The sequence below is a fragment of the Bufo bufo genome, chromosome 3 (assembly GCF_905171765.1).
Source record: "Bufo bufo chromosome 3, aBufBuf1.1, whole genome shotgun sequence".
Lineage (NCBI taxonomy): Eukaryota > Metazoa > Chordata > Amphibia > Anura > Bufonidae > Bufo > Bufo bufo.
Window position 1 is genome coordinate 460,767,878 of NC_053391.1, and position 144,179 is coordinate 460,912,056.

General features: G+C 44.1%; 3 protein-coding genes across 6 annotated transcripts in view; 2 read left to right on the forward strand and 1 right to left on the reverse strand.

Moving 5' to 3' along the window:
- Window positions 1-1,167: 1,167 nt before the first annotated feature.
- On the reverse strand, window positions 1,168-42,305 carry TMCO3 (transmembrane and coiled-coil domains 3). The gene is made up of 13 exons (XM_040425173.1): window positions 42,161-42,305; window positions 40,625-41,142; window positions 38,707-38,886; window positions 32,521-32,706; window positions 32,096-32,224; window positions 25,989-26,081; window positions 21,402-21,588; window positions 15,837-15,954; window positions 14,681-14,876; window positions 14,042-14,192; window positions 10,580-10,659; window positions 5,521-5,670; window positions 1,168-2,196 (listed from the first exon to the last, which is right to left on the reverse strand). The coding sequence occupies exons 2-13, from the start codon at window positions 41,060-41,062 to the stop codon at window positions 2,083-2,085; spliced, it is 2,022 nt and encodes a 673-aa protein (XP_040281107.1). The 5' UTR covers window positions 41,063-41,142; window positions 42,161-42,305; the 3' UTR covers window positions 1,168-2,082.
- A 36-nt stretch (window positions 42,306-42,341) lies between these two features.
- On the forward strand, window positions 42,342-81,360 carry DCUN1D2 (defective in cullin neddylation 1 domain containing 2). Of its 4 annotated transcripts, XM_040425174.1 has the most exons (8): window positions 42,342-42,418; window positions 42,475-42,690; window positions 62,123-62,339; window positions 67,906-68,074; window positions 71,551-71,681; window positions 76,663-76,745; window positions 79,256-79,352; window positions 80,820-81,360. In XM_040425174.1, exons 2-8 carry the CDS (start codon window positions 42,529-42,531, stop codon window positions 80,897-80,899), a joined length of 939 nt encoding a protein of 312 aa, XP_040281108.1. In that variant the 5' UTR covers window positions 42,342-42,418; window positions 42,475-42,528; the 3' UTR covers window positions 80,900-81,360. The 4 variants fall into 4 exon arrangements, with proteins under 4 accessions (XP_040281108.1, XP_040281109.1, XP_040281111.1 ...); XM_040425175.1 differs by lacking the exon at window positions 42,342-42,418 and having other exon boundaries at window positions 42,556-42,690; window positions 61,959-62,339; XM_040425177.1 differs by lacking the exons at window positions 42,342-42,418; window positions 42,475-42,690 and adding an exon at window positions 42,941-43,082.
- Window positions 81,361-106,142: 24,782 nt separating this feature from the next.
- Window positions 106,143-144,179, forward strand: part of ADPRHL1 (ADP-ribosylhydrolase like 1) — a 56,638-nt gene continuing 18,601 nt past the window's right edge. Inside the window, 5 exon segments of the mRNA XM_040425178.1 lie at window positions 106,143-106,416; window positions 134,994-135,158; window positions 139,936-139,955; window positions 139,957-140,035; window positions 140,038-140,061. Of these exon segments, the coding sequence (XP_040281112.1) occupies window positions 106,203-106,416; window positions 134,994-135,158; window positions 139,936-139,955; window positions 139,957-140,035; window positions 140,038-140,061 (502 nt within the window). The 5' untranslated portion in view covers window positions 106,143-106,202.

Sequence of the window (144,179 nt, forward strand, 5' to 3'; positions counted from 1 at the left end):
GTAACTTAGGATCAAGTTGGTCTTTACATGTGCTATCCTATTTTTTACACATTGTATGAAATGACATGTACGTTTGGCCTATGGGTCAGGACTAATATATATATCATCCAAACACTTACCCTATGTCTATGTCCATCTTGAATGGGGTGTCTGTAAACCAGGATGATCCCATTTTACTTACTACATGCAGTAATTCGGCCAAACAACTCCCCATATGCCCACTCCCATATAACAGTATGACACAACGGAGTAGGACACTAGGGTTATAGTGTGTTTTGTTAGAAAGGTCTCTAGACAAATGATCACCAGGTGTCCCACTAATGTGACCCCAGCGATCAGCTGTATTCGGTGGGAGATCCGTTTCCCGCAGCACCACCACAAGGAAATAGAAGCATTGCATGAAACCAATGTGCGGTCTGTATAACACAGAGATGATGGGTCCTACAGAGGTAGAGATGCTCTTTGTAGCCACCCTCTGCTCTGGTTAAAAGTCCTGATCCTGGTCCAGAGAGGGAAACCCACTCTTCTAGGGCATTAGTCGGTGGTCTAAAGCAGATACTTATTTAACTGTAGTCACATCTGGATTTTTAGGCTTTACATTATTAAAGGGGTTTTCTGGGAGTAAAATCCTCAGGATAGGTCATCCATATCGGATTGTGGGGGTCCCACTGTTTGAAGAAGCCACAGCACTCTGATGAGCTTTGCAGCCTCTTTTTACACCAGTGATATCATGTTCATCAGTCGCATGACGTATGTGCAGCTCAGTCTCATTGAAGTGAATGGGCCTGGGCTGCAATACCAAGCACAGCCGCTATACCAGGGCTCGCCAACCTGCGGCTCTCCAGCTGTTGCAAAACGACAACTTCCAGCATGCCCAGACAGCCTACAGCTATCGGTCTACAGCAGGGCATGGTGGGAATTGCCCCAGGTTGGCCAGCCCTGCGCTATACAACGGACAGAGCTGTGCTTGTGAAAAGGGCGCAGCGCTCATGCTAGCCATGTGTCCCTTCCTCACCCATCTGATATTGACGATTAATCCTGAAGATAGGTCATTAATGGTGTACTCTGAGAAAACCCCTTTAACAACTCCCCTCAGGTTGGAGAAATCATGGTCGATGTAACTGTTTATGAAAGAATAAATGAGCCAGAACAAATTCTTCATTTTCGTTCTGGTGTCTGGCACTTTCCACATAAAAGGTTTATAAAAAAAAAAAAAAACACATTCCATTCCTGCAATTATTAGTGTTGTGTGCTCAAATATCTGGAATATGTCGTACCCATCTTAGATTAAATAAAGCCCTTCTTGAACCTTCACTGAATACGTAATGGGGAAGATTTATCAAAACTGCTGCAAAGGAAAACTGACTTAGTTGCCCATAGCTACCAATCAGATTGATCCTTTCATTTTCCAAAGGATCTCTGGAAAATAAAAGGTGGATTTTGGTTGCTACCTTTGCACCAGCTTTGATAAAACTCCTCCATAATGTCCTTAACATTTTACACAAAAGGAAAACAAAAAGTTCATACAAAAACAACAGTCAGGGATAAAGCCAGTATACAGCCCCTCCTTCATAAAAATATTTCCTTGATACAGTAGAACCTGCAAATGTGTTGGCATTCGATTATTGCAGAGGACAGTGTCTTACTGAAATAGAGAAGTAATATGAGTCTTAACAATACTTTGACCAGGAGCTTAACTTTCAGTACAAGTGCAATGACGCATGAGTTGCTGCAGGCCTCTCCCATAAGCCATTCTTTTTTCTGCACCTTGATCCAACAATCCTAGCAAACAGCACAAAGTAGTGCAATAAAAATACTTCAATATGATGCTCAAAAATAAAAATAAAACAAGATTTAGATTAAAAGGCACATAGAGGAGAAATATTCAAGGCTATCTCCAGGACGTTGCTGCAAAGATTAGGTATGATGGACCATGACCAAGATGGTGAGGAGTCCAGTAATACCAAAGCATGACCCAAACCAGCTTTACCTTCTAAAAGCGTCCTTGTAGCAAAGGGCTACATAGTTTTCTGTGCATACAGGGTATAAGAAACACTGGTGATGTTCATAGTCTGGAGGATATCAAGTGTTCAGCCGTTTATCTGGTCTTGGAACACATTTGGTAATAGCTACTCTCCACAGGGCAGGTGCTAGGAGAAGGCTTAGGGTTGTCACACTGAGGATAAGGAGGTAGACCTGTAAGCACATGAAAGTTTATTCAAATAAGCAAATCTTCAACACCTTAACATGTTAGAAAACGTTCCTCACATTCGATTATTTACTAAAGGCTCAATAAGTGCCCAGTGTCACAGAAGTATGCGAGTTCAGAAAGGGACATTCCACCTTAAAACCACCTTTATTTATCTTAGGGAACAGGAATACCTGCCAAATTTTTCATATGTGCTGCATGATACATGAAGCACAACCCACTTAGCACTTTTCTTTAAGACACTTCATGGTTGTCGTACACGTACACCAGTAATTAGTCCCAAAAATTGTGATTTCTTTCATACAGTCACTGTAGCTTATGACTCCTCTTAAACATGCCCCTTTTTTGCATCTTTTTTAAGGTGGCAATAGAAAGTGTCTAAAACATAGTTACGGTAATTTCAAGCATGTCATGTACTCTACCCGTATGACAAAATTCAGTACAGAATAGAGTACAGTTTGATACCTATATTCTGCAAATTTGATTTGAACTACCTTGATATACTGTTCCTGACATGGGCCGACACATGAAGCAATTATCAGGAATAAACCATTCATTCCCGATAACTGCTTACTTATTACAGGAGGTGAAAGCTGCACTTACAAGCAGCAATCGCTCCTCTGTATGGGTATGTGATCACTCATCCCCATACACATCCATTGTTTCTGAACAGAAGACTGATGTTTAGACAGGACTATCTGCTGCCCAGAACCATGATTTTGATCACCGCATCAATGATGCTTTCAGCGGGTGATCAGAGGCACCATAACACAGGGCAGTTATCGGGAAGGAGCATCCCTTGGAAAACTCATTTCCGATAACTTTCACACTTGCATATTATGGTCAATATTTTACATCAGTATTTGATGTTGGCAATTAGAATTTTTAAATATTTTCAAAAACTTTTTTCTTTTTTTTCAGTTTTTTTGAGCAGGGGGACCTGAACATGCACTCTTTAGATTGCGTCTGCCTTAGGCTACTTTCACACTAGTGTTCAGAGCGGGTCAGTCTGATGTCTGATCAGACGGATCCGCTCCTATAATGCAGACGTTTGTATCCGTTCAGAACGGATCCGTCTGCATTATAGTTTGAAAAAAAAACTAAGTCTGAAAGTAGCCTGAACGGATCCGTCCAGACTTTACATTGAAAGTCAATAGGGCACGGATCCGTTTGAAGATTGAGCCATATTGTGTCATCTTCAAGCGGATCCGTCCCCATTGACTTCCATTGTAAGTCTGGACGGATCCGCTTGCCTCCGCACGGCCAGGCGGACACCCGAACGCTGCAAGCAGCGTTCAGGTGTCCGCTCGCTGAGTGGAGGCTGAACGCTGCCAGACTGATGCATTCTGAGCGGATCCGCCTCCACTCAGAATGCATTAGGGCTGAACGGTTGCGTTCGGGGCCGCTTGTGAGCCCCTTCAAACGGAGCTCACGAGCGGACACCCGAACGCAGGTGTGAAAGTAGCCTTACACTGCAAATAATTATTATTGCAATTAGAGATGAGAGAATTTCAGGTTATGAAATTCGTTCACGCTTCGTGTACTGGTAAAAGGTGAATTGCTTTATGGATTCCGTTACCACGGACCATAACGCAATTCTATGATGGAATGCATAACGGAATGCCTCTAAAGGCTCCGTCACGTTTCTGGAATGCCTCTAAAATGGATCCGTCCCGTTTCCGTTTTGCAGTAGAGGACTCCCCTGCATAACGGAAACAGAACCGATCTGTTTTGCAGCCTATAGACTTCTATTATGACGGAATGAATAACGGAATGCCTCTAAAAGCATTCCGTTATGCATTCCGTCATATAATTGCGTTATGGTCCGTGGTAACGGAATCCATAACACAATTCACCTTTTACCAGTAAACGAAGCATGAACGAATTTCAAAATATGAAATTCGCTCATCTCTAATTGCAATGTATGGTAGATTCGCTATGTGCTTATGGGAGCCCTTCCACCTACAGGCCTCAATAAGAACTACAGTGGTAAAAGGCTGACTTTCTTCAGAGAGACCCAGGCTATTACCATGTGGCTCGGGCTACACTGCGACTTTTTGTAGCGCGACTGATTGATTTTAACTCGAACTACAGCTGCAGACCAAATGAATGCACTCAGTTGACTAAATTCTTGTACAGCGGTCATTCAATAGTTAAAATCAATCAGTCACGCTAAAAAAAAGTCCCAGTGTAGCCCAGGCCTGAAGAAACAGCTTCCCCAATTTCAGTGCGGGGAAGACCTTTGGGCCCTGTGAGTGCAGTGCTTCTGGGGAATGCTGCCTCAGATGCCATCATCACAAACTGACCATGGCATCTCAGGGGTTAAATTAAATTCTGCGACTGGAATTATCCCTGATCGCAGACATTAGTCCTGGGTCTTTGCTGTTTAAAACAGCAGAAGCCCAGCAGCTTGTGAGCAGGCACCATTTTTAAACCTCCATACTTTTGACGTACATGAATGGTGTGTTGCTTAAAGAGGACCTTTCATCAGTTTAGCCCTAGTCTAATTATGGTCTTACCTTATAGGGCGGCCCCCACTGATGCCATGGCACTTTTATTTTTTTTATTCCCCGTTCATCCGCTGTTGGCCCCGTTGATTTCGGCGCCTCATTCTCCCTGGCTAAAAACAGTGCGCTCTGATTGGATGCGCTCACAGCCTGGGCGAAGAGAACCGCTCCCAGCCAAACTGCGAGTCTCCGCCTAGTATAACCGAGTCGGCTCATTATAATATAAGGCGCCGAAATCAACGGGGCCAACACCCGACGAACGAAAAAAAAAGTGCCATGGCATCAGTGGGGGCCGCCCTATAAGGTAAGACCATAATAAACTAGGGCTAAACTGATCCATTTTATCCATATGCAAATTAGCTCTCAAGTGCACCAATGGAGGGCCCAAGCCACTTAATGCACCTTAGCTCCTGCCCTTCCTCAACATTACTGTGCCTGGCCCTTGGTGCACTTGAGATCTAATTTGCATATGGATTAAAAAATTATTTTCTCAAGATTGCAGGATCAGTTCCAGCATCTAAAAGTATAACATAGGTTGGCAGCCCAACCAGGTATTGTGCTAAGTGAAAAGTTAATTTTGTGCTAACAGACTCCATTTAAAGGAATACTCCCAGCCTAACAGACTGTGCATTGCCGTTTTTAAATCTCAACTCCCCCCACAGCCCAGTATGTTCAGCATTTGGTATATCTGATCTGAGCACCCTTATATATTAACGTGGGCACCCACATCCTAAGCTGGCACTCATATTGAGATAATTCTGTTAATATGCTACCCAAATAAACCTTTGACATTATAAGACTCACCTCTCGTGAAATGATCCCCGACCTGCGGGCTCTGCTGCCTAAAACAAATGAGAACTCACTGACTTGAGCCAGCCCTGCAGACACGATCCACTTAATGTACTGACTGCTTTTTGGTAGAATCAAAGACAGTACAAGCACTGCCAAAACAAACTAAAAAGGAAAAAAAAACATATACGGCTATTACAATATGCAAACAAGTGATATTTTCCAGGTACACAATTATGTTCATTTGCTGTGTAGTTGAATATAATCTATTGATCTGTGGGATCAGTCATATTATGCCACCTCCCATGACAGGGTGCTTCTCATTAAAGGGGTTTTCTAGGATTTTACTACCAACACCCAGGGCCCCCGCTGTTTGAGAAGGTACTGACGCTCCTGTGAGTGCCGTGGTCTTCTCTGTGCTTACCGTGCATTGTATAGCAGCTGTCCTTGGTATTGTGCTCAGCCCCATTCACTTCAATGAGGCGGAGTTGCGATACCAAGCACAGCCGCTATACAATGGACAGAGTTTACTGATTCATAAAAAAATATCCCATTTAGCACAACTTTATCCAAGGACCCCCAGACATTAGATGTGTGAATAAATGAGTCAACTTTAAAACCGAAGCATTTGCCCGAATCAACTGCTCGATTCGCTCAGCACTAGTTAGTTGCACCGAGGACATGCCCAATCCACTCTCGAGTCATCCTTACTAATTTTGCTTTCTCTGCCAAACCCTCGCTCTCCTTAATTGACAGGACTAGGTTTCTGCATAGTCATCCTGCCTGGCACTGTCAATCAAGAAAAAGGGAGGGACTGGGAGAGGAGCCAGAATAAAGCAACAGATCGCCAAGTGAGAGATATTACATTCAGCTGAGACAGCCCTACAAAGTATTGGGCATGCTTAACAGTGGATTTTCTGGTGACTCCCCTTAAAAAGCAGGAGAGACCAAATAGAAAATTGTGATTTACCAGTAGACCTTAAGGCAGGTTTAGATGGTCCAATGTACAGCCGATTGTTGAAAAGGAAGCGTTCCTTCCCGACAGTCGGCTGCTCGTTCAGAGAAGAAGACCACTGTATTTACATGCAGCGATCTCCTTCACAGTATGGATAGCTATTGCGATCGCCTGTCACCATACAGAATCATTGTTTCCGGGCAGCAGATCGCTGTTTAGACGGCACAATCTGCTGCCAAGAAACAATAATTGGTGTGCCTGCAAGAACGACAGGATCACCCGATGGCCGAGCATTTCACTCGTTCATCGGTGATCGACTAAACATTTACACGGGCAGCTTGTCAGGAATGAGCTTATGCAGGAACGTTTGTTCCCGATAATCTGCCTGATTATCGGGCAGTGTAAATCCACCTTAGGTCACCCATACATGAACATTCATTTGCAGTCAGCTATCATGCCAGACCCCTCATACACCTGCATGCTATGCCGGGCATACAAGTGTTCTCATTAAGAAGAGGGTGGAACCTACCTATGCATAACGGCATAGGCAGGTTTAGCGTAGGACCTGCCTGAACTGAGACCACCTTGTCGCTTGTAGGTGGGCTTAGATGTGTTTTGATCAAAATGTATTGGCCAAGTGTCTCAGATTTTATCAATAGAGTGAGGGCTTAGTCCATATGTTATGTTTGCTTCTATTATTATAGTGCATTATTTTCTGTGGCTTTATAAATGTAGCCATGCACATCTGCATATTTAGTATCATCTCGTGCAGGATGTTTTGTATCCCCTTTCGTTTTCATGGAAGTTACTGCCAGACTACTTTCACATCAGTTTGTCTCCCCAAGTACAAATGGAATGGGTATTTGAAATACAACTGCCCAATCCTTATCTCCCATAACATCCATAGGGGAGAGTTGAGAGGCCCCCATACACATATCATCATTGGCCAGTTTGGCAGCCATACCTCTTATATGCATGGCCAGCCTTTGAGCAGGAACCAGTCGATTTTAAAGAGCTTTTAGAAACTGATAACTTTTCCTCAAGGTAGATCATCAATATCAGATTGGTGGGGGTCTGACACCCGGCACCCCCACTGATCAGCAGTTTGCAGCTGCCGCCACCAGAGACTAGGGCTGCAGCTATCGATTATTTTATTAATCAAGTATTCTAGCGATTAATCCAATGATTAATCTAGTACTCTAATAAAAAAAAAGCTAATTAAAAGAATGTTTTCTACAAAAACTCATCAGCTCCCCTGCCATCAGTCCCCCCCCCCCAGTGCCATAAGTTCCCCCTCTCTTGTGCCACCAGTTCCTCCTCCAATGCCACCAGCTCCCACTCCACTGCCACCAGCTCCCACTCCACTGCCACAAGCTCCCCCTCCACTGCCACCAGCTCCCCCTCCACTGCCACCAGCTCCCCCTCCACTGCCACCAGTTCCTCCTCCACTGCCACCAGCTCCCCCTCCACTCCCACCAGCTCCCCCTCCACTGCCACCAGCTTCCCCATGTCATCAGTTGCTCCCCCTCCCAGTGCCACCAGCTCCTCCCCCAGTGTTATCAGCTCCCCCCAGTACCACCAGCTGCCCCCACTGCCATCAGTTCCCCCACTCACCCTCCTAGCCATTAATGCCCAGCTGCAGCGCCAGTGAACTAAAATAGTTAGCTTTCCAGTAGGGGCACTGCCAACACTCCACCACTCTTCCATCCTGTTCTTCACGCGCTGTACTGTCGTCCTGACGTCACACATCATCAGGTCATAGTGCACGCTTTTTCGTGCACTGTGTCCTGACGATGTGTGTACGTCAGGATCCAGTGCAGCGCTGTGCGGACAGGTGGGTGACCATGGAGCTAATCAAGTTAATCGATTAACTTGAGTAATCGTTTCAGCCCTACCAGAGACATAACTATGGATGGAGCTGGAAGGAGAAGGCTATGTCTACTGTGTAGTGGCTGAGCAGGAGTGCTCTAGCTCTGCTCACTCACAAGAGGAGATTTGCTAAGCCACTTGAGAGTCTGCAAGTGAAAAAATCTCCTCTGTTGGTTTGCATCAGTGATTCATCTCACAAGTAGAAAGTAGTCTGGCCTAGTGCAGGCGGCTTTGGCTGAGGCTTACTAGAGAACTGGGAGGGCATCTCAGGATAAGCAGCAATGAGGCAAATGAAACTTTGTGAGGGAGGTTGACCTCTGCTGCAAAGACTCTGGGGACAAGCTGAATTTCCAAAGTAGTACAAAGTTTCATTTTCAGCTTAACCACTGTGATCCGAAAAATGAGCAAAAATTTGAATTTGCTATAGAAAAATATGCTGCAATCCACCTATTTTAGGCTCGGTTCACATCGTGTTTTTCCAATCCGTTTAAACGTATACAAAAAACATATACAGTCATGGCCGATCGTGTTGGCACCCCTGAAATTTTTCCAGAAAATGAAGTATTTCTCCCCGAAAATTATTGTAATTATACATGTTTTGCTAGACACATATTTATTTCCTTTGTGTGTATTGGAACAAAAAAAAAAGAAAAAAAAAAGAAAAAAGAAGCCAAAAATGATATAATTTCACGCAAAATTCCAAAAATGGGCCAGACAAAATTATTGGCACTTTTTCGCAATTGGGGGTAAACAACTTTGTTTGAAACCTTGAGATTGTCGATATCCGTTAAACCGATGCCTCAGACTGATGCCATAAATTGGCATCCGTTCACCATATAGTTTTTTTTTTTACTGGACTCTGCAGGATACAAGAACGTGGTGTGCTGCGTTTTTGTTTCCTTTTTGTTTCTTAACGTATACGTCAAACTGAGCCATAAAATGTGATGAGAACCCAGCCTAAGGGTCCATTCACACGACCGTATGTGTTCCGCATCTCATAGAACTTCCGCATCTCACCACTCTCATAGAAAAAGCCTTTTCTTGTCCGCAATTGCGGACAAGAATAGGACATGTTCTATTTTTTTGCGGAACGGAAGTGTGGATCCAGAAGTGCGGATCTGCAACTGCAGACAGCACATTCCGGCCCCATTGCAAATGAATGGGTCCGCACCTGTTCCGCAAAATTGCGGAACGGATGCGGACCCATTTTGCGAACGAGTGAATGGACCCTTATCTGTAGTTGTTGTGTCATACAAGTTAAAGTGTGTTTCCATCTCAAATCATTAGTAAATAAACTGTCCTCTTTTGTCACTGTCGAGAGGCTGGCGCCTCTTCATTACTTTGGCGGATGCACTGCCAGTGCAGGGCTTTATTAAGACCCGTGTCTAAAACCCTGGTCTTAGTAAATGACTCCCAATATTTCCCTTATATGTACAAATTGTTAAATTAAGCAGCAGAGAATTTTAGATTTAAAGATGCAATGGGTATTAAAATGTCTCAATGGCCATTCCTTAGCATAAGCTATAAAAATATGATCAATCAGGAAAATGAGTAGGCTTCAGAGAACTTTAAATTCAGTAATCTTCTATGACTTTACAGTAATCCAGAATAATTCATAATTTGGCTCTTCTGGTCCCACTATTGCCAGCTTAAAGGAATTTTACTGTATATGGTTGACATGATCTGATAATCTTGCGTTATAAAGGGGTATTCCCCATCTGGGACATTTATGGCACATCGATAGGTCCCCCTGCCACCTCTATCTCAAGAATGAGCCCTGAAGTGAATAGAGTGCAAGCTGCGTGCACAGCTTGGTCTCCATTCACTGCTATGGGATTTCTAAAATTAGCTGAGCAAACAGAGACCACACAAATACTGTGGACTTCTGGCAAACTGCTGAAATTAGCGGGCGATGGGCTAGCACATGCACATGACTAGTCTACCATGTAATACAGGAATATCTTGGGCCTGCGGGAGTGTGAGATGCCCTTACAGAGCAGCTATCACAGAGGGGGTCCTGAGTGGGGGATAGTTCTTCATGCAGTGGAAATATGACAGTTTTTCACATAGTGGACGTTCATTCTTGGTGCGGATTGCCAAATCCTACTTAAATGGGTAGGATCAAAAAAATCTCGTCAAAATCCAGACTGAATTTTGAAGCGGATTCCGCGTAGGCTTTTTTCTGCACAGGAAAAGCCCTGTGTAAACTCACCCTAAACAACCGGCTCTCACACATAGGGTAAATCTTACCTTCATTATCACCAATGTCAATGTCAAGGATAGAAGAATTGTGAGCTCATAAATGACAAATGATGGAAATACATGAAGTCCTGTAAAAAATAAATTAAAAAAATATATAAAAATAAACATGAACAAATGACATTTCCAATTTAGAGTATGCCTACATGGGAAGGATGCGCTGCAGATTTAAAACTCATCCACACTATGCAGCACCAAAAAAAAACTGCCCTGAGAATTAGAAATCCACAGCTGCGGAGTTTCACTTTGGATTTTGGATTTCTCTTGAGTGCACGCAGCACCAAAAACACACCCGTAAAACATCCAGATTCTGCTTTTAATCTAAAGAAGTCCATTGGACCTGGACCTTGTAGCTAGGTGCACCTTTTACTCCCCACGTGACTGGTTGTGCTGATTTTCGATGAACAGGGCACGCTACGGCAACCACCTGTTCCTGACATACTATATATATTGTAATGGTAAGTTCATGTATCATTCGGATCGCTTTAAAGGGAACCTGTCACTGGGATTTTGTGTATAGAGCTGAGGACATGGGTTGCTAGATGGCCGCTAGCACATCCGCAATATCCAGTCCCCATAGCTCTGTGTGCTTTTATTGTGTTAAAAAAACCGATTTTATACATATGCAAATTAACATAAGTCATATCTTACTTGTGTGACCAGAGAAGAGTCATATTTTCAAGCTCTGACTCATCTCAGGTTAATTTGCATATGTATCAAATCGGTTTTTATACACAATAAAAGCACACAGAGCTATGGGGACTGGGTATTGCGGATGTGCTAGCGGCCATCTAGCAACCCATGTCCTCAGCTCTATACCCAAAATCCCGGTGACAGGTTCCCTTTAATGATTTACGATTGGATCCAGATGCTGATCAGGGAAGATGCAATCCTTGCTGATCCCTATAAAGGAGTTGAGTTCCTTTTATTGCTTCTGCACTCACAACCAACTCCTGTAAAGGAACTGCAACTCTCCCCCTACCGTGGCCCCAGACTTCTACCCAAAAGTGGAGGCGCCTGGAGCCATTATATAGCCTAGCCATCACTTACATTTTTAATCCTGTGAATAAGACATGTAATATAGTGCCAAAGTACACCACAAATTCATCTTGTCTCACAGTATTGTACATGTTTTCATTTTCAGTGGCCGAGTCTCCATTTAGACCCCAAGAACTGGTTTTAAAGACACAGGGGGAGATTTGTCAAAACTGGTGTAAAAGGAAAACTGCCTTAGTTTACCACCTTTCATTTTTCAGAGCTCCTTTGGAAAATGAAAGGTGGAATCTGATTGGTTGCTATGGGAAACTAAGCCAGTTTACCGCTTTTGATAAATCTCCCCCATAGCACGCATATTCCCATACCATGAACAAAGCTTTCCTAGGGCCAATATAAAGACAAGTAAAATCATCTGATATTTAGAGCAAAAAAGGTCAGACAAGTACGTCATGATGATTTAATAACAGCCTTTGCCACAGAGGTAAGCACTTTTTCTTCTGCCTTAAATAGGCACTAACATTTCAAACAACTTCTTCTCCAAGATCACTTTAGGTGAACCTGAACAAATCTGCAAAAATCACTTCATGTTTTCCATCCTAAAAACGCTTCTGAAATCTCTGCTACTAGGGGTCTCCCTTCTAGCAGTTTTGCTGCCAACTCACAGGCTACTTTTACACTAGCATTTTTTGCGGATCCGTCATGGATCTGCAAAAACGATTCCATTACAATAATAAAACCGCATGCATCGTCGTCATGAACGGATCTGGTTGTATTATGTCTTCTATAGCCATGACGGATCCATCATGAACACCACTGAAAGTCAATGGGGGACGGATCTGTTTTCTATTGTGTCAGAGAAAACAGATCCGTCGCCACTGACTTACATTGTGTGTCTTGCTCCGCACATCGGGGACAGAAAAACAAGCAGCGTTATTCTGTCTGCGATGGGAGCGCAACCAAACGGAACGGAATGCATTTTTGGTGCATTCCGTTTCGTTCAGTTTTGTCCCCATTGACAATGAATGGGGACAAAACTGAAGCGTTTTCTTCCGCTATTGAGATCCTATGGCGGATCTCAATAGCGGAATTGAAAACGCTAATGTGAAAGTAGCCTACGTAGGTAAATCCCATCCTTAGCAGCACAGAGGGGACTGAAGGAAGTGGTTGCATCTTTCTTCACTGGCTAGCTCCAGAGCGCAGTGTGCTTCTCAGCTCAGTGCAGAGGCCCCTTCCCCACCCAGAGCTCAAAGCTTTAACACTGCAGAATACTCAGCATCTCAGACTGCTGTTTTCTGTGTATGGCAGCCACATCTTCCCTCCAGTACATAGTAAGTGCATTTCTTACTCCAGTCATTTATGAAGTACTTGACTGCCTCTGTATGTGTTGGCTTTAGCTTGTTTATTAGTCAGCATCCCTCACTGGACTGGCTCACTCTGCTGTAATCAACGTGTCCTTGTGTTCTGGATCTTTCCCTCAAACTGTCTTCTGTAACCTGCAATTATTTTCCTCTCTCTATGCTGTCGTGATAATTTGTATTCTGAGTCCTAGATCTGTGTGAGTTGAGCATAAACTGTCTCTTATACACCATGTGTGCTGAGGATAGGGACAAGAATCATCATAGGGCTCACTGGTGATTGACTTAGAAGTATGGGAAAGGAAGTCTATTATGTGTAACGGGTGCGGACCTGTTCATTTTCAATGGGGCCAAAAAAGATCCGGAACGCACACAGTGTGCTGTCCGCATCAGCACTTCTGTTCCGCGGCCCTGAACTCCCGGTCTGCGGCTCCGCAAAAAAATAGAACATGTCCTATTCTTGTCCGCAATAGCGGACAAGAATAGGCATTTTCTATTATAGAGCCGGCCATGTGCACATGGCCGGTGTCAGTGTTTTGCAAATCTGCAAGAGGCTACATGCACACGACCAGTGTGTTTTGCGGTCCGCAAATCGCGGATCTGCAAAACACGGATGGTGTCAGTGTGCATTCCGCAATTTGCGGAACGGCACGGACAGCCTTTAATATAACTGCCTATTCTTGTCCGCAAAGCGCAAACAAGAATAGGACAGGTTATATTTTTTTTGCGGACCACTGAACGGAGCAACGGATGCGGACAGCACACGGAGTGCTGTCCGCATCTTTTGCGGCCCCACTGAAGTGAATGGATCCACATCCGAGGCGCCAAAACTGCGACTCGGAGTGGACCAAAACAACGGCCGTGTGCATGAGGCCAAACACTTACGGACGTGTGAATGGACCCTAAAGCAGTATAGCACTGGTAGACGGCCTGTATTAGGACATGCCCCCAGGATTTATTAGGTCTGCCAGATACAGGAGCAGCAAGAAGTCAATATAGGGGTATAGATCCTCACATTGTCCTCAGCAAAAGCAGAAGTTAATTTGTGAGAAGCTCTAAAACTCAGTTATCCTTTAATTAAGTTCAATTTGGCAATGCTTACCTATAGAAGCAAAGAAAATAATAGCCAGGAAATCTCGTATAGGCTCAATGCACGACATAATTTCCTCAGTAACCATGTGTCCTTGAGAAGAAATGAGAGCGCCAGCTAGGAAACAGCCCAATTCCATGGACACATCCAGTAGTTCTGTTAGCTGCCAGGAAAATAACATAAATCTACTACAGTAATTAACTGTTTAGAGCCTTCATTAGAACAGGTCATACATTAAAATGTACAGGATATAATTACACACGCAAAGCAAACGTACATCTGCCAACAGAGTTATGAGCAGAGAGTCCACGTTCTATAGTAAAAAGATGTCAGGAAAGTTTTAGCGAGAGCTGCAAGACACAATAACTGATCTGTTCACTGTAATTTATTCAGCGGCAGCTGGAAGAAGTGTAAAGTAGCGTGCGCACGTTACCCTCGTACTGCGCTAATGGAGGTCACAGCGTGGGAAGCTTTCAACACAGAATTTCCATCACGAATACATTCTGAAATATGAAGACGTATTCATCCCGCTCATACAAAGAAATCATTATGCTGCATACACACCAGGCTGCCAATGGACATAACTGATCTATTCCACAAGTTAACAATCGATAAAGCCACTTACAGAACGTACAGTGAATAAAATATTACCGTCAGCATGAGAAAAACGAAAGCAGAGATTCCCATGACTAGAATTTCTTTATTGCCTTTGCTTTCATTATGTAGTTTTCGATAATATGGCCCGATGAGATAGGTCTTCATAACAAGACAGATGAGAAAGACCGCAACCAGAGAGAAGACAATTTGGCCGATCAGCGCCAATATCCGGAAAATCTCCAAGACAACACTAGAGGGAAAATCGGTTACAAATGTCAGAAATCAGAAAATGTGAAAGCCAAAGACCTCAATACAGAAAAGTAGAGTGAAATGGCTTTCATCCAGGATTAAAGGGATTTCAGAGGGAAACGGCCTTCTCATAGCTTAGCCAAGGCCATGTGATGTCACACTCAGTCACATGGCTTAGGCACGGCTCAGCTGATACCAAGCACAGCCGCTATACAATGTACGGTGCTGTGCTTGGGGAGAAGGCCACGGCGCTACTGCAAGTACCGTTGCCTTCTCAAACAGCTGATCGGAAGTGGTCAAAAAGTGTCAGACCCCCACCTATCCAGAGGATAGGTCATCAGTAGAAAAGTCTTGGAAAACCATTTTAATGGGACCTGCCCAATGTTATACCAGCTTATGCTATAGTCACACTGCTCTCAAACGGCTCAGTTTGGAGCGTCCGCCACTACTGCCTTACTGGACAGGTAAGTGCTGGGCTTCCCAATTTGAAAAATTAGGTCGCCTAAAAGTAGACCCCACTAGTTTTGCATATCTCCTAAATAAAAGATGTATTAACGAAGTCCTGTTTAAATTAACCATGTCATACACTAAATGGAAATGCTTAATAAACCATTATTACTTTCATTTGTAGTCCAAGTCATAAAGAAGGTAAAGGCTATGGACATCTATGGGGCATTTATTATTGCACCTGTTTCATACAGGCCGTGCCGCCCCCATCGCCCCCTGACAAAGCAGTGCAAAACGTGCGTAGGAGAGCGGGGACTTAAAATGCTGATAAGCAATTTGGTATCTACTTATTTTGCTCTTTTTGGTTCTTACCCTATCATTTTGCCTAGTATTGAGGGCCTCCACTGCGAGTGTATGTATTTGGGGATTAAAACGGGTTTTCCGGGATTTTCCTATTGATGGGTTAGGGTTATATACTACAAGGCCTGGACAGCCACTGAAATTATAATATTACCTGGAGTAAGTGTTTCCTCCAGCTTGAATGAGAGTCGGCATAGCAGCTATGAAAAGACTAAGCTGGACATCCTGCATCACAAGCATACCCAGCAGCACACTACTATAATCAATGTCTCCTGCACAAACAAGGAGAACGCAGGTTAATGTTCAGCGCAAAAAAATCTAATTTATTACAAATACACCATAAACACAATTTTTAGAAAAAGCCCGGTAGATATAGCAGAGTCTTACGTCTGCGGTTGGATTTATGTTGCGGCCAATGCATCTGCATGATCTAGCTGAATAATATTTCATTTGTGAAACCATTATTCACTTTAATATCCAGTTCCTATTAATACTGGATAGGAAGCAATGTTATTACAACCTAAGGACATAACTGAAATATTGCTCTTCTCCTCTGAGATTTGCCATTTGCTTTCATTTATTTGAATAAAAAAATGTAGCAGCATCTGGAAAGTGAGATGCTAACACCATGCCATTAGACTGCATAGAAATCAATGTAGTTTTACTCCGTTGCACAGTTGTGTTCATTTCCAATGCAAAGCATTAGGCCCGTCAGTCATGAGAGAAGACACAATGGAGCCTGAAGAAGTAGAAGTGGATTTCTTCACTCTTCAATATGCCCATGTCATCCGACAAATACATTAGGCTAAGAAATGAACCATGTTGCATTCATTACTTGAAGAAATGTATATCGGGCTCTTTACTGTACATTTAAAATGTGAAACGCATATTAAAGGGGTCTGAGAAGGAGAACATAAAGTGGAGCTGTAAATGGTCTAATACAACAACTTAGGCAGCGTGCAGAATCTCCTTAGAGACCAGTTCTGTAAGGAGACTTACTGGAAGTACGCCATGGTAGGGAGACTTAATGGCAATGATCCATAGGAAATGAATATGCAAAGAGGCATCTCCCAAAAAAAACACCTATTAGAAGTGGCTCCCTTTGAGTCAAGATCTGACTTTCCAACAAGCCTTGGGATTTGACAAGGAAATATATCAAAGCCAGCTATCCATTTCCCATAGTGCATTGCCAATCAGTCTCCATACCATGGAGTACTTCCGGTAAGTCTAAAGGACTCGTCTCTAAGAAGATTCAGCCCCCTGCTTAAGACACTTCCAAGGCATAGTCAGCCAGAATCCTACTCTGTACTGATGAGGGACAAGCACCCTGAAACAGCCATCTATGGATCGATATCAGGTTTAGCTATATACCCTCATCGATTGACTCATATGGAGCCACTTGTGCTGGCAAGATGGTTCTCTTTCTTGGGAGATGCCTCTTTGCTAATACAACAAAATAAAAAGTACTTACCTCTTTAACCCTTCGCCGATCCAGTACAGATGCTCCCGCAGCCCCCTGCAGTCCTCTATTTACAGGCTAACAGAGGTGATGTTCCATACTGGCATTTGACAACTGCAGCCAATTTGAGGCCTCAGCAGTCACATGCTGTACTAATGACATTATTCCCGATGACACAAGTAACTTGCTCCTTTCTTCACTTTTTTAAATTATGGCCCAACCCCTTCAATACTTATCAGTATTTAAAGTGTAAGTCCCCTTACAGGCAATCCATGTGGACCTCTCACCGGCTCTTCTTACATTCATAGCCATAACTTATTTTGCCATCATGCTATTTTGCCATACACACAAGTAAGATTTTAGTTTATATTAACTATATACACTGCCTGTCCAAAAAATAAGTCGCCACCAAAAAAAAGCCTTTAGCTTTGATTACGGCACGCATTCACTGTTGCATTGTTTCGATAAGCTTCTGCAATGTCACAAGATTTATTTCCATCCAGTGTTGCATTCATTTTTCACCAAGATCTTGCATTGATGATGGTAGACTCTGACTGCTGCGCAAAGCCTTCTCCAGCACATCCCAAATATTCTCAATGGGGTTAAGGTCTGGACTCTGTGGTGGCCAATCCATGAGTGAAAATGATGTCTCATGCTTCCTGAACCACTCTTTCACAATTTGAGGCCGATGAATCCTGGCATTGTCATCTTGGAATATGCCCATGCCATCAGGGAACAAATCCATTGATAGAATAACCTGGTCATTCAGTATGTTCAGGTAGTCAGCTAACCTCATTCTTGGAGTACATACTGTTGCTGAACCTAGACCTGACCAACTGCAGCAACCCCAGATCATAGCACTGCCCCCACAGGCTGGTACAGTAGGCACTAGGCATGATGGGTGCATCACTTCATCTGCCTCTCTTCTTACCCTGATGCGCCCATCACTCTGGAACACGGTAAATCTGGACTCAGACCACATGACCTTCTTCCATTGCTCCAGAGTCCAATCTTTATGCTCCTTAGCAAATTGAATCCTTTTTTTTCTGGTTTGCCTCACTGATTAGTGGTTTTCTTACGGCTACACAGCTGTTCAGTCCCAACCCCTTGAGTTCCCTTCGCATTGTGCGTGTGGAAATGCTCTTACTTTCACTATTAAACATAGCCCTGAGTTCTACTGTTGTTTTTCTTCGATTTGATTTCAAACGTTTAAGTGATCGCCAATCACGATTATTCTGGATTTTTTCACATTTCTTCCTCGAATACAATGGGTCCCCACTATCCTTCTAGTTTTTAATAATGCGTTGGACAGTTCTTAACCCAATTTTAGTAGTTTCTGCAATCTCCTTAGATGTTTTCTCTGCTTGATGCATGCCAATGATTTGACCCTTCTCAAACAGCTTTTCCACGACCACAAGATCTGTCTTTCGACATTGTTCTTTAAGAAATGAGAAGCAACTCATTGCACCAGTTGGGGTTAAATAACTTGTTGCCAGCTGAAAGATAATCGCCCATGCAGTAATTATCCAATAGGAGGCTCATAACTATTTGCTTAGGTAAATCCAGGTGGCGACATTTTTTGGACAGGCAGCGTATTATAGGTTAATGAAGGGAACAAAATTGTGCCACTTTTATTTACGCTGTTTACCAATCACCATAAATGACATGTTCACTATAATAAATGTTTTGTGATATTTAATATTAATTATGTTACAAAAACGCATTTATGGTTTTTGCTGCATTATTTTTTTTTTTGTAACATTAACCCTGCGTAAAAATGCCATAACCGTTACTAAAAAGCTTTTCTACAGGTCTCTATTAGGAATTGAGCCCCAGACCTTCTGCATAACCGGCATCAGGTTTACCGATACACTATGGAACCACATTGCTAGAAGGATGGAATTTTTTGTGCCTAAAAGCTGTAATAACATTTATTTAATATACCAATGAGAAAGAAAAGGGTAATACTATTACTAGGAGGTTTGTAGGCACAGAAAATCCTCTTTGTAACAATACTGTTCTAGTGTTGCTTGTTATATGGAGGTCTGGGCTTCAATTCCAAAGAGAGACAAGTAAAAGGTTCTTTAGTGAAGGTTATAAATTAAACATTCTAGCCTTTATTTTACCATAAAAGAAAAGCTAAAAAGTAAAAGGGACGTGAACAATGAGGCCAACGATTCTCTGGGCACCTGACTGCAGTACCACCAGTACTTGCCTGATGGTGGCGCTGCACACAGATAATTCTGTGGCCAATCCAACTAAGAACTTGCAGGGAAATATGCAACACAAATGTGTGGATTTAACCATCTGGTCACCGAAACTAAAATAGGTAGTATTCTCACATTGACAATCCCCTGCTGCTCCTGTGCTGAAACTTCCCTGGTCTCCACCAGTTACTGTTCACCTGGCTCCAGCGCAGAGGTGTCCACGCATGAGACATGAACATGTCGACATGCCACAAGTGGGGGACTAGGGAAGTATTTGGCATGTGGAGCAGCAAAAGATTGATAATGTGCGATTTTATACAATTTGCTGCAGATCCACAGGTAATCATAGATTTTATTTCAAAATTTAGACTTCCCCATTGAAGTCAATGGCAAAAATCTGCAATAAACCCAGAAATAATATGTGAGCACATGTCCATTTCTGAAGGGAATAACTATGCAGCATGCAGATGAGATTTGTAAAATCGCAGCCACTGGACTGCTATTGTATTTCACTGCAGGTTTAAGGCTACTTTCACACTAGCGTTCAGAGCGGGTCCGTCTGATGTCTGATCAGACGGATCCGCTCCTATAATGCAGACGTTTGTATCCGTTCAGAACAGATCCGTCTGCATTATAGTTTAAAAACAATTCTAAGTGTGAAAGTAGCCTGAGCGGATCCGTCCAGACTTTACATTGAAAGTCAATAGGGGACGGATCCGTTTGAAGATTGAGCCATATGGTGTCATCTTCAAACGGATCCGTCCCCATTGACTTACATTGTAAGTCTGGACGGATCCGTTTGCCTCCGCACGGCCAGGCGGACACCCGAACGTTGCAAGCAGCGTTCAGGTGTCCGCTCGCGGAGCGGAGGCTGAACGCTGCCAGACTGATGCATTCTGAGCGGATCCGCGTCCACTCAGAATGCATTAGGGCTGGACGGATGCGTTCGGGGCCGCTTGTGAGCCCCTTCAAACGGAGCTCACGAGTGGACACCCGAACGCAGGTGTGAAAGTAGCCTTACCTGTGCAAATCCGCTGAAATTCCATCCTGTGTGGGCATACCCTAAATGTCATTTTTAGAACCTAATGGGCAGAAGCGCTATGTCTGTTCTGAACTGCTCTTCTTGGGGATATGAGTAAGCGGCGTACAGACTCATAAGAGTTTCTGTAAGGCTATACCCTCTGAAACAGCCAAACAGGTGATCCATACGTAGGGGCACAGTGTTCAGTTGAGTGCTTCTGCCCCTTCATTTCAGTGCTGTGGTGATATCATGACAACTTTTTGTTGTTGTTTGGATTGCTCTCCGTCAGTGAGCAGGTCTCTCCATGTAAGCAAAGCACCAAATTATTTAGTCTGCTTGATGCCTATCAACCACCAGTGTCCAACTGAGATTTTAGGCTGCATGTAATCTTTTAAATGACAGGACATAATGGGCATTTATAAAAGATAACTCCTAATATTTGAAGGAAATCTGTCAGCAGTTTTGACCATGCTAAACTGCCAACAGCACTAGGTAGGGGCTAGAAAGATTTGTGGCGTCAATAGCAGGAGTAGTGAGAATATCTAGTTTTATTCTGCCAGATTCATCTAATGTAGAGCAGTGTAATGTGTAGTGAGGCCCAGCCCATCACCTTCCTAGGCAACTCTGCAAAGGGAGGTAACCAGTCCAACTCATATTCTAGGACAGGTTGCTGGCAGCCATTCCTGGAGGACGAGCTACTGTGTAGTGCTCTCTGAGCTTGTACTCCGAGTGACAGGTGGTTGGATTCTACAGCTGTCACTGAGAACGGGGGGGACGGGGGACTGTGACGTGGATCAGTGCAGAGAGCAATTCACAGTGAAGCTCTGGCATAAGTTCATATTCACACCACTCTTGATAAAATCTCCACAAAAGGTATGTTTGCATTGCTCTCCCTGGCAGCTACCAAGTGCTATCAGTAGTTTAGCATGGTCAAAACTGCTGACAGAATCCCTTTAAGAGAACCAGAAAAAAAAATAAGAATTTGATAGTTGTGTGTAGTTTATAAGGCAAAAGTAAAGTTTATTTAGTTACCATCTTTATCTCCTCGAGAGCTGCCTACAAGGAACCTGGATACCAAGGGGGTGCTAGACAAGGATAAGCATGTTGAAATGAAGACACTCTGCGCAGGTCTGATTTGCAGGAAATGCCCCCACAGTAAACCAAATGCAATCATTAAAACAGTCATGAAACATGGTCCTTGCACTGCAATTTTCCATACCTATAGGGTAAAAATAAATAAATGTTTAATCTATCATACAACAATACAGTCAACAGTAGTAGCCCTGAAAACAGTACATTTATTTTAGTGTTTACAACTATTTTTTTTATCCTACCGCTTGGGGTTACAGCTCCTATGTAGACCCATGTGTCCTCATGGTAACACCCTATAAACAACCCCTATGTAGTCTGGTCCTGCAATCAGATTATCTTCAATCTATTGTGTACTAATTGTTAGCCCTGGGGCTTGGATAGAAAGCAATTTGGCTGCAATATCAAACCACATAGTTATTACTTGTCTGTTAACATAGTAGCACAAAACAGTACAATCTTTTTAATGAAGATTATTTGCTAAATTGCTTAGTTTTTTCATTTTAGATGCAACAGTAAAATAAAAAAAAATGCTGAAGGTTGATACAGTCATGAATTATGACCTATTGCAGTAATGTACACATTTTCAGTAAATCCTACAGTAGGATTCGGGAAAAAAAATAAAAATGCTAAATTGTACCGGAATCTGCCACTAGACATAAGGAAAGATCAAAGTGTTCTTGGCCGTAATGAAATGTAGTTTGCAGCAGCCATACACAATATTAGATCACTCCTGCTACGGTAAATTCAGCTTTGGGACTGGCCACGTGAGACCGTACATGCCACTTTCATGCTGGGTCCCACCGACCACATGCTGAACATAGGAGGTCTGTTGTTACACGTGATAGGAAAGTGCATGGAGCCAAGCAGGTCCAAAACAAACGGTCTATCCCTTGATTAGGCCAAATATAGCCCCCTCCCCTGAACACTGAGTGGTATAAATCTAAGTTCCTAGGTCTTCCCAAATGCAACATCTTTCAAGTGCAACCCTTTAAGTGCACATAATGAATTATACCAGAATTGAACCAAAAGGTATTCACAGACATAGTTAATGCAAACAATGCTTCAATCTTTCTTCTTTCTCTTCCCACTTTTCCAAAACCTCCTGAAATACTCCCACATCCGTTCACCCAGCAAGGAACTATTCATCTCTCCCTCTATCTTAGCTTCTCATCTGACCGCTTGCACAAACCTGTTTGGCAACGTAAAACACTTCCTTCCCAAACACACACAGATACCTCCTGCCCTCTCTTATTCTCATCTATTAACACTTTCTCTGCTTCTCCTTATTGCTGGTGATATCTCTCCAAATCCAGGCCCCCCTCAGCAAATCCCCACTATCACCTCCATGTCCCACTACAAATCTCCTTCAACAAATTTCTGCAACCCATTAAACCTCTTACCCCTGCTCCTTTGGTTACTCTTGCAGGAGCATTATGGAATGACCGCTCTGTTTGTAACAAACTGTCCTACATTTATGATCTTTTCATCTCTCGAAAACTTTCCTTTCTGGGTCTCACAGAATCATGGCTGACGCCCTCTGACACCTTCTCCCCTGCTGCACGCTCATATAGTGGATTTCATTTCAGTCACACACCCCCACCCCGGCTGCAAACATGGTGGAGGAGTTGGTCTTTTCCTATCAGACACCTGCTCCAACAGCCCAAGTCCACTGCCACCCTTCATTACGCCCACTTCATTTAAAGTACAGTCTGTTCGCATCTAATCTCCCTCCAACCTCCAAGTAGCTGTCATTTACCGAGCCCCCCACCCGACCACCATCTTTCTTGACCACTTTAACGCCTGCCTCCTACACTTTCTTTCTGTTGACATCCCCACTATTATCATGGGTGACTTCAACATCCCTATTGACATCTGCTACTCAGCCACCTCTGAACTCCTATTACTCTCTTCCTCCTTCGGCCTCTCACAGTGGTCTTCCGCTCCCACCCACAGAGATGGTCACACTCTGGATCTTATCTTTACCCGTCTCTGCTCCCTATCTATCCTTTCTAATTCGCCTCTTCCCCCTATCCGACCACAACCTACTCAACTTCTCTTCATTGGTCTCTTCTGCTGCTCCCCTAGTCCACACACTAGCACACCACTGCAGGAACCTTAAACATCTCGGCTTTCGCTTGCTTTCTGACTCTCTTCTGCCACTCTCTACTATTTGTTCCCTCCAAGACCCAGATACTGCCACCACCCTATATAAACACCACAATAAGTACAGCTCTGGACTCAGTTGCCCCCCTCACACACAACAAAACCCGAAAAATCAACAGACAACCCTGGCACACCAACCTGACCAAAAAACTCAGACAAACTTCCAGGGCTGCTGAGCGGCCATGGAAGAAATCCCATTCTAAAGATCAATTCACTGCATACAAGCAATCCCTCCTCATATTCAAATCCTCATTTGCTGATGCAAAACAGGCCTACTTCTCATCTCTCATATCTTCCCGGGCCCACAGCCCTAAACAACTTTTTAACACTTTTAACTCCCTTCTCAGTCCCCCAGCGCCCCCACCCTCTCCTCTCATCTCAGCTGAGGACCTTGCCGCATACTTTAAACAAAAGATAGTCAACATCAGAGAAAGCTTCAGTACACAGTCCCCACAGACCCACTACACAACTGCTCAGTCCTCTTCTCCCAAAACCCACTTCTCCACCATTACAGAAGACTCTCCACTCTACTCTCTATATCACATCTCACCACCTGTGCACTTGACCCAATCCCATCCCACCTCATCCCTAACCTCACCACAGTGTTTATCCCAGCCCTAACTCATCTCTCCAACCTATCACTAACCTTTGGTGTCTTCCCCTCTGGTTTTAAACATGCTACCATTACACCCATACGCAAAAAGCCCACACTTGACCCATCTTCTTTGTCCAGTTATCGCCCCATATCACTTCTTCCGTATGCCTCAAAGCTACTTGAACAACATGTCCATTCTGAACTGTCCTCTCACCTCTCCTTCTGCTCCCTCTTTGACCAGCTACAATCTGGCTTCTGACCCCACCACTCGATTGACACTGCCCTTACCAAAGTCACCAATGACCTATTAACAGCCAAAACCAAAAAACATTACTCTGTCCTCCTTCTCCTTGACCTGTCCTCTGCCTTTGACACTGCCGACCACTCCCTTCTGTTGCAAACGCTCTCATCTCTTGGCATCACTGACCTGGCCCTCTATTGGATCACATCATACCTCACAGACCGGACGTTTAGCGTCTCCCACTCTCACACCACCTCCTCGTCTCATTCCCTCTCTGTTGGTGTCCTGCAAGGCTCTGTCCTAGGACCCCTGCTCTTCTCTATCTACACTTTCGGCCTGGGACATCTCATAGAGTCCCATGGCTTTCAGTATCACTCTTATGCTGACGACACACAAATCTACCTCTCTGGTCCAGACATCACCACCTTAATATCCAGAATCCCACAATGCCTATCTTCCATATCCTCCTCCTTCTCATCTCACTTTCTAAAACTCAACATGGATGAAAAAGAATTCATCATCTTTCCCCCATCTTGCTCAACTTCCCCAACAGACCTATCTATCACAATCAATGGCTGCACACTCTCTCCGGTCAACCAAGTCTGCTGCCTTGGAGTGACCTTGGATTCTGCCCTCTCCTTCCGACCGCACACCCAAGCCCTTTCCACCACCTGCCGTCTCCAACTCAAAAATATCTCCGGCATCCACGCTTTCCTCAACTTTGAATCTGCGAAAATGCTTGTACATGCCCTCATCATCTCCCGTCTAGACTACTGCAACATTCTCCTCTGTGGCCTTCCATCTAGCACTCTCACACCCCTCCAATCTATCCTCCACTCTGCTGCCCGACTAATCCACCACTCACCCTGTTACTCCTCTGCCTCTCCCCTCTGTTAATCCCTTCACTGACTCCCCATTGCCCAGCGAATTCAGTTCAAAATACTAACAAATACATACAAGGCCGTCCACAACCTGTCCCCTCCCTACATCTCTGAGCTACTTTCCCGATACATCCCCACACGCAATCTCCGATCCTCACAAGACCTCCTTCTCTCTTCTCCTCTTATCACCTCTTCCCACAATCGCCTCCAAGATTTCTCCCATGCATCCCCCATACTCTGGAACTCGCTACCCCAACATATTAGACTCTCACCTACAGTGGAATCCTTCAAAAGAAACCTAAAAAACCCACCTCTTCATACAAGCCTACAACCAGTGACCCTGCTGCCTCTATACCACCATGACCAGCTTCACCCTCACCTACTGTGTCCTTCTCCTATACCATGTAGATTGTAAGCCCTCATGGGCAGGGCCCTCTCTCCTTCTGTACCAGTCTGTAACTTGTCTTATGATTAATGCAATTGTCTGTATTATTTATGTGCACCCCTTTTCATATGTACAGCGCCATGGACTGAATGGCACTTTAATAATAATAATAATAATTAATAAATAATAATCGTACAGATAAATTTAGTCCTGCAGTAACTACCATTTTTTTCTAATTATCCAATAAGAAGAAGACACCAACCTTTTGCAATTTTTCTGGAGAAAATTCCAATCCAACAAGAAAAAGTGTGAAGAAGACGCCAAACTCTCCTAGAGTTTCCACCTGGACAATAGACTTAATGAGAGAAAAGAAAATGTGAGTTCACAGCTTTACCACACACTATTATTCCAAATTATTATTATATTATTATTTTAATATCTTTTGTTCAGTTTACCAGTGTACTCTATATGGAAAGGATATCCTAGAGCAGGCAGATTACCCTGCAGGCACAATTTTGTTACAGCTTACGGCACAAGTACTGTTGGTTTAGTAGGCATTCTTAAAGGGGTTCTCCCGGAAAAAAAAAAAAACATATTATAAATAAACTCCTGAATGCCTTTATTTATGTATTTTCTAGGGGACAATCAGTGAAGGTGTTAAAATGGCCGCTGTCAGATTCCTGGATATGGAATCCGTGCTCCTGATGACACTGCAGGACGGCCTGTGTGAGGATGCCCTTTGCCGGCACCTTCTCTGCCTGTGTGAGCACTGTGAAGCATGAAATGATGTGCAGATGACAGCAGAGATAAGCTCTTACCTGTCTGTCTGCCTCACCCCAAACACACCAGGTGAAGTGTTTTCTAATGACACCCCTCCCCACAGCAGCATGCGTCTGATCCACATTCCTACACTTCAGCCTGTGAGTAGGAGGTGAGCTCCGAAGCACATGGACACACTTATCTCAGCTGTCATCTGCACATAGTACTGTGCTTCACAGTGCTGATGCAGGTAGAGATCAAAGTTTACATTGGGCTCCTTCTCTGTGCTCTGAATTATCACGCAGTGCCATTAGGAGGACGGATTCCATGTCCAGGAATTTGACAGCGACCATTTTAACTCCTTCACTGATTCACTGAATGAGTGATTATAAATAATTAAAGGCATTCAGGAGTTTCTAAGAGTTTTTTTTAGAATTTTACAGTGCACGCCTTGTTTACTTTCTTCCCAAAATGGGCACGATCATATTCATCACTGCAGCCCGTAACTGGCTTCAGTGATGATGTGTTTTCTGCAGATATGTCACCGCTGAACCCAGTCATTGGCTGCAGTGGAGCTGATGATCATGTCCCTGCCAGGAAGGAGGTAAACAAGCCACGGACCAGAAGATAGACACACAGGAGCCGAGCTACAGACAGCAGGCAAGTGTGAATCTTTCCATAGTGGAGGCTGGCTGAACAGTTATCCATTTATGGACAATCCTTTTATGACAATGACTGAATATAGCAGTTACATTTCTTTACCCTTATTTAGACTTGCACATTATTCTCTGCATTTCTAGGACATACATAAGGAGCTTTTTTGAGGACAAATTCATAGGTTTAGTAAAATTTATCACTGTATAACAGTGTTGTCCAGTTATTAAATGCATAGTACACTGCATATTTACTTACAAGAATTTAGAGAATTTCAGAAATTGTACTCTAATAAACATGATTTAAGTTCTTTCTAAGTAACCCGATTACTTACATGATAGTAAGAAAACGTCTGATGTGACTCTTTTACTGCAGAAAATGTGTTATTACTAAATTATTGGCCATTTATGAAGGAGTTGGAGCAGGAGTCAGAGTTTGTTAAAATACAGGAGTCAGAACTTTGTCTTACTGATTCCACAGCCCACAAAAAATACACAAATTACAGAGGTCTCACAAAACAATGTTTCTTTAACCCCTTCAACCACTGTGAAGTACCGGCTGCTGCAGTGAGCCCATTACATACATGGAAGGTACTGGCTGTGTCAGACGGCACCCGGCCACAAGGACGGGGAACAGGGATCATGCCAAACCCAGTCATTTAACCCCTCAGATGCAACAACCAACACCAATCGCAGCATCTGTGAGGTTAGGCAAAGGGATGAGGCTCCAATCGGTAACCATGGCAGCCTGGATGCTTCTGACGTTTCCCAGGCCTGCCATGGTAAGCTCCCTGCTAAGCTGTGCACAGCTCAGCAGGGAGCGTGTCAAAATCCTATTCATCCTAATAGAATCTCTTTTAGGGTGAATAGGACAAGGGATCAAAGATCCCAGGTTCTAGCTGCCTAAGGGGGTTAAAAGTTATTACTATAAATATAAAAAAAAATTATAATTTTTAATTACAATAAGAGTTTAAATCACCCCCTTTCCCAATTTTACATAGAAAAATACATTAACAATATAAAAAAAATAAACATATCAGGAATAGCTACATCTGAAAATGTCTGAACTATTAAAATATTTTCAAAAAATTCCTGTGCGGTGAACGCTGTAACAGAAAAAAAAATGAAACCCACACGATTCGTTGATTTTTTTCAGGTTAACCCCACTAATAATTTTTTTCCTGTTTTCCAATAACGGACAGGGTAAATTAACTGGTGCCCTTAAAGAATACAACTTATCGCATAAAAAAAAAAAGCCCTCATATGGCTATATGAACGGAAAATTAAAAAGTAATGGCTAATGGAACGTGGGGAAGAAAAAACGAAAATGCTAAACCAAAAATGGGCCCAGTTCTTAAGGGGTTAAAGGGATTGCCAGATCCCTCAAAAAATGTAATAAGGGCTAAGAGAGTGTTTAAATGAAAGAAAAAAAAAGGCACTTGGGCACCTACTGAATGCCCCTTGTGACACAGTGAAGGGTATGGTCTGGGAGGACAGGTATTTTCCTCCCAGCGTGTGCTGCTGGGCTGATTTGCAGCCAGGTGGGGTCAAACACCTGGATTTTAAGTGCCGGTCCGGGTTTTGACAACACTAGCCGTCCTTAAAAGACAGTAGGGCTCAGCAGCAAATTGTCTGTTTTGGGATTTGAGGCATGGTGCCGTGCTAGAGGGCGCATCCGGGGAAACATGCCCCCTAAAGCCTGTTGTGGACGGCTGGAAAAACCTGCTAACAAGGTGATTGTTTTGTTCTTTGGACTTTCCTTTGTGTGAACGAACACTAAGACTGAAAAATGTTGCTTTTGTTTTTGCCTTGAGTGTGAATAAAACACTGAAGTTTTGTTTTACAAACTGTTTTTTTGCCTCTGTTCTGGGTCCGCTTACCCTGCCTACCAGAGCGAATCCCCACATCCTCCATTACAGTAGTGAGGCTCCCGTCTCCACTCCCTCCAGTTCCCAGCAGACAGAAAATGTGATGTCCTGACTGCAGTCACTTATACCACTGCCGCCATTCACTGGCCTCAGTGTTGACGTCTGCCGTAAGTTGCATGTGATCCCAGAGGCTCAGCAGTTATGTGCCACCTGGGGGACATATCATTGCTGAGACCAGTGAATTGGTTCAGTGGTGCATGTGACCACGGACGGGACTTCACATTTTCAGTCTTCCAGGGACAGGAGCGGACACAGGAACCTTGCCACTAAAAAGCAGCAGCATTCAGTAGGTTAGTGCCTTTTTCCCCCCTTTTATTGAAACACACTCTCAGCCCTCGTTAAAATTTGGGGCCAGATGGTTGCTGAAACTTAATAGAGAACTGCGAAACGTACTATAAAATTTTGTTTTTATTTGTGTTTTGGGGTCCTCAAGATAGTTTTTGCCATTTTTCCATAGGCCTCCCTAAAGAAAAAAAAAAAAGGAAAAAAAAACTGCTTGTAAAAGTGGATAAAATTCATAGATCCTTTTACAAGCCAGAGAAAAATGGTACAAAAGAAAGTGTGTGTACATTCTGGCTTCATTACACATACACTGCGTGCAGAATTATTAGGCAAATGAGTATTTTGACCACATCATCCTCTTTATGCATGTTGTCTTACTCCAAGCTGTATAGGCTCGAAAGTCTACTACCAATTAAGCATATTAGGTGATGTGCATCTCTGTAATGAGAAGGGGTGTGGTCTAATGACATCAACACCCTATATTAGGTGTGCATAATTATTAGGCAACTTCCTTTCCTTTGGCAAAATGGGTCAAAAGAAGGACTTGACAGGCTCAGAAAAGTCAAAAATAGTGAGATATCTTGCAGAGGGATGCAGCACTCTTAAAATTGCAAAGCTTCTGAAGCGTGATCATCGAACAATCAAGCGTTTCATTCAAAATAGTCAACAGGGTCGCAAGAAGCGTGTGGAAAAACCAAGGCGCAAAATAACTGCCCATGAACTCAGAAAAGTCAAGCGTGCAGCTGCCAAGATGCCACTTGCCACCAGTTTGGCCATATTTCAGAGCTGCAACATCACTGGAGTGCCCAAAAGCACAAGGTGTGCAATACTCAGAGACATGGCCAAGGTAAGAAAGGCTGAAAGACGACCACCACTGAACAAGACACAGAAGCTGAAACGTCAAGACTGGGGCAAGAAATATCTCAAGACTGATTTTTCTAAGGTTTTATGGACTGATGAAATGAGAGTGAGTCTTGATGGGCCAGAAGGATGGGCCCGTGGCTGGATTGGTAAAGGGCAGAGAGCTCCAGTCCGACTCAGACGCCAGCAAGGTGGAGGTGGAGTACTGGTTTGGGCTGGTATCATCAAAGATGAGCTTGTGGGGCCTTTTCGGGTTGAGGATGGAGTCAAGCTCAACTCCCAGTCCTACTGCCAGTTTCTGGAAGACACCTTCTTCAAGCAGTGGTACAGGAAGAAGTCTGCATCCTTCAAGAAAAACATGATTTTCATGCAGGACAATGCTCCATCACACGCGTCCAAGTACTCCACAGCGTGGCTGGCAAGAAAGGGTATAAAAGAAGAAAATCTAATGACATGGCCTCCTTGTTCACCTGATCTGAACCCCATTGAGAACCTGTGGTCCATCATCAAATGTGAGATTTACAAGGAGGGAAAACAGTACACCTCTCTGAACAGTGTCTGGGAGGCTGTGGTTGCTGCTGCACGCAATGTTGATGGTGAACAGATCAAAACACTGATAGAATCCATGGATGGCAGGCTTTTGAGTGTCCTTGCAAAGAAAGGTGGCTATATTGGTCACTGATTTGTTTTTGTTTTGTTTTTGAATGTCAGAAATGTATATTTGTGAATGTTGAGATGTTATATTGGTTTCACTGGTAAAAATAAATAATTGAAATGGGTATATATTTGTTTTTTGTTAAGTTGCCTAATAATTATGCACAGTAATAGTCACCTGCACACACAGATATCCCCCTAAAATAGCTAAAACTAAAAACAAACTAAAAACTACTTCCAAAAATATTCAGCTGGGACCCCCACCAATCAGATACTGGTGACATATCCTGAGGATAAGTCATCGATATCAAAATCCCAGAAAACTCCTTTAACATACATGATATGAAACTGAGAAAAACTATAATTCCCTGATGCAGGGACACATCCTAATCACAACGTGAAGAGTGGAAAAACTACATTTCCAGGAAGAATAACAGGAGTAGCACAAGGCACGTTTCTTAGGGAAAAAAAATTCTCCAGTTATGGGTAATACATGTATATACTAAAGTAAGCATATCAGATAAGCTGATGGCTCCTCCGAGATACAGAGCCACAGTGTAAACTATGGCTCCATTCACACGTCCGCAATTCCGTTCTGGATTTTGCGGAACAGAATTGCGGACCTATTCATTTCTATGGGGTCGCACGATGTGCTGCCCAGATCCGGAAATGCGAACCCACCCTTCTGGTTCTGCAATTCCAATCCCGAAAAAAATAGAACATGTGCTATTTTTGCCCGCAATTGCGGACAAGAAAATGCGGAACGCACATTGCTAGTGTCCATGTTTTGCAGATCCGCGGATCAACAAAACACACACGGATGTGTGAATGGACCCTAAGGTTGATTTAAAGAGGTTGTTCAGGATTGCGATATTGATGGCCTATCCTCAGGATAAGCCATCATTAGCAGATAATCTGGGGTCCAAAACCCCACACCTCCGCGATTAGCTGTTTCCTTGTAGCTCCAACGTTGGAACTGCACAGCTCCTGCTATTGTGTATTGGCTGGAGCTCATAAATGCAGTTCTGCTCTCATACAATTCAATGGGAGCAGTGCTCCGTCCAATACACAATAGCAGGGGCTATTTACTTCTGGCACGGGAGCTACAAGAAAAAGAGCGGATTAGTGATGGTGCAGAGTTTTGGACCCCCATCAATCTGATATTGATGGCCTATCAATATCAAAATCTTGGAGAACCCCTTTAAACTAATTTGCAGTCAAATAATATATACCTTTATACTGTTTAATCCTGATGGCCCTAGAAGAACGCCACAGATGATATAGCCAAACATCGTTGGTAGCCCGATCATCGTACACACCCATCCACAAGGCAAGGACACCATTACTATGGTCACAATGTCCTGAAAGATAAAAGATTGTGCATTAGTCAATGCTTCAATGGCAATTTATATTGATCTGTGGATTACAACCAGTCATTCCTACAACAGTGAGAAGTGATTTCTCTGAAACGTGGGGTGATCACCTCACCCTTTTATAAAGGGAATAACAATAAAGTGATGAATCGTTGAGTTTTCAGTTCAAATGGGGCCGGTGATTTCTCAAAACAGAAACTCTTTTTGTAACTAGTAATGAAGACACAGAAAGGACTGATACATAGAAAGTACATGGTTGGGGTGGAAAATGAAGCAGAAGGTACCTTGATAAAATGATGGTCAGCGCGAGGTATGGTAGAATCCCTGGGTTTGGTCAAAATGTACTGGTTATTTTGAGAGTCAATCAACATACTGAGTCCCAAGTCGTCCTCTACTTGGTGCTGGGACGTATTCCTCTTTACGTCATCTTCCTCTACTCGCAGGACAGCCTCCACGTTTACACCACGTACCTATTTGCCAGTACAAACCCCAATAAGAGTGGACATGTGTGTCAGGTTAGTGAACTAGGTCGAGAATAAAAGTAAAGATGCAATGCAGAGGCTTATTTACAAGAAAAAGACACATGATAAAGGGCCTGGAAAAAGTATTCACACCCCTTGAACGTTTCCATATTTTCCTCACGTTCTACCCACAAACTTAAAATGTACTTCATTCAGATTTTATGTGATAGACCAACACAAATTATCAAGTATGTGTGAAGTGACAAGAAAATGATAAGTGGTTTTCAAAATTTTAATAAATAAAAATCTGGAAAGTGTGGTGTTTATTGGTATTCAGCCCCCTGTACTCTTATACCCCTAAATAAAATCCAATAATAATATCCCAAGCTCTGAACGTCTCACGGATTCCTGTTCAATCCATCATCTGAAAATGGAAGTAGTATGGCACAACTGTAAACCTACCAAGACATGGCTGTCCACCTAAACTGACAGCCCAGGCAAGGAGAGCACTAAAAGAGGCCCATGGTCACTCTGGAGGAGCTCAGGTGGGAGAATCTGTCCACGGGACAACTATTAGTCGTGTATTCCACAAATCTGGCCTTTATGGAAGAGTGGCAACAAGAAAGCTATTTTCGAAAGGAAGCCATAAGAAGTCATGTTTGCTGTTTGCCACAAGCCATGTAGGGGACACAGCAAACATGGAAGACAGTGCTCCGATCAAAGGGGACAAAAGTTCAATTTTTGGGCCTAAACACAAAAGCTGTTTGGCGGAAAACTAACACTGTACATCACCCTGAACACACAATTCCCACAGTGAAACATGGCAGTGGCAACATCATGCTGCGGGGATTCTTTTCTTCAGCAGGGACAGGGAAGCTGGTCAGAGTTGATGGGAAGAAGAATGGAGCTAAATACAGGGCAATCCTGGAGGAAAACCTGGTAGATGCTGCAAAAGACTTGAGACTGGGATGGAGGTTCACCTTCCAGCAGGACAACAACCCTAAACATACAGCAAAAGCTACAATGGAATGGTTTAGATCAGGGGTAGGAAACCTCCGGCACTCCAGCTGTTCTAAAACTACAACTCCCAGCATGCATACTTGCTCTGCTCTTCTAAGAAATGTCATATAAATAAATGGAGCATGCTGGGAATTGTAGTTTCACAACAGCTGGAGTGCCGAAGGTTGCTGACCCCTGGTTTAGATCAAAGCATATTCATATGTTAAAATGGCCCCATCCAGTCCAGACCTAAATCCCATTGAGAATCTGTGGCAAGACTTGAAAATTGATGTTCACAGACTCTCTCCATCCAATCTACTGAGCGTGAGCTATTCTGCAAAGAAGAATGGGCAAACATTTCAGCTTCTAGATGTTCAAAGCTGGTAGAGACTTGTAGCCAGTGGCGTACATAGAAGTAAGGGCCCCATAGCAAGGATCAAACCAAGCACCCCACACAGAGCAGAAGGGTTTCTGCCTAAACCCTTTTCAATGACCTTTGGGACATTTTTCTACTGCCTCATGTCCTAAAAGTTGTTCCTTTACATCCAGCCCGTGAAGCTGTGTCATGCGGCCCGTGCTTGCGCACAGTTGCAGTACTATTATTAGTTTTGCGGCGCAAGTGCTTTTAATGGTTTAAATGGCCAGTCGAGCGTCACAGCCATGGAGAAAAAAAGCTCACCTTCTCCTGGCTGTGACGCTCTCCGCTGCGATTGGACCTCGCTACAGCCAAGGAGGAGGAGTCTCCACCTCCCTGTACTGATGCTATTCATTAGCATACCAGGCTGGAGGAAGTGAACAGGGGCACAGCGGGCGAACGGAGCAGTGCCTATATAAAATAGTAAGCGATCTTACATCCATGGACTATGCCCTACATAACCTGCTACTTATTTCATAATGTCTGGACCCATGAAAGGTCCTCTTTAAGGTCTCATGCACACGGCCGTCAGCAGTCCGTGGTATCCCGGCCTGGCATCCTGCTGAGAGCAGGAGCGCACGGCGTCATTGGTTGCTATGACGCAGTGCGCTTCATGCCGCCGCTGCACTACAGTAATACACTCGTGTTCCACGGCCGTGTGCATGAGGCCTAAAGAGGACCTGTCACCACAAAATGCAGTGCAATCTGCAGGCAGTGTCTTATAGAGCAGGAGAAGCTGAGCAGATTGATATACCGTATAGTTTTATAGGAAAAGACTCAGTAAAACGTCTAATTTATACATTTACTAGCAGAATGACCCGGCTTCTCACGGGTATATTTCATCTATTTCATTTAATGTTTCTGTGTGTTGCTAAAAGATAGACAGTATCCACTATTACAGTGACCTCTACAGCACCCCGCCCCTTTAGCAGTGAACTCCACAGTCCCCCCCTTAACACTGACCCCCCACAGTGCCCCGCCACTCTAAAATGGAACTTCCACAGCAGCTCATCCCCTTAACTTTGACCTTCACAGCACCCCACTCCCTTGACAGTGACCTCCGCAGGGGCCTGCCCCATTAACAGTGACCGCCACAGTACCCCGCTGCCTTAACAGTGACCTCACAGTACCCCGCTGTCTTAACACTGACCTCCACAGCAGATGCCCCTTTAATAGTGGCCCCTGCCCCCTTAACAGTGACCTCTATAGTGTCCGCCCCTTTAACAGTGATCTCCACAGCGGCCTGCCCCCTTAACAGTAACATCCACAGTGAACGCCCCTTTAACAGTGACCTCCACATGTGCTGTGCAACATTTTTTATAATGATAGGCTATGGTGTTGCACTGCGACATGTGACATACTGCGATGCGAAAGTTGCAAAAAATCCATCCAAGATGTAGTCGCAGCATGTCACATGTCGCAGTGCAACACCATAGACTATCATTATAAAAATTGTCACGCGACACATGTAGCAGTGTAGTTGTGCTCTGTGTCATGCGACTTATTGTCGTCGTGCAGTCCTAGCCTAAAGCTGACCTACAGCAGTGAAGAAAAATGGCTGGGTTGTTATGGAAACCTGGAGTAAAACTGTGTGTATGTGGAGACTAAGGGCCTAAGAGCTTCTATTTGCTGATAAGGGACATGTGACCGTGTGTATGGCAGTTGGGATATGAAGAGAAAGACTTCCAGGCTTGTATTGGCTAATGCAGATCATTTTTTGGGAATATCTCAGGAACAGTACGTCCTAGAAGAGCTGTGACCCCCACAAGATTTCTTTCCAAATAGCAAGGGATGTGTATACCAAGTTTAGTTGAAATCGATGGTTGCGTTTTTTAATGATCGCGGAACATACATACGTCCTTTATATATAAATATCTCTGCTCTTTCTGACTTTAGTTGTACACAGGGGAGGTGGTTGATAGCGTTCTCTACATAGCTCTCAGTCATTGATAGTTATACACAGGGGATGTGTTATCAGTGATTGATAGCATTCTCTGTGCAAGTGTGTATACATAGATAGCTGTCAGACATGGATAACACTATCGCCGCAAACAATGAAATCAGAAATAGCAGCGATATAAATTTATAAATTACAAGTATACCTGAATCTTTTCATAAAACTATATATCAGTCAGCTCAGATCCCACTGCTCTATAACATACTGCCTGCAGTTTTCACTGCATTTTGTGGTTACAGGTCCTCCTTAATAACATGTCATGCACAGAGATATACATTGTATAGTGGCTGTGCTTCCAAACACTGATCGTCAGGGGCACCGGGAGTTGGATCCACATGGATCTGATACTGATGACCTATCCTGAGGACACTTGATTCACTAGATCAGGGGTCAGCAAACTCCGGCACTCCAGCTGTTGTGAAGCTACAAATCCCAGAATGCACCAATCACATCTACAGAAGTTCTGAGAACAGCCAATCAGGTGTGCATGTTGGGAGTCATAGTTTTACCACAGCTGGGGTGCCAAAGGTTGCTGATCTCTGCACTAGATGGTCACAGGGGTACATGGAAGCGTGGCCATATTCAGCTCTCCCTGGCAGCCTACACTGTTGGCTCAGGTATGGACATGACATTGTTCTAGTATACTATTTACTCGATGGCTGTTACATAAAGTTCAGCAAACGTTAGACACTCCCAAAACTTTTAAGCCCAGGGAATGTTGCATCTACTGCATTTTAGTTTCGTAATGAAATGCAAATGGCTTTGTTTTTTTTTCTCTTTTTGAAAAGTTTTCCTTTTATTTTTGAAATCTTCACACTTCCTTATTACATGACATTAGCTTATTACACACTTCCTTATTACATTACCTGTTAAGACAGAGTGGCAGGGTGTGTGCTTTATGGCACCAGGATATAGGCTTTTTTTTCCCTTGCATGTTAAAATACACAGGTAAAAATAACTTCAGCTTGATAAAAATGTCACTGACCACAAAAACGCCACAAACCAAAATTCTGTGAGGAAGGTTCACTAATCAAAATGCCCCAGAATTCTGTGGTTTGCCCAAAAAAACTGGCGTATAAGCTTTGCCCCATTATTGTTTTGGACTCTTTTAGAACTTTTTCCTAACTTCCCAAGGGGGCGTGGCCCAGCAGAAAAAGGGTGTGGTGTGCCATAGATGGGGAGTGACTTAAAGAGGACCTTTCATGGGTCCAAAGAATATGAACTAAGTAGCAAGCTGCATAGAGCGGCGCCCAGGGATCTAAGTGCACTTACTATTATTCCTGGGCGCCGCTCCGTTCGCCCGCTGTGGCTCCCGGTAATTTCTCAACATTCAGAGCAAGTACCGGTAGTTTTTTTTCTCCCTGGCTCTGAGCTCTGCGATTGGACAGCGCTTCTGTCAGGGAGAAGGAGACACACTGGCGTCACCTCCTACTTGCTCTGAATGTTGAGAAATTACCGGGCGAACGGAGCGGCGCCCAGGAATAATAGTAAGTGCACTTAGATCCCTGGGCGCCGCTCTATGCAGCCTGCTACTAAGTTCATATTCTTTGGATCCATGAAAGGTCCTCTTTAAGATGCACCAAAAATTTGGCACACAATGGTGGGGTAAAGTAAGCCAACTAATAGGTGGTGTAAAGTTAATCTTTCTAGACAGTCTAAATTTATCAACCAGAATCAGCCACTGTGATAAATCTGGCGCATCTTTAACTGTCTAGTCTCAGTTTACACCATCTAGGATTAGTAAATTTGCCCCAATGTATGCAGACATTTTCATATTTTACTACATACGCTTAACTAATATCTGCATGAAGTATTTTAAACCAGAAAAAAGCAGTTGAAGGGCATGTCCACTCTCTAATATTAATGATCTATCCTTAGGATAGACCACCAATATCAGATCGGCACCCCCGCTGATCAGCTGTTTGAAGAGACCGCAGTGCTTGTGCGAGCACTGTGTTCTGTTTACTTGCTCGCTATTGACATCACAGCGACGAGCAGTGCAATTAGAGCTCCAAAGTCCCATTCACTTCAATGGGACGGGGTGTAACTAGAACTGCTCCTTCCCGTTCAAGTGAATAGGACGGAGGAGCTGTAATTACACTTATCACCGCTGCAATGCTGAAGGTGAGCAGGTAAACAGTGGAGAGAACTCATCAGCACTCACAGGAGCGCTGCGTTCTCTTCAAACAGCTGATGAGCCGGGGTGCTGGATGTCAGACCCCCGCCAATCTGATATTTATTACCTATCAATATATAGAGGTGGACAACCTCTTTACCGTGTGGGTGTTGCTGTGGATTTTAATCTATTCCACTGAGGTTTGTAAAGGGTGACTGCTGCAGAAAACTGCAATAAGGCTTTGTTGTGGATTTGAAAATGTGCAGCACGCCCTCAAATGTGGAGCAGAAATACCTACTGCATGTGAAAGGGCTTTACAAAGGAGCAGTCAGCCATATTACACTGGAAATGAAAGCCTATACCCGGGTGTGACAGTGGAGATGCAGTCACAGTCTTATCTGTGTGTATCTTGGCTTATCAGAGGAACTAGTAATAAATGAACCTGCACCACTGCTTGCTGCTGTGTGACTGGGTCCCACGTTTCCCCCTTGGTCAGTAAGTACACATAAGAACAGCGCTTACCGACTTATTGTCATCAAACGCATGGTCTTCTATTTCTTCCTCCAGTCGATCTGCTGCTTTCCTGACATCTTCAAGGATCTCATCGAGCATGGACAAGCTTTTATTCTGATGCTGCATGATCTTCATTGCTTCCACTTGATGTTTCTCAGCTGCCAGAAGCTCCACGTATTCCTTTTCTTCCTAGAACAACAACTCACTTCAGACTGATGGAGAACGTTTGCCTTTCAGATTACCTATGGACACCTTAGGGAGCAATTTCTGTATTATTGCTTGCTACTTATATTGGGCCAAAAACATTTTTTTCAATCAGTTTTTCCTCTACAGCCTTCACTGCATCTGCAGACTGCTGCCCTCAAAGGGTATATAAGACGGGCAGATTTTCTGCCCGATAATCACTAAACGCTCTGATTGCACGATAAACGAGCCAACTCTCATTCACTGGGCAATTCAGATTTTTCAGCATGCTGAAAGATCTGGATTTGCCAGCGGCAGATCCTGCTGTGTAACCACAATCTGCCGCTGGAACACCGATGTCCTTCATGGGGACGAGCGATGGCATAGCAATCACTCCTGCCCATGCTGTGGAGGAGATCGCTGCATGAAATAGCAGGGGTGTCCTCTGCTAGCGAGCAGGCAATTGCTGAGAAGGAACACCTCCCTCCTGATAATCGCTTGCAGCATCGGGGTTTTAATACGCCCTTTAGCTCTTTAGCTCTTCACTCCTGACAGTTCATGTGAGTATGGCCTCATGCACACGCCCGTTGTTGTGTTCCGTTCCGCAAAATGGGGTTCCGTTCTTCCGTGATCCGTTTTTGTTTCCGTGTGTCTTCCTTTATTTTTGGAGGATCACCAGACATGAAGGAAAGTAAAAAAAAAATCTAAGACAGGTTTGCCATCGCGGACGCGGATGACAATCTTGTGTGCCTCCGTGTTTTTTAGCAGTCCCATTGACGCGAACCGTTTTCCACGAAAATAATAGGACAGGTTATATTTTTTGACGGACTGGAACCACGGATCACGGACGCGGATGACAAACGGTGCATTAGCCGAGTTTTCAACTGACCCATTGAAAGTCAATGGGTCCGCAGAAAATCACGAAAAACGGCACAACAGACACGGAATAAAACGGTCGTGTGCAGGAGGCCTATTTATGAGCTGTCAGGGAACTAGAGATCGAGCTGTCAGAGCAGCTCTCTGATTGATTCAGTAAAAAGAAGATGCAAACCTCTGAAGAATGAGAAGGAAAAACTTTTAGCCCAAAATAAGTAGAATTCAATAATAAATAATGACCCCCAAAGGTATCCATAGCCTTTAAAGGGGGTGTCCGCCTGTAAACTATAGCTTTTCAAAAGTGGCAAGAAAAGTGTGTGGGGCCTTTTGGGATGGCGTGGCCTGCCAGAGTCCGTCAGAGTTCTGGGTATAGTTCAAATCTACACCAGCTGTCGGAAGTTTAAATGGCAAGCATAAGAACTGCAGGAAGATGCAGCAAATTCATTATGATGCCTGTGCCTTTTCTTGCCATTGGACTTGTATGTAAAACACCAGTCTCAGTATATCTCTGCAGGTGCTGAACTACAGTCCACCATATCACACATGCATAAATATCATATGGACAAGGAACCCACACAACTCCATTGTATATTCAGTCTCTGTGGCAATGGCACTTCTTGATGGGTGAAAGGTTCAGGCACCAGGAGATAAGGTCAGATGAGATGGATTGTATATCAGATATGACTGATTTGGTATTAGTAATTTACTTAAATGTGGATGCCCAACACTCAAGCATCAGAAGGACTAGTGGGACTCTGAACGGAAAGTCTGGTTTTGACATAACCTGCTGTTGCTTCCCGTACACAGTGTCACCGTGTCCAATCCGACCTGTGAAGACGCAGGTGATATGGAACAGTAAGACACAAACCTTTATGGCGGCTTCTCGTAAGGCTTCCAGCCTCTGCCTGCTGCTCTCCTTCATGTTCACCACATCTTTGTAATCTCCCTGCAATGCTCTCCGCAACCCGTTAACAGCCTGGAAAACCGAGTTCTCGCTCTCGTTCAGCTCTTTCTGAAAGATCTCAAAGGTGTGGACCTGAAAGAGCTTCTCTGCTGGAGACAGTCTTTGGTCCTTCTCCACCGCTTTGATAGCGTTCTTCAGCTTGTTGAGCACTACGTTCTTCTGATGGATGAGACCAGACAGTTTCCGACAGTTGTTCAGCAACCAGTCCTTCCTCTGGCTGGCGGTGGCGCCCTTGCCCCTGTGCAGTTTAATGGCATGCTTTGCTACACCATCATGCTCCGCTGCGTGTGACATGTGATAGAGCAGCTGCAAGGATACCAGCCACAGGATGGGAGTCTTCATGGCTGCGCACCACTTACTTCAGACGCTCACACACTAGTTCTCCCGCTGCCTTGGCGGTGTAGCAGCACATGGCGGAATATCTAAAATACAATATACAAGGAATTACCAGAGAGCAAGAAAATCCACTCTATCAGATTCTATATCCATGGGATTATAGACAGGATCTCCTAAGCCTCAGATGGCTTCTTACAGGTCATCTACACGGTGTGGAAAATGGCCTTAAGTGCGGATGCTTAAATCTGCAGTGTGTCAACTGGTTTTGCGGATTTCGCCCTTAGCAATGCAGAGGGTGAGATCTGGGGCAATTCCTTGTCAAAATCAGGATTTTTTTGTGCTGTAATACGCACACAAATTTGTATAAACTGTGCTGTGTGCACATATCCTCTAAGTCCCCCCCCCCCCCCCCCCACAGCTGAGGGTTTGTCACAATGTAACAGCACAGTCCAAGGCAAGAAAACAGATTTGTCTGACGAGATCAGAAGCATTTTTTCAATTTCTCAATGCAAATACGCTCATGTGCCACCCATAAGAGTGCCGCGAACTGGACCACAGAAGAAAGCAAGAGGACTAGTACTCAGGAAGACATGTCACCGGCTGGTCACCCTCGGTCTGTGATGGCTAACCTCCGGCACTCCAGCTGTGGTAAAACTACAACTCCCAAGATGCACACTTGCTTGGCTGTTCTAAGAACTCTTTAGAAATGAATGGAGCATGCTGGGAGTCGTAGTTTCACCACAGCTGGAGTGGAGGAGGTTAGCCATCAATGCTAGGTATTCTTCCACAGCAGGGGTAGGCAACTTTTGGCACTCCAGGTGTTATGAAACTACAACTCCCAGCCTGCATACTTGCTCTGTTCTAATAAGAACTCTGAATGGAGCATGCTGGGAATTGTAGTTCCACATCAGCTGGAGTTCTGAAGGTTGCTGACCCTTCTTCTACAGGGTCACAAAGAATGATTCGCCTCCCCTGCCTGCTGGGGTCAGACTACAGCGCCCATCCCTATGACAGCAGGGACATCTGTGGGGCTCTCTAATGGAGAGCTGCAATATTACACAGATAGATGACTAGAATGACAGCTGCCACAGACGACATGCTCACCAGACCACTCTCTGGGGACGGACAGCACAGCGCCGGCTCATTGCTGGGATGACAGGCGCTCCTCCCGGAGAACAGTCTCTGCCAGCGTCACCAGGCGGCACTAGCTACATCCACAACAGCGAGCCCCGCACGTCATCACAGCGCGCCGCGCAGGGTGTTCTGGGAACTGCAGGCGCACGCTGACGTCACTCCACTCCAGCGCTCCAGACTGTAGTCTCTCAGGGCAGTACGTGTCACTGCTGGTAACATTGTCTGACAGTGTCTAGACTAACGTGTAGAGCACGGCATTTCGGACGCTAATACACGTCACTAAGAACTCACATACAGCGAATGATAAATGTCATAGACAACAAGTTAGCCATGCAGGGATGAATCCTCATACCCCTCCTCCCGCCACTGCAAGTGTCGCTCGGCAGACTACAACTCCCGGTATTCCTTGGGAAAGTGGGCGGCATTCCTCAGCAACAACTGCGCATGCGCGTCCACCACCTCCGTGCCGTGGAGTGAGGCGATCCGGTGGAGATAAAATGGTAGGTGGGGGCTGGAGAGAGGTTGTGTGTGGTGGGGGGAACCAGTGGAGCCGTCTCATGTTACAGCAGGGACTGTCGTCTGGGGGAAGGGTCTGCGAGCGGTGCCCAGAGGAAGGTCACTGGGGGAGCGGGGGGCACTGTGCATGTAAATACCCTGCTGCCAGGAACGTACCATGTAGGGTGCGGGGGTGGAGGGCGCTGACTGCACACGTGTGTGGACCTGCGCTAAAGTTGGAGTGAGCGGCTCTGCTGGTGACAGCGGGAGGTGGGGAGGGGTGCTGGTATTTTGGGAGCTGCCATGCAGCGCTCGGCTTTCCCTTATTTGGGGTGGGTGTAGGTGACGGCGACAGGTTACACAAGGCCAGGGACGCAGGGCTCTCGCTGGCGCTCAGGTAGGACTCCCGCTATGCGGTTCTGCTGCGGTTTATCCTTTCTGGTGACTGGAGTAGCTGGTTCAGCTCCTGTGTGCTGTGGTGGCCCCTGGTGTCAGCCATTTCTGGCTGGAGCTGACCTGTGACTTCCCTGACTGGTATCCTCCTATCCCAGAGACAGTCCCTGTCAGGACCCATGATGTAGAGCCTTTAGTATTAGGGGGCCCCCACACGTGGCAAAATGCGTAACATAATGACACCCCGTATGTTACCCTGTAAGGATGAAGTGTCCACAGCCGCGGTCTATTCCGGATTGTGCCCCCCACTGCGGTCTATTCCGCTGCGGGAAAGTAATGTTTTGCTGCGGGTTTACTGTAGCAGTCTCCATTAATTTCAATGGCGGTGTTATCTGCACAGAAATTCACACCTGCAGATTTTGTTGTGGAATACTGCGCCACTCAGGGCTCATGTACACGAACGTAGGTATTTTGCAGGCCGCAAAAAAAAAAAAAAAAAAAATACCTGTATTTTTTTGTGGATCCATTGTAATAATGCCTGTCCGTAGAGCAGACAAGAATAGGACCTGTTCTATTCAGAACAAGTTTGCGGACATACGGATACGAAATGCACACAGTCCTTTCGGGGTTTTATTTTTTATTTTTTGCGGCTCCATTGAAATGAATGGTTTTGCCATACGGGCTGCAAAAATAACGGAACGGACAAAATTAAAGTTTGTGTGCATTAGCCCTTATATAGGACATTTCAGCTACCTGTTTACTGTGTGTGTAGAGAGACATCCGCTCGCTGAGGCTGCGCTGTTACGTTGGATCTAATGGTTCCCAATGTCGCAGTGCAAAATACTGCAATTGTAACGTGTCAGTCGCAAAAAAATAATAATAATAATAATCCAGACCTGAAGGATTTTGTGTTGCAGGTCACACATTAAGTGAAACGTTTTCCCCAAAAAATAAGCCGTTCCAGCTCCCTCAGTAAGGCTACTTTCACACTGGCGTTCAGGGCTCTCACAAGCGGTCCAAAACGGATCAGTTTTGCCCTAATGCATTCTGAATGGATAAGGATCAGTTTGCCCCCGTTCCGTTTCCATTCCGCTCTGGAGGCGGACAGTAAAATGCTGCTTGCAGCGTATTGGTGTCCGTCTGACGAAACAGCCAAACGGTTCCGTTCTGACACACAATGTAAGTCAATAGGGACGGAGCCGTTTTTTGGCACAATAGAAAACGGATCCGTCCTCCATTGACTATCAATAGTGTTCAAGACGGATCCGTCTTGGCTATGTTAAAGATAATACAAACAGATCTGTTCTGAACGGATGCAGGCGGTTGTATTATCTGAACGGATCCGCACCAAACGCGAGTGTGAAAGTAGCCTAAGAGGCCACTGCAGGGCTGTGCAGTCCGTACACCAAAGGTCCCGACTCCTAACGCATTTCCTGTAGTAAAATGATAACATTGGGCGTTTTCTCACTATTATATCAATAATCAGGCTGCTAGATAGAACATAAAGCAGATTTTTTGGAATACAATTTCTGAACAAATAACTTAAAGGGAAAGTGTTACCTAGAAAACACAGCAAACTACCATGTAGACCTCTTAAAGGGGTATTCCCACATTGAAAAACATGGCCGCAGGGCTCTCTCTGGCCTCTAGGAACACCAGAAGGCTGGAGAAAGCCAAAGTGGCGGAGTTATGCCATTTGTTATTTCCTATTGACTTGAATGGGAGTTGAGCAAATGGCATAGCCCCGGAAGCTATGCGGTTTACATAACTATCGAAGGCCTCCTGGCATCTCGGGGGTCAGGACAAAGAGGCCGGAGAGAGCCCAGCAGATATGAGTCCAGCCCCCCACCTAATCCATGTGTTTCTCGGGGGGCATCTCCTTCTCCCTGGCTGTGAGCTGGCCAATCACAGCGGAGACCTTCTCCCTGGCTGTGCCACTCTCTGTTGCGATTGGCCAGCTCAAAGCCAGGGAGAAGGAGATGCCCCCTGAGAATAGCTGCCGTCTCCTTCTCCCTGTACCGATGGTATGGATTTAGATACAGGGCGGGAAATCAGAACGGTGGAATGGAAAAAATAAGCGAGTTCACATCTCACCAATATGCCCTACACTGCCAGGTACTTGTATAGTAATGTCAGGACCAGTAAAAGGTCCTCTTTAAAGGCGTTCTCTAGCAATAAGGAAATGTTATCTAATGCCGGCAGCATGCCTCCTGAAACAGAAGATTCATATTTAGTCCTCCGTGCTGCCCCTGTTGTGTCAATCTTCCTGTCTCCACAGTGTTGACATCCAGTGGTGCGTGGTCACATGCTCCACTGCAGCCAATAACTGGCTCCAGCAGTGACGTGCTGCTTGTGGCCAGATTACCGCTGAAACCAGTCATTGACTACAGCGAAACATGTGCCCCTGCAGTGCTGAATGTCAACACTGCATGGACCAGCATCGTGGTGCAGGTAAGTATGAATCTTCTGCATTAGGCCTCTTGCACACTTTTTTTTGTTTGTTTATGTTCCGTTTTTTGCGTTCCGTATACGGAACCATTCATTTTAATAGATCTGCAAAAAAATTTAAGGAACTCCGTATACCTTCCGTTTTCCCGTTCCCTTCAAAGATAGAACATGTCGCATAACGGACAAGGATAGTACTGTTCTATCAGGGGCCAGCTGTTCCTTTCTGCGAAATACTGAAAAAGCCGTACGGTCGTGTGCAAGAGGCCTTGGGCTACTTTCACACTTGTTTAAATTTTTCGGTATTGAGATACGGCAGAGGATCTCAATACCGGAGAAAAACATTCATTGTCAATGGAGACAAAACGGTACTGAACAGAACGGAATTCTCCAAAATGCATTCCGTTCCGTTTGGTTGTGTTCCCATACCGGAGAGCAAGGCGCAGCAAGCTGCAGTTTTCTTTCCGTCATGGGATGCGGAGCAAAACAGATCCAGCATGACCCACAATGAAAGTCAATGGGGACGGATCTGCTTTCTCTGACACAAACAGAAAACACACAGACAGAAAACGGATCTGTCCCCCATTGCCTTTCAATTGTGTTCATGACGGATCCGTCTTGGCAATGTTAAAGATAATACAACCGGATCCGTTCATAACCGATGCAGATGGTTGTATTATCAGTAACGGAAGCGTTTTTGCTTATCCCTGCCTGATCAAGCAAAAAACGCACGTGTGAAAGTAGCCTTAGATAAAACGTTCTTATTGCTGGAGAACTCTTTAATAGCCCAGTAATGAGCTTCACTGTGTTGCAAAACTTGTACTGGCCAGGAAGGGAATGATAGGCCCCACTAACAACCCGCCCATCAATCCATAAAAATCCAGGCCCAAAAACAGGACATGACAAAAGCAGAACTACTCTTTGCTAGTGATACTGTGCTTTCTTGGATTCCTTATATCTCATCCAGCTTTCCCTGGGACAGATGTATACTTCCTGGAGCCTAGTACACATGTGAGAAGAATCTTGGGGATTAAAAAAAATCCCAGTCGCTTTTCCAGTTACTGCCTCACAGTATATAAGATATGCACTGAGCCAAAACTGAAGAGTGACATATAATCTGTCACATGAATGAGGGGTCCTGGTATTCGTGGTGTCATCGTCACTTCCACATGTCTCTCAAATCCCAGATGAGAAATTAGATTTATTGTTTGTAGATATCCTGCTCGAGGGCCCAGGTTTATGTATCCTCATTCCCTCTGGGTGGCTTATGCTGGTTTAAGGGCAGAGTGTAGTTAAAGGGTTAACAATCAGATTGGTGGGGGTCCTACCAATGGGACCGCCATCAGTACCCTGTGGAGCCCCAATGAATTGGACAGAGTGGCTGGTTGGAAATGCGTTCCACCTCTCCATTCATTCATGTACCAGCTAGGGTCTAGTGTTGACTTGAGCTATAACTTAGGCCAGTTTCTGGTGTAAGTTAAAGTAAATCTGGGAGATCTAAGCCCCACCTTTTCATGGCCACTTTAGAAAAGTGTCAAAGTTTAAAAAAATTGCAAACTATTGCGCAAATACAGAATTCACCTTTAACCACCTCCGGACCGCCTAACGCAGGATCGCGTTCCGGAGGTGGCAGCGCTGCGCACAGTCACGCATATACGCGTCATCTCGCGAGACGCGAGACTTCCTGTGAACGCGCGCACACAGGCGCGCGCGCTCACAGGAACGGAAGGTAAGAGAGTTGATCTCCAGCCTGCCAGCGGCGATCGTTCGCTGGCAGGCTGGAGATGTGTTTTTTTTAACCCCTAACAGGTATATTAGACGCTGTTTTGATAACAGCGTCTAATATACCTGCTACCTGGTCCTCTGGTGGTCCCCTTTGTTTGGATCGACCACCAGAGGACACAGGTAGCTCAGTAAAGTAGCACCAAGCACCACTACACTACACTACACCCCCCCCCCGTCACTTATTAACCCCTTATTAGCCCCTCATCACCCCTAATCACCCCTGATCACCCCATATAGACTCCCTGATCACCCCCCTGTCATTGATTACCCCCCTGTCATTGATCAACCCCCTGTAAAGCTCCATTCAGACGTCCGCATGATTTTTACGGATCCACTGATAGATGGATCGGATCCGCAAAACGCATCCGGACGTCTGAATGAAGCCTTACAGGGGCGTGATCAATGACTGTGGTGATCACCCCATATAGACTCCCTGATCACCCCCCTGTCATTGATTACCCCCCTGTCATTGATTACCCCCCTGTAAAGCTCCATTCAGATGTCCGCATGATTTTTACGGATGCACTGATACATGGATCGGATCCGCAAAACGCATCCGGTCGTCTGAATGAAGCCTTACAGGGGCATGATCAATGACTGTGGTGATCACCCCCCTGTCATTGATTACCCCCCTGTCATTGATTACCCCCCTGTAAAGCTCCATTCAGATGTCCGCATGATTTTTACGGATGCACTGATAGATGGATCGGATCCGCAAAACGCATCCGGACGTCTGAATGAAGCCTTACAGGGGCATGATCAATGACTGTGGTGATCACCCCATATAGACTCCCTGATCACCCCCCTGTAAAGCTCCATTCAGATGTCCGCATGATTTTTACGGATGCACTGATACATGGATCGGATCCGCAAAACGCATCCGGTCGTCTGAATGAAGCCTTACAGGGGCATGATCAATGACTGTGGTGATCACCCCCCTGTCATTGATTACCCCCCTGTAAAGCTCCATTCAGATGTCCGCATGATTTTTACGGATGCACTGATAGATGGATCGGATCCGCAAAACGCATCCGGACGTCTGAATGAAGCCTTACAGGGGCATGATCAATGACTGTGGTGATCACCCCATATAGACTCCCTGATCACCCCCCTGTCATTGATTACCCCCCTGTCATTGATTACCCCCCTGTCATTGATTACCCCCCTGTAAAGCTCCATTCAGATGTCCGCATGATTTTTACGGATGCACTGATAGATGGATCGGATCCGCAAAACGCATCCGGACGTCTGAATGAAGCCTTACACGGGCGTGATCAATGACTGTGGTTATCACCCCATATAGACTCCCTGATCACCCCCCTGTCATTGATCACCCCCCTGTCATTGATCACCCCCCTGTCATTGATCACCCCTCTGTAAGGCTCCATTCAGATATTTTTTTGGCCCAAGTTAGCGGAATTATTTTTTTTTTTTCTTACAAAGTCTCATATTCCACTAACTTGTGTCAAAAAATAAAATCTCACATGAACTCACCATACCCCTCACGGAATCCAAATGCGTAAAATTTTTTAGACATTTATGTTCCAGACTTCTTCACACGCTTTAGGGCCCCTAGAATGCCAGGGCAGTATAAATACCCCACATGTGACCCCATTTCGGAAAGAAGACACCCCCAGGTATTCCGTGAGGGGCATATTGAGTCCATGAAAGATTGAAATTTTTGTCCCAAGTTAGCGGAACGGGAGACTTTGTGAGAAAAAAATTAAAAATATCAATTTCCGCTAACTTGTGCCAAAAAAAAAAAATTTCTATGAACTCGCCATGCCCCTCATTGAATACCTTGGGGTGTCTTCTTTCCAAAATGGGGTCACATGTGGGGTATTTATACTGCCCTGGCATTCTAGGGGCCCCAAAGCGTGAGAAGAAGTCTGGTATCCAAATGTCTAAAAATGCCCTCCTAAAAGGAATTTGGGCACCTTTGCGCATCTAGGCTGCAAAAAAGTGTCACACATCTGGTATCGCCGTACTCAGGAGAAGTTGGGGAATGTGTTTTGGGGTGTCATTTTACATATACCCATGCTGGGTGAGAGAAATATCTTGGTCAAATGCCAACTTTGTATAAAAAAATGGGAAAAGTTGTCTTTTGCCAAGATATTTCTCTCACCCAGCATGGGTATATGTAAAATGACACCCCAAAACACATTCCCCAACTTCTCCTGAATACGGCGATACCACATGTGTGACACTTTTTTGCAGCCTAGGTGGGCAAAGGGGCCCATATTCCAAAGAGCACCTTTAGGATTTCACAGGTCATTTACCTACTTACCACACATTAGGGCCCCTGGAAAATGCCAGGGCAGTATAACTACCCCACAAGTGACCCCATTTTGGAAAGAAGACACCCCAAGGTATTCCGTGAGGGGCATGGCGAGTTCCTAGAATTTTTTATTTTTTGTCACAAGTTAGTGGAAAATGCTTATTTTTTTTTTTTTTTTCATACAAAGTCTCATTCCACTAACTTGTGACAAAAAATAAAAACTTCCATGAACTCACTATGCCCATCAGCGAATACCTTGGGGTCTCTTCTTTCCAAAATGGGGTCACTTGTGGGGTAGTTATACTGCCCTGGCATTCTAGGGGCCCAAATGTGTGGTAAGGAGTTTGAAATCAAATTCTGTAAAAAATGACCTGTGAAATCCGAAAGGTGCTCTTTTGAATATGGGCCCCTTTGCCCACCTCGGCTGCAAAAAAGTGTCACACATCTGGTATCTCCGTAATCGGGAGAAGTTGGGGAATGTGTTTTGGGGTGTCATTTTACATATACCCATGCTGGGTGAGAGAAATATCTTGGCAAAAGACAACTTTTCCCATTTTTTTATACAAAGTTGTCATTTGACCAAGATATTTCTCTCACCCAGCATGGGTATATGTAAAATGACACCCCAAAACACATTCCCCAACTTCTCCTGAATACAGAGATACCAGATGTGTGACACTTTTTTGCAGCCTAGGTGGGCAAAGGGGCCCACATTCCAAAGAGCACCTTTCGGATTTCACTCGTCATTTACCTACTTACCACACATTTGGGCCCCTAGAATGCCAGGGCAGTATAACTACCCCACAAGTGACCCCATTTTGGAAAGAAGAGACCCCAAGGTATTCGCTGATGGGCATAGTGAGTTCATGGAAGTTTTTATTTTTTGTCACAAGTTTGTGGAATATGAGACTTTGTATGAAAAATAAAAAAAAATAAAAAAATCATCATTTTCCACTAACTTGTGACAAAAAATAAAAAATTCTAGGAACTCGCCATGCCCCTCACGGAATACCTTGGGGTGTCTTCTTTCCAAAATGGGGTCACTTGTGGGGTAGTTATACTGCCCTGGCATTCTAGGGGCCCAAATGTGTGGTAAGGAGTTTGAAATCAAATTCTGTAAAAAATGACCTGTGAAATCCGAAAGGTGCTCTTTGGAATATGGGCCCCTTTGCCCACCTAGGCTGCAAAAAAGTGTCACACATCTGGTATCCCCGTACTCAGGAGAAGTTGAGGAATGTGTTTTGGGGTGTCTTTTTACATATACCCATGCTGGGTGAGATAAATATCTTGGTCAAATGACAACTTTGTATAAAAAAATGGGAAAAGTTGTCTTTTGCCAAGATATTTCTCTCACCCAGCATGGGTATATATAAAATGACACCCCAAAACACATTCCTCACCTTCTCCTGAGTACGGAGATACCAGATGTGTGACACTTTTTTGCAGCCTAGGTGGGCAAAGGGGCCCATATTCCAAAGAGCACCTTTCGGATTTCACAGGTCATTTTTTACAGAATTTGATTTCAAACTCCTTACCACACATTTGGGCCCCTAGAATGCCAGGGCAGTATAACTACCCCACAAGTGACCCCATTTTGGAAAGAAGAGACCCCAAGGTATTCGCTGATGGGCATAGTGAGTTCATAGAACTTTTTATTTTTTGTCACAAGTTAGTGGAATATGAGACTTTGTAAGAAAAAAAAAAAAAAAAAAAAAATCATCATTTTCCGCTAACTTGTGACAAAAAATAAAAAGTTCTATGAACTCACTATGCCCATCAGCGAATACCTTAGGGTGTGTACTTTCAGAAATGGGGTCATTTGTGGGGTGTTTGTACTGTCTGGGCATTGTAGAACCTCAGGAAACATGACAGGTGCTCAGAAAGTCAGAGCTGCTTCAAAAAGCGGAAATTCACATTTTTGTACCATAGTTTGTAAACGCTATAACTTTTACCCAAACCATTTTTTTTTTACCCAAACATTTTTTTTTTATCAAAGACATGTAGAACTATAAATTTAGAGCAAAATTTCTATATGGATGTCGTTTTTTTTGCAAAATTTTACAACTGAAAGTGAAAAATGCCATTTTTTTGCAAAAAAAATCGTTAAATTTCGATTAATAACAAAAAAAGTAAAAATGTCAGCAGCAATGAAATACCACCAAATGAAAGCTCTATTAGTGAGAAGAAAAGGAGGTAAAATTCATTTGGGTGGTAAGTTGCATGACCGAGCAATAAACGGTGAAAGTAGTGTAGGTCAGAAGTGTAAAAAGTGGCCTGGTCTTTCAGGATGTTTAAGCACAGGGGGCTGAGGTGGTTAATTTGCCATTTTTTAACCCCACCTTCCAAGATCTCCAATTTTTTTATATTTTCTGTTCACTTGAGGGCTTATTTTTTGCGGAACAATTTGTATTTTTTTACTGGCACCATTTAGGTTACCATAGCTTGTTCTGGAAAACGGGGGGTGGGGGAATGCAATTCCTCCATGGTTGGTTTTTTGGGGGTTGTGTTTACCGCATTGACTGTGCACTAAAAATTACATGATAGCCTAATCCTGCAGGTCAATGCAATTACAGCGATACATTTTTATACCATTTATATTTTGCTACTTTTGAAAAAAATTAAATCTTTAAAAAATTAATTTCTTTGAATCGCCATTTTGACACCATAACTTTATCTTCTCATCTACTGAGCAGTGTGAGGGCTCATGCAAGGAAATATTAAAAAGTTGGTGTCTCAATTGTGTCAACCAGAATAAACCTACATGTCATGTATACCAGTGGCTCTTAACCTTTTCATGTCAAGTACCCCACAGTGACAAGAAGTTCGAAGAGAGTACCCCTAAAGATGTTAATAAAATAAGGCTATTCTCTGCTGCTGTCACAGGCTGTTCTAAGCTTTTGTCAAAAGTTCCTTAAAGGGGTTTTCCCATCTCAGACAATGGGGGCATATCGCTAGGATATGCCCCCATTGTCTGATAGGTGCGGGTCCCACCTCTGGGACCCGCAGCTACAATGAGAACGGAGCCGGGAAATGAACGGAGGGCGCACTGCGCATGCTCAGCCGCCCTCCATTCATTTCTATGGGGCTGCTGAAAATAGAGCGCTGGCTCAGCTATTGCCGTCTGCCCAATAGTAATGGATAGGAGCATGGGCCGCGCATGCGCGGTGCGCTCCCATTCACTTCCATGGGAGCAGCACTTGGTGGTGGATAGACCCCGGGAAATCCAGGGTCCTCGAGCCACAGCGCTCCCCGCTTCATTCTCGTTGTAGGTGTGGGTCCAGCACCTATCAGACATTGGAGCCATATCCTAGCAATATGCCCCCATTGTCTGATATGGGAAAACCTTTTTAATATTCCTGACAAAATGACAGACCGCATTAGGACCCATGATGGATGACTATTACTTTTTAAATTACATTCTGCACTACCAAACATACAGGAAAATACAGCACCACATACCTCTTACATCCGGTGATGTCTCCTCTGATGTAGACTTTCTCTTTAATCATCTACTCCATTTGGACTAGACAGCCATGATGACTTCTTTCAGCCTCATCTCTGCAGAGTTTGTTGCATTATCATCTTAGATTCCTACTTTTCCATCATCCTCCCACCTTCTGAACACCCCATCCTGCCAGCCCCAATTCTGTGCTCCCAATACTAGTATTATACAGGCAGTGGCTCCTTCAGTAATTGACACACACTGCCCTCAGAAATAATTGCAAATAGTGCTCCTGACAGTAATAGTAAAGTGTCCCCCCAAAATAATTATGGAAATATGATACTGTGCCTGGGTGCCCCCACAGTAATAGTGCTCCCAAGAGTCCCACCAATACTAATAATTCTCTCCCAAAGTGCCCTTAGTAGTAATAGTGCCCTCAAATAGTAATAAAGCCCACCATAATGCCCCTCAGTAGTAGTCATTTCCCCAGTAATAGCAGTACTCATCATAATGCCCCTAGTCCTAATAATGCCTGCCTATAGTGCCCCAGTAGTAAAAAAAAAAAATGCATCAGTGCCCTTAAGTAGTTATAACGACCACTGTAATTCCCACTGTAGTATTAGTGTGCCCCAGTAGTACCAATGCCCCTAAAGTGCCCCCTAAAAAATGACTCCCACTATAGTGCCCCCCCTAGTAGTGATAAAGCCCACATAGTATGCCCCAGAAGTAACAGTGCCTGCCTATAGTGCCCCCAGTAGTAATAAAGCCCCCATAATGTCAGCCCTCTTCCGTTCTGTGTCCTGAGCTGATGATTATTTCATGCCGCCTGTGCCAGCCTCTATTAGGCTACAGGCTCTAGGTCTAAAACTTATATAACTGCATCACCGTGCAGAGGATGGCAAAACCGTTCATCATCAAAGGCAATGAGTCCCGTGTGCCCCTTGGGGCACGTTTACCGCATATTGAGAACCACTGAAAAAGCAAAGTCCAACAATTTGCATAATTGCAGTAAGCTTTTTTTCATTCCCCCTCCCAAAAAATATTTTATGTACTCCAAAACGGTACCATTAAAAAAATAAAAATACAGCTCGTCACGCAAAAAAGTATTTTTTACGGATGCATTGATGGAAAAATCAGGCAGGGATAAACGTCCTAAAAAAAAGCTATCTTTGATCCATTTTTCTTGCAGCCTTTCAATAGCCATAAGTTTTTATTTTTCTGTCAGTTTTTTTTTATATATAAAATGTTTCCATTTTTTTATCTTTAGAACAGAATAAAGAACAATAAAAAAAAGGCAGCCCCTCACCCCTTAAACAGCAGCACCAACCGTCCTAGATAAAGGAGGATTACATGAAATGAGGATGAGAAGGAGGAAAAAACATTAGAAAGTAGAGGAAAAAGTGATTGAAAGTGGACAAATCCGTCAACCATACAAATCACTATAGTGGATGTCACTGAAATCTGGGGGGAGATTTATCAAAACCGGTACAACAGAGAACTAGCTTAGTTGCCCACAGCAACCAGGTTCCAGATGCTTGTGAAAGTGAAAGGATTGCACAGATGCTTGCTAAACCTCCCTCTAGGTGTCCAGTACCCGGGGCCCGTGGAGGAAGTTCTAACCACTTCTTCAGTTTAGTTTCTTTGTATCGCTCCCAGTACCCAGGGATTATGTAAAGTGTGCCTAAACCTTCCATTAATCTTTTAAACAAATACCCGAATAATAATTTTTGTAGCTTTTTTTAGCTTTATTTTTTTTTAGCAAAACAGGCCCCCGATGTTCCAGCCTTCCTGAAGCGCTCTTCACTGCAGCTCATATTGTACACAGTAGCCATGTATGTGGTGTACGTATTCTTCTCTGCTTCTGCTCGCGCCACTGAAGCCTGGCATATCACATGGGTGCAGGATATTCTGCACCCATGTGCTATTTAGCAGTTTCATCGGGGGCTTGTTTTGCTAGAAAAACAAATACCACTTGTATTATGAGGGGTCCAAGCAGGAGTCACAGGTAACCCCCTTCACCTGTCTGCTTAGATGCCGTGGTTGCTATTGACCGTACCATTCTCTTCCCTCCTATTCACTTGGAGCCAGAGCCGTCCCATTGAAGTGAATGGTATGGAGGGGCTGTAATTACACTGCTCACCGCTGCAATGTCGATGGCGTAAACAGTGAAGGTCGAATGACCGCTGCCTTCTCTACATACAGCTGATTGGCGCCGGGAGTCAGCCCCCTGCCAGTCTGATATTGATGACCCAGCTAGCCTGAGGATAGCTCATGACTATAAGAAAAGCGGAGACCCCCTTTAATGATCTCTCCAGTCACTATTAGGTCTGTATGAGGATTCAGCCCTAATTACTGACAGCATCAAACAGTGTACCATCAGTGATGGTTGCTATGGGCAATAGAGACAGTCGGAGGTCCAGTGTGTGTGTAATATCGGCATAGCACGCTGTTCCTGTAACTTGTGAGATGTGGAAACGGAGCCAGCTCTGCTATTCCTGTATCTCTGTTCTCCCCTGGCTGCCACATTCAGGCCAGATGGATAGGAATGAGTGGTTGGGGGGTAGGTTGGGCACATTCTAGAGATGGGTGCTAGTTCCAGATGTTTATGGCCTATTAAGTGGTTATGCCATCAGTGTTTGAGGTGGGAATTGTCCTCAAATCTCTGCTTCATGGACAAGCCTGATGCTTTTTTCTAAGGCCAAGTTCACATCACCGTTTGCTTTCCGTTCTTCTGAAGAACAGAAAAATTTGGAAAAAAACGGATCTGTTACTTTGAGCATCAGTTATCGATCAGTTTGTCATTTCCATCAAATATCCGTTTTTTTGCATTATTGCATGCAGGACTTGTTCTCCATTCAAAAATAACTGATGCTCAAAATAACCTGTCCGTTTTTCTTTTCCTCTTTTTCTGACGGATCAGAAGAACGGACAACTAAACGGTGGTGTGAACCCAGCCTAACAGTCACAGGCGCAATAAATTGTTGGCTGTGGAGTTTGTGATTTGCAAAGACTTTTCCCGTATGCGTTTGGCCCCTGGTCCTGCTCCTGCTGACCGTGCATACAATAGCAGTCTTTCATGGCTGAACAGATGAGGCATCAAGAGGAGCCCAGAGAGGTGGTGGGCAATCTCCGTGAAATATGAATATTGATGAAGGCATTGCTGCTTCCCATTAAGTGGTCTGGCGTCAGTACTAGGATCCCGGGAGTGCCTGACATGGGTATAGCGGTTTTATTCACAGGAGATTGCTGACAGAATCTGTTTGTCTTCTGGGCAGCAGCGTGATGTGTGAGTAGCTGGGAAATGTGCTGTGCTCATGCTGAGCGGGCGATTTCAGGCTGTACTATTACTGCTTCGTGATAAGTAATAGTGTTTGTAGAAGGAGGACATTACACTACAAACCACTCTTTCTATAGTGGGTTAACGTGCATTTAGAAGTGTACACATCTTTTGGGTTTCACTTCTTGGACCCTTGATGATTTTGAGAAAGAATCCCTTAAAGGGGTTTTCCAGGATTCTAATGGCCTATCCTCAGGAGAGGTCATCAATATCAAATCGGTAGGGGTCCAACTCCTGACACCCCCATCTGTATGAAGAGACTGTGGCACCCTTCCTAGGCCATGTGAGGTCACGCTCATCGGTCACATGGTTTAGGTGCAGCTCAGTCCCATTCAAGTGAATGGGGCTGAGCTGCAATGCCAAGCAGAGCCGCTATACAATGATCGGCGCTGTGAGACAACTGTGGCGCTTGCCAAACAGCTGATCGCCAGGGGTGCCTGGAGTCCGAACCATGCTGATCTTATATTGATGACCTGTCCTGAGGATAGGCTATCAATATGAAAATCCAGGAGAACCCTTTAATTCTGAGGAATAGTGTGGATCCTGACAGTCATACCATCGATAAGTGATAGCAATTCCTAGGAAAATGTCATTTGTCATCTAAAAAAAAAAAAAAATACTAAAAAGTGGGGAAAAAAGACATTTGGCAGTTTGGGCAACTCCTATAGTGGAGAGTGGCCAGCTGCCTCCTTCTCTGTGGCCCCTACAGCTATAGTGTCATGGGACTCCTATTCTGACAGTAGGGTGCCCCTTTAATGTGTATGTCCACTGTTGAGCAGTATTTTACAGAGTGAAGATGCCTATGGTGCCCATACACTTTTAATAGCTCTCTCCCAATTCCCACATACTCACTCGGTTGGGCCAATTGTGTATGTGTTGTCAATGGTGAGATGGGAAAAAAACATGGAAAAAAAAAAGCTCCCCATACACATTAGGTTTTCAGCCAGTCCTTCTGAAAATGACAGGTTCGACCGGCAATAGCCTAATGTGTATGGGGCCTTAAAGGGGTTGTTCAGTTTCAAAAAAGGAAACTGGACAACACAGGGCATCCACCTGCAATAAAGAACTGCTCATTACTTAGCTGGCAGATCCAGCACCACTGTTTCAGTTCTCCCAGCCAGGATCTGCTTCCCCAGCTGTAGCTGTGACTTCACGTCATCAGCATGTAACAGCACAGCCAATGACAGGCCTCTTTGGTGCACCACGGAGGCCAGTGATTGGCTGCAGCGATCACTGGTCACCTTGGCAGCTTAATAAACGGAACCTGCCCGGGAGAACCAAATTGGTGGCGCAGGGTCTGCCAGGTAAGTAATGATAACTTCTTTATTGCAGGTGGGTCCTCTGTGTTCCATTTTCCTGAAATCTGACAACCCCTTAGGGCTCTTTCACACTTGCGTTGTTTTGTTCCGGCATAGAGTTCCGTCGTCGGGGCTCTATGCCGGAAGAATCCTGATCAGGATTATCCCCATGCATTCTGAATGGAGAGAAATCCGTTCAGGATGCATCAGGATGTCATCAGTTCAGGACCGGAACGTTTTTTGGCCGGAGAAAATACTGCAGTATGCTGCGCTTTTTGCTTCGGTCACAAATCCTGAACACTTGCCGCAAGGCCGGATCCGGAATTAATGCCCATTGAAATGCATTAATCCGGATCCGGCCTTAAGCTAAACGTCGTTTCGGCGCATTACCCGATCGGACATTTAGCTTTTTCTGATTGGTCCCATTGCATGCCAGGACGCTAAAGTCCTGTTTGCCATGGTAAAGTGTAGTGGGGAGCAGTATACTTACCGTCCGTGCGGCTCCCGGGGGCGCTTCAGAGTGACCCCAGGGCGCCCCACGCGCATGGGTGATGTGATCGCATGGATCACGTCATCCATGCGCATGGGGCGTCCTGACGTCATTCTGGAGCGCCCCGGGAGCCGCACGGACTGTAAGTATATCGCTCCCCCGCTCCCCACTACTACTACAGCAACCAGGACTTTAATAGCGTCCTGGTTGCCATAGTAACACTGAACGCATTTTGAAGACGGATCCGTCTTCAAATGCTTTCAGTTCACTTGCGGTGTTACGGATCCGGCGGGCACCTCCGGCAAATGGAGTACACGACGGATCCGGACAACGCAAGTGTGAAAGAGGCCTTAGCTGTAATCTGAACAGTCATTCAGCCAACAGCTTTCTCCTGAATTCCCATACATATACACATACGATTAAGCCGAGCATTAATGTGTTGTCAATGAGGAGAGAGGAGAACAAAAGGCTTGAGCAAAAGTGTTCACTTTGCCCAATCCTTCTCCCCTTTGACATCATGTATTGGGGGAGAGTCGGGAGCTCTCCTTACCCATGTGTAGGGGCATTTAAAAAGTACCTGTTTTCAAAAAAAGTTTGCACGTTGGCTGTGCTTCTTTGTACAATCAGATCTGTGAAGGAACAGTTATGTTTGGGCGTCCTTAATGATCCAGTCATATTATTTTCTGTTTCAGCCGTACAGCTAGATGCATTTCACTCAGAAGCAGGGATTATCTCCCTTCTATGGAAGCACTGTATTGTTGTAACACCTTTTACCTTACTTTCCACTATGTTTTCAGCTCCAGAACTCACAGACAGAGGGATAAATCACTTAGACACAGGAGGCTCCTGTGATGTTCAGAAGCAGTGTAGAAGCAGTTGTTTTATCAGGCTCAGGAGCTCAGATAGCTCTGGACCCCCCCCCCCCCCCCCCCCCCCCCAATCTCTGTCATCAGGGACAGATCTTTTCTGACCACAGGCAGTGGACTGCAAATTAGCTGGAAGTGAGACCCCTAGTGGCCATGCCTTTATTTTTCAGGTGGATGCAGGTATATTTTTCAAATGAAATGCGTTATAAATTTTCTAGTTACACTATTCTCTAGTACATGAAATTGTGTAGAGATTGCAGTGACCCTCTAAGGCTGGTGTCACACACGGGTTCTTGTGGCAGTTTTTTGACCCACACCAGAAGTGGTTTTAAGGGATTGAGAAATATAAAGGAAGGACTTCTACTTCTGGCTGTGTGTGACACCACCCCTTAGGGAGAGTTCACATCACCATTAATGTTCTGGTCTTCTGATCTATCCATTAAATTTTTTACATTTTTTTTAGGATCCAGTTTTTTCTTTATTTTTCTGTTCTTCTGATGGATCAGAAGAACGTAACAATAACGGTGATGTGAACTCTCCCTTATAATGGATCGGTCCGGTTTCCATGAGGTTTTAGTTTTTTGCTGTATACAGCGGCATACTATGTTAGTAAATGCTTTTATTCCCTGTAAAGTCACAGTTCTGAAGCATCGTTTCTTAGAAATTTGTGTTGTGCTGTTCCTCTGTCATCCCTCCTGTAAATGTTTGAATGCACTGACAACTTAGGGCGGGTTCGCACTGGCTTTACAGAATTCCGTTATACTTTCAGTAATAACGGAATTTTAGGATGGAATGCTAAATGGAAGCCATGAAAGGGTTTCTGTCATCAGAATTAACCCTGTTAAACTAGCTGACAAGTATCTCGCTGTTTTGTATTCAGCACAGTGAGTGAAGGACACTCGTCCTTCACTCACTGCGCCGAACACTTAATAGGACGGCGCAGGCGCGAGATACATGGCAGACACGGCCGGCAGGAGGAGACCAAGGCCCTGTCAATCAAGCACAGCGGGGCGCGTCCAGATGTGGGAGAACGGAGCTTCTAGGAGCAGGAACAACGCGCCCCCCGCTCCTAGAGGCTAATTAGCATGTTATAAAAGTTAGATTTCTGGACTAACGGGGGCATAGATAAAAGTAGGAATAGGATAGTTAGGTTCAGCTGACATTAGCACATCGCTAATGTCAGCGAGTTTAATAGGGTTAATTCTGGTGACAGAAACCTTTTAAGAGGGATTCCATTTTGCTCCGTCTTAATACAGGTCTATGGGGACACATAATGGTTCTGTTTCTTTCCGTTGGAAAAGAAATGATGGAAAAAATAGCCCTGTCCTGTATTATGACGGAGAAAAACGGCATGCCTCTTAAAGCCTTCCATTTTTGAATTCTGTCCTAAAAAGTCTGTTATATTCTGTTATAACGGAATTGCATAACGCGAATGCGAACCCGTCAGCACAGCATGTCCTTACTCTGTTCAATAATGATTAAAGTATAACTGTCGTGTTTTTTTTGTTTTTGTTTTTTAATATTGGATTGTGGTGATTAATATCACCTTGGTGGCCCTATTTCAACTTTTCACTGTGTATTCAATTACCCCTTAATTCCACATTTTTGTTCCCTGTACTGCCTACTTTTACCTGTGCTTAAAGGGAACCTGTCACCAGGATTTTGTGCATAGAGCTGGGGACATGGGCTGCTAGATGGCCGCTAGCACATCTGCAATACCCAGTCCCCATAGCTCTCTGTGCTTTTATTGTGTTAAAAAAACGTTTTGATCCATATGCAAATGAACCTGATATGAGTCCTGTGTCCGGAGATGAGTCCAGCGGAAAGGAGCCCAGCACCGCCCCGCGTCCTCCGAATCTCCTCCTTGCTGGCTGACGTCACAGAGCTGGAGCGCCGAAATCTCGCGATGCGCGAGCTAGCGCATGCGTAGTTCGTTCCCTGTGCTGATGCCAGCACAGGGAATGAACATGATGCCGACACTGCGCATGCGCTAGCTCGTTCATATCAGGTTCATTTGCATATGGATCAAAACAGTTTTTTAACACAATAAAAGCACACAGAGCTATGGGGACTGAGTATTGCAGATGTGCTAGCGGCCATCTAGCAGCCCATGTCCCCAGCTCTATGCACAAAATCCTGGTGACAGGTTCCTTTTAAAATAGGGTTGCTAGGCAGGGTCACATTACTGACAGCCAGGGACTGTAAGTAAATGATTAAAGCTAGGTCCTCCCCAGCAGCTGATAACAGTGCCTGGGCTGTGTGCACTTCTCCCTGTCCCCACGCTTGGCAGACGCTCCCTCACTCAGCAGAGCTGGAGAATGCAGGGTTGAAGCAGCGCAGACCAGGGAAGGGAGATCTGCCATCTGCTCAGTGTATAAATGAAAGCAACATGTGGTAAGAGGACCTCTTTGTGCTGCAGGAGATTAATCCTTTAGGGAGGAGGGCTCTGGTTACTGACACTTTTAGGGGGCTATTGTTACTGGCTAGGGAGGGCAGGCGGGATAAGCCTCAGGGTGAGGGCAGTAGCGGCCATCTTAACTGAATAGTGAAATTGCAGTTTTATGCAGACTGGTTGCTAAGAGCTGAATCTTATTAAATATGGGGTAAGTCAGTCTAATAGTAACTGATTCTGGAATATCATGTTATTAGTAGCTACATATATGAAAATTGAAATTAGGGTCTAAATGTGACAGTTATCCTTTAAACCAGCTACTGATGAGGGAATGGTAACTCCCAGTTGTCAATTTATTTGTACTTTTCCAGGAGGAATTACAGAGGGGATGGCACGTTTTTTTGGTTTCTTTTCTTTCCATTTGAGGCGGTTGAGTGTGTATAGGAGGTCACCCATGGATTTCTGGTGCCTTTAGTCATAGAATGTCTTACTAAAGTCTGGATTGCCTGTAATAGAGATATATAGATGCTGTCCTTTGAGTTTACAGATAAGACATTTTAAGCTCGGAAGAACAAAGCTTTGTCGTCTTATGCTGATATGACGTATAATGCTGACATGAAGCATGCGCACGTGAAGAGACGTAAATCTTTATAATGAATTACATAAGTACCATGCTGAAACCACTTCTGCTGCTTCTTTTGCATCCCAAAGCATAAACTTAAATCGTCTCAGAAGGACAAGGTGCGCCAGTTTATGGCATTTACCCAGGCTGGGGAAAGGACTGCAATATACTGTTTAACACAGAATGACTGGAAACTAGAACTGGCAACAGACAACTACTTCCAGAATACAGCCTTGTACTGCAAAGAGTCAATGAAAAGTACAGTAGACAAAAAGAAGCTAGAGCAATTGTATAATCGCTACAAAGGTAAGGAGCACCCGTTACTTATCTGTTCTTATCAGGGTGGGAGGGAGCGGGCACTCATCTCCTAGCCCCAGGATCGGACCCCCGCCGATCATCAGTGAGGAGGTGCACCATTCACTCAGAAGCATCTCTAGGGTGTTTTGGTCGGACCCCTTGGGCCATCAGCCCCTGTCAGCGCCATTAGGTATTAGGATGTGATAGACTGGAACACTTGATGAACACTAGAAGTGTAACTTGTACGTTTATAGACAGCTTGAAGCAATTTCCGCTAGATGTTGGGAATAGATGAACTGTCAGTCTTTGTAAGTCTGCCCCATTGTCTTTAAAGGGAGTCTGTCAGCTACTTTGAGTGTTTTAGACTGCTCCTATGATTTAGCACCGTTGCCCAAAATAAAAATAGTACCTGTATTGGGTCTTTCACTTGTCGTCAAACGGGAAAAAAACACTTTTTATAACGATATGCAAATTAGGGGCTGCAAATTTTCAAGGTGCAGTTTTATGGCCGCAAGTGCCCAGGACCCTCTCTGATGTGCCCAGATAACCGCTCCCCTTGGATTCCTTTGGCCGCCGTCCTCTCCTTATTCATCCTCCTTCTCTGGTTTAGATCTCACGATAGCACCATGCCCGCGCATGTGCGCTGCTAACATCAGTGGCTCTGCCCATAGTGGGCAGAGCAGTGCACATGCGCGGGCCCAGTAGTGACCAGCACTCTCGTGAGATCTAAACCAAAGGAGGAGCATGAACAAGGACAGGAGTGTGGGCCAAGGGGAGCTGTTATGTGGGCACATCAGAGAGGGGCCTGGGCACTTGCAGCCCCTAATTTGCATATCGTTATAAAGTGTTATTTTTTTTCCATTTGCAGACAAGTGAAAGAAACAATACAGGTACTATTTTTATGTTGGGCAACGGTGCTAAATCATCATATGAGCAGTCAAAAACACTAAAAGTAGCTGACAGACTCCCTTTACCAGTAAATGTAGGTTTAGTAACGGAACAAAAAAAAATACCCAGGAAATTAGCAGGTAAATCCATATCTGTGATATCATTATTCATTTGTCTCTTGTTAAAGGCCCTGTTCACAGTGGCAGCAAGTACTTCTGTTTCTGGTGAATCTGACACATTCATTCTTTACGTATTTAAACGGAAGTCTAAGGCTGGGTTCACACGGGCGTTGCGGGTGACGTGCGGGAAACGATGCGGGTGCATTGTGGGAAAATGCGTGATTTTCCCCTGCGAGTGCAAAGTGTTTTAAAGGGTTTTGCACGCGTGTGAGAAAAATCGGCATGTTTGGTACCCGGACTTCTTCACAGAAGTTCGGGTTTGGGTTAGGTGTAGTGTAGATTTTATTATTTTCCCTTATAACCATGTTATAAATAATAGCATTCTTAATACAGAATGCTTAGTAAAATAGGGATGGAGGGGTTAAAAAAAAAATCTAAAATAATTTAACACCCCTCATCCATTTGTTCGCGCAGCCCGGCTTCTCTTCTGTCTTCTTCTTTGATGCCCAGGAGGAAAAAGACCTGTGGTGACGTCACTGCGCTCATCACATGGTCTGTCACATGATCCATCACCATGTTGATGGATCGTGTGACGGACCATGTAATGAGCGCAGCGACGTCACCACAGGTCCTTTTCCTCCCAGGTCATCAAAGAAGAGAAGCCGGGCTGCACGAACAAGTGGATGAGATGAGTTAAAATATTTTAGATTTTTTTTTTTTTACCCCCTCCATCCCTATTTTACTAAGCATTCTGTATTCAGAATGCTATTATTTTCCCTTATAACCATGTTATAAGGGAAAATAATAATGATCGGGTCCCCATCCCGATCGTCTCCTAGCAACCATGCGTGAAAATCGCACCGCATCTGCACTTTTCACGCAACCCCATTCACTTCTATGGGGCCTGCGTTGCGTGAAAAACGCACAAAATAGAGCATGCTGCGATTTTCACACAACGCACAAGTGATGCGTGAAAATCACTGCTCATGTGAACAGCCCCATAGAAATGAATGGGTCATGATTCAGTGCGGGTGCAATGCGTTCACCTCACGCATTTCACACGCGTGGAAATCTTGCCAGTGTGAAAGTTTCTGCCTCAAAATCTGCTCCTAAAAAAGGCCTCAAAACATCCTCCCATTCATTTCAGTTAGAAGCAGCCGCTCCAGTAACCTCGAGCTGAAAATGCAGCTTTGTATTGAAGTCAACGCCCATTGGTTTAAAAAAAATAATGCATGAAAAATGCGCTGAAAAAGAAACACGCGTGGACTCCACGCTGAATTTTTTTTCTGCGTGTTTTCAAAATCCGTTGTGTGAACAGTTCCTTAGGGAAAAAGCACCTAAATCCGCACTATTTATCGCAGTTTAGTGCATTTTTTTATGCGTTTTTTTTGTTGCACATTTTCTGTATGTTAACAACCCCATTGAAGTCTTTGGGGAAAACCACTTTGCAGAAGCTGTGGAATCGCACAAACAATTGACATGCTGCAGATTTTAAAATCCTCACAACAGGTCAATTTCTGCACCTAAGAATAAAAAGACAGTGAACATAAGATTTTTCTAATCTCATACACTTTGCTGGTACTGTATAAAACTGCGGTTTTTCTGCACGTAAATTCGCACGGGAAAAACTGTGCGTAATCTGCATCGCGTGCATCCACCCTTAGGGTGCCTTCAGGAGTAGCAGAATACATTTACGGAAAAATCCACATCATAAATAGTTCCCTATATATTTCTGTGGAGTTTAAATTTGTCGCTGCATCTGGAAAACACAATATGATGTGGATTTTCAATGGGAACTCATAATTCACAAAGAAATCCACGGGAACCCGAAAATAGACACGTGCAGATTACAGTGCAGATTTTTTATCCATACTTTTATAGTTGTCATTGACTTTAACAGTTAGTGTCATTTTTTCGGATAATGTTGTAGTGCTTTTCTGCATGTCACAAGCAAAAGAAAACCAACTGATGACTCAAAAATCTTATAAAAAGAGATTCAGTGCGAGCGGCCCAGCAGTGACGAGCACTGTTCACTACAAGTTTGAGCTTCCGGTGACAGAGCCGCACCACAACACCTGATCTGCTGGAAGGATGCGGGTTGTGGGACCCTGCCAATTATATATAATATATATCTCTCTCTAATACACAACCCCTTTAATTAATCAAGTAGCTAATCCCTTGGCAACAATTTTAGTTTTTCAGTTTTACCTTCTCTTTTCTTATACAGTTTTTCTTACAGTTTACTACTTTAAAAAGAAAAATTGAGAACTGAAAAATACACCATTTATTGTGTATTGCACATTGTGCAACCCATATTTTTACATATCCATCTACAGAGCTGTGGCTTGTTTTTACAGGGTGAGCTCTAGTTCATAGTGGTACATATGACTTTCTGATCACTTTTTGTTCTCTGTGCATCCAGAGACGGCGGTCAGTCACTGATAGAACTATCTCTTTGACTTCAAAGCCCAGAGCAGGAATTTAAATGTATAAGATACAAGTTTTACTGAATCTTTTCACACCAATCTATATATCAACCTGCGCTATATCCTGCTGCCTGCAGCTCAGACACCATGTACAACATGACAGGTTCCCTTTAATTCACAGTTTATAATGGCAGGCTTGGTAGTCAATTGGCACCCGGCAATTTCACCAGAGGGAGCACCTTCCCTCTAACTGCACGGATGCCACTGTCGCTATGGATTGCTGCATCTGAAGGGTTAAATGATCAGGATCGTACTCCTCTCCAATCTGTACACAGACAGCAGGCTCAGCTCCTAAGCCTCCTCTATACTCCCCTTCCGCCATTATGGTGTAAATATTCTGCAAATGACACTACATGGTTAAAGGAGTATATGAGATTAGACAAAATGATCTGCTTTTTCTCCCAGGAACAACCTCTAACCCCAATTTGTCTATGGACCATGTCCGGTATTGCTGCTCAGCTTTATTCAAGTGTGGCATGTTCTGTTGGTAGAAATGTGAATTATTCTTTCTAATCTTATACATCAGAAATGTTTGTGACATTGTGTATATGGCCAGGAGTAGGTGGACCTCCATATCATATTTTATCATACAAATCATAATTTAACATCTCAGACAACCTCTACAATATCTTAAAATAAAAAATCATATACTCTCCCCTTACTCCAGCGCCAATCTCTGCTGCTGTCCTCCATTACTCCCGCTGCTCTTTCTCTGCCTGGATATGGCACGTGACTGCTTCAGCCGATCACTGTCCTCAGTGGCCTCCACCTAATGACAGTGATTGGCTGCAGTGGTCAGGTGCCAAATCCAGGCGTCTCACTGTGCACGACTCTGTAACTGAGCATATGGTGTTTTTTTTTTATTTATTTCAAGACATTCTAGGGGTTGTCCAAGAGTTTTAATTATCTCTGGAAAGGCAAAAATAGACACACAGAAGTATAATTTAAAAAAAAGACACAGTACCAAGCTTTTAACGGGGTTGTCCAGTTTCAAAAGAAAACCGCACAACTCAGAGGATCGACCTGTAATAAAGAATTGATTACTTACCTGACCGATCCCGCACCTGCAGCAGTGACCAACGGGACCGCTGCAGCCAATCACTGGCCTCATTGGTAGCCTCCATGTGGGATCTGTCGGTTAAGAATTTATCTGTTCTTTATTACAGGCTGATCCCCTAAATTTTCTTGTTCCCTCTTAAAACTGAACATCCTCTTTAAACTTGTTAAAGTGCTTTTCTGGGACTTCCTTTTTTGAGGATTGGCCATCAGTGTTTGATCGTGGTCATCTAACTTCCTGGACCTCCACTGATCGGCACTTTGAAAGGTTGGCAGCATGTTAGCAAGCATCGCTTTTAAGCTCTTCTTGTGTATATACAGGTCAAAGAACAGTCCATCATTATTTCCATAACTCCCCTTAAGGCTCCATTCAAACGTCCGTATAATGGGTCTGCATCTGTTCCGCAAATGGCGGAACGGGTGCGGACCCATTCCTTCTCTATGGGGACCGAATGGATGCAGAGAGCACACTGTGCTCTCCACATCGGCATTTCCGGTCCGCGGCACCGGAAAAAAAATAGAACATGTCCTATTCTTGTCCGTAATTGCGGACAAGAATAGGCAGTTCTATGGGGGGTGCCGGCCGGGTGTATTGCGGATCCGCAATGCACTACGGATGTCTGAATTGACCCTTTTTCTATACTGCAGGGCCACAGCTGCATGCAGGGACAGGGTTTACTAGAAGGCTGCTTTATGGGTAACATAGCTACATTGCTTTCTGTGTATGTATTTCATGATCAGAACAGCCCTGCGGACAAGTCGAAAGACAATTGGGGTCATTTATCAAACTGGTGTAAAGTAGAACTGGCTTAGTTGTCCATTGCAACCAATCGGATTCCACCTTACATTTTACACAGCTCCTTTGGAAAATGAAAGGTGGAATCTGATTGCTTGCTATGGGCAACTAAGCCAGTTCTACTTTACACCAGTTTGATAAATGACCCTAAATATGTATTATCTGCCATATCTTTTAGGTTAGCCTTATAAAACTATTTTACTTGTTTTTTTTTTTTTTCTCAATTCTAGATCCTCAAGATGAAAATAAAATAGGAATAGATGGAATCCAGTTGTTCTGCGATGACTTGCATTTGGATCCAGCGAGTACCAGTGTGTTGGTCATCGCATGGAAGCTCAGAGCTGCTACACAATGTGAATTTAGTAAAAAAGAATTCATAGACGGCATGACAGAACTTGGGTGTGTATTATGGTGTAGTGCTATCTGTTAATGTCCTAGTGGCAATCTAGTTGTCACCCTTTCACCTATGGCAAACAGTAAAGCGCTAATATGAAATAAGTTTTATACAAATCTAGAGTGAAATGGGTTGGCCAGGTTCTAGTCAATAACGTTTCCTGGACACCCAGGTTTCTGCAGCATCCCAGCTCTCTAAGGTAACTCGAGGAGAGGTATTCACCCATCAATCATTACATTAAAGCAAGCGGGGTTACTCACCTGGGTTTGGGGGTTTACAGACATTGGCTGACGCATATTGACAGGGTTGTGGCCGACGCATCCGGCAGCCTTGAAGGAGTTGTACAGGATTATTTATTTTATTATTATTATTATTATTATTATTATTATTCAACCCCCTCCCCACCCGCCAAGTGATACATGTGAAGAAATCTTTACTTACCCGCTCTCCGACACTTCTTTCCAGCTTCCTGGTTGTTTTCAGTGTAGTTCTGGTCCCCATCTATCAACTTGTATACAGACAGGGTCACCTGCACTGCTACAGTCCATGATTGGTCTCAGTGGTGATGTGTTCCCTAAGCGGGTTGTCACTGGTAGGTCACGGGTGACTTGGAGACGTGTTAATGCCAAGGATAGACATTGGCCACATTGGCTCATAAGATTTTGTAGGTGTAGCTGTTGATAGATTGGCTGGAAGTCCAGTGAAGACAGCCAGGGAGACACGGAGCCGTCACAGTGATGGAGAGCGAGTAAATATACTACTTATTCATGGGTACCTTCAGGTGAAGGGGGGGGGGGGGGGGGGGGATCTTATAAAAAAAAAAAAAAATACTCAATCCTTTAGGCCCAGTTCACTCTTCAGTCATTTGGTCAGTTATTGTGAGCAAAAACCAGTATTGAAGCCTCCACAGAGATGAGGTATAATAGAAAGATTTGCACAATAACTGACATGTGAACTGACCTTTAACTACTGACACGTGAAGTGAATAGCATTGTTCATCTTAAGACAATGGCGCCTGTCAAGGAGGGGGATAAATGTGAAATCTAAGCAGCTTTCATAAGGTACAAATTGTAGTATCTAGACAACGGGGTCAGGGCATCGCCAAAACGTGTTCCCAGAGTTAGTAATGACCCAGAGCAGACGATGAGGATAGCCAGTAAATGAATGCATAAGGCTTGCCTGTCTGGTCCAATCCCGCAGATATCCGAATACACAGTGTGTCACAGCTTGTTGTATATGGGGCTGCATAGCTTAGACCGGTCAGAGTGCCCATGCTGACCCCTGACCCACTAAAAAAGCATACAATCAACACATAAAAATTTGCTATAGAGCAATGCAACCTGACAGCCTGGTCTGTTAAGCCACATGGACGGCGCAGCATTATTCACTAATGGCAGTGTCCTCCTTAGCAATATAATGCTTCCTACCATACTGCAAAAATTGTTCCGCATTGGCTTGAGGAACATTACAAAGTGTTGACCCCAAATTCCCCAGATCTCATCCAGTCCAGCATGTGTGGGTAGTCGTGCTGGAAAAACAAGTCTGAGCCGTGGAGGTTCCACCTTACAACTAAGAGACCTTCTGCTAATGTCTTGGGTGCCAGAGGTCACAGGACCGTCAGATGCGGGGAATCTATACACTATTGAGCCAGTAGTTTTAATGTTGTTCGTGGCTGATCATTTTATATCCGGGAAATGCAGAGGGGCAGTCTTCATACTTAGCCTATATTTTTTGTATGCATGCCGTTCACAGCACTGCAAAACATTATCTCTACCAGACAGATCTACTGTGTATGCGTGTGCCTGTGTTGGGAGATTAATGCACACAAAATAAAGCGCTATCATCATCTTTGCAGACATGGGGGGGGGGGGGGGGAATAACGCCCTCAGGTAGAAATGTTAGGGCAGGGCTCCCAACTGGCCGTTTTCAGAAGGATAATTTTTACCCACAACAGGGGTTTCCCAGGAATGTCTCCACCAGATTGCAGCACTTCCTTGGCCTTGCTAGTCTGACAGATTTATCGCCATTTGAGAATTTATGGGACTAGTTGGGATGCCAGCTTCGGCAACCTATGTGTGTGCAGGATCTACAGACCCAGCAAATGTGCTGCAGGTTACCACACTGAACCTGTATGCCTCCATGCCCAACCGTATCTCATCTTTGTATCCGGGATAGAGGTGGCCTAACAGGGTACCAGAGCCTCCGTCCATTTGGACAGTTTTCCTTAATAAACTTATCCTCTCCCTCTAATAATTGTAATTACTTACATATATCATCATTACAATCACACATTCCAACAACTCGTTCTTGGTGCGTTATTATATATTTTTTTTGTCTGTGTATACTGGTGTTTTACTGGCGATACGCCCATGTTGAATGGCGTGATCTTCCAGCCAGTGATACATGCTGCAGATCAGTAGTGTCCGTATATATTCAGATCCGTTTTTTTTATATAAGCCCTCCACTCCAAGGTGAATCTCAGTACATTGAAACAAAGCAAGCAGGTCCACTTCACCACTCTTTGCCATTAAAAGTACATTTATTTTAATCTTGAATATCTATAACACTTTGTTCAGGCTCCATGATGAGTTTTTAGACCATAAGAATTGCAGCTCTACTGTATATTATGATGCACAATTGTCCATTTATTACGGTACCCCAGTTCTACAATAGTTTTCAGATCGGTTATCCCGCTGGACCACTCCAAGGGACGTTTCCATTAATTTCTTATGTCACATACAACCAAAAAAGCGTGGGAGGGTTTCTGAATCTCATTTTTCGAAGACCCTCCATGTATTCTACTTTCTGTCCTGGCTCTTTTAACTTCCTCTTTAGTTGGACGTTTAGCATAGCAGATAGTTTCTCTTGACCTTTTTCAGTCAGAGCATCACTGTGACCAGAGAGAACCCCATGTAGGGACTCGGAGCATGCTCTTCCGTGGGCATCTTCATCTGTCCTGTCCTGGCCTGTCAAGAAAACAATAGAGCTGTCATACTGTATGTACTATTATAATGAGAAGTAACACATGCCCCTGACAGCAGCACTAAATTGACAGTGCATTACTTGTCTATATAGGAGGATTTATATTTATGTTGACTGCGACAAAAGGACAACTCTGATAGTACTGCCTCCAGTGCATACGTACGGTTTGAGGGCCAGGCATTGGAACTGTGAGGATGCCTGGCCCTGTCAGTCTCGCCTGGAGAGAGAGTGGCAACACAGAGTGGCAGAAGGAAATGCTGCTCCGAGGGCAATGGCTCATTATAATCCCCATGATCATCTCTAGCAGGCAGTTTGCCTGGTTTAATTGGGTTGATTGTGATGACAGGAAAACTTAAAAGAAATACCCCTTTCTCATCGAAGTGTCCCTTTAAAGTGGTTGACTGGTAGCTTTAGCAGAAATTGACTGGTAGCAGTTGAAATCAAGTGGTTATAAAAGGCAAAAGACTTAAATGTCTTCCTATATCTTTTCCATTTGCAGGTGCGACAGTACAGACAAGCTAAGGGCCCAGCTTCCTAGACTAGAACAAGAGCTCAAAGACCCTCTCAAGTTTAAAGACTTCTATCAGTTTACATTTAATTTTGCAAAAAATCCTGGACAAAAAGGGCTTGGTAGGTATAAAGAAAACAACATTCTGCAGATGAAGGCTGTAGGAGGAAATACTGTTGACAATTTAAAAAAATAATAATATTTTTTTAACCCCTTAAGGACCGGGCTCATTTTCACCTTAAGGACCAGGCCATTTTTTGCAAATCTGACCAGTGTCACTTTAAGTGCTCATAACTTTAAAACGCTTTGACTTATCCAGGCCGTTCTGAGATTGTTTTTTCGTCACATATTGTACTTCATGACACTGGTAAAATGAAGTCAAAAAAATTATTTTTTTTGCACAAAAAAATACCTAATTTACCAAAAATTTGAAAAAATTTGAAAAATTTCAAAGTTTCAGTTTCTCTACTTCTGTAATACATAGTAATACCCCCAAAAATTGTGATGACTTTACATTCCCCATATGTCTACTTCATGTTTGAATTGTTTTGGGAATGATATTTTATTTTTTGGGGAAGTTATAAGGCTTAGAAGTTTAGAAGCAAATCTTGAAATTTTTCAGAAATTTACAAAAACTCAATTTTTAGGGACCACTACAGCTCTGAAGTCACTTTGCGAGGCTTACATAATAGAAACCACCCAAAAATTACCCCATCTAAGAAACTACACCCCTCAAGGTATTCAAAACTGATTTTGCATACATTGTTAACCCTTTAGGTGTTGCACAAGAGTTATTGGCAAATGGGGAGGAAATTTGAGAATTTCATTTTTTTGTCTAATTTTTCATTTTAACCCATTTTTTCCACTAACAAAGCAAGGGTTAACAGCCAAACAAGATTGTATCTTTATTGCCCTGACTCTGCCGTCTACAGAAACACCCAATATGTGGCCGTAAACTACTGTATGGCCACACAGCGGGGCGTAGAGTGAAAGGTGCGCCGTATGGTTTTTGGAAGGCTGATTTTTATGGACTGGTTTTTTGACACCATGTCCCATTTGAAGCCCCCTGATGCACCCCTAGAGGAGAAACTCCCTAAAAGTGACCCCATCTAAGAAACTACACCCCTCAAGGTATTCAAAACTGATTTTACATACGTCGTTAACCCTTTAGGTGTTGCACAAGAGTTATTGGCAAATGGGGATGAAATTTGAGAATTTCATTTTTTTGCCTAATTTTCAATTTTAACCCATTTTTTACACTAACAAAGCAAGGGTTAACAGCCAAACAAGACTGTATCTTTATTGCCCTGACTCTGCTGTTTACAGAAACACCCCATATGTGGCCGTAAACTACTGTACGGGCACACAGTAGGGCGTAGAGTGAAAGGTGCGCCGTTTGGTTTTTGGAAGGCTGATTTTGCTGGACTGTTTTTTTGACACCATGTCCCATTTGAAGCCCCCCTGATGCACCCCTAGAGTAGAAACTCCATAAAAGTGACCCCATCTAAGAAACTACACCCCTCAAGGTATTCAAAACTGATTTTACAAACGTTGTTAACCCTTTAGGTGTTGCACAAGATTTTATGGAAAATAGAGACACAATTTCAAAATTTCAAATTTTTGGCAGATTTTCCATTTTAATATTTTTTTTCCAGTTACAAAGCAAGGGTTAACAGCCAAACAAAACTCATTATTTATGGCCCTGATTCTGTAGTTTACAGATACACCTAATATGTGTTTGTAAACCGCTGTACGGGCACACGGCAGGGCGCAGAAGGAAAGGAATGCCATACGGTTTTTGGAAGGCAGGTTTTGCTGGACTGGTTTTTTTGACACCATGTCCCATTTGAAGCCCCCCTGATGCACCCCTAGAGTAGAAACTCCAAAAAAGTGACTCCATTTTAGAAACTACGGGATATGGTGGCAGTTTTGTTGGTACTAGTTTAGGGTACATATGATTTTTGGTTGCTCTATATTACACTTTTTGTGCAGCAAGGTAACAAGAAATAGCTTTTTTGGCACTTTTTTTTTTTTGTTATTTACAACATTCATCTGACAGGTTAGATCATGTGGTAATTTTATAGAGCAGGTTGTCACGGACGCGGCGATACCTAATATGTATACATTTTTTTTTATTTATGTAAGTTTTATACAATAACTTCATTTTTAAAACCAAAAAAATGTTTTAGTGTCTCCATAGTCTAAGAGCCATAGTTTTTTCAGTTTTTGGGCGATTATCTTGAGTAGGGTCTCATTTTTTGCGGGATGAGATGACGGTTTGATTGGCACTATTTTGGGGTGCATATGACTTTTTGATCGCTTGCTATTACACTTTTTGTGACGTAAGATGGCAAAAAATGGCTTTTTTTACACTGTTTTTATTTTTATTTTTTTTACGGTGGTCATCTGAGGGGTTAGGTCATGTGATATTTTTATAGAGCCGGTCGATACGGACGCGGTGATACCTAATATGTATACTTTTTTTATTTATGTAAGTTTTACACAATCATTTCATTTTTGAAACAAAAAAAAATCATGTTTTAGTGTTTCCATAGTCTAAGAGCCATAGTTTTTTCAGCTTTTGGGCGATTATCTTGAGTAGGGTCTCATTTTTTGCGGGATGAGATGACGGTTTGATTGGTACTATTTTGGCGTACATGCGACTTTTTTGATCACTTATTACCTTTTTTGGGAAGTAAGGTGGGCAAAATTTCAATTTTCTCATAGTTTTTATTTTTTTATTTTTATGGCGTTCACCGTGCGGGGAAAGTAACATGACCGTTTTATAGATCAGGTCGTTACGGACGCGGCGATACCTAATATGTGTAGTTTATTTTATTTTTTTAATTTTTATTCAGTGATAAATGTTTTTTTTTTTTTATCTTAACTTTTTTCACTTTTTTTTACATTTTTTTTGACCCAGACCCACTTGGTTCTTGAAGATCCAGTGGGTCTGATGTCTGTATAATACAGTACAGAACAATATATATTGTTCTGTACTGTATTTTACTTACACTGAACAGATCTATGCTTTTAGCACAGATCTGTTCAGCACCATGGACAGCAGGACGCCTGAGCAGGCGTCCTGTTGCCATGGGAACCCTCCCCGTCTGCTCAGAACTTCGCAGACGGGGAAGGGTAAGCACGGGGCTGAGGGGGGCTCTCTGGGAGCTCTCTCCCTCTCCATCGGGGGGCTGCAAAGGCACAGCAGCCCCCCGATGGAGAGGGAGGGAGCTCCCTGACGATGACAGTTAACTTTTTCCATACAGCGGTCCGTACGGACCGCGGTATGGAAAGGGTTAAACGGCTGACATCTGCACAGATGTCAGCCGTTTATACCAGGGTGCCAGCAATGTGCTGGCACCCTGGTACAACCACTAGACACCAACGATCATTCATGGGGAGGCGGGCGGGGGATCGCGATCCCGCCTGCCGCACCGCCCGCCTCCCGCAACGCCCCCACCGCATGCGACACCCCCCCTGCACCACCCGCCGGCATCAAATCGTGCAGGGGTGCAGGGGGGGGTGAATAATAATGATTTTAGCCACTCTAAAGTTTCTGATCCCCGCGGTCAGGGACCGCAGGCATCAGAAACTGCAAAAAGCGCAGCAAACCGCAGGTCTGAATTGACCTGCGGTTTGCTGCGATCGCCGACACGGGGGGGTCACATGACCCCCCCTGGCGTTGTCACAGGATGCCGGCTGAAGAATTTCAGCCGAAATCCCGTTCCGTTTAACCCCTCGGGCGCCGGAATCCCGATTTAAAAGTTAGGACGTACCGGTACGTCCTTGGTCCTTAAGGACTCGGGAAATAGGGCGTACCGGTACGTCCTATGTCCTTAAGGGGTTAAGGGGATTCTGTCACCAGGATTAACGATATGTAGATATTTATATGTGCCCATTAGTCTTCATGCAGTGTTTACAATGATCCCTCTGTTTATGCTTTGTGTGCCTTATATTATTATAAAAAGTGATCTTATTCATATGTAAATCACCTCTGTCAGGAGCCCAAGGGGTTGTCCCACGATCTCCTGGAGCCCAGCACCGCCCATCAATCCGGAGCCCAGCACCGCCTACTACTTAATTTATTCACTGCACTATCCTGACGTCATGTAATCTCTGCTCCGTAGTCTCGCACAGGCGCAGTGGACACTGTAGTCTGCGCCTGAGCGGACTACTGGCACTGGCTTCCACTTGTCCACTGCGCATGCGCTGGCTCCCTGCGCGCCGCGATTGGACCGGAAAATACATTCTTTCTCTGCGCAAGTCGGTCAAAATTGTCAAAGGAGCGATTGCTGCCAGAAGATTCCTCCGCCTAGGACCGACTTGCGCAGAGAGAGTCTTTTCCGGTCCGATCAGGGTGCGCAGGTAGCCGGCGCATGCGCAGTGGACAAGTTGAAGCCGGTGCCAGTAGTCCGCATAGGCGCAGACTACAGTGTCCACTGCGCCTGCGCGAGACTACGGAGCAGAGATTACATGACGTCAGGATAGTGCAGTGAATAAATTAAGTAGTAGGCGGTGCTGGGCTCCGAAATCGATGGGCGCGGCTGGGCTCCAGGAGATCGTGGGACAACCCCTTGGGCTCCTAACAGAGGTGATTTACATATGAATAAGATCACTTTTTATAAGAATATAAGGCACACAGAGCATAAACAGAGGGATCATTGTAAACACTGCATGAAGACTAATGGGCACATATAAATATCTACATAGCGTTAATCCTGGTGACAGAATACCTTTAATAACCTGTTTTAGGGCTCATGCCCACAAACTTGCTCCTTTTATTTCCCGTGTCTTTTCCAGTTTTTTTGCGGACCGTAGTCTCAATGGGGCTGCAAAAAAACTAACGTGATTTTTTTTTTTCTTCACTTTAATCCACCAACATTCATGTAGGTCGGTGCATAGTTCTACATGGGAAAAATGATTTCTATGTTCAAATATGTGGGAAATCTTTATTCATACTGCTGACTGCAGCAGAGTATTCCTCTAGTTACTGCACATGCAATATATTTCACGGTTGACTAGGTATTTATATGTTTCTACGTGGAAGTATGTTTATATCCATTCTGCCGCACCCTGTGATTAACTATATTCTCCTTTCAGATTTAGATATGGCAATTGCATACTGGAATTTAGTATTGTCGGGAAGGTTCAAATTTCTAGAACTCTGGAATACATTTTTGTTGGTAAGTGTCGCTGATCTTCACAAAGTTTCACAGGTCATAATGAGATAAATTGAGGTTCCAGTACTATAATACTTTACACAGTGGCAGATGTAAAGCTGGCCATATTTGCGGACCATTAGCACATCCAGCTAAATGTGCTGACAATCTCATTATACACATAAGTGTCCATACACCTATCTACAGACTGCTCATTCAGCCAACAGCTCTTCCCAGCCCCCCCTCTAGTCATACAAATGCAACATTCTTGATCATTACTGGGTTGTTGACAGATACCTAATGGAATCCTTAAGATCAGGGGTACTCCAATACTATTTGGTATGATCCACATCCCTGGGTCTGCCTTCGGATAAAGGTCCACACGAAAAATCTGAGCGTCACCATCAGTACATGCTGCAGCAGTTTTTATTTTTTATCTTTTTTACAATAAGCTATGCCTCTATTCACACCTAATCCTCTTTGTGCCCCCACACAGCAATAGTGACCCCATGGTGCCTCCCCACACAGTAACATGCACCAACACAGTAATACTGTCCCCTTACTGCCACCTCAGACAGTAATTATGCCCTTTTAGTGCATCTTCATAGTGTTATCCTCCTTAGTGCCTCCCCACACAGTATGATACCCCCTGCAGTATATTGCTCCGAAGTGCCCCTTCACAGTAGGATGTCCTCCAAGTGACTCAACACAGCAGGGTGATCATTTGGTGCTCCTTTAGGGCTCTTTCACACTTGCGTTCTTGTCTTCCGGCATAGAGTTCCGTCGTCGGGGCTCTATGCCGGAAGAATCCTGATCAGGATTATCCTAATGCATTCTGAATGGAGAGAAATCCGTTCAGGATGTCTTCAGTTCCGGAACGGAACGTTTTTTGGCCGGAGAAAATACCGCAGCATGCTGCGCTTTTTTTGCTCCGGCCAAAAATCCGGAACACTTGCCGCAAGGCCGGATCCGGAATTAATGCCCATTGAAAGGCATTGATCCGGATCCGGCCTTAAGCTAAACGTCGTTTCGGCGCATTGCCGGAGCCGACATTTAGCTTTTTCAGAGTGGTTACCATGGCTGCCGGGACGCTAAAGTCCTGGCAGCCATGGTAAAGTGTAGTGGGGAGCGGGGGAGCAGTATACTTACCGTCTGTGCGGCTCCCGGGGCGCTTCAGAGTGACGTCAGGGCGCCCCAAGCGCATGGATCATGTGATCACATGGATCACGTCATCCATGCGCATGGGGCGCTCTGACGTCATTCTGGAGCGCCCCGGGAGCCGCACGGACTGTAAGTATACTGCTCCCCCGCTCCCCGCTCCTACTATGGCAACCAGGACTTTAATAGCGTCCTGACTGCCATAGTAACACTGAACGCATTTGGAAGACGGTTCCGTCTTCAAATGCTTTCAGTACACTTGCGTTTTTCCGGATCCGGCGTGTAATTCCGGCAAGTGGAGTACACGCCGGATCCGGACAACGCAAGTGTGAAAGAGGCCTTAGTGTCTCCCTCGCAGCAGAGTGAGATCTTGGTGCCCCCTTTGTAGAATGAGTTCCTATTAAGTGTCCTTCACATAGTGATGCACCTTATTGAATACTCGCCTACTCCCATGTCCCCCCTAAGAACAGAGCACATCTCCAGTCTGTGCTGTGATGGTGGCTCAGCACAGCAGGTGTGATGACATTACTGCAGCTGATGGCTTCCCTCATCACCATTGTATTCAACTGGTTCTGCACCCTGAAGACATGCAAAGGTCCAGACAGCTTGTCTTCTCAGTCCGGGGTCCGCTTGTTGAGTATTCCTGCTTTAGATCATGTTGGGGCTAAAATGAGTGAGGTGTACAGGCTTTTCTGTGAAGACAACCTTGTGATTCTGGTCTTTAACAACATGTGGGCTCATTAGTCTCAGATGCTTCACCATTTTGGAAATTGGAAGGGTTGGGGTACACATTTAGTGTGTCGACCAAACTCATTGATTTTAGTTGGGACAGCCTAGTAATTTGTATGAAGGTGTCCTGACACTCCTCCAGTGACATATGTTAGGAGAAAGAAGCATTAACCATGGTGGATTTGAATATGCCCAATTCTTTCTTCCTACTGGTGATTAGCTCCTGCCCACTCTTATTAGAAGAGCTGGCATTTTGTGATCCTCAATGCACCCAGCAAAATGACCGAAAACTACCAAAAAAGACAGAAGAATCCACAGAGAGAAGACAAGGCATGTGCATTGCTCTGCCCACTGACATCTACCTGAGTTACTGGAACTTTCAAGTGACCACACATGTCAAACCGGTTCAGGAAGAGTTGTAGAACCCAGTAGATGTCACTACTTGGATCCATTACTAAAGTAATTGTGCCTAGAAAGTAAAGGAAAACTGTAGGACTCCCTAATAAATATTCCCTCCAAACACAGAGCTTACTAGAAAACGCCAGCATATGTTTGTATCAGACTTGTGCCATATTTATTACCAAGGAAGACTTCACATACAGTCCTAAACTAGGGATATTTATATCATCTCTGTTCCCATGTTTTAGGAGCACCATAAGAGGTCAATCCCAAAAGACACGTGGAACCTACTATTGGATTTTGGTAACATAATTGCAGATGACATGTCCAACTATGATGAAGAAGGTATTGACTTTAATATTTTATTCTACGTCGTGAATTCCTCTTCTCACTCCCAACAGTATTTTTCATTATTAGATTTATCATATTTTTGGAGCATAATCAACAACTACGTTTTTTTGCTTCATGATAAAATGATACTAGTGAAATTAATTAGCACATTTATAGTATACCCACAGGACTACTGCTGCTACTTTCTAAGTTGTTCTGTGTTTCAATCCCTCGCCATTTTTAAGATCTTTCTTTGCTGTTGGGTAATGGTAACATTGTTTGCCCGGGACTCCAGGCTTATGATTTTATTTATTTTTTGGTCGCCAAATTAAAAATCTGCATTATTATATGTAAGTATTCACACTTGACAATGGACTGATCGGCGACAGTTTTTGCCTCAGACTGTGGACTGACCGATGGCACTGCTTTCACTAAACTATGGACTGAGCGACCGCCTTGTTTAGTGTAGACTGTGAATTTACCGGCAGCAACATCTACACAGTGAAGAGCTGTGAAGTGCCAGTAATGAAAGTGAATGGGGTCACCTTTTGACTAAGTGAGTCTATAACTTGTCACATCTGCTGGGAGCTTCACAACGCCATATAGCAGCAATTCTTCCAAAAATGCAGACTCGCTAATCCACCTTTCATTTTAGATTCATTTGTTTAGTTTTTTTAAATCTTATCCAGCATACACACAACATGTGGGACGCTGAGTCTAGCATAGTCTGTGTTTCCTCCCCGCAGCGCAACGTTTCAGCAGACCCCACCCCCTTACTCACGCACGATAATTGAGATTGTCCACCCATTTCCCTTTTGTGCCTTGTGTCATCTTTTGTCTGGTTTCTTTTTTGCTCCTTATTACTGGCGTGGGTCATTGATATGTTTCCACTGTGTTATAGAACTGTATATTTGAAGGATGATTTCTTCTATTTTCTTAAATTGAATGTTTTTGTGCATATCTTGAGGTGTTCAATAATGAAGAAACTACATATTTCTTGTTTGATAGTTTTATTGTACTACTTATGTACTGTAATACCACAAAATACAATAATATAAAATAAAAACTACAGCTCACCCTTCAAAGAACAAGCCCTCAACTAGCACCATCAATAGGAAGTTATGAATGCCAGAATACTACGGTCAACATAACAAAAATTATAAACCTAAATGTGGTATTGCTGTTATTGTATTGACCCTAAAACTAATTTGTTCTGTTTATCACACAGTAAATGCTGTAAAACCTCATCCCAAACAATAAAGGAATGCCTTTTGTCCCATGCAACCCTACAAATATTTTGGTCTCCCCATTACACTGTATGGTACATTCAGTGGTCTTATTGAAAAGTACATTTTGTCCCTGAAGGAAAAAGAACAAGCACTGATATATGAAAGAAAAAAGACTGAGTATTGAATATACACGTATAACACACTGCTGTACACAAGTTTGGATTTAATTAAAAAAAAATCTTTTTCCTTTCAGGGGCATGGCCTGTTCTTATAGATGATTTTGTGGAGTATGCAAGACCATTAGTGACGAGTGGAAAGCGTAAACCTCTTTAACCATAGACTTAAAAAGAACTAGTGATGCTTTTTGCCATTTCATTAGATAATGAAGACTGTTTTTGGCCAATAACTGAGCGGCAGAGTCACCTGGACACATGGACATGGAAAATGCTACTGTCTGACTTCTGCCTTGGAACATTGTGGTGGACAGCCCTTGGACGAGACAATAAATGGAGGAACTTGCTGGCAGAGGGAGCACTGGCTGTTGTAGGATGCTGGCTTCATATCTTATATTGGTTGTATCATATAGGATGTAGAGATTGCATGATTTTATACGTTGGATCTATTGAAATAGAGGCCATTTTATTAAAGGAAATGAGAGGAAAAAGACATTTAAAAGCATGCCATTCAGTTTACGAGCCAGAATAAACACCAGCAGTTATCGAACAGCTGTATTATATTGTATCTATATAAAAAGCAGTATTTGTGTTATAAATTAAATCTTTAATGGAACCTTACATGGTATCTTGTATCTTATTATCCTTCATACACTTCAGCTAATAGACTTGATAGCTCCAATTGTGGTTTTAGACCTGCCACATGATGTGCTGTCCACAGAATTGCGGAACAGATGTGGAGACAGATATACGGTCGTCTGAATTAGCCCTAAGGAGGAGATAATCTGCAGCCAAATCCTCTTGGGGGCATGATGAATCAGATATGTTAAAACCCCAGATGTCCCATCCTTGTTTTCACAGCAGCAGACAATTAGACTGTTAGGCCATAAGAAGTAAGTAAATGGGAATCACTGCTATTAAAGTGTAACTGCCATTTCACTACCAAAAATGAAATTCCTAACATATGTGATGCTAAAGGGAAGATATTCATGAAGCTTTATTTTTCAGTTAACTTTACATTTCTGATGTCTGTATTCAGCCCTTACCAACCCTATTTCTCTGTGCCTCTATTTCAGCATTTTCCTAAAATGGCCCCTGCTGCACTTCCTGTGGTGATCTTTGCCATGTCCTTGAGGCCATCATGTATTTTCCTCACTTCCCATAACCCCTTGCTCTCCTCACATGAACTAGCAGACAAGCAAGACCAATCAAAATGCAGATAACATCTCCCACTACCCCAGAGCAGTGTGTATCATCTCACATTCAGCCAACCAGAGACAGACAATACCAATCAGAATGCAGATAACCTCCCCCACTACCCCAGAGTAGTGTGTATCCGCTCACATACAGCTAACCATAGACAAGCCCCGCAATTACATGAAATCAGTAAGCATTTGTTTTAGCCTCTTAATAGTCATAATAAAAGGTGTTTTTTTTTTAGGAACCATTTTGGGTTATATATAGTGTATTAAATAACTTTAATTATTTTATTTTTAGGGGAAAGAAAAAAAACTGCAATTTTTACATTATTTTGTGGAATTTTTTAATGGCGTTTTTATGTGGGTCACTACACTGATGATAATGTCACATTTCTATTTTCCTATTCTTTTCTCCCCCCTGCAGTCTGTCAGCTCATTCTCGTCCACACTTACAGGGGGGGGCGGGATGCTTTAGCTGCTCATATCTTTGGTTTGGTACCAGCTAGAGTTATGGCCTTTGTATTGTCTGAAAGCTGACATTCCAAGTCAAGAATGACAGCGATATGTTCAGTACAGGGGAAGATATCACGGATAGAAATCGAGATGCAGTGAATGAAGCTGAAAGTGAAAGTAAAAGCTGGTTTTACCGGCGATTATTCCCAACTCTATTTCTAACAGTGTTTTCTCCTGTGTTGCTTGGACTTTAGCTGTCATTCTGGTCTTGTATGAAAGCCTGGAATGTCAAACAAGACCAGTTGCATGTTTCTAGCTGCTACCATTCAGAAGAAAGCAGCATCTAAAGCAGCCCTCCACTTTCTGCTGGAGCCCAGGCACTCAGGGCTGTGCTCCTCCACCCAGTGCTCTGCCCGTCTCTTGTTTATATCACAGAGGAGATGCCTGCACATGACAACGCTGTAAGAAGAGGCCTGCTCAATGTGAAAGTGACACACATTTCTGGGTGTTATGAGGTGAAACTGAAAATGATAAAATTATAAAGCACAAAAGCATTTATACAGCAGGGTGTACTATACCATTAGGGTATAAAAAATGAAAAGGCAGTTACACTTTAATTGGGTACTAAAATGTATGCATTTCCCATAGGAGAATGTCGATCAGCACTCATCACGTCCAGTTTACATGCGGCAACTATTGTATATAGACCACTGAGTACTATGATCGTGTGTCCCCATACAACTTTCCTTTTGTCTGCAGTAGTGATGGAAATTCGCATTTAAGAACTAATCTCGCTGCAAAAATTCTTCCGATTTCAATCAAATGAAATTTTGACACTATAAAATGTGCACTCATCTCCAGTTACAGCACATCCCCGGTTTACATGGGGTGTTGTGCTGCTTACACATTTCTTTTGTGTGCGCTGCATAAAAGACGCGATCACCTGACAAACTGGGACTACATATTTGCACGCTGAAATGATTGGGAATGGGCGTTGTTCGTTCCCGATCATCTGCCTGAATAAAAGGAGCCATACAGTGAGGAACACTTCATCTGAATATGGTTGTTCTTGAGACAGATATGTGGAATTCTACCATTTCCAATCAACAAATGGGACAATTAAAATTACATGTATCCATTTATATAAATCCAGCAGGAGAGGCTATTGTCAGTCTGTCAATTCCACATATTTTTTTTATTTTTGTTTTGTAAATATCTATTACCCAGTTTTCCAAAAATCACAGCAGAACACTGCAGATGTGTGGACTCCTCCTTATAGGATCTCCAGAATTCTTTACCGCAATAATGAAATATTTTCGTATTGTGTTGACCCAGCAGATCTCCCCCTTTCCCTTTAAATATATGAAACCTTTATAATATTCTCTCCTGCTTGAACAAGTCTTAGAGTGTACGCTCAGTTGTAAGCAAAAGCAAGTAAACCCTTTGGAGTCACCTGGATTTCTGAATTTATAACTAATAAAATGTGGTCTGATTGTTATCGAAGTCACAATTCTAGAGAAACACCATCTAAATAAACTAATAAAACACAAACAGTTGTGCTTTTCATGTCTGATATTGAGCAGATTGAGTAAATATCCACAGTGTAGGAAGGAAAATTAAGCTAACCCCTTCCCACTCATTGCTGTACATGTATGGCAAATGTAGGGTCTTTAAAGATGGCGCCTGTTCCACTCAAATCATCCCCCTTTCACTATAATAAAAAAGAAATAAAGATCATTTTTCACTGCCGTGTCCCAAAACACCTGTACTATTAAAATATAAACTTATTTTTTCCCTTCACCCATGACAGCACCATAGAGAAATAGAACTGCCCCCACAGTTGGACAGGAAGTCTTAGAGCAATTTAAATAGGAAACACCACTTCCTCCTTCAGTGTGGTTGCAGGGGCGGACATACCACCGGTGCGGCTGCACAGGGGCCTAGGACAGGAGGGGCCCCTCTTACCGGCAGCAGAGGAAGATGAGCGCTTCTATTGTGATACAGATGGATGCTGCGGTGGGGCAGGGGAGAGGCGTCTCCCTTCCCCAGTCCTCTCATAGGCTACAGGCACTAGGCCAGCAATCTATCAGAGGGTGGCGCAATTACGTCATCACGCCACCTGAGCCGTACAGCGCGGGACACAGGCCAGAAGAGGCCTGCATTGCATCGCTGAAAGCGGCAAGGAGGTAAGTATGTGAGTTTATTTTTTATTTTATTTACATTTTACTAGGGGCCCTATCTGGCACTCATGGGGGAATCTACTGGGGGCCCTATCTTATATACTGGCACACATAGGGGGCTCTATGGAGGAGGAGCACTATGGGGCCCTATTTTAAATACTGACGAACATGGGGGGCACTATGGAGGGGGGAGTACTATTGGGGTTCTATTTTATATACTGGCACACGTGGGGGGCACTATGGAGGGGGAGGAGCACTATGGGGGGCCCTATTTTAAATACTAACACATGAGGGGCACTATGGAGGGAGGAATACTATTGGGGCCCTATTTGATATACTGGCACACATGGGGGGCACTATGGAGGGGGAGGAGCACTATGGGGAGCTAATCTTATATACTGGCACACATGGGGTGCACTATGGAGAAGGGGGGAAAGGAGCACTATTGGGGCATCTTCTGGGGCTCTATCTTATATATTGGCAGACATCGGGGGCACTATGGGGGCCCTATCTTATATGCTAACACACGGGGGGCACTATGGAGAAGGGGGCAGCACTATGGGGGCATCTACTGGTGACCCTATCTTATATACTGGCACACATTATGGGGGCATTTTATACTGGCACATTGTCAGGCACCATGGAGACAAGGGGAGGCACACGATATAGGAGTAGTTTATACTGGCGCAGATTATAGGGCACTATGGGGAACTTGGCTCAACTGGGGGCACTAAGAGCGTTTTTTGGGCACACAGTAGGGGGCATTGGCTCTACAGGGGGCACTAAGAGGAGGTATTTGTTATACTGGCGCACATTATAAGGGGGCATTTTTCTACTGTTACACATTATAAAGAGAATTATTACTACTGGGGGCATTATGGTGGGCTTTATTACAGTTCAGGGAATATGAGAACTTGAATACTAGTATGAGAACTAAGGGAGCATTATTACGTCTGGGACACAGTGGGGACATTATTACTGTAGGGGCACTATTACTACTACGTGTTGTCTGGTAGATAATTATTTCTATTGGTGGGATTTTGGGGGGCACCCTGGCACAGTATCAGCTTAGCACAATTATTTTTGGGGAACATTATGTTTACACTATTAGTGTCAGGAACACTGTTTCCTGGGTGCAGTTATTTTTTAGGACACCGTGTATCAATAATTATTAAAGGGGAACTATCTGTGTGTAACTTGTATAGTGAGCACAGCAGGCACAATACTAGAGGGGTGTTGATTAGGTGGGAGGATGATGGAAAACTAGGAAACTAAGATGTCTGTCTGTCAAACCCTACAGAGAGAAGAGATGACTGAAATAAATCATCATGGCGGTGTGGTCTGAAAGGAGAAGATGAGGATAGAGAACATCTATATCAAAGAAGACGTCCCTGGATGTAAGAGGTATATGGACCTATATCAGGCTACCTTCACATCTGAGTTAGTGATTCTGGCAGGCTTTTCCAGCAGAGAACAGCCTGCCGGAATGCTCCAGCACTGTTGAATGCAGACAGAATGTCCGCCGGCCACATTACCTATAATGGGGTCTGGCAGAGATCGGCCACAATCTGGCAAAAATGCAGAGAATCAGCGGGACACAAACCACCGCTGCATGCCTGAGTTTGTGTCCGGCCAACTCCATGCATTCTCTGCCGGATCAGTTGGCTGGAGCCTTGTGCCGCAGGTGTGAAAGTTTCCTTAACCTGTATGTTTTGTATTGCTATAAGTAATGTTGAAACGGAATAGGTTATTCCTCTGCTGTCTGTGTCCGCCTCTGTGTGGTTGCATGTACTACAGACAGAGGAGCCTGGTACATGCAACCTTTGGGGCTGTAAAACAAACACCTTATTGATGCATTGAAGTCAGGTTCTGAAGTCTATGTGCGGATGGTGTGAATATGTTTGTTGGAGACCTTGAACCATGTGGGTTTGTTGCTTTTGTGCATGTTTGAGTCTGTGGACCTGCTGTTGCTTTGGTGGCTAGCTGTCTCATGGCCTCTATGTCTGGCTGGTTGCTTCATGGACCCTGTGCCTGACTGGCTGCCTCATGTCCTCTAGGTTTATTATAATAATAATCTTTATTTATATAGTCCCATCATATTCCTCAGCGCTTTACAATCATGTACCAAAATAGTCAAAAATAACAACTAGTCAACTATTAAAATGAGGAGTGAGGGCCCTGCTTGCAAGTGCTTACAGTCTACAAGGAAATAGGGGCAAAACAAAAGGTATAAAGTGCTCATTTTGTACAATGGTCCGGCCATCTGGATAGTGTTTGATGATGGACCAGGTTCAGAAGAATGATGATGGGGGAGGGGGGGGGGGGTGAATAAAGAAGAGTTGGATTAGGGGATGTGATAGGCCAACCTAAAAAGATTTGTTTTTAGGGAATGCATAAAACTGTGTATGTTGTGAATTATCCTAATTGCTTGGAGTAGGGTAGTGTTTCTTCTCGGGGCTCAAATACCGGTCATGATTTGAAAATATCCTGCAGAATGAATACCTGTGGTAAGTCCTGATGCACTGATATTAATTATATCTCCTGCTCAATACTAAGGAAATCTTGAAAACATGAGCGGCAGGTGGACCTTGAGGACGAGAGTTGAGGAACCCTGGGGTAGGGCATTCCAGAAAACTAGGGCAGCTCGGGAGAAGTCTTGGCAGGGGCGTTGCTAGGTTAAAACATTCGGGGCCTGGGCCCCTGATGTTTTGTCCTAGGCCCTGAATGTACTGCCTGCCTGCTAGGTACAACTCTATTGCCTCAGGACGGCAATACAATTGAATATAATGCACTGGAAGAGATAAAGGACCTGTAGTGACATCACAGGTTATGTGACCAGTGAAATAGGCAGTGGTTGAGAAGGACCTGTGATGATGTCACCATTATTTGACCAGTGCAGGAGAGGACAGCAGTGAAGAGGAGAAGTCCTGGGGGAAGAAGCTGTGGTGAGGTCTGCTACATGAGGAGTGGTAAGTAAAGGGAGAGGCAGAGCAATGCTGGGAGTTGTAGGTATTTAACTGGGATTGTATGTTTGGGCTGAAGGGAGGGATGTTACTTACATTGAACTGTGTTGAAGGTGGCTGGGGAGGGGGTCATGTTATTTACATGGGACTGTATGTTGATGGTGGCTGTAGGAGGGAGTGATGTTATTTACATGGGACTGTATATTGGAGGGGACTGGGGGAGAGATTGATGTTATTTACATGGGACTGTATGTTGATGGCGGCTGTGGGAGGGAGTGATGTTATTTACATGGGACTTAATGTTAAAGGGGTCTGAGGGAGGGAATAATGTTATTTACATGGGACTGAATTTTGAGGGGGCGATGTTATTTACATGGGACTGTATGTTGAAGGTGGCTGGTGGGGGGAATGATGTTATTTACATGGGACTGAATGTTGAGGGGGTGATGTTTACATGGGATTGCATGTTGGAGGCAGCTTGGGAGGAGGTGATATTATTTACATGGGATTGTATTTTGGAGGGGGCTGTAGATAGAGAGGCATGTTATTTACATGTGACTGTATATTGGAGGGATGGTGTGATGTTATTTACAGGGGACGATGGCGGTGGGATGAAAATAGTGTTATTTACATGGGACTATGTTGGAGGGGCTGAAGGGAGGGGAGTGATGTTATTTACATAGGACTGTATTTTGGAGGGGGCAGGAGAGATGGTGTGATGTTATTTACATGGGACTGTTTGGTGGAGGGAGCACTATAATTACAGGGGGCACTGCAAATCCAGGGGACATTATAGGCATTCTTATTACTACTGGGGGCTCTAAAGGAGGGACTTATAGATCTGCGTTATCTCTACTAAGAGCACTATGGGGGGCTTTATTACTACTGAGGGGTCTGTAGAGAGCTTTATTTACCACTGGGGGAACAATGGGGGCCTTATTTCTACTGGGGGCTCTGTGAGGGTATTATTAATACTGGAGGGCTCTTCTACTAATGGGGGCATTCTTGGGGAGCATTATCACTGTTGGGGGCACTGTAGGGGGCAGTAGAGTTGTTGCAATACCAAATTTTTGATTCGGTTTCAATACCATGAAAAAGTATTGCGATACTCGATACCATTCGATACCACGCAAAAAAAATAAACCAAAAAAGCCACGTGCATTCCGCATTTTTAAAAATGGCAAATCGCGCAGTTTTTATTTATTTTTTATGTTCCGGCGTTCACCGTGGTGATTGGACCATGTGATATGACGTCACCACAGGTCCTTTAGCCGGCAGCTCATGATTAAAGAAGTAAGAAGAGACCGGCAGCTACGCGATCAAGAGGAGAAGGTGAGTTAATTATTTTTTATTTTTTAAGGCCCCTTTCACACGGGCGTTGCAGTAAAATGTGCGGGTGCGTTGCCGCGCGAGTGCAAAACATTGTAATGCGTTTTGCACTCGCGTGAGAAAAATCGCACATGTTTGGTACCCAAACCCGAACTTCTTCACAGAAGTAAGGGCTTGGGATCGGTGTTCTGTAGATTGTATTATTTTCCCTTATAACATGGTTATAAGGGAAAATAATAGCATTCTGAATACAGAATGCATAGTAAAACAGCGCTGGAGGGGTTAAAAAAAAAAATCATTTAACTCACCTTAGTCCAATTGATCGCGGCCCGGCATCTCCTTCTGTCCCCTTTACTGAATAGGACCTGTGGTGAGCATTAATTATAGGTAAAGGACCTTTGATGATGTCACTCCGGTCATCACATGGTATGTCACATGATCTTTTACCATGGTGATTCACCATGGTAAAAGATCATGTGACGTACCATATGATGACCGGAGTGACGTCATCAAAGGTCCTTGACCTATAATTAATGCTCACCACAGGTCCTATTCAGTAAAGGGGACAGAAGGAGATGCCGGCATCGCGATCAAGTGGATTAAGGTGAGTTAAATGATTTTTTATTTATTTTTAACCCCTACAGCGCTATTTTACTATGCATTCTGTATTCAGAATGCTATTATTTTCCCTTATAACCATGTTATAAGGGAAAATAATAATGATCGGGTCTCCATCCCGATCGTCTCCTAGCAACCATGCGTGAAAATAGCACCGCATCCGCACTTGTTTGCGGATGTTTGCGATTTTCACGCAACCCCATTCATTTCTATGGGGCTTGCGTTACGTGAAAAACGCACAAAGAGGAGCATGCTGCGATTTTCACGCAACGCACAAGTGATGCGTGAAAATCGCCGCTCATGTGAACAGCCCCATAGAAATGAATGCGTCAGGATTCAGTGCGGATGCAATGCGTTCACCTCCCGCAACGCATCTGCACAGAAAACTCGCTCATGTGAAAGGGGCCTAACCCTCAATTGACCACCTACTAAGCATTCTGTATTGAAGAATGCTATTATTTTCCCTTATAACCATGTTATATAGGAAAATAATTACATCTACACAACCTTGAACCCAAACCTGAACTTCAGTGAATGAAGAAGTTCGGGTCTGGGTACCACAGTCAGTTTTTTATCACACGCGTGCAAAACGCATTGCACCCGCGCGATAAAAACTGAACAACAGAACGCAATCGCAGTCAAAACTGACTACAATTGGGTACCTACTCGCGCGGGTTTTGCCGCAGCGCATCCGGACCTTATCCGGAGACGCTTGTGTGAACTCAGCCTTAGGGGCTAGAACCTGGGATTTTTTTCATCCCTTGTCCTATTCACCCTGATAGATCTCTATCAGGGTGAATAGGACTTCACACTGTGCCTGCTGCTCTGTGCTTTGTGCACACAGCATCAGGGATGTTACCATGGCAGCCAGGGCTTCAGTAGCGTCCTGCCTGCCATGTTAACTGATCGGAGCCCCAGGATTACACTGCTGGGGCTCCGATCAGAAGCTGCTACTGCCACCAATGAGGGGGAGGGGAGAGGACCCTGTGGCCACTGCCACCAATGATTTTAATACTGGGGGGGTTGAGAGGGGCCGGCGCACTGTGCCACCAATGATTTTAATGGGGGGGGGTTGAGGTGGGGGGGGCGCACTGCGCCACCAATGATAATTACCCCTTAATACAGGAGGCGGGTGCTGGCAGATCAGCGGCAGTTAACCCCTCTGTGCCCCATTACTGTCTCCTCTCCTGCTCCATATGCTAATTACTATCGGAGCAATGGGGAGGAGACAAGCGCTGTCCAATCGTAGCGCAGGGAGAAGGAACGCCCACTAGAGAAGCTGAATTGTATGGTAGCCGTCATGGCACATAACAGGTAGAATTTAGTGTTAGGACCCGTCTTACAGAGATCGCCTTGACGTGCGGCAGACGGGCTCAGATAATTTTGTACAAAATGATTTGCCAAGCATCTTTAATTTATAAGTATAGCACTAGCAATTATTATGCATTTTTGTACTTTATTTGGTTTGCAGAGAGCTGTTGCATTGCATGTTTTGTTTTACAGTGTTGTTCTCAGCCATAGCAACGTGCCCCTGCGCATTGGGATGTGCTGACTGACCCCCTTTTTCTTTGCAGTTTGTACTGGAGGTGTGGCTGACACCTCAGTCGTGCACTCCTGACCAGCTTGTCTGCCCCATAGGCTGATTTTAATTAGTGTGAGTATATAGCTTGGCCTGCTCCCCCTCACTCACTGGAAGCCATTTGGCACCAGGAGAGATATAGTTGTGAACTCTCATTGCATTCTTTGGTGGCCATTTGGCACCAGGAGTGGTGTGGAGTGGGCCCGGCATGCATGTTGGTACCTGCATTCCATGGATATAATGGAGGCCATTTTGGCACCAAAAATTACAGAAATTAAAGCAGGCCCAGCATGCATGTGGAACCTACACTCCCTGAATTGTATGGTAGCCGTCATGGCACATAACAGGTAGAATTTAGTGTTAGGACCCGTCTTACAGAGATCACCTTGACGTGCGGCAGACGGGCTCAAATAATTTTGTACAAAATGATTTGTCAAGCATCTCTAATTTATAAGTATAGCATTAGCAATTATTATGCATTTTTGTACTTTATTTTGTTTGCAGAGAGCTGTTGCATTGCACGTTTTGTTTTATAGAGAAGCTGATGTCTCCTCCCCATTGCTCCGATAGTAATTAGCATATGGCGCAGGAGAGGAGACAGTAATGGAGCACAAAGGGCGAACGGAGCGGCGCCCAGGAATAATAGTAAGTGCTGGGACATCGCTGGGCGCCGCTCTGTGTAGGAAAAGTCGTATCATTGGTGGCGCAGTGCGCCCGCCCCTCCTCTGCCCCTCACTCCGTTCACTGGTGGCAGCGGCAGCACAGGGGGGAGGGAGACACCTCTTCCTTCTTCCCCGTGCTGCTGAGGGAACATGAGCGCCCAGTATCGAAAAAATGGAAATCCCGGTATCGTATCGATAGCGGGACAAAAGTATCGATTGGGTATCAAAATTTCGATACCCGCAACAACCCTAGGGGGCAGTATTACTAATTAGGGCATTCTAGAAGGGAATTACTATTGTTGGGACTATGAGGAGCACTATTACTATGGGGGGCACACATTTTTCTTCAGGATAGTATTTGGGCGTATTGGGGAGCACAGCGAGCAGCAGGATAACACTGTGGGGACTCCAAGTTAGGGGATGATGATAGAAATGTGAGGAAGCTAAGATGTCCGTGTGTCACACTCTGCAGAGAGACAAGGCAGCTGAAAGAAGTTGTACGGACCAAATGGAGAAGATGATGACAGAGAAGATCTACATCGGAGATGTCACCTGGGAGGCACTGGATGTGACAGGTATGTGCTGCTGTATAGCAAGTACAGCAAAATGTGGTGTGTAGGGGGGGGGGGGGGCGACTTAGAGAACTGGGCCATATTAATTGGGGCTTGGGCCCCAAATCTTTTGAGACCCTAGCAACGCCTATTAGTCTTGGGGACGGGAGTGAGGCTCAGTGAGCAGTTCAGATTATGGTGGATGTTAGTCATAAATCATTTGCAGAGCGTAGAACACTCATAGGAAGGAGATGTAGGGGTGCAGCACTGTGCAAAGCTTTATGGATGACAATGATCAGCTTAAATTGAATCCTGTATGGGCAACCAGTGCAATGACTGGCACAGGGCAGAGGATTCGGTGTAACGATAAGACAGATAGATGAGCTTGGCTGCTGCATTAAGGTTAGACTGGAGAGGGGAAAGTTTAGTGGGAGGGGCAATTAGTAATGCGTTATAGCAAGTTTTGATATTGTCCTGTGGTTATATATGGCCAACCCTGGTACCCCTATCAAAGATACCCCTTAACTCATATATTCTGATCTAGAGAGGAGATTCACATTATAATCACAATTTTCTGGTAGCTGTAGAGAAGTGTCTCTCGTGTGTGTGTCTGCATTGCTGGGAATAGTGGTATCATTGCTAATGTCAACCTAGCTATTATACAGGGTCCCTCTGTAATATTGGCCGGTATATATGTGTGACTAGTATTTCCACAGGCCAATACCCATCCTGCTGGTAGAGGTACATGTTTGTCTAGGGATGGTACTGTTTTTGTAATATTACATTGCATATATATATATATATATTTTTTTTTTCTGATACTATCTTTTTACAACTTTCTGGATTTCTATCATATTACTTTGCAGAGTCTCATATGTAGGACAGTTATAACAAGCATGATAAGGATTTACATATCCATATTTAACATCATGATCCTGCAAATCTGTGTCATTTGATTGGGAACGTAGGAGCCCCGTCCATACAGCTACTGGGGTGGGGACTGCAATTATCAAGGCACTGCATCTCAGCCATCTCGAGGAATTTCCCGACTGCGTCATCTCGTTGGGGGTCAAGGCCGTCTGCCTCCGTTAGTACCCCTTCTGTATCTTCTTCGAGGTCAAGGCTGTCTGCCTCCGTTAGTACCTCTGGGCCTCGTTGGAGGTCAGGGCTGTCTGCCCCCGTTAATACCTCCTGTCTTTCTTCAAGGCCAAGGCTGTCTGCCTCCGTTCCAGCCTCCTCTCTTTCTCTCACAAGCTTCACTCGGGTGGCGTGGATTCAAATTGGAGATTGTTCAGTCAGCACAGCTGTTCTGGTTACTGCAACGACGGTAGTAGGTGGGCCGTATACGAAATCACCTTGAGCTTTTCCTTTCTTCAGTGTTTCGACCACCATCTCATCCCCCACCCTGTATGGGTGGGTGGGTTGCTGTGGAAAAGAGGGAGACTTACAAGCAACTTTGTCCTCAGTTTTGTTAAGTACCTGTATCAATTTACTGACATAGTCTTCCCTAATCTGGTCTATGTCGCCTTCCTGTACCACTAGGGGGTGACTTGCCCAAGGAGTTGGAAAGGGCCTACCCATAAGGATTTCAATGCTGTTATGTCCTACTCCGTAGAAATGTGCTATTAAGATGGAAGCACTGTATTGGGGGAATGCATAACTTCCCCTCTTTGCAGACTAATTCTAATCCTGTCTTAGAATTTTTCTGCAATACTGGATAACACCAGTCTTGCTGTTCCTGTTCAGTGGCATACCACTGAAGATCAGTAAGTATTTGCAACATCTCAGGGGTTGGAGGTGCCAAACATGGCATCTCCCAATGGTTACACAAACCTGTGAGGTTGCATTTGGCCACTCGTTTCGCCACCTTATCTGCCAGCGCATTGCCCTGTGAGACGTGATCCTTACCATCTGCTGCCGTGAATCCTCTCCTCTGCCAGATCATACCATGGTCCCACGCTACCCCATGTGTGTACCTACTCTCAGTATAAATGGTGACAGGTCTATCAGTATGTAGAATACATGCTCTAGTGAGTGCAATGAGCTTAGCTGCCTACTGTGTTCAGTGTGGATGTCCTTGAGTAGGCCTACAACATCATGAGTGGTGTGCAAAAATGGTGTAATGTCACATTGTGAAAGGAGTTGCCAACTCTACCATCATAGCACAGGCTGCAAGAGAACACAGACATGCCGGCATCCCTTGAACAGAGGTGGGCATTACCTTTGAGAAAAATACACAAGGACGCAACTTGCCTCCGTTTTCTTGTGTCAGTACACCCGCCATGGTTTTACAATTTTGGCGTGCAAACATGTGGAAGGGCATATTGTAGTCAGGGAGGCCCAGCCCTGGACTCGACATGAGTGAACATTTCAGATAATCAAATGCATTGTACATTTCAGAAGACCATTTAATTAAATCTGGATTTTCTTCCAGAGTGGCTTGCCTCAAAACATTGTCAATAGTGGGAGCAATCAGGAATTCATTGCTTTTTTGGTGTGCGGGGTGACCAGGCCCGCAATAGACTGGACTCTTTCTGCGCTGATTCTCCTTTAACCTTTTGTGAGGACAAAGCCCAAGTATTCAACCTGCATTTTACACCATTGCATTTTCTTAAGTGTCACTTTGTGACCACATCCTGACAATCATTATAACAGTGATAAACCCTCCTGAATGCTGGCCTCCGCTGACATGCTACACAGTAACAAATCACCGACATATTGCAGCAGCACAGAACCTTGGGGGGGGGTACCATGGCTTTAACATCGCTTGGAGGACTATGCTGTACACTACAGGTGAATCGGCATATCCCTGGGGTCTGCACCAGGTCAGTTGGCGTCCGTCAAAGGAAAAAGCAAAAAGTAGTCTGGTTATCTTATCAACTGGGATAGAAAAGAAAGCATTCTTCATATCTATCACACTGAACCAAACAGCGTCTGCTGGAATGGCAGATAATAATTGAGTGACATCAGGTACAACAGGGGCTATAGGCACAATGATGTTGTTGATGGCCCTTAAATGTGGAAATCAGTCTATCAGATTGTTAATAAATGTGGAAATAATTAGACTGTCATTCTGGAGAACCGGTAGCCCTGCCTCCAATTTCCAGCAATCCACAAATCTCCAGAAATCAATAACGCTTTCTGAGGGTTTTTGCTTACATGTTACGGCTACTGGGAGTGAAGACTTTTGTTTAAATACCTCTATCATGTGTTTTTCTATCTCCTTTCTGCATATAATCGATATCTCATGAAGGGTTAGGTTCAAAATACGGTCAGGCGGCAGTGTCGCCTAAGCATAGACCCTTGACCATGTCCATGTGATATATGCTATTGTCTCCTTCCCTGGGAAAGGGGTCTATCGCTTCCATTGCCTCTGTCCACTCTTCCAATTTATCTATCCATCAGTTAACAAGGTAATAATTTGTAGGACTGACTCGGGCAACATATTGTTTACATGTTTCTCCTGGTTCTGGTTTAGGGTATTCTATCTTAGATTTTTGACTACCCATTATTAAAACTTATTTTCTTACAAAAATAATTCAAAACACAGAATGTTAGTCTTGGGACGACAGCTGTACACTTACGACCCAGCTTGTCACTTCCCCTTATATAACTATTAGACAAAACAACTTATCATGCAAAACTTCTACAATTATCTTATTAAGAATCAAATCAAGCTGTTAAACCTTCTGTTTCCTAAACAGATCTTTTACGGGACTCCCTGAGCCCATTGAAGTGCACTTTCCTGGTTCTGGATTCCCTGAATCCTTTCTGTTCCCGGAACAGATTTTTTTACGGGGCTCCCGGAGCCCCCTGAAGTGCACTTGTCTTGTTACTGGATTCCCTTAATCCTAAGGCAAAAACTCCCTGAGTTTATGCTTACTGTATCCCTGACACAATACTTCGAAGTCTATCTAAGGGTCCCTTATGTACTTACTTGAATCGAGATGTGGTCAGTGCCCCTGGAATGGCCTAAAGGACAAAAATCAGTGTCTCTTCTTACCAAACATCAGGGATGACCTTCCCAATTCCGGACGAAAGCCCCCAAATTGTAAGGAAATATTCTTATCTTCCCCTTAATGTGTACCCCAGGTACAAGACTTCGGTATTCAGCTTGATTTGATTCCTATATCTGACGTCAGAGAGAGCCATAATGAAGCAAGACACAGTGCTGTGCAATTATCAAAATGACTCTAAACTTTATTATCCTTGTGACACATATATATAGTACTCAATGGTGTGATGTATAAGTTAAACAGTAACACATGTTTTTAGCCAGCTAGTTATCTTCTACCAGAGTCCAAGGCTATCTATACATACGAGAAAAACCTCTTAGTAATAGCTTATCATATGGACTTTTGACCTGGTACGTGTCCATGCTTGCGTAATTAATGTATGGAACATGATGTAATATAAACTTATATAAAAATAGGTTTTGAACTGAAATAGAATCCTTCAGTAATCAAGATGGGAATAGGTCAGGGCAGCAATGAAAGTTTTTGTTTCCACAGTAATCAAGGGACGGATTCTAGAGATGTTTTTAAGGTACTGGCAGCATGAGCAGGCGAGCGATTAAAGGGGGTAAAGGGAAGATCAGACATAACACTGAGACAGCGGGCATGGTGCCCGGGTGTTATGGTAGTGCCACACACAGAGGGAGATATCGGGTTTGGGTAGGTTAGCAGATAGAGAAAACACAAGTACTTCAGTTTTTGAAAGATTCAGTTTCAGGTAGAAAGAGGTCATGACGTTAGAGACAGCAGACAGACAGTCAGTCACTGGTGTTCTGTAATACAGCAGGGGTGATGTCACGGGTTGAAGTTTAGCTAGGTGTCATCAACAAAGAGATGGTACGGAAAACCAAATCTCCTGATAGTCTGTCCAAAAGGGGCTGTATAAAGAGAGGATAGGACCTAGGACTGAACCCTGAGGAACCTATGTCTGAGAAGCTGACTGCTTCTGCAGCTGTTCTTATGTGGCTGGCTGCTTGTGCCGCTATATCTGAATGGCTTACTGCTTTTGCCGCTGTCTGAATGGCTTACTACTTATGTAGCTATATCTGATTGGCTATGTCTAAATTGCTTACTGCTTGTGCAGCTATGTCTGGATGGCTGACCAATTGTGCAATGATCTCTGGCTGGCTATTGTGCAGCTATATCTTAATGGATAAAAACTTGTGCAGCTATATCTGGATAGCTGGTTATTCAGCAGCTAAATCTGAATGGCTGACTACTATGCAGCTGTGCCTAAAGGTTGACTAGATAGCTGACAATTGTGCAGCTATGTCTGGATAGCTGACTATTGTACAGCTATGTCTGGACAGCAGACTATTGTGCAGCTATGTCTGGACAGCAGACTATTGTGCAGCTATGTCTGGACAGCAGACTATTGTGCAGCTATGTCTGGACAGCAGACTATTGTGCAGCTATGTCTGGACAGCAGACTATTGTGCAGCTATGTCTGGACAGCAGACTATTGTGCAGCTATGTCTGGACAGCAGACTATTGTGCAGCTATGTCTGGACAGCAGACTATTGTGCAGCTATGTCTGGATAGCTGACTATTGTGCAGCTATGTCTGGATAGCTGACTATTGTACAGCTATGTCTGGATAGCTGAGCTGACAATTGTGCAGCTATGTCTGGATAGCTGACTATTGTACAGCTATGTCTGGACAGCAGACTATTGTGCAGCTATGTCTGGACAGCAGACTATTGTGCAGCTATGTCTGGACAGCAGACTATTGTGCAGCTATGTCTGGACAGCAGACTATTGTGCAGCTATGTCTGGACAGCAGACTATTGTGCAGCTATGTCTGGACAGCAGACTATTGTGCAGCTATGTCTGGACAGCAGACTATTGTGCAGCTATGTCTGGACAGCAGACTATTGTGCAGCTATGTCTGGATAGCTGACTATTGTGCAGCTATGTCTGGATAGCTGACTATTGTACAGCTATGTCTGGATAGCTGAGCTGACTATTGTGCAGCTATATCTGGATAGCTGACTATTGTACAGCTATGTCTGGATAGCTGAGCTGACTATTGTACAGCTATATCTGGATAGCTGACTTGTGCAGCTATATCTGGATAGCTGACTATTGTACAGCTATGTCTGGATAGCTGACTATTGTACAGCTATGTCTGGATAGCTGACTATTGTACAGCTATGTCTGGATAGCTGAGCTGACTATTGTACAGCTATATCTGGATAGCTGACTTGTGCAGCTATATCTGGATAGCTGACTATTGTGCAGCTATATCTGGATAGCTGACTATTGTACAGCTATACTGTGTAATGAAGTCAGGCGGCACAGCATACTGGTTGAGGGGTGCTCGGTTTGTGTGGAGGTAATCCCAAAATCAGAAGAATGAAAGAAAACCTGCACTCCCAAAAATCTTTGACGTTTCGGCACTCACAGGTGCCTTTTTTAAACAAGATTCAAACAAGGACTCATACTGCTGCTCACTTCTTGTTTGAAAAAGGCACCTGTGAGTGCCGAAACGCCGCGCGTCATATGAGTGACCAATAAATCTATCACCAGCAAAGATTTTTGGGAGTGCCGGTTTTCTTTCATTCTATTGTACAGCTATGTCTGGATAGCTGACTATTGTGCAGCTATATCTGGATAGCTGACTATTGTACAGCTATGTCTGGATAGCTGACTATTGTACAGCTATGTCTGGACAGCAGACTATTGTGTAGCTATGTCTGGACAGCAGACTATTGTGCAGCTATGTCTGGATAGCTGACTATTGTACAGCTATGTCTGGATAGCTGACATTGTGCAGCTATGTCTGGATAGCTGACTATTCTACAGCTATGTCTGGATAGCTGAGCTGACTATTGTGCAGATATATCTGGATAGCTGACTATTGTACAGCTATGTCTGGATAGCTGACTATTGTACAGCTATGTCTGGATAGCTGACTATTGTGCAGCTATGTCTGGATAGCTGACTATTGTGCAGCTATGTCTGGATAGCTGACTATTGTACAGCTATGTCTGGATAGCTGACATTGTGCAGCTATATCTGGATAGCTGACTATTGTGCAGCTATATCTGGATAGCTGACTATTGTACAGCTATGTCTGGATAGCTGACTATTGTACAGCTATGTCTGGATAGCTGAGCTGACTATTGTGCAGCTATATCTGGATAGCTGACTTGTGCAGCTATATCTGGATAGCTGACTATTGTGCAGCTATATCTGGATAGCTGACTATTGTACAGCTATGTCTGGATAGCTGACTATTGTACAGCTATGTCTGGATAGCTGACTATTGTACAGCTATGTCTGGATAGCTGACTATTGTGCAGCTATGTCTGGATAGCTGACTATTGTGCAGCTATGTCTGGATAGTTGACTATTGTGCAGCTATGTCTGGATAGCTGACTATTGTACAGCTATGTCTGGATAGCTGACTATTGTACAGCTATACTGTGTAATGAAGTCAGGCGGCACAGCATACTGGTTGAGGGGTGCTCGGTTTGTGTGGAGGTAATCCCAAAATCAGAAGAATGAAAGAAAACCTGCACTCCCAAAAATCTTTGACGTTTCGGCACTCACAGGTGCCTTTTTTAAACAAGATTCAAACAAGGACTCATACTGCTGCTCACTTCTTGTTTGAAAAAGGCACCTGTGAGTGCCGAAACGCCCGCGCATCATATGAGTGACCAATAAATCTATCACCAGCAAAGATTTTTGGGAGTGCCGGTTTTCTTTCATTCTATTGTACAGCTATGTCTGGATAGCTGACTATTGTGCAGCTATGTCTGGACAGCAGACTATTGTGCAGCTATGTCTGGTTAGCTGACTATTGTACAGCTATGTCTGGACAGCAGATTATTGTGCAGCTATGTCTGGACAGCAGACTATTGTGCAGCTATGTCTGGATAGCTGACTATTGTACAGCTATGTCTGGATAGCTGACATTGTGCAGCTATGTCTGGATAGCTGACTATTCTACAGCTATGTCTGGATAGCTGAGCTGACTATTGTGCAGATATATCTGGATAGCTGACTATTGTACAGCTATGTCTGGATAGCTGACTATTGTGCAGCTATGTCTGGATAGCTGACTATTGTGCAGCTATGTCTGGATAGCTGACTATTGTACAGCTATGTCTGGATAGCTGACATTGTGCAGCTATATCTGGATAGCTGACTATTGTGCAGCTATATCTGGATAGCTGACTATTGTACAGCTATGTCTGGATAGCTGACTATTGTACAGCTATGTCTGGATAGCTGAGCTGACTATTGTGCAGCTATATCTGGATAGCTGACTTGTGCAGCTATATCTGGATAGCTGACTATTGTGCAGCTATATCTGGATAGCTGACTATTGTACAGCTATACTGTGTAATGAAGTCAGGCGGCACAGCATACTGGTTGAGGGGTGCTCGGTTTGTGTGGAGGTAATCCCAAAATCAGAAGAATGAAAGAAAACCTGCACTCCCAAAAATCTTTGACGTTTCGGCACTCACAGGTGCCTTTTTTAAACAAGATTCAAACAAGGACTCATACTGCTGCTCACTTCTTGTTTGAAAAAGGCACCTGTGAGTGCCGAAACGCCGCGCGTCATATGAGTGACCAATAAATCTATCACCAGCAAAGATTTTTGGGAGTGCCGGTTTTCTTTCATTCTATTGTACAGCTATGTCTGGATAGCTGACTATTGTGCAGCTATGTCTGGACAGCTGACTATTGTACAGCTATGTCTGGATAGCTGACTATTGTGCAGCTATGTCTGGATAGCTGACTATTGTGCAGCTATGTCTGGTTAGCTGACTATTGTACAGCTATGTCTGGACAGCAGACTATTGTGTAGCTATGTCTGGACAGCAGACTATTGTGCAGCTATGTCTGGATAGCTGACTATTGTACAGCTATGTCTGGATAGCTGACATTGTGCAGCTATGTCTGGATAGCTGACTATTCTACAGCTATGTCTGGATAGCTGAGCTGACTATTGTGCAGATATATCTGGATAGCTGACTATTGTACAGCTATGTCTGGATAGCTGACTATTGTGCAGCTATGTCTGGATAGCTGACTATTGTGCAGCTATGTCTGGATAGCTGACTATTGTGCAGCTATGTCTGGATAGCTGACTATTGTGCAGCTATGTCTGGATAGCTGACTATTGTGCAGCTATGTCTGGATAGCTGACTATTGTACAGCTATGTCTGGATAGCTGACATTGTGCAGCTATATCTGGATAGCTGACTATTGTGCAGCTATATCTGGATAGCTGACTATTGTACAGCTATGTCTGGATAGCTGACTATTGTACAGCTATGTCTGGATAGCTGAGCTGACTATTGTGCAGCTATATCTGGATAGCTGACTTGTGCAGCTATATCTGGATAGCTGACTATTGTGCAGCTATATCTGGATAGCTGACTATTGTACAGCTATGTCTGGATAGCTGACTATTGTACAGCTATGTCTGGATAGCTGACTATTGTACAGCTATGTCTGGATAGCTGACTATTGTGCAGCTATGTCTGGATAGTTGACTATTGTGCAGCTATGTCTGGATAGCTGACTATTGTACAGCTATGTCTGGATAGCTGACTATTGTACAGCTATACTGTGTAATGAAGTCAGGCGGCACAGCATACTGGTTGAGGGGTGCTCGGTTTGTGTGGAGGTAATCCCAAAATCAGAAGAATGAAAGAAAACCTGCACTCCCAAAAATCTTTGACGTTTCGGCACTCACAGGTGCCTTTTTTAAACAAGATTCAAACAAGGACTCATACTGCTGCTCACTTCTTGTTTGAAAAAGGCACCTGTGAGTGCCGAAACGCCGCGCATCATATGAGTGACCAATAAATCTATCACCAGCAAAGATTTTTGGGAGTGCCGGTTTTCTTTCATTCTATTGTACAGCTATGTCTGGATAGCTGACTATTGTGCAGCTATGTCTGGACAGCAGACTATTGTGCAGCTATGTCTGGTTAGCTGACTATTGTACAGCTATGTCTGGACAGCAGACTATTGTGCAGCTATGTCTGGACAGCAGACTATTGTGCAGCTATGTCTGGATAGCTGACTATTGTACAGCTATGTCTGGATAGCTGACATTGTGCAGCTATGTCTGGATAGCTGACTATTCTACAGCTATGTCTGGATAGCTGAGCTGACTATTGTGCAGATATATCTGGATAGCTGACTATTGTACAGCTATGTCTGGATAGCTGACTATTGTGCAGCTATGTCTGGATAGCTGACTATTGTGCAGCTATGTCTGGATAGCTGACTATTGTGCAGCTATGTCTGGATAGCTGACTATTGTGCAGCTATGTCTGGATAGCTGACTATTGTGCAGCTATGTCTGGATAGCTGACTATTGTACAGCTATGTCTGGATAGCTGACATTGTGCAGCTATATCTGGATAGCTGACTATTGTGCAGCTATATCTGGATAGCTGACTATTGTACAGCTATGTCTGGATAGCTGACTATTGTACAGCTATGTCTGGATAGCTGAGCTGACTATTGTGCAGCTATATCTGGATAGCTGACTTGTGCAGCTATATCTGGATAGCTGACTATTGTGCAGCTATATCTGGATAGCTGACTATTGTACAGCTATATCTGGATAGCTGACTATTGTACAGCTATGTCTGGATAGCTGACTATTGTACAGCTATGTCTGGATAGCTGACTATTGTACAGCTATGTCTGGATAGCTGACTATTTTACAGCTATGTCTGGATAGCTGACTATTGTACAGCTATGTCTGGATAGCTGACTATTGTACAGCTATGTCTGGATAGCTGACTATTTTACAGCTATGTCTGGATAGCTGACTATTTTACAGCTACGTCTGGATAGCTGACTATTTTACAGCTATGTATGGATAGCTGACTATTGTACAGCTATGTCTGGATAGCTGACTATTGTACAGCTATGTCTGGATAGCTGACTATTGTGCAGCTATGTCTGGATAGCTGACTATTGTGCAGCTATGTCTGGATAGCTGACTATTGTACAGCTATGTCTGGATAGCTGACTATTGTACAGCTATGTCTGGATAGCTGACTATTGTGCAGCTATGTCTGGATAGCTGACTATTGTACAGCTATGTCTGGATAGCTGACTATTTTGCAGCTATGTCTGGATAGCTGACTATTTTGCAGCTATGTCTGGATAGCTGACTATTGTGCAGCTATGTCTGGATAGCTGACTATTGTGCAGCTATGTCTGGATAGCTGACTATTGTACAGCTATGTCTGGATAGCTGACTATTGTACAGCTATGTCTGGATAGCTGACTATTGTGCAGCTATGTCTGGATAGTTGACTATTGTACAGCTATGTCTGGATAGCTGACTATTGTACAGCTATGTCTGGATAGCTGACTATTGTACAGCTATGTCTGGATAGCTGACTATTGTACAGCTATGTCTGGATAGCTGACTATTGTACAGCTATACTGTGTAATGAAGTCAGGCGGCACAGCATACTGGTTGAGGGGTGCTCGGTTTGTGTGGAGGTAATCCCAAAATCAGAAGAATGAAAGAAAACCTGCACTCCCAAAAATCTTTGGCGTTTCGGCACTCACAGGTGCCTTTTTTAAACAAGATTCAAACAAGGACTCCTACTGCTGGTCACTTCTTGTTTGAAAAAGGCACCTGTGAGTGCCGAAACGCCGCGCGTCATATGAGTGACCAATAAATCTTTTACCAGCAAAGATTTTGTGAGTGCCGGTTTTCTTTCATTCTATTGTACAGCTATGTCTGGACAGCTGACTATTGTGCAGCTATGTCTGGTTAGCTGACTATTGTACAGCTATGTCTGGACAGCAGACTATTGTGCAGCTATGTCTGGACAGCAGACTATTGTACAGCTATGTCTGGATAGCAGACTATTGTGCAGCTATGTCTGGACAGCAGACTATTGTACAGCTATGTCTGGATAGCTGACATTGTGCAGCTATATCTGGATAGCTGACTATTGTGCAGCTATGTCTGGATAGCTGACTATTGCGCAGCTATGTCTGGATAGCTGACTATTGTACAGCTATGTCTGGATAGCTGACTATTTTACAGCTATGTCTGGATAACTGACTATTGTACAGCTATGTCTGGATAGATGACTATTGTGCAGCTATACTGTGTAATGAAGTCAGGCGGCACAGCGTACTGGTTGAGGGGTGCTCGGTTTGTGTGGAGGTAATTCCAAAATCAGAAGAATGAAAGAAAACCTGCACTCCCAAAAATCTTTGGTGTTTCAGCACTCACAGGTGCCTTTTTCAAACAAGATTCAAACAAGGACTCATACTGCTGCTCACTTCTTGTTTGAAAAAGGCACCTGTGAGTGCCGAAACGCCGCGCATCATATGAGTGACCAATAAATCTATCACCAGCAAAGATTTTTGGGAGTGCCGGTTTTCTTTCATTCTATTGTACAGCTATGTCTGGATAGCTGAGCTGACTATTGTGCAGCTATGTCTGGATAGCTGACTATTGTGCAGCTATATCTGGATAGCTGACTATTGTACAGCTATGTCTGGATAGCTGACTATTGTGCAGCTATGTCTGGATAGCTGACTATTGTACAGCTATGTCTGGATAGCTGACCATTGTACAGCTATGTCTGGATAGCTGACTATTGTACAGCTATGTCTGGAAAGCTGAATATTGTACAGATATATCTGGAAAGCTGAATATTGTACAGATATATCTGGATAGCTGACTATTGTACAGCTATGTCTGGAAAGCTGAATATTGTACAGCTATGTCTGGATAGCTGACTATTGTACAGCTATGTCTGGAAAGCTGAATATTGTACAGCTATGTCTGGATAGCTGACTATTTTGCAGCTATATCTGGATAGCTGACTATTGTACAGCTATATCTGGATAGCTGAGCTGACTATGGTGCAGCTATTTATAAGAAAACACAAAAACAGAAAATCCCAAGGTCCTGAAAGGGTTAATAAACTGTAGATTCCCTTTAGGGGCAATCACCTCCACCAATCATTTCCTAGAGCTGAGAATAATTTGTACAATGTTGAGTCATTTTGGACCATTCCTGCTTGCAAACTTGTTTTGATTTATGGATAATTCTGGGATGCCTTGCATGCAGTAGGGTAAGGTCAGGACTGTCACTTAGCCATTCCAAAACACAAATATTTTTTAGTTGATTTACCTCTGTGGTTTGCGTCACAGTCTTGTTGCATCTCCCATCATCTCTTCAGCTTGAGGTCATGGATTGCTGCCCTTACATTCTTCTCTGAATTTTTAACTCCTTAGAATTCATTGTTCCCTCAATCATCACAAGGTTCCAGGCCCTGAGGAAGCAAAGCAGCCCCAAACCTTGATGCTTCTTTCATTTTGCTTCACAGTTCACATCTTCAAGGATTCTCTGGGGCTTTACCTAAATTCTCTGTGGATTGCCTGACTGACTGCAGACTCTTCCACTGAGGTCCCAACTGTATGTGCTCTTGTATCTTCCTATTCAGATGATATTACAGCGGATTTCACTTATATACATTAAAGGTGTGAATTTTGCTGTGAAATAAACCCAATATGTGAATTTTGCTGTGGAATCCACAAATTTGCAATGCTGAAGAAGTCTGCTATGTCTGGAGTTCTACAATTTACTAATGTACAAGTGCATGTGATTGCACTGCTCAGGTCATAGTCTGCAGTAATCCTAATCATACGAATCTTACAAACTGGCCTGTAATAACAGGGAAAGTAGCAGTAATCCATATATTTCATTGGACAGTAGTGGTGTGACTAGACAATGTCCAGTTAGAGAAACACTAGCAAAGAGGGATGTAACAGGCTGTGATAAGGGCAGCAGTGCCATTTATAGCCAGTGACAGGAGCTCTATCAGCCATAGAGTCTCACTAAAGTTAGACCTGGTGATTGCCAGACAAAGGAGAAGTACGAGCTGCGAAGTCCTCTCATCATGGAGAAATTTACAGCTGCTATGCTCCTGGCTGCGGTTGGTGATTCGTTGGGATATAGAAACTTTAGCTCGGAAATTTGCTGTTCAGGTGTAAAGATTCTTGAGGAGGTGAAAGAATTAGGAAGTTTAGAAAAGTTGGTGCTATCAGCCGAAAAATGGCCAGTCAGTCACAACACCCTAATGCATATGGCTACTGCAGAAGCTCTTGTCACAGGTAAGACTCTTAAATCTAAAAGTAAGTACATTATGTTGTGAAGACATATATTTATCATGTTGTTAAGCTAGCAACAAGAGAACAAGTTTACAATTGTTAGTGGCAACTTCTTCTTACTGACCACCTGACATCTCCACAAGGAGAGTTTTTAGAGACATTGAGGCTGAATAAAAAGAGATGAAGGTCAAGGGAAGGGATTAATGACTGAATCCCTGGTGGTCTAGGGTAGTGAAAGGGTTAGTGTTTACGTTCCTGCTAGCTTAGCGCAGTAAAGGGTTTAATTATTAAGTCCCTGGTAGTTTAGGATAGTAAGAGGGATAACTGTAAAATCCTTGGTGGTCTAGTGTTAAGTACTTGGTGTGGAGCCACCCCACACTCCAGTGACGTCTTGCTGGAAAAGGACACTGATTGAGTTCAGCATGTCTGATTGTATTCTGCTCCCTTCTACTGCTCTGGACTGATTATACCCAGAGATTTCAAACCTTATTACTAGTGATGAGCGCAGCGGGCTTTGGATCCTAGATCTGAAGTCGCTTCGCTCAAAACTTCGTATTAATGCTGTATAAAGATCCGTCTCCATACAGCATTAAAATGTACGGCCTCCGATGAGGCAAAGTTAGTTATTTGTGAAGTCGCGAAAGACTTTGTCGAATAACTTCGGTATTTGATTTTTAAAGTGGAAAACCACTTTAAAACTTGGATCCGAACTCAGCTTCTGTTCCAGCTGGTATCCAGCAGAACCAGAGTCGCTCATCGCTACTTATTAACACAGGGGAACCCCTGACAAATGCTTCCAGTCCTGGAATTCTTACTGCTGCCTCAAAGAAGCTTGGTGTAGTGGTGGGTATAATTCTTGTCCCGTGATATAACTTGGCTCACATACCATAAGTTATGTGGTCAGTTATTTTTAACAGTTATTGTCAGCCAAAACCAGGTGTGGGTCAAAAACACAGAACAAGAGGAAATCTTTCCATTATATTTTATCTCTGTGGAGGCTTCACTACTGGTATTGGCTCACAATAACTGATGGAAATAACTGACCAAATAACTGAAGTGTGAACTTGGCCTTACTGCTTTGCACAGTATCTTTGAGCAGGCTGAAATCAGTTTGTCTATTGCAAAGAGACAGGTCTTGTTATCTTCTGGGGAATCCCTTATCAGAGCTCAATGAACCCCAGGGTTCCTGGGAAGCCTGGCTGTGAAACCACCGTTTTCATTTGTGCTCCCCAGGCATTAAAAGGCTTTTTCTGATCGGTGGGGGTCCAACTCCCAGGCCCCTGTCGATCAGCTATTTGAGAAGGCACTGACGCACCCAGTAATGTCACAGTCTTCTCTCTGCTCACCAAACACAGCGCCATATATAGTATAGCGGCTGTGCTTGGTATTGTAGCTCAGCTCCATTCACTTCAATGGGGCTGAGCTACTCCTAGGCCATGTGACCAATGAACGTGACATCATATGGCCTAGGGAAAGCTGTGAGAAGGCCACGGCACTACTACGAGCTGATCAGCGGGGTTCCTGGGTGTTGGACCCCCACCAATCAAATACTGATGACCTATCCAGAGGAATGGGATGAGAATTAGGCTGTTGCATACTGGGTAATTACCCAGTACCTGTTTTTTAAGAGACACCTGAGAATAGAACCCCCACTGGTAACATGCTAAACGGTAGATCCAGAAAATGTTCTGCACCACTGTCAGTTCCAATAATCAGGAACTCTACTCAATGGAGAGAACTGGGCAGCTGTTATTCAGCGTATATAATCCAGTGATATACACTGCGTGCAGAATTATTAGGCAAATGAGTATTTTGACCACATCATCCTCTTTATGCATGTTGTCTTACTCCAAGCTGTATAGGCTCGAAAGCCTACTACCAATTAAGCATATTAGGTGATGTGCATCTCTGTAATGAGAAGGGGTGTGGTCTAATGACATCAACACCCTATATTAGGTGTGCATAATTATTAGGCAACTTCCTTTCCTTTGGCAAAATGGGTCAAAAGAAGGACTTGACAGGCTCAGAAAAGTCAAAAATAGTGAGATATCTTGCAGAGGGATGCAGCACTCTTAAAATTGCAAAGCTTCTGAAGCGTGATCATCGAACAATCAAGCGTTTCATTCAAAATAGTCAACAGGGTCACAAGAAGCGTGTGGAAAAACCAAGGCGCAAAATAACTGCCCATGAACTGAGAAAAGTCAAGCGTGCAGCTGCCAAGATGCCACTTGCCACCAGTTTGGCCATATTTCAGAGCTGCAACATCACTGGAGTGCCCAAAAGCACAAGGTGTGCAATACTCAGAGACATGGCCAAGGTAAGAAAGGCTGAAAGACGACCACCACTGAACAAGACACACAAGCTGAAACGTCAAGACTGGGCCAAGAAATATCTCAAGACTGATTTTTCTAAGGTTTTATGGACTGATGAAATGAGAGTGAGTCTTGATGGGCCAGATGGATGGGCCCGTGGCTGGATTGGTAAAGGGCAGAGAGCTCCAGTCCAACTCAGACGCCAGCAAGATGGAGGTGGAGTACTGGTTTGGGCTGGTATCAAAGATGAGCTTGTGGGGCCTTTTCGGGTTGAGGATGGAGTCAAGCTCAACTCCCAGTCCTACTGCCAGTTTCTGGAAGACACCTTCTTCAAGCAGTGGTACAGGAAGAAGTCTGCATCCTTCAAGAAAAACATGATTTTCATGCAGGACAATGCTCCATCACACGCGTCCAAGTACTCCACAGCGTGGCTGGCAAGAAAGGGTATAAAAGAAGAAAATCTAATGACATGGCCTCCTTGTTCACCTGATCTGAACCCCATTGAGAACCTGTGGTCCATCATCAAATGTGAGATTTACAAGGAGGGAAAACAGTACACCTCTCTGAACAGTGTCTGGGAGGCTGTGGTTGCTGCTGCACGCAATGTTGATGGTGAACAGATCAAAACACTGACAGAATCCATGGATGGCAGGCTTTTGAGTGTCCTTGCAAAGAAAGGTGGCTATATTGGTCACTGATTTGTTTTTGTTTTGTTTTTGAATGTCAGAAATGTATATTTGTGACTGTTGAGATGTTATATTGGTTTCACTGGTAAAAATAAATAATTGAAATGGGTATATATTTGTTTTTTGTTAAGTTGCCTAATAATTATGCACAGTAATAGTCACCTGCACACACAGATATCCCCCTAAAATAGCTAAAACTAAAAACAAACTAAAAACTACTTCCAAAAATATTCAGCTTTGATATTAATGAGTTTTTTGGGTTCATTGAGAACATGGTTGTTTTTCAATAATAAAATTAATCCTCAAAAATACAACTTGCCTAATAATTCTGCACTCCCTGTACGTGCAGTCATTACTAGTGTTGAGGAAACTTGTGTTTACAAGTTCAGGTTTGGATTATCTAAGAATTCCGTTATGGATTCCTCTACCACGGACCATAATTTATGGTCTGTGGTAGCGGAATCTATAAAGGAATTCTTAGATAACCCGAACCTTGTACGCCGAACTTGAAACCACAAGTTCACTCGTCACTAGTCATTACGGTGGTCAGTAGTACCTGTCGTAAATACAGACCTGCATACAACACTCCTCTTCTCTCATTATAAACTGCTTTCCTTTCTAAACCAAATGATTCCAAATATGAATACAAAATTGTGTAAGCTACAGAATGGTGGCCCGGCCATCAGTACATTGTAACAGCTACTGCCATAAACAACACCCAGTCTGTAGATGTAACAGCGGCTGCAGGGCGCCGCTGTTCTCCCGCTTACCGCTGCAAGCCTGGACTCTGTCAGGGTGTGTGCATTGCTTCTGAAGGATTCCGCTCCACAGCTTCAACTCAGCCCTGGTCACAGCCTGTGTTCGGCTGGTTTTATGTTCCATTGCTCTAAGGGCAGAGCGCATCACTCCCTGAGCTGAGTGGGTTAGGTCAGGTGACCTCTCTGACCAACCCTGGCTCTCCTGCAAGTATTTAAGTGCCTTATCCTTGTGTCCTGCATCGTCGCTCCTGATAATGTCTCTGCCACCTGACTACGCTTGTACTTGTGGTCCCAGGTATCTTCTGGTCTGCCTGGACCAGCTGCCACTGACTCAGGGATTGCTCTGGAGTAGCCCCTGGCAACTACCCTAATGGCTCAAGTCTATCCTCACCACTAGAGGCTCTAGTGAAAGCCAGGTAGTTGCTTAGACACGCCCCTCCAGAGTATAGCCGGTCAGTGGCGCAGTGGGTTCACATCCACTGATCCGTGACACTAGACAGTGATTTGCATGCCACTGCCCTGCTCCATTACCTGAATTACTCCTGCTCAGAAGGGGAATTAGTCCAGAGACTTAAATGGATATTCTGATTACAACAAGTTAACCCCAATCTGCGGGATAGGGGATAACTAATTGATCGGTGGGGGTCTGATTGCTGGGACCCCCATTGATCCAGCCAAGGGGAGTTGAATTCCCCTGTCCCCCAACAGTCAGACCCCACTGATTAGTTAGTTAATCTCTATCTAGTGGATAGAGGATAACTTGTAGAAACCAGAATATCCCTTTAAGGCCTCTTTTACACGGGCGTTGCGGGAAAATGTGCGGGTGCGTTACGGGAACACCCGCGATTTTTCCGCGCGAGTGCAAAACATTGTAATGCGTTTTGCACTCGCGTGAGAAAAATCGCGCATGTTTGGTACCCAAACCCGAACTTCTTCACAGAAGTTCGGGCTTGGGATCGGTGTTCTGTAGATTGTATTATTTCCCCTTATAACATAGTTATAAGGGAAAATAATAGCATTCTGAATACAGAATGCATAGTAAAATAGCGCTGGAGGGGTTAAAAAAATAAATAAAATAAATTTAACTCACCTTAGTCCACATGATCGCGATGCCCAGCATCTCCTTCTGTCTCCTTTACTGAACAGGACCTGTGGTGAGCATTCATTACAGGTCAAGGACCTGTGGTGGCGTCACTCCGGTCATCACATGATCCATCACCATGGTAAAAGATCATGTGATGACCGGAGTGACGTCACCACAGGTCCTTGACCTGTAATGAATGCTCACCACAGGTCCTGTTCGGTAAAGGAGACAGAAGGAGATGCCGGGCATCGCGATCAAGTGGACTAAGGTGAGTTAAATATTTTTTATTTATTTTTTTAACCCCTCCAGCGCTATTTTACTATGCATTCTGTATTCAGAATGCTATTATTTTCCCTTATAACCATGTTATAAGGGAAAATAATAATGATCGGGTCTCCATCCCGATAGTCTCCTAGCAACCGTGCGTGAAAATCGCACCGCATCCGCACTTGCTTGCGGATGCTTGCGATTTTCACGCAACCCCATTCACTTCTATGGGGCCTGCGTTGCGTGAAAAACGCAGAATATAGAGCATGCTGCGATTTTAACGCAACGCACAAGTGATGCGTGAAAATCACCGCTCATGTGAACAGCCCCATAGAAATGAATGCGTCGGTATTCAGTGCGGGTGCAATGCGTTCACCTCACGCATCGCATCCGCGCGGTATACTCGCCCGTGTAAAAGGGGCCTAAGGGTAATGTAATCCTCACTTTAAGGCCTCCTGCACACGACCGTTGTGTGCACCCGTGGCCGTTGTGCCGTTTTCCTTTTTTTTTCACGGACCCATTGACTTTCAAAAAACAAAAAATGCACCGTTTTGCAGCCGCATCCGAGATCCGTGTTTCCTGGCCGTGAAAAAAATATGACCTGTCCTATTTTTTTCACGGCCAACGGTTCACGGACCCATTCAAGTCAATGGGTCCGTGAAAGAACACGGATGCACACAAGATTGGCATCCGTGTCCGTGATCCGTGGCCGTAGGTTAGTTTTTATACAGACGGATCCGAAGATCCGTCTGCATAAAAGCTTTTTCAAAGCTGAGTTTTCACTTCGTGAAAACTCAGAACCGACAGTATATTCTAACACAGAAGCGTTCCCATGGTGATGGGGACGCTTCTAGTTAGAATACACTACAAACTGTGTACAAGACTGCCCCCTGCTGCCTGGCAGCACCCGATCTCTTACAGGGGGCCGTGATCAGCACAATTAACCCCTTCAGGTGCGGCACCTGAAGGGGTTAATTGTGCTGATCACGGCCCCCTGTAAGAGATCAGGGCTGCCAGGCAGCAGGGGCCAGACCCTCCCCCCCTCCCCAGTTTGAATATCATTGGTGGCCAGTGCGGCCCCCCCCCCTCTATTGTAATAATAGGTTGGTGGCCAGTGCGGCCCCCCCCTCCCTCTATTGTAATAATTTGTTGGTGGCACAGTGTGCGCCCCCCCCCCCTCCCTCCCTCTATTGTAATAATTCATTGGTGGCACAGTGTGCGCCCCCCATCGGCCCCCCCCTCCCTCTATAGCATTAACAACATTGGTGGCCAGTGTGCGGCCTCCCATCTCCCCCCCCCCCCCCCAATCATTGGTGGCAGCGGAGTTCTGATCGGAGTCCCAGTTTAATCGCTGGGGCTCCGATCGGTAACCATGGCAACCAGGACGCTACTACAGTCCTGGTTGCCATGGTTACTTAGCAATAGTACAATAGTAGAAGATTCATACTTACCGGCTGCTGCGATGTTCGTGTCCGGCCGGGAGCTCCACCTACTGTTAAGTGACAGGTCTGTGCGGCGCATTGCTAAATGAACTGTCACTTACCAGTAGGAGGAGCTCCCGGCCGTACACAGACATCGCAGCTCCCAGGTAAGTATGAATCTTTTACTATTGTACTATTGCTAGTAACCCGCTGCCACCAATGATCAGGGGGGGGGGGGGAGATGGGAGGCCGCACACTGGCCACCAATGTTGTTATGTTGTTAATGCTATAGAGGGAGGGGGGGCCAATGGGGGGCGCACACTGTGCCACCAACGATTTCTTACAATAGAGGGAGGAAGGGGGGGGGGGCGCACACTGTGCCACCAACGAATTATTACAATAGAGGGAGGGCGGGGGGGGCACACTGTGCCACCAACGAATTATTACAATAGCGGGAGGAAGGGGGGGGGGCCGCACTGGCCACCAATGATATTCAAACTGGGGAGGGGGGGGTCTGCCTCCTGCTGCCTGGCAGCCCTGATCTCTTACAGGGGGATATGATAGTACAATTAACCCCTTCAGGTGCGGCACCTGAGGGGTTAATTGTGCTGATCACGGCCCCCTGTAAGAGATTGGATGCTGCTAGGCAGCAGGGGGCAGTCATGTACACAGTTTGTAGTATATTCTAACTAGAAGCGTCCCCATCACCATGGGAACGCCTCTGTGTTAGAATATACTGTCGGAAATGAGGTTTCACGATCTAACTCATATCCGACAGTATATTCTAACATAGAGGCGTTCCCATGGTGATGGGGACGCTTCAAGTTAAAATATACCATCGGATTGGAGAAAACTCCGATCCGATGGTATAAAAGGGACTCCAGACTTTACATTGAAAGTCAATGAAGACGGATCCGTTTGAAATGGCACCATATTGTGTCAACGTCAAACGGATCCGTCCCCATTGACTTGCATTGTAATTCAGGACGGATCCGTTTGGCTCCGCACGGCCAGGCGGACACCAAAACGACTTTTTTTTCATGTCCGTGGATCCTCCAAAAATCAAGGAAGACCCATGGACGAAAAAACGGTCACGGATCACGGGAAAACGGGACCCGTTTTTGCGTACCGCAAAAAAATACGTTCGTGTGCAGGAGGCCTAAAGGGGATGTCCCATGAAAAATATTCGGCAGTTTTTAAACCAGCACCTGGATCTGAATACTTTTGTAATTGCATGCAATAAAAAATAAGTGTCCACACTCTAGCCATGGTGAATAGGAATAGATGTGAAATGTGGCATTCAAACTGCAAAACCAGAGCAGAAATCCTGGAGCCAGCCTTGGATATCAGATTTTCCAATGCCTATTTTACCATGCATACATGAGTTTGCTTGAACTTTAATGTCTACATATTGAAGCAGATGTGTTTATATCTGTGGCATAATTATTACAATGTCTCAGACTAAATGTTAGCAAACTGTAATAAAAAAAAAAAGACAGGGCTGACCTTGGGGTGTTTTTGTCCTTTTGGGGTGAAATCTCTACTGGTGACCCCCTACCTCTCAAACTGGAGATGGGAAAGCCAGAATTTTCCAACATGAAAAGAAACGACATGTTCTACCTGCTGACATCTCAACTTTTTGTCTCATGTGTATCAAGTGCTGGAACCTGACTTCATGAAATTGCCGGCATCCTTTTCTCTGCAGTGTATAGTATATTGTATTCTAAAGTCTGGCAAGCTGCATTCATACAGAGCCCTCCGAATAAATAACAACCTGAACACAGCAACCAAAATGTATTTTCAACATATATTATCTTACACCATGCAGCGACAGCTGTCTGTATATGAAGCCCACCGTTAGTTTGAATGAGTTAGTGTGAATCAGAAGCAAACGGCTGTATATAGCATGAGGCTGGCCCTGAGTCCTCTAGGTGGCTGCTATCGTCTTGTCTTTTCCAGATCTGAATATATATAGATCCTGGAATGTTCTCTGTCTTTTGTTTGATACGTTGGCCACTTGTTTTAATGCCACTGTAATCTTTTGCCAAGAGTGGCCTAAATTTAGTTACAATGTTCACTCAGTGGGAATGCTAGTTATCTGAAAATGAACTCACTCAAAGCTTGGTAGATAAGTGTTGTCAGTGTCTCATACGTATTTGAAGGTGTAGCTCTGTTCTTATCTCTCCTTGATATAAATATATATGTATATATATATATATATATATTGCAAAGGAAAATTGGGGGTCAGTCAGCACATCCAGTGCGCAGGAGCGTGTTGCCATGGCTGAAAGCACAAAAGCAAAAAAATATACAATGCAACAGCACTCTGCAAACCAAATAAAGTACAACAATGCCAAAGTAATAGAAAGTATTCTGGTGCTAATGCTACGCTTATAAATTTGATATGCTTGGCAAATACATTTTGTACAATATTATTTGGGCCCGTCTGCCAAATGTCAAGGCGATCTCTGTAAGACGGGAACCTAACACTAAATACCACATTAACTGGTGCCATACTGGCCTCCATTACATTCAGGGAACGCAGGTTTCACATTGTGTATATATATATATATATATATATATATATATTGTATATATAATATATTTATGTGTGTGTCTGTGATTTATGTTGCAGTAATAGAGCTGTTTGTAAATAGTAGTCATTTTAACCCCTTAATGACAGCCTATACAGGTTTCTACGGTGGTCATTAATGGGCTTTATTCCTAGAGTGCTGGCTTTCTTTGGCAGCTTGGAACAAGCGCTGCAGCTGGGCGTCTGCTCTAACAGCCTATACCGGCAGAAGCGCCGATCTGGGGCTGTTTAGCCACTTAAATGCCTCGGTCAATAGCAACCACAGCATCTAGGTGGTTTGGAGGGAGGGAGCTCCTTCTGTCTTCCATCGGCACCCCACAAATGAGATCACAAGGAGCCAATGTCTTTGCATGGCAGTCTAATGCCTAGTGAAGGCCAAATGTATTGTCATTGTCCATATTGCTTACTTTGCTGGCTGGATTCATTTTTTCATCAGATTATGCACTGCTCCTTTCCATGGTGGCGACCACCCTGCAATCCAGCAGCGGTGGCTGTGCTTCAACACTATAGAAAAATGCACCAGCCTATGTGTGCTCCCACAGTCCCGGCAACCAGAGAGGTCAGCGCTTTTTCCTATAGTGTGCAAGCACGGCCACCACTGGAAATGAGCAGTAGCTTCCTCTTCATAATAAATGCTATTTGCTGGAGTGAGCCAACCCCTTTAAAAAATGTATTAAATATATTATAAAAATTCCAAGTTAAAAAATCCACCTTTTTTTTCCATAGAAAACATTTCAACTATAAAATCCCCCCACATATTTGGAATCTCTGCATCCAAAATGAACCTCACTATGCAATTATCATGTCTTTTATCCTGTCCGGTAAACGTTGTAAAAAAAATAAAAAAATGCCTGAATTTCAGGGTTTTTTTTTTGCTTATTCAGCACCAAAAAAACGGAATAAAGAAAGTGGTACCAATGAAAACTACACCTTCAAAGCTAGAAAGAACTGTGCATCCGCAGACTGGAAAACCGGATCCAGCAATGCAGCAATTTCCGGAACACTTGGTACCGGATCCGGCATTAATACACTTCAATGGAAATTAATGCCGGATCCGGCAAGTGCGGTAGTGTTCCGGGATTTTGGCCGGAAAATATACAGCAGCAAGCTCCGGTCACATATACCGTACAAGGGACGGAACGGAAGACATCCTGATGCATACTGAACGGATTGCTTTCCATTCAGAATGCATTGGGACAAAACTGATTTTTCCGGTATTGAGACCCTTTACTGGATTTTAATACAGGAAAAGAATAACGCTAGTGTGAAAGTACCCTAATGCTTATATTTTTTAAATTTTTCACCCATTCTAGCCCTTTGTAAAAAAAAAAAAAAAAGTTATCATCCCACATAACTCCTTTAAACAGAGTTAGTTGAACTAGCTGAAATCAGATCTCCACAAAAATCCCTAAACTGAGCTGTAGGATTGACGCCGTGCTTTAGAATAGTTTATAAAATGCATTTTTAGGATGACTTCTGCCAATGTGTATGGCCCATTAGAACATGCTGAACAGAAAACTGTATTGATCCAGTAAACAGATGCTTCATGCTCAGATCTCTTCCCTTCCAGGCTTGTTAGGTTTATGGACATTAATGGTCTAATTTAAAGAGGACCTTTCATTGGTCCAAACATTGTAAGATAACTATCAGGCTGTGTAGAGCGGCGCCCCAGGATCTTACTGCACTTACTATTATTCTGGGGCGCTGCTCCGTTCTCCCGCTATTTCCCCCGGTATTTTCGCTGACTTGGTTATACTGGCTGTCCAATCGCAGCGCAGAGCTCGCAGCCTGGGAGAAAAAAAACGCTACAGCCAGGGAGAAGGAACGCCCAGGGAGAAACAGGGCAGACTCCTCCCAGTATAACCAAGTCAGCGAAAATACCGGGGGACATAGCGGGAGAACAGAGCGGCGCCCCGGAATAATAGTAAGTGCAGTGAGATCCCGGGGCTCCGCTCTACACAGCCTGATAGTTAGTTATCTTACAATGTTTGGACCGATGAAAGGTCCTCTTTAAAACACAGGAATAAAAGTTGAATACTTTCACACTTGCATTGTTGTTTTCCGGTATTGAGATCCGTCAGAGGATCTCAATACAGGGGGGAAATTTTTTTTCTATTTAGTCCTCATGCATTCTGAATGGAAAGAGTTCAGTTCAGGATGCATCAGGATGTCTTTAGTTCCAGCAGCATTCCGTTTTATGTCTGGTCATAAAAACAGGAAAAAACGGATCCGGCACGGAAAACAATGTAAGTCGATGGTGATGGATCAATTTTTTATGGAGCCTAAAAAAATTGATCTGTCACCCATTGACATTCAATGTATTTAGTGACGGATCCGTTTTGATTTCACACAACCGCATCCTAACGGAACAGATTAGAATATCGTGCAAAAGTCCATTTATTTCAGTAATGCAAATTAAAATGAATTGCATTAATGCAGCTTAAAATTTGAATTTTGTGAAAAGGTTCAATATTCTAGGCTCAAAGTGTCACACTCTAGTCAGCTAATTAATCCATACCCCCTGAGCAAAGGGTACCTGAGATTGTGACTTTGGGGTTTCATAAGCTGTAAGCCATAATCATCCTAATTATAACAAATAAAGTCTTGAAATATCTCGCTTTGCATGTAATGAGTCTATCTCATATGTTAGTTTCACCTTTTAAGTTGCATTACTAAAATAAATGAACTTTGCACAATATAAAAAAATTTTGAGTTTCACCTGTATAGTCTTTGCCTGAGCAGTTGATCTCCACTGGTCTCTACAGATCTTGCTAGAGCCTGTAAGAAAAAAGATTATCTGTATGCCTGTTTATCTGACCTGTGCCTGTTTACCATATTTATCCTTAGCCGCGTGCCCTGACCTTTGGTTTGTTTCGCGGATTTGCACGAACTCTACCAGCCCAGACCTTTGCCTGTTTGCTGACTTTGAGTATTGCCTGTTCCCTCAATACCATGCACTGATGTCTCTGATCCAGGGCTATTCCAAGTGGTAGAGACCTAGTGGCTCCCCTGCAGGGTAGTCTAGATCTCTGCATAGGGACTAAAGGGTATATACTAGGGGATCGTGAGGATAATGCCCTTAGGTCTATACCAAGGTCAAACCTGTTGGTTGGCACAGTGGTTCAACGACCATTGCTGTAGCAGTTTGTGCAGGTCATGGATCCTGCTGACCCACCTCAGATGACCTTACCCGAGATATGCCAGGAGCTAGTTCTACAGTGTGACCACCATGAGCGACTAGTGGATTTGTTGCACAACTTGTCCAACCTCCTGAATGATTTTGGCCACAGCTTCAACTTTGCTTCAAGTCTTGCCTGCCAGAGGGTCCACTTTACGTCTGTCGCTCCCCCCACACTATGGTGGAGATTTCAAACTGTGTCGTGGCTTCCTCAATCAGTGCACCATTCATTCTGAACTACAGCCACATTAGTTTTTTTCTGACCAGGCCAAGGTGGCTTTTATGATTTTGCTCCTGTCTGGTAAGGCCTTTGAACAGTAATCTGAATGGGTTCTTAGCTACCTTTCACAGAGTCTTAGAAAAACCTGGACATACCTCTTCTGCCGCCTCCTTCTTTTTGCAGCTTCGCCAGGGCGATCTATCTGTCAGGCAATATGCTATACAATTCCATACCCTGTCCTCTGAGGTGACCTGGAACAATAAGGTTTTAGTGGCAGCATTCTGGGAGGGTCTATCAGCTTGTATTAAGTATGAATTGGCAGGTCATAATGTCCTGGGTAGCCAGGAGGGTTTAATCTCTCTTGCTACCCGCATTGATCTACTATGCAAGGAACTTGCCAAGGAAGCAGTACGTGAAAGAAGACCTCCACAGTTAGTGCCTTCTTTCCAGAGATATTTGATTACTTCTCCTTCTTCTTTGCCGTCACCAAAAGCCATGCAAGTGGATAGGCTCAAGTTTTCTGTAGAGAGACATCTGTGTGGGTGTTCCAACAACTTATGCCTGTATTGTCTTATCAAGGGGCACTATGTCCGATTGTCCGCACCAACCCTAACCTTACAAGGCAGGACGTCTGAGCCTAGGGACAATAAGAGGCCTTAGGAAAGGACGAGCTCTTTGTCTTGCGTTGGTATGCAGTTTACTGTTCTGGTCTTCCTCGACTCTGGTTCGGCAGGAAGCTTCCTGCATCAGGCCTTGGTAAACCAGTACTGTATACCCATCCAGTGCCTGGAAAAGCTCTTGGTGTTGACCTGAGCTAATTCAGAGGTTCTCTCTGAGACCATACAGTATATCACGAAGCCCTTGGAGCTTCAAGTGTGCATGCTCCATTCTGAGTAAATTTCCATGTATGGTCTACCTATCCACTTCTGCTGTGACTGTGTTGGCTCCATCAACAGTCCAGTTTTTGACTGGAACTTTGGCAGATTCTTTATTGGGGTTTTGATTGTCATTCCCGATGCCTGACTACTGTGCAGCCTGTCCGGAATTCACCAGTACCCCAACATCTGCAAGATCTGCCTTCTGCATATGCCTGTTGTCCTATTGACCTGATCCTGGGCACCTCTCCACCCCAAGGTCGGGTCTACCCTCTGTCTGTGCCTGAAACCTAAGCGAAGTCTGAATATGTCAAAGAAAACATTGAGATCGGTGTTGTTCAAAAATCTATTGTATCTAGAAGTATCAGCAGGTGACTTTTGTAGCAGTTATTTTTTCAGAATGGGTAAAAGACTCTCTTACCTACTACGCTTCTCTGATTGGATGAAGAGAGTTGCTGAGCCAGTCATTCACAACCAGTATTCCAGATGTCCTGCACCTGCTGTTTATCATATCAGTTCTGAAGGCTTTTGAACCAGAGGAGTGGGTAAAAATGGCATTTATAGTCTTTAACAATTGAGATAAATATATTGGTTTATCTATTGTTCGCTAAATAGGATGAAGATTTTACCTAAGTCGCTGTTTTCCAAAAGTGTCTGCTAAAATACAAAAAATATATACTATATATTGAGATTTTTAACAATACTGTACATGGAATCTACTTACCTCATTCGTCCAGTAGTGAAGCGAAACAAAACGCACTTTTGGAAAAATCGCATCAATACCGCATGATATATCTGATGGCCATAAATCATAAAATTTAGCAGTTTATGTTGGAGCAAAACCTATAACATAACACCTGTCAGAATAGATATGCAATTATATACGACTTCACTTGTTTTACTTAGTATTTTTATTTTTACTTTTCAATGAATCCATGTCTGAGTTTACCTTTAACCTGAATCCACTCCGGAACTTTACTAAATGCACAATATAAAAAGGGACAGATCATTTTTGCGGGTTACCACTGAGGAAGGGGCCAGGAATAGACCCTGAAACACGTCTGGTTAACAGGAGACCCGCACATCAGCTGATGGACACATATCCCTGCATTTACCTCGCTTTTGGATTTTTATCCACGTATGGTCCACCACAATAGAGACCAGCCTTACCTCCCACTCTGCATATATGGAGCGCTGTGACCTGAATATCCGGTTTTGAAGTCCATTGGAGACGTCACACAAACAATTGCAACGGTCGGAGATTGTCTACAAATTAACAACGGGATATTGAGGCCAAATACCGCAGAGACAAGCGACCATCAAGCCGTTCCAGCTGACAACTCGCAGACAGGTACCGCTGTATCCGACACTGCAGCCACGTGGGACGCCACTGTGAGCGCAGGTTGTATATTACACCATTCATTATCAACCTCACATTAAGGTTACGTGTGTACCGCAGAGTGAAACTATATCATTATGTGTCAGCATATTTATGCATAACTTCTTTGTGCAATATATTTATACAAAATTGCCTCCAATACACGGGAGAGAATACAATTGGGATCCATATATGTGACATTTACAAGTTACCATTGAAGTCACTACCCAGTATTCACGTTCCAGGATCGGACAATATATAAACATTATTGGTGTATTAGACACTGATCTACAAAAATCGAGTTAGTGATCCAACACAAGCTCATCCCCTTGATTATTTTATGTTGTTACTATATGTATTTATTCCAGCACTGCTATGCATGATTTTATATTTTAGCTCTTATCTATATCACTGTATTTTATACAATATATGTATATTTTTAATAATAAACTACCCAGGTGTTTTACTACTACATTTTCTTCTATGGCCCAGGTGGTGAGTGCTCAGCCTTAATCAATATCTATCTGACTGAGTATTGCCTGATCCCTCTGTTGTAACACGCAGGGTCGGCGTTAGGGGGGGGGCAAATTGGGCAATTGCCCTGGGCCCCGTCACCAAAGGGGCCCCTTTCTAGTCAGTGGTGGATGACGTTTGGGTCAGAAGCCCGGGCCCAGCACTGCTGGGGGGCCCAACGCCGACCCGAACGCCCACATACTGCAGTGGGGCACGGGAGCGCATAGTTCACTGCCCCGCCACTGATCACCGCAATAGGCTTCAGGCCTAGTAGGCCTGAGGCCTATGCGGTAGTGAAATCCCGACGCAGGCGTGCGTGATGACATCATTGCGAGCGCCTGTGCCGGGACGCAGCACAGTGAAGTGTGCACGTCTGCCATTGCGCGCCTGGACACAGGTGAGTATTTAGTTTTTATTTTATTTATATATTTTTTTTATGTGCCAGCTTTGGGGGACATGGGGGGACACACAGGAGGACATGTGAAGAGATAGTACATCGGGGGGAAATTGCACTATGGGGGCAAATTACTATGTGGGGAAAAAATATTATGGTGGGATTACTGTGTGGGGGCAAATTATTATGGTAGGAATTACTATGTGGGGCAAATTATTATGGGAGGGATTTCTATGTGTGGGGAAATTACTATATGGGGCAATGTGGGGGAAACTACTGTGTGGGGGCAGTGTGGGGAAAACTACTGTGTAGAGGCAGTGTGGGGTTAATTACTGTGTGGGGCAGTGTGGGGGGAAATTACTGTGTGTGGGGGTGGAAATTACTATGGGGGATTAATATAGGGGTGCAGTGTGGGGGAAATTACTATATGGGGGAGATTACTGTGTGGGGGGCAAATTATTATGGGGGGATTACTATATAGGGGCAGCGTGGGGGGCCTTGCTATTGGGGAGGAACTGTAGGGGCAATGATATTATTTCTGGGGACACTATACAGGGATTATTACCTGGAGCACAAAATAGGGTATTATTATTACTGGGTCACTCTAGGGGACATTATAAAGACATTTGGGGTAATTTATCAAACTGGCGTGAAGTAGAATTGGCTTAGTTGCCCATAGCAACCAATCAGATCTCACCTTTCATTTTTGAAAGCTCTTTTGGAAATCCATTTCTACTTTACACGTTTGATAAATGACCCCAATTATGTCTATTAGGGTCACTATTTTTTCAGCAGGATAATACCTGGGACATTAGGGAGCACAACAGGCACAGTATCCGGAGTGGCAGCAGGATGACACTCTGGGGACACTAGGATGTGGAGGTTGATGGAAAAATTGAGAAATCTAACGTGTCTGTGTTACAAACTCTGTAGAGACGAGATGCGGCTGAAAGAATTTGTCATGGCGGTCTGGGTCAAATGGAGGAGAAGAGGAAAGAGAAGGTCTACATGACAGGAGATGTCCCTGGATGTAAGAGGTATGTGGTCACTATGGCATGTAGAAAGTGTTTTTAAAGGAGAGTTACACTTTAAAGGCTATATTTGTTTGTCTTTCCAACCTGCTTCTTGTTTGATCAGCCGTTTGAAGAGACCACGGCGCTCACCAGAGCTCCGGTGAGCACTGCAGTCTCTTTATAGTTTACCAAGCACAGCACCTTACATTAGACAGCATCGATGCTTGGTATTGCAGCTCATCTCCTTTCACTTGAATGGGACTGAACTACAACTAGGCCATGTGACTGATATACAGTGACATCACTGGCCTCCCAACAGTTGATCGGCAGGTGTCCCGGGAGAAGGACGCCAGCCGATCTGATATTGATGACCTATCATAAAGATAATCTTATACACCTTGCTGGCACTGTATTACACTGCAGTTTCTCTGTACGAGAGTCTGCGTGGAAAAACCATGTGTAATCCACAATCAGTGCAGGCAGGCTATGTGTGAATGTGTTGTCTGTGCAATATTTCTTTTGGGGCCCCACTTAAAATTTTGCCCAGGGCCACACTTTGTCTAAAACCGGCCCTATAAACACCCATCAGTGTCTCTGTTGCCTGTGCAGCCAAACACACTGGGACTAGCAGCCAAGTCCAGATCCCTGTAAAGGTTGATTACCAGGAAACTGCCAGGATAACACCCTTAGGTCTATCCCAAAGTCAAACCAATTGGATGGCATAGTTGTTCCACAACTATTGCCCTAAAAGCAATGCTCCTCTAATGGAATTTTTATCTCGGCCTCTTAAAAAAACAATAGAGTGGTCTTACTGTTATCACAATTCTTCACTTCACTGTTATCATAATGACTGCCCTTTAGATAACCCTTTCCCTTACAGCAGCAGTAAAGTGACAATTGATTACCTATCTGTATAGGAGGTCCTTATCATTTGTACTGCTGCAGAAATACAACATTTTGAAATAGAAAAATAGCCAAATATGCTAAAAAATGTTTTCTTTGAATAGTGAGTTTAAAAAAAAAATAACCCTTTCTGATGGAAATGTCCCTTTAAAAGCATTTTGGTTGTCACTGGGTTTGGCAGAAACAATTATTAGTACAAATACATTTGAAGGGCTGAAGGAAAGAAAGTTTGTTACGAATAACGCACTGATCAACATAAACAATTGAATTTATGAAAGACAAGGACATTATAATAGTTTTTCAACAAGACTGAAGTACAGTTAAAAAAGTCATGGTTAGAGCCAGGGCCGGCTTCAGGCTCATGTGGGCCCTTGGGCGATTAAGTCTCAGTGGGCCCTCTTACATAGTGATGGCTATCTGATTACAGAAAATGTAGTAGTGTTACCTGCAGTCCTATGTAAAACCACAGATAACACTAGTCCTGATAATGTGGTAGTGTTACCTGTAGTCCTATGTTAAACCACAGATAACACTAGTGATGATGATGTGGTAGTGTTACCTGCAGTCCTATGTTAAACCACAGATAACACTAGTGCTGATAATGTGGTAGTGTTACCTGCAGTCTTATGTAAAAACACAGATTACACTAGTGCTGATAATGTGGTAGTGTTACCTACATCCTTAGTGTGCCCCTCTGTGCCTCTCCCACGGACTCCATGCTGGCGGCACTGCCTCCTCTTCCATATTTTTCTTCTTGCCCAGAACGTCCTGATGCAGCTGCGTCAAGACATAGGAACACTGTGGGTATGGTGATGGTGACACACACACACACACACACGGACAGTCAAATACACACAGGGACAGACACACACACACACACAGGGACAGACACACACAGGGACAGTCACACACACAGGGACAGACACACACAGGGACAGTCAAATACACACAGGGACAGACACACACACACACACACACAGGGACACACACACACACAGGGACAGACACACACACACACACACAGGGACACACACACACACAGGGACACACACACACACACACAGGGACAGACACACACACACAGGGACAGACACACAAACGCTTGTATCCGTTCATGACGGATCCGTTTGCATTATTCATTTAAAAAAAAGTCTAAGTCAAAACGGATCCGTCTTGACTTACATTGAAAGTCAATGGGGGACGGATCCGTTTTCCATTGCACCATATTGTGTCAGTGAACAACGTATTCGTCCTTATTGACTTACATTGTAAGTCAGGACGATCCGTTTGGCTCTACATCGTCAGACGGTCACCAAAACGCTGCAAGCTGCATTTTAGTGACCGTCTAAAAAACACAACGGAGACCAAACACAGCCAAACTGATGCATTCTGAACGGATCCTTATCCATTCAGAATGCATTGGGGCTGAACTGATCCGTTTTGGGCCGCTTGTGAGAGCCCTGAAACGGATCCCACAAGCGGACCCAGACTCGCCAGTGTAAAAGTAGCCTAATGTGTGAGGCTACCTTAAGGGGGCATTAAAAGGAAATTCCACCTTTAGTTATGCTCCAACCTTTTGTTACATTCTAATATGACTCCCACTGGTTCCCAGTACTGAGGGGACTGTAACAGCGGCTGCTATGCGCCGCTGTTCCCCTGCTTACTGCCGCGGTCCCGGGCGCCATTTTCAGCGGTGATCTGCTGCCAGTGTTTCCTTTTAGCCCTGGCCACAGCATGCTTACTGCTTGTTTCCTGCAGCATTTCCTTACGGGCCGGGGCGCGTCACTTCCTGTGTTTTATGGGTTGGATCATGTGACCTCGCCAACCAATCCTAGCCCTCCTGCACATATATAAGTGGCTCAGCCCCCTTCCCAGATACCTCAGTGTCAAGGTCCTTGTGTCCTACTAAGGTTCCTGATATCCGCTTGTGTTCCTGACTCGTACTTGTGTTCCTGGAACTCTGCTACCTGTTTGATCCCTGCCTGCTTGCCTTGACTCTCCTGTTGCCGATCCGGATTGCCTCACCTGTACCTGTGCCGCCTGCCCTAACCTATTGCCTGTCTGACTTTGCCTCTGCCTCATCCTTCGGTCCTGCACTGTTGCTCCTGGTAACGTCTCAGCCTGCTGACAACGCCTGTACCTCTGGTACCTTTCTCAGGTACCTCCTGGTCCGCCTGGACCAGCTGCCTCGTGTGCCTATCCTCCTCAAGAGGTAGAGACCTGGTGTTCCCATTGGGAAAGTCTATCCCCACCATCAGGGGTACTGTGAAGAGCGAGAGGTTCACTTAGACAAAGCCCTTAGAGGAGGTAGGTCACGTGGCACAGTGGGTTCACACCCGCTGGTTTGTGACAGGGACATGGACTGGGGTTTAAAAGGGAATTATCAACATGTACCAGAAGGTGTAACCCATTAGGCACTGGCTAGACCAGGGATGGGCAAACTCGGCCCTCCAGCTGTTTTAAAACTACAAATCCCATCATACCCTGCTGTAGGCAGACTGGGAATGATGGGATTTGTAGTTTTACAACAGCTGGAGGGGCGAGTTTGTCCATCCCTGGGTTAGACTCTGGTATGGAGTCTAAGCAATGCCTCTTAAACACACACAGCTAGGCCTCACCACACTCCAGCCAGGCTCCTCTCCATACAGGAACACAGCTCTCTGCTCCTCCTGCTCCTTCCCCACTGGTCACATGGGTGGATGACATCTGGAAGGTCCTTTAGCCCAGTAGAAAACTCCATCTACCCTGTTCTAAATCCTGGGGTCGCCCACCCCAGCAGTGCACTCAGCGAAAATTGTCTGCATTGCTGTGGTAAGCTGCCCTAGAATTCAGAACCGCCAGTTTGAGGAAGACCAGGTCACGGCTGCAGGAGTGAGCGGGCACAGTGGGCCCCCCAGGAGCAGTGGACCCCAGCACTTGCCCGGGTGTGCCAGGTGCTGACGCCGGCCCTTATGCGCACAAATGTGTGCCGACTGTGCCCATATTGCGGCCCACAAACAGCACTTGAATGGGTCCGCAATCCGCAAGGAATGAAGCAAAGCGGAGGCACGGAGTGGAAGCCAGTGTTGCAGACTGAATCTTGCGGATTGCGGACCCATTCAGGTGAATCCAATCAGCTGTTCGAAGAGGCTCCGGTGCTCCATGAGTGCTTAAGCCTCTTCGTAGGCCATGTGTTCATCAGTAACATGGCCTAGGTGCAGCTCAGTCCCATTTAGATAAATGGGCTGAGCTGCGATACCAAGCACAGCCAATATCAAATGGACGGCACTGTGCATGGTAAGCTGCGAGGAGACCGTGGTGTTTATCGGAGATCCAGTGAGTGCCGTGGCTTCCTCAAACAGCTAATCGGTGGGGCTGTTGGGAATCAGACTCCCACCAATCTCATATTGATTATCTATCCTGAGGACAGGCCATCAATATGAAAATCAGTCAAACCCTTTTGATCGTTGGTTTGGTTTGTATTTTTAGATATTTCCTGCATTGAGGCTGGCAAGGGAAATAGTAAATCTGAGGCCACTGAGAAAGGTCTGTTCTAGCAGAAATGTGGTGCTTTCATTGCGGTTATGTTTTCCAAGACGTAAGTTTAATTAGGTGACTGCTTTTTAAAAAATTTCTTAAAGATTACAGTAGGTGTATTTAGACCTGGGACCGAGGTGGTGAGGGGAGGATCAAATGGAGAAAATTATCTGCTTGTTGGCCTGTATAGGGAATACTGTCTTGCTATCTAAATATAATGAAGACTGCATTTAAACAAATACCTTTCTGTGCAATAGCATTAAGGCCAGTCATACACATTAGATAAGTGCTGTCTAAACGCTTCTTTGGCCAGCCAGTATCTCTTTCAATCCTCCTATTCACACAAGCGTGCATGTGTCCTGAACTCCTTAAGCAGTGGCTTATCTCCCCAAGAACAAAATAATTAGGTAATTGAAATCCAACTTTCCCCCATACACAGTACATAGTTGGCTGGTCACACCGGAATTTGCTGGTCAGCCAGTGAAATGTTTCAAAAGTTAGCACTGTAGTCTTGTATTATATGATATCAGCTCTGAAGGGAAATATGAGATTTGTCTATCTAGCTGAATGCTGTTGGATTAAGATATTAGGATATTTACTATGCTGAAGAAAAGGCTTATGGACATTAGAGTATTGTTGGAGGAACCCACCATTTTTGGCGGAGCTGTCCAACGATCTAATGTGTATGAGGAACTCCCAACTCCCCTTGACAGATGGTGTTGGGGGAAAGAAGGATTGGGTGTATTGGATTTCAGCACCCAATCTTTTGTTCTCCCACTAGGTAAGCATCCACTAGAGGTGTCTGGCAGTGGAAACATTTTCAGACATTTTCAGCAGAGCCAAGCGTGCATGTGTATAAGGTAGTCAGGAAAGATAGCGGTTGGCCAAATTAGCCTCTTAAAGGTGTATGGGTACTGTGGTGATTCGTTCTGGTAGTTAGGATAAGCGGGCGCAGTACACAGGCAAAATACAAGTTCGTAATTCAAACTTCAGTGTTTATTCACACATAGTGCCAAAAACAAAACCTCACTTTTGCAGTGTTGGTGTTACTTCACACCCAATGGCAAGTTAATATAACAAAAAGTCACCTTGGTCGCAGTTCTGCATCAGAAAGTCCAAATACAGGCTTTAGGTGGTCTGTTCCCCTGACACACGGGCCTCATCTCTCCAGCCCAGCACAGGCCTCAGATCCCAGCACACAGACATGGCTTCTGAGCCCAGGTGCCTATTTAAGGACAGCCAGGTGCTGCCAAAACCCGGACCAGCACTTAAAATCTGGTTCGGCACTTAAAATCTGGTCCCGTATTTGATCTCACCTGGCTGTAAATCAGCCCAGCAGCACATGCTGGGAGGAAAATACCTGTTTTCTCAGACCAAACCTCTCACTGTGTCACAGTACCTAAAGTCAGAGTTAGGCCCCTTTCACACGAGCGAGTATTCCGCGCGGATGCGATGCGGGAGGTGAACGCATTGCACCCGCACTGAATACCGACCCATTCATTTCTATGGGGCTGTGCACACGAGCGGTGATTTTCACGCATCACTTTTGCGTTGCGTGAAAATCGCAGCATGCTCCTCTTTGTGCGTTTTTCACGTAACGCAGGCCCCATAGAAATGAATGGGGTTGCGTGAAAATCGCAAGCATCCGCAAGCAAGTGCGGATGCGGTGCGATTTTCACGCACGGTTGCTAGGAGACGATCGGGATGGAGACCCGATCATTATTATTTTCCCTTATAACATGGTTATAAGGGAAAATAATAGCATTCTGAATACAGAATGCATAGTAAAACAGCGCTGGAGGGGTTAAAAAAAAATAAAAAATCATTTAACTCACCTTAATCCACTTGCTCGCGTAGCCGGCATCTCCATCTTTCTCTTTTACTGTATAGGACCTGTGGTGAGCATTAACTATAGTTCAAGGACCTGGGATGACGTCACTCCGGTCATCACATGGTACGTCACATGATCTTTTACCATGGTGATTCACCATGGTAAAAGATCATGTGACGTACCATGTGATGACCAGAGTGACGTCATCCCAGGTCCTTGAACTATAGTTAATGCTCACCACAGGTCCTATACAGTAAAAGAGAAAGACGGAGATGCCGGCTACGCGAGCAAGTGGATTAAGGTGAGTTAAATGATTTAAAACATTTTTTTAACCCCTCCAGCGCTGTTTTACTTTGCATTCTGTATTCAGAATGCTTTATTTTCCCTTATAACCATGTTATAAGGGAAAATAATACTATTTACAGAACACCGATCCCAAGCCCGAACTTCTGTGAAGAAGTTCGGGTTTGGGTACCAAACATGCGCGATTTTTCTCACGCGAGTGCAAAACGCATTACAAGGTTTTGCACTCGCGCGGAAAAATCGCGGGTGTTCCCGCAACGCACCCGCACATTTTCCTGCAACGCCCGTGTGAAAGAGGCCTTAGGCCTCTTTCACACGAGCATGACAGATTGGCTCCAGATGTGTTCAGTGAAACTCGCACCATTTTGCAAGCAAGTTCAGTCAGTTTTGTCTGCGATTGCGTTCAGTTTTTTCCGCGCGGGTGCAATGCGTTTTGATGCGTTTTTCATGTGCGTGATAAAAAACTGAAGGTTGACAAACATCATCTCTTAGCAACCATCAGTTTTTCACTGAAGCCCCATTTACTTCTATGGGGCCGGGACTGCGTGAAAAATGCTGAATTTAGAACATGCTGCGTTTTTCACGTAACGCAGAACTGATGCGTGAAAAAGAACGCTCATGTACACAGACCCATTGAAATGAATGGGTCAGGATTCAGTGTGGGTGCTATGCTTTCACATCATGCATTGCACCCATGCGGAAAACTTGCTCGTGTGAAAGGGGCCTTAGGTCTCTTTCACACGGGCGCCATGTTTTTTGCCCGGATGCGGGTGCGTTGCGGGAAAAAGCAAGATTTTTCCGCGCGAGAGCAAAGCGTTTTAATGCGTTTTGCACCCGCGTGAGAAAAATCGGCATGTTTGGTACCCAGACCCAAACCCGGACTTCATCACTGAAGTTGGGTTAGGTGTTGTGTAGATTTTATTATTTTCCCTTATGACATGGTTATAAGGGAAGATAATAGCATTCTTAATACAGAATGCAAAGTAAATTAGGGATGGAGGGGTTAAAAAAAAAAAAAAAGTTAACTTACCTGCTCCATAGCTGCCGGTCTCTGTTCTATCTTCAGGACCTGGCAAAAGACCTGTGGTGACGTCACTGTGCTCATCACATGGTCCAATCACATGGTTCATCACCATGGTGAGGGACCATATGATGTGACGTCACCACAGGTCCTTAGCCGGCAGCTCAACATTACAGAAGAAGACAGAGATCCGCAACTACGCGATCAAGTGGACTCGGTGAGTTAATTTATTTTTTATTTTTAACCCCTCCATGCAGGGCAGCTTACTATATACAATGTATTCTGTATATATACAATTCTGCTCGTGCTGCCTTCTTCGGAGAGCTGGAGACAGCAATCTTGCAGGAGGAAATGGGACAGATATTAGTGGCAGGAGACTTCAAGGTGGTGCAGGATTAGCCTGTCTGCCCCATAGGCTGATTTTAATTATTTTCAGTATAAAGCTGTGGCCTGCTCTCACTACATTCATTGGAAGCTGTTTAGCACCAGGAAGGGTATAGAGTGGGCTCAGCATGCATGTTGGTACCTGCATCCCTTGTAATGGAGGCCATTTTGGCACAAAAAACGGAAAAAGGCAGAGTGGATCCAGCATGCATGTGGGTCCAACACTCCCTGAATTTTATGGCGGTCATTATGGCGCATAACAGGTAGTATTTAGTGTTAGGACCCGTGTAACAGAGATCGCCTTGACGTTTGGCATACGGGCTTAGATGGTTTTGTACAAAATGCATTGACCAAGCATCTCGCTTTTTAAGCGTAGTATTAGCATCATAATTTTTGTAAGCATTGTTGTACTTTGTCTGATTTGCAGAGTGCTGCCGCATTGTCTCCTTTTTTTCCTCTAGGTCTTTGCCATGGCGGCGTGCACCTGCGCACTGGGAGGTGCTGACTAACCCTCTTTTTTTGCAGATTTACAATGCTGGAGATGTGGCACTCCAGCGAGTCGTGCACTCCTGATTAGCCTGTCTGCCCCATAGGCTGATTTTAATTATTTTCAGTATAAAGCTGTGGCCTGCTCTCACTACATTCATTGGAAGCTGTTTAGCACCAGGAAGGGTATAGAGTGGGCTCAGCATGCATGTTGGTACCTGCATCCCTTGTAATGGAGGCCATTTTGGCACAAAAAACGGAAAAAGGCAGAGTGGATCCAGCATGCATGTGGGTCCAACACTCCCTGAATTTTATGGCGGTCATTATGGCGCATAACAGGTAGTATTTAGTGTTAGGACCCGTGTAACAGAGATCGCCTTGACGTTTGGCATACGGGCTTAGATGGTTTTGTACAAAATGCATTGACCAAGCATCTCGCTTTTTAAGCGTAGTATTAGCATCATAATTTTTGTAAGCATTGTTGTACTTTGTCTGATTTGCAGAGTGCTGCCGCATTGTCTCCTTTTTTTCCTCTGGATGTACAGGAAGATTGCCGCCATCACAGAAGGGAATCACACATAAAACTTTTGAGAGGATACAATCTCGAGCCTTTGTTAGGGTCTACAAATCTCACAGACGTATGGAAATTCTTTAATCCGACTGAAACAGAGTACACACACTATTGTTCATAACCAGGACAAAAAGTGTCACCCAGCCTTCCTGTCAGTAGACGCAGAAAAAACTTTCGATAATGTGAATTGGGAGTGGCTTGGTCGGGCTATTGATGTGTTTGGGATACAGGGACCGTTCAGGTCTGTTTTGAACAATATGTATAGGAGGCCCCAGGCAAGAGTGAGCATCCCGGGTTTTTTGTCGTAACCCTTCAACCTCTATAAAGGCACCAGACAGGGCTGCCCCTTTCTCCCCTTCTTTTTAATTTGGCCTTGGAACCATTAGTTCGCTTTCTGTTTCAATCAGATACATTCCGGGGTATAAAGGTGGGTCAGAAAGAGGTAAAACTTTGCAGATGACATCCTGCTGTTTTTGAATTCCCCAAATGAACATCTGGGAAAAGTTCTAGAAATCCTGCTCTATTATGTGGATGCCACTGGATATAAGATCAATGGAAGCAAAAGCCAGCTGTTGTACCTCCAGGACCCAGAATCTCAATTCTCAGTAGCCTACAGGGTAGAGGTGATGTCACATCATTTGATGTATTTGGGCATCAAAATAGGCGCTTTTACATACCAGAATTAGAGATACACCACCATTGGTCAAGAATTACACACTGATAAAAGATACAACAGCGGCTTGGAGGTGGGTCAGGAAACTCTACAGGCTACCTATGTATATTACACCATATATGTCATTGTGGTCCCTTCCGACCTCCCCGTCAGGGAGACAATCTAAGATGTATGGTAAATGGAGAGAAAAAGGTATCAACAGGGTAAAGCAGATACTATCAATCTCTGGAAGAGGGATACTTTCATGGCAAGAGTTTCAAAGTAAATTCCATCTCACGCTGTCTCATTTTCTCCCATACAGACAAATAATATCATACTGTACAGCACAGGCAAATACACTGGGGGACTCTGAGAGATTGGTGTGGTTCGAGGCCTTAGTGGGTCGTGGGGGGAAAGTAGGCTCACTATCTGATTTGTACCGGAGAATCCAAAATGCATATTCAACCCCCCTTGGTGGTACAGTATTTAGGGAAAGGGAATTGACAACTCTTTGACGGCCAAGTTTAAGGCTGGTATGGAAAGAGTAAGACAAGTTATCAATAATCAAACAAAACAATGGCTGATCTTAGGGAGACCAGCTACAGAAAACACTGTGGAGCCTCATTTAAGAGTCTCGACACAGCAATCCAAAGTGCAAAGCTCCCTGGGAAACAGTAATATGCAAAATAATTGTGAAGCCCCAGTTATGGGTCTTCAACACAGTGAAAGCCAGATATCCCAAAAAGGAAGGAAAACCGAGCAAAGGGGTGTCCCCATTACAGAGATCACCAAATCCACCATAACTCATATAAAGTTATCAATAGTGAGACTTGGAGAGAAATGCAATTTTGAATAATACACAAGGCCACATATGCCTTTTACCTCTCGTACAAAGATGCACACTACCTTAGATGGTGTCCAAAATGCCACCTGCAGAATGCTAATCTGTTGCACGGGTTATGGGAATGCCCTAAATTAACTCACCTATGGGAAGAGGCCACTGAATATATCAAGAAGGTAAGGGACATAGAGCTACAACTCTCCCAACAACAATATGTTTTTCAATATATACCTTTGGATCCTAGGGGAGACACAGTGAAACATAAAGAAAAGGCGACAAAAGTTTTTTCCAAAAGTGGAAGAAATTAATTATCTATTCTATGTCATACGAATAAATAAAGAAACTGATGCTTCCTTTTCAAGAAACCAGGTGGTATCTTGAGGAATAGATGAAGGGTACTCTGGGAAAACTACTCCCAAGTAGAACAGTTAATGATGAGTGATCTACAGTAGACTGGGGGCACACAGAAGATAGGAGGTCCGGACAATCTTCCATGGAGCAAGTTGGGGGATGTTAATAAGTTTTAGCAGGTTTTGGGTTAGGGTAGTTTCACACTTGCATTAAAGGTTTCCGGTATTGAGTTCCGTCCTAGGGACTCAATACAGGAAAAAAACGCTTCAATTTTATCCTAATGCATTCTGAATGAAGAGCAATCCGTTCAGTATGCATCAGGATGTCTTCAGTTCAGTCACTCTTACTGTATTTGGCTGGAGAAAATACCGCAGCATGCTGCAGTATTTTCTCCAGCCAAAATTCCCGGAACACTCGACAGAATGCATTGATGCCTGATCCGGCACCAAGTTTTCTGGCAAAACGGATCCGGTTTCCCAGTCTGCGCATGAAAATGTTTTTCTGGATGACACCAGATAGATGGATCCGGTATTGCAATGCATTTGCGATACCGATACGCATCCGGATCCGTCTACAAATGCTGTCCGTTTGCGCATGGATTTCCGGATCCGGCAGGCAGTTCCGGCAACGGAACTACCTGCCGCATCCTCACAACGCAAATGTGAAAGTACCCTTAGGGGAGTTATAAAGAAAAACTGAAAATTGGGAAATAGAAGATAACGAGCACCTACTTTTGCTTTATTATTGTAGAAAATGTAAAGATACAATGTAAATTGCATATTATGAAAAGTGGGTAAAATGGCAAATATTGTGACCTTATCACTTATGTGGATTTCTGTGATTTTATTGCCAACATGTGTACTGGTACTTTTCCTTTATAAAATTTTGTTTAAAAAAAAACAAAACAGGCATGTCAGGAGAGGCGACAGGTCCACTTTAACATAGTGCATACAGAATTCCCTTTAATTCTGTATGCACTGTAGCAACATGTTTATTGTATTCTTGATTTTTATATTTAAATTTTTTCAGATTTCTGGTGCCTGGAAGATCTGTACCGGGAAATGGTGAAGCAGTATGTTGATGCTGTTGACAAGCTACAAGGGAGGCGGCCAGACCCAGCAACCATCGAAGGCTGTTCTCACCTTAAGCCAGATAACTATTTGCTTGCATGGCATACTCCATTTAATGAAAAAGGTGTCATTTTTCTCTCTCTCAGCAATGTAATTTAAATGATCTCCAAAGTAAAACTTCACTTTTTTGAAATATGCATTCACATGTAAAAATACTGCAGACTCAGTGAGTATAGTGCATTGGTCCCATTCTAATTCATAGGTCTTGCGCACAAGACACTTTGGGTTTTGTATGGTTGCCTCAGCAATTGTACAACATTGTCTACAGTTGCATCTCTCTCTGTGATGTCAGATCGGACAGGAGATTAACACTTTAATTTCATGTTCTAACTTCAAAAACAGCTGGATTCTTATTAGCTTGCTATAGGCAGCAGTTCTATTTATTTTAAGGTTTGTCTCTTCGTGTGAAAGAAAAAAACAACTCAAAGTTCCCCCCCCCCCCTCACTTATTCCTAGAGAATCTCATTGAAAGGAACCTGTCACTATGAATATGCAGTGCAAACTGCAGGCACTGCATCATAGAGCAGAAGGAGCAGAGCAGATATATAGTTTTATGGGAAAAGATTCAGTAAAACTTGTAACTTATACATTTATATCTCTGCTATTTCTGATTTCATTGTTCATGGGGGAAGTGTTCCCAGTGACTGACAGCTATCTCTGTATGCACACTTATACATGTAGGGCTGTCAATCATCAATAAGATGACCCACATGGCTGCTGAGCTCTGAAAGACTGGAGATTTTGCGATCAGCTCCTCCTGCTCTATAACATGCTGCCTGAAGATTACACTCTTTTTCATGGCGAAAAGTCCTTTTTAACATCTTCCAGCACCGCGCCTTACATTTATGGCACAGGTAGGAAGTATTTACTGGATACTGCCTTAGAGACAGAAAATCCAAAGGGTGCTTCAAGAGTATTTCAGTTCTGTACAGAAAAAAGCAAGTAATATTTTTAAAAAAGACCAATAAAAAAAAAAGAAAATTGGCTCAAAATTATTACAATGCAATAATAAAAAATTGCCCCCAAAGGTGTACATAGCCTTTAAAGGAGTTGTGCTATGAAAGAAACTATCTTGAAGATAGGGGATAAGTATCCAATCAGTGGGGGTGGACCTATGAGATCCTCGGGCCACCGTATGAATAGAGAAGAAGGTCACACATGTCAAATGGCACTCCATTTATTCTCTATTGAACTGCATTCATTCTCAATTGGTGCAATCAAAACTAATTGAAAAAGTGTTAATATGCTTATGACTATGGTATATTTAACCCCTTCAGACTGCCATACGGCTATATATGTGTTATCTGCACATGCCCCGTGCAGCTAGCACATATATACACGTGCTGGCAGTACTTTAATCCCAGCGCTGAGTTAGTCGCTGAGTTAGTACTTTAATCCCAGCGCTGAGTTAGTCGCCCTGTTCTCTCAAACCTGTACATGTAATATATGAAAACGATCATCACAAAATAGGTAACCCATTGCAATAATTAATTTTTGTGTCAGTTTTAATATTTAACCACCTCAGCTCCCCAAGCTTAAACCCCCTTAATGACCAGACCATTTTTTACAATTCTGCACTACACTATTTTCACGGTTTATTGCTCGGTCATGCACCCAAATGAATTTTACCTCCTTTTCTTCTCACTAATAGAGCTTTCATTTGGTGGTATTTCATTGCTGCTGACATTTTTACCTTTTTTTGTTATTAATCGAAATATGCCGAAAGTTTTGCAAAAAAATGTCATTTTTCACTTTCAGTTGTAATTTTTTTTTAAAAAAAACTACATTTCTATATAAATTTTTCTCTAAATTTATTGTTCTACATGTCTTTGATAAAAAAAAACATATACCCATGCTGGGTGAGAGAAATATCTCTCTAAAAGACAACTTTTCCCATTTTTTTTATACAAAGTTGTCATTTGACAGAGATTTAAATACAATACACCCCAAAATACACCCCAAAACACATAGCCCTACTTCTCCTGAGTACGGCAATACCACATGTGTGACACTTTTTTGCAGCCTAGGTGGGCAAAGGGGCCCAAATTCTATAGAGCATCTTTAGGATTTCACAGGGCATTTTTAACACATTTGGATTTCAAACTACTTCCCACGCATTAGGGCCCCTAAAATGCCAGGGCAGTATAAATACCCCACAAGTGACCCCATTTTGGAAAGAAGACACCCCAAGGTATTCCATGAGGGGCATGGCGAGTTCCTCGAATTTTTTTTTTTGGGCACAAGTTAGCGGAAAATGATGATTTTTATTTAATTTTTTCCTTACAAAGTCTCATATTCCACTAACTTGTGACAAAAAATAAAAATTTCCATGAACTCACTATGCCCATCACGAAATACCTTGGGGTGTCTTATTTCCAAAATGGGGTCACTTGTGGGGTAGTTATACTGCCCTGGCATTTTAGGGGCCCTAATGCGTGAGAAGTAGTTTGAAATTCAAATGTGTAAAAAATGTCCTGTGAAATCCTAAAGGTGCTCTTTAGAATGTGGGCCCCTTTGCCCACCTAGGCTGCAAAAAAGTGTCACACATGTGGTATCGCCATACTCAGGAGAAGTAGGGCAATGTGTTTTGGGGTGTATTTTTACATATACCCATGCTGGGTGAGAGAAATATCTCTGTAAAAGTCAACTTTTCCGATTTTTTTTTTTTTATACAAAGTTGTCATTTTAGAGAGATATTTCTCTCACCCAGCATGGGTATATGTAAAAAGACACCCCAAAACGCATTGCCCTACTTCTCCTGAGTATGGCGATACCACATGTGTGACACTTTTTTGCAGCCTAGGTGCGCAAAGGGGCCCAAATTCCTTTTAGGAGGGCATTTGTAGACATTTGGATTCCAGACTTCTTCTCACGCTTTAGGGCCCCTAAAATGCCAGGGCAGTATAAATACCCCACATGTGACCCCATTTTGGAAAGAAGACACCCCAAGGTATTCTGTGAGGGGCATGGCGAGTTCATCGAAGTTTTTTTTTTTCTGGCACAAGTTAGCGGAAATTGTCTCCCTTTCCGCTAACTTGTGACAAAAAGTTAAATTTTTCATGGACTCAATATGCCCCTAAGCGAATACCTTGGGGTGTCTTCTTTCCGAAATGGGGTCACTTGTGGGGTATTTATACTGCCCTGGCATTTTAGGGGCCCTAAAGCGTGAGAAGAAGTCTGGAATATAAAAATTTTTACGCATTTGGATTCCGTGAGGGGTATGGTGAGTTCATGTGAGATTTTATTTTTTGTCACAAGTTAGTGGAATATGAGACTTTGTAAGAAAAAACAAAAAATCTATTTCCGCTAACTTGTGACAAAAAAAAAATCTTCTATGAACTCGCCATGCCCCTCAAAAGTGATCTTTTTATAGCGCCGCACTGATTTTACGATGTTTTTGCAGTGATCAGAAAAAAAAAAATTCTGTCACTGCGGTGGGGCGGACTGAACACAAGTGTGCGCACAAGATCAGGCCTGATCGGGCGAACACTGCGTTTTCTGTAGAGCAATTGCAGACAAGAAAAGGCATTTTCTATATAGGTCTGGCAATGTGCGGATCCGCAAAATGCGGAAAGCACATTGCCAGTGTCCGTGTTTTGCGGTTCCGCAGTGTCCGTGTTTTGCGGATCCGTGGATCCACATACGGACGTCTGAATGGAGCCTTACAGGGGGGTGATCAATGACAGGGGGGTGATCAAGCAGTCTATATGGGGTGATCACCCCCCTGTAAGGCTCCATTCAGACGTCCGTATGTGTTTTGCGGATCCGTGGATCCGCAAAACACATACAGACGTCTGAATGGAGCCTTACAGGGGGGGGTGATCAATGACAGGGGGTGATCAGGGAGTCTATATGGGGTGATCACCCCCCTGTCATTGATCACCCCCTGTCAGGCTCCATTCAGACGTCCGTATGTGTTTTGCGGATCCTCGGATCCGCAAAACACATATGGACATCTGAATAGAGCCTTACAGGGGGGGTGATCAATGACAGGGGGGTGATCAGGAAGTCTATATGGGGTGATCAGGGGTTAATAAGGGGTTAATAAGTGACAGGGGGGGTGTAGTGTAGTGGTGTTTGGTGGTACTTTACAGAGCTGCCTGTGTCCTCTGGTGGTCGATTCAAGCAAAAGGGACCACCAGAGGACCAGGTAGCAGGTATATTAGACGCTGTTATCAAAACAGCGTCTAATATACCTTTAAGGGGTTAAAAAAATCGGATCTACAGCCTGCCAGCGAATGATCGCCGCTGGCAGGCTGCAGATCCACTCGATTGCCTGCAGTTCCTGTGCACGCGCGCGCCTGTGTGCGCGCGTTCACAGGAAATCTCGCCTCTCGCGAGATGACGCGTAGATGCGTGATTGTGCCTGAGTCAGCCGCCTCCGGAACGCGATCCTGCGTTAGGCGGTCCGGAGGCGGTTAAGAAATAGAAAGCTATAATTAAAACAAAAGTTACTTTCTAATAATAATTAGCGGTTTTCCTCCAAATTAAACCTAAAAAAAGAAAAAAAACTCTAAAAAACATTCTAATAAAAAGTCCTAAGTGGCAAGTAAAAAATAAAAATAAAAAAATCGCTAAAATTATTTCCGTAGTCAAACAAATAAAAAAGCTATGGTCACTAAACCACCATGTGCACAAAATGACAAAAAGTTGCCTGGACATTCAGGCCTTTTTGGGCCCAGTCATGAAAGGGTTAACTTATAAGTGCTCATAATAATTTTTTTCTTTGAATTATAGAAATAACTTAGGATTTGATCAGACATCTGTGTCACATGCTAGATATAAACTTATACAGGTATCCGTTGTAGTACAATGGTAATAATCTTCTTGGTACACTCTAGGTTCTGGATTTGGAGCTGCCAACAAAAGCGATGTCCATTGGTATGAGATACTGGAAACCTGAGAGGCTTGAAACGTTGATTGAAGTCAGCATTGAATGTGGAGGATGACTCACAACCACCCAACAGGCAAGATCCGTGCAAAGACTGACGGCAAGACTGAGACAATTAGGCATAGTGTATAGAAGTTGGAAATTGTTGTGCAGTGTGCAAAAATTTTGCTACTTATTACGAATCTCTGTCGCTTTCAATATTTTATGAAACGTGAGCAGTGGTTAGAAACGCTCCACTTTGGTCCAACACAATTACAATCTGATATTCTAGCCGACCGTTGTTTGAAAATTTGACGCAAATTGTTGTTAGCGATGGCTAACAGATGACTTCTGTCTGCCGAAATTGTGATCTGGGTGGTTGGAAAAATTTGTCTATGTCCGAACCAAAATACAGGTGTATGTTCATTTGCAATTTTCTGCAAGCCTGGTGAGTTTTTTTATCTTTTCAGTCTAGTTGTCCTTAGATCAGGACAAGTTTTCAGCCTAGTAATGTAATGATTAAAGGGAGTCTGTCAACCAACCTGACTGGTTTTAAACCGATCACATAGTTCAGTGGGACACAAAGACGTGACACAGATGGTACCCTTTCTTTCGTTTTTCAGATAATCCAAATGGCCCAAAAAGTCGTTTTTCTGATATGCTAATGAGCCGTCGCAAGTGCCCATGGGCGTAAAGTTTGCTTAAAGTGCCCAAGTTCCCCTGCTTCACTCGCTGCAGCGATGCGCGAACGGCCTATAGGGAAATATGATGTCACAGAGCCACAGGGCTGGCCGGAGTTTACTGAGGGGCAGAGTTGGATGATCTGAAAAATGAAACAAAGGTACCATCTGTGTCATGTCCGACTGAACTATGTGATCGGTTTAAAACCAGTCAGGTTGGTGACAGACTCCCTTTAAATGCACTGACAGCGAGAAAGTTGGGGAGATTTATCAACTTATCGACATTGAGTCTTCCAACCCAAACTCATTACACATGTTTTACAGCTCTGTGCCTAAGCTTTGTGTTTGGTGTCTGTTAGATCCAGAAATCTTTTCCCAAAGCTTGCACTTAAAATGTAAACAGTTTTCTGGAAGGACATGTATACATCTCTAAAGAAACCTACATACTGTATGTACTGAATTTTTTTGTCCCTAAATGTAAGGAAAACAATATTGGAAGGAAAATAATATTGCAAGCAGAACCTGTGATTACAAAGAATCCTTGGATCTGTTTGTCTAGCTCCTCCTGTGGGTACTAAGTTTCAAGTAGACATATAAAAATATCGTTGAAGGCAGGATATCTTCTTCCAGTAAAAACTCCTGCTCATTAAATCATACACTAAATCCAGAGTGAGACAGAATATCACAGAGCTGATGCAGTCGATATATATACATTTGCAAGAAAAAGTATGTGAACCCTTTGGAATGATATGGATTTCTGCACAAATTGGTCATAAAATGTGATCTGATCTTCATCTAAGTCACAACAATAGACAATCACAGTCTGCTTAAACTAACAACACACAAAGAATTAAATGTTACCATGTTTTTATTGAATACACCATGTAAACATTCACAGTGCAGGTGGAAAAAGTATGTGAACCCTTGGAATTAATAACTGTTGAACCTTCTTTGGGCAGCAATAACTTCAACCAAACGTTCCTGTAGTTGCAGATCAGACGTGCACAACAGTCATGTTTCAGTTCAGCAATATTCTTGAGATGTCTGGTGTGAATCGCTTTCTTGAGGTCATGCCACATCATCTCAATCTGGTTGAGGTCAGGACTCTGACTGGCCACTCCAGAAGGCGTATTTTCTTCTGTTTAAGCCATTCTGTTGTTGATTTACTTCTATGCTTTGACTCGTTGTCCTGTTGCAACACCCATCTTCTGTTGAGCTTCAGCTGGTGGACAGATGGCCTAAGTCTCTGCAAAATGTCTAGATAAACTTGGGAATTCATTTTTCCTTTGATGATAGTAATCCGTCCAGGCCCTGACGCAGCAAAGAAGCCCCAAACCATGATGCCCCCACCACCATACTTCACAGTTGGGATGAGGTTTTGATGTTGGTGTGCTGTGCCTCTTTTTCTCCACACATAGTGTTGTGTGTTTCTTCCAAATAAATCAACTTTGGTTTCATCTGTCCACAGAATATTTTGCCAGTACTGCTGTGGAACATCCAGGTGCTCTTGTGCAAACTGTAAACGTGCAGCAATGTTTTTTTTGGACAGCAGTGGCTTCCTCTGTGGTATCCTCCCATGAAATCCATTCTTGTTTAGTGTTTTACGTATCGTAGATTCGCTATCAGGGATGTTAGCATATGCCAGAGACTTTTGTAAGTCTTTAGCTGACACTCTAGGATTCTTCTTCACCTCATTGAGCAGTCTGCGCTGTGCTCTTCCAGTCATCTTTACAGGACGGCCACTCCTAGGGAGAGTAGCAGCAGTGCTGAACTTTCTCAATTTACAGACAATTTGTCTTACCGTGGACTGATGAACAGCAAGGCTTTTGGAGATCCTTTTATAACCCTTTCCAGCTTTATGTAAGTCAACAATTCTTAATCGTAGGTCTTCTAAGAGCTCTTTTGTGCGAGGCATCATTCACACAACGCTTCTTGTTTTTTTATAGGGCTGGGCAGCTGTAACCAACACCTCCAATCTCATCTCATTGATTGGACTCCAGTTGGCTGACGCCTCACTCCAATTAGCTCTTGAAGATGTGATTAGTCTAGGGGTTGACATACTTTTTCCACCTGCACTGTGAATGTTTACATGGTGTGTTCAATAAAAACATGTTAACATTTAATTATTTTTGTGTTATTAGTTTAAGCAGACTGTGATTGTCTATTGTTGTGACTTAGATGAAGATCAGATCACATTTTTTTGACCAATTTATGCAGAAAAACATATCATTCTAAAGGGTTCACATACTTTTTCTTGCAACTGTAAACCATTAAAAAGTGAGCCGAGTCTGTTGACAAGATTTGTTCTAGAGATGGCAGCCAACATCATATGTAGGTATAACTAAGCACAATTTACTGCATATTAAAATTCTTAAAGGGAACCTGTCACCTGGATTTTGGGTATAGAGCTGAGGACATGGGTTGCTAGATGGCCACTAGCACATCCGCAATACCCAGTCCCCATAGCTCTGTGTGCTTTTATTGTGTAAAAAAACGATTTGATACATATGCAAATTAACATAAAAGAGTCATATCTTACTTGTGTGACCAGAGAAGAGTCATATTTTCAAGCTCTGACTCATCTCAGGTTAATTTGCATATGTATCAAATCGTTTTTTTTACACAATAAAAGCATACAGAGCTAGGGGACTGGGTATTGCGGATGTGCTAGAGGCCATCTAGCAACCCATGTCCTCAGCACTATACACAAAATCCAGGTGACAGGTTCCCTTTAAGTTAACAGGATTCTTAAGAAAGTGAGTGTTAATATGATGCGGGTGCTTTGCCAGCCTGGAACCCTGACTAAATGTTGTGGGCACGGAAGTGGTAAGAGCAAATTAAGCTTTATTATGAATGTCACCAGGAGGCACAAGCTTGAACAGTTAATCACTATCTGGGGTGCAGTTCTTTACTGTTCTTCTGCAGAGCAGGGAAAATATATAAATATAGTCTCTAACTGTGTGTGGCCTGCTTCGACAAGAGTCTTTGAGTTGAGGATCGACTCTACAGGAATGATGCTTGACACAGCACTAGGTTACTTAGTGCACTAAGAGATGGCACTTGTATTCATGGCCTTGGGTTAGTGTTGCAAGGGAGCTTAGATCCCTCTCTCAGCTCCTGTTCTTTGGCACTTTGAGCACTGTCATAGAAGATAATGAACACAATCTTTGGGGCTCTCGTACTTATCAGCAACAGCTCAGCTTAGACCCCATCACTATTTTGTACTCTCACTCTCTAGGGCATTACCACTCCCATTTGAAATCTCCACTCAAGCAGCTCAGGGTCCTCCTGCTGGGGGCTCAGGCATCCAGGGAGGTCCAGGCGACCCTGCCGGTTCCAAGGCATAGGTATTCCTGTACCGTCAGTGCATCTGGAACATGGCATCAGTACTTAGCTGTATTGCAAAGCTCTTAATGGGCAATCTCACTTAGTCATGCTCAGCAAGTACTCTTTCTCTGGCCTATCTGCTATTTCAGCCATGTGCTTACTCGTTAGCGGCACTGACTCTCTATTTCTGGGTTGAGTCCCACATCAG

Bases quoted from the DNA above. Each gene is read 5' to 3' on its own strand.
- TMCO3 (XM_040425173.1), bottom strand. From the start codon at position 41,062: ATGAAGACTCCCATCCTGTGGCTGGTATCCTTGCAGCTGCTCTATCAC. The intron at 32,707-38,706 runs GTAAGCGCTGTT...ACTGGCAAATAG, and splicing joins CGTTTGATGACAATAAGTCG to GTACGTGGTGTAAACGTGGA. The intron at 15,955-21,401 runs GTAACTAAATAA...TTGTTTGTGCAG, and splicing joins CTCTCGAGGAGATAAAGATG to GAGACATTGATTATAGTAGT.
- DCUN1D2 (XM_040425174.1), top strand. From the start codon at position 42,529: ATGAATCCTCATACCCCTCCTCCCGCCACTGCAAGTGTCGCTCGGCAG. The intron at 62,340-67,905 runs GTAAGGAGCACC...TCTCAATTCTAG, and splicing joins ATTGTATAATCGCTACAAAG to ATCCTCAAGATGAAAATAAA. The intron at 76,746-79,255 runs GTAAGTGTCGCT...CCCATGTTTTAG, and splicing joins TCTGGAATACATTTTTGTTG to GAGCACCATAAGAGGTCAAT.